Source organism: Asterias rubens, chromosome 19 (assembly GCF_902459465.1).
Source record: "Asterias rubens chromosome 19, eAstRub1.3, whole genome shotgun sequence".
Lineage (NCBI taxonomy): Eukaryota > Metazoa > Echinodermata > Asteroidea > Forcipulatida > Asteriidae > Asterias > Asterias rubens.
In genome coordinates this window covers 7,787,039-7,898,041 of record NC_047080.1, presented here as the reverse complement: position 1 = coordinate 7,898,041, position 111,003 = coordinate 7,787,039, and the positions used below count along the sequence as shown (strand labels likewise).

At 39.2% G+C, this 111,003-nt stretch overlaps 5 protein-coding genes across 9 annotated transcripts; all 5 read right to left on the bottom strand.

The window, feature by feature from the left end:
• Nucleotides 1-3,949: 3,949 nt before the first annotated feature.
• On the bottom strand, nucleotides 3,950-10,690 carry LOC117303076 (zinc finger protein OZF-like). The gene is made up of 3 exons (XM_033787146.1): nucleotides 10,537-10,690; nucleotides 7,545-7,650; nucleotides 3,950-6,339 (listed from the first exon to the last, which is right to left on the bottom strand). Exon 3 carries the CDS (start codon nucleotides 5,584-5,586, stop codon nucleotides 4,162-4,164), a length of 1,425 nt encoding a protein of 474 aa, XP_033643037.1. The 5' UTR covers nucleotides 5,587-6,339; nucleotides 7,545-7,650; nucleotides 10,537-10,690; the 3' UTR covers nucleotides 3,950-4,161.
• Nucleotides 10,691-12,565: 1,875 nt separating this feature from the next.
• On the bottom strand, nucleotides 12,566-40,438 carry LOC117303502 (glycerophosphocholine phosphodiesterase GPCPD1-like). The gene is made up of 18 exons (XM_033787726.1): nucleotides 40,384-40,438; nucleotides 37,629-37,786; nucleotides 36,344-36,483; nucleotides 35,386-35,427; nucleotides 34,111-34,343; nucleotides 33,502-33,612; nucleotides 31,753-31,909; nucleotides 29,102-29,252; nucleotides 27,365-27,428; nucleotides 25,989-26,081; nucleotides 24,473-24,547; nucleotides 23,623-23,674; nucleotides 22,664-22,731; nucleotides 21,517-21,579; nucleotides 21,088-21,224; nucleotides 20,260-20,395; nucleotides 19,038-19,198; nucleotides 12,566-13,214 (listed from the first exon to the last, which is right to left on the bottom strand). The coding sequence occupies exons 2-18, from the start codon at nucleotides 37,778-37,780 to the stop codon at nucleotides 13,148-13,150; spliced, it is 1,902 nt and encodes a 633-aa protein (XP_033643617.1). The 5' UTR covers nucleotides 37,781-37,786; nucleotides 40,384-40,438; the 3' UTR covers nucleotides 12,566-13,147.
• Nucleotides 40,439-54,454: 14,016 nt separating this feature from the next.
• Nucleotides 54,455-57,322, bottom strand: LOC117302981 (microsomal glutathione S-transferase 1-like). Its single transcript, XM_033786991.1, has 3 exons — nucleotides 57,115-57,322; nucleotides 56,042-56,118; nucleotides 54,455-54,989 (listed from the first exon to the last, which is right to left on the bottom strand). Exons 1-3 carry the CDS (start codon nucleotides 57,241-57,243, stop codon nucleotides 54,746-54,748), a joined length of 450 nt encoding a protein of 149 aa, XP_033642882.1. The 5' UTR covers nucleotides 57,244-57,322; the 3' UTR covers nucleotides 54,455-54,745.
• A 2,845-nt stretch (nucleotides 57,323-60,167) lies between these two features.
• On the bottom strand, nucleotides 60,168-63,875 carry LOC117302980 (microsomal glutathione S-transferase 1-like). The gene is made up of 3 exons (XM_033786990.1): nucleotides 63,405-63,875; nucleotides 61,167-61,240; nucleotides 60,168-60,711 (listed from the first exon to the last, which is right to left on the bottom strand). The coding sequence occupies exons 1-3, from the start codon at nucleotides 63,528-63,530 to the stop codon at nucleotides 60,468-60,470; spliced, it is 444 nt and encodes a 147-aa protein (XP_033642881.1). The 5' UTR covers nucleotides 63,531-63,875; the 3' UTR covers nucleotides 60,168-60,467.
• Nucleotides 63,876-70,294: 6,419 nt separating this feature from the next.
• Nucleotides 70,295-108,329, bottom strand: LOC117302986 (dynamin-1-like). Of its 5 annotated transcripts, none has more exons than XM_033787000.1 (20): nucleotides 108,047-108,329; nucleotides 105,418-105,491; nucleotides 98,777-98,926; nucleotides 98,450-98,653; nucleotides 93,916-94,014; nucleotides 92,218-92,378; nucleotides 89,218-89,360; nucleotides 87,131-87,334; nucleotides 86,378-86,516; nucleotides 85,331-85,488; nucleotides 83,865-83,928; nucleotides 80,840-80,860; nucleotides 77,668-77,781; nucleotides 77,180-77,289; nucleotides 76,363-76,495; nucleotides 75,164-75,316; nucleotides 73,860-73,916; nucleotides 72,585-72,760; nucleotides 72,031-72,162; nucleotides 70,295-70,896 (listed from the first exon to the last, which is right to left on the bottom strand). In XM_033787000.1, exons 1-20 carry the CDS (start codon nucleotides 108,205-108,207, stop codon nucleotides 70,830-70,832), a joined length of 2,520 nt encoding a protein of 839 aa, XP_033642891.1. In that variant the 5' UTR covers nucleotides 108,208-108,329; the 3' UTR covers nucleotides 70,295-70,829. The 5 variants fall into 5 exon arrangements, with proteins under 5 accessions (XP_033642891.1, XP_033642889.1, XP_033642890.1 ...); XM_033786998.1 differs by lacking the exon at nucleotides 83,865-83,928 and adding an exon at nucleotides 82,166-82,244; XM_033786999.1 differs by lacking the exon at nucleotides 83,865-83,928 and adding an exon at nucleotides 82,166-82,244 and having other exon boundaries at nucleotides 75,164-75,313.
• Nucleotides 108,330-111,003: the final 2,674 nt, after the last annotated feature.

Below are 111,003 nucleotides of genomic sequence, written 5' to 3'. Positions count from 1 at the left end.
GTAACAAACCATTTTGAGCAGAATGTTATTCTGAGGGGAAAAAACACATAACGGAACAATATTAAATCAAGGGAACAATATATTGCTTTGAGGACATAAAATTATGTTTTGAGGGGAAAACAATAATTACACTGGGCAGCAGGCAGGAGAAAAAAGATTGAAGGCCAATTAAGTCATCTCATAAGTAATGATGGAGTTGGTCTTAACTCTCTGTATAAAAGTGGGAAACACCCAATGTACAATAAAAGTCAACCTGTCTTCTGGAAACAATAACTCACTAACTCAATGAAGCAATGCAAGGGATACAATACTAATATTTTGCAATCTTTATTGAATCTTTATTTCCTTTCTTCCTTTGTAATGTGACAGGTCATTTACATATAGCCCTTGCGCAGCGCCCTCGCTTGATCTCAAGACTCTCTCACTTATCATTGTCTATTGTTTAGCTTATCTGTTCCAAGAAGTAGTGAGTCATTCATACCACAGCACATGTACAGCCAACATTGATATCTGTTCTGTGGCAAAAGTTCCATCTATTTCATACATTTTTCATGGTACAAGTTAGAAAGGAGAAGTTTGGAAGATCACCTCATGATGATCTATAGTGACTAGGCTGGGGTAAGTCTATTTTACATTGTATTTTAAAGTTGATTTGTTACTGCTTTTCTAGTCTCTAAATGTTGGGAAAGTTACTTTGATTTGGAACTTAGTTTAAACTCCTTCAGATATTTCTTAGTGTTTCCTCTATTAAGTTCACTTTATTGTTACTTCTATTAGTTGTATTGTTCATTTATAGCTTTAGTTTCATTTGTATTTGATTTAGTTTGAAAGCACCTTTGTGGGTGTTGTGATCAAACTTTTCCTTATTTTGTCATTGTCTTAGACTAGAAGTATTCATACAGAGGTGTGTGGTTTTCCTTACTGTACCACCATTGGCATTGTGCAATGTCAGTTGCCTCTTGTGTGAGAGTAGAAATGCACTGGGGCGTATGCTGGGTGATGTTTGTGGTTAGTATTGCTGAGCAGCATAGCTTATCGATATAGCATCCTTTAGTGTACACTGCCACATAAGGTTCAGTCAAGCAATTGATATGTGATCACTGGTGTGTTACCTGCATGTTCTAGTCTTACACTGGGTTCTTTGTTTATTGTTAATCTTGATAAGAGTACACTGGTGAGAAGTAGGCTACTATTCTCTACTGTAAACTCATTATGTATTCAGTCTAAAACAAGTGCTGCCAGAGCTTATGTTTCGTTATACAAGTCTTTGGAATGCCTAGCTGCAATGTTATTGTGCTGCTATTGGGTTTATTAATTCTAAGGTTTATTGTAGAACAAGTCTATGCACTTTGACTAAGTTTTGTGAATTAATTAATTAAGAGTCTCAACTCAAAGCAATCACTTGCCTTGTACATTCTTGATTATTCTTTGATCAGTATTAACTTAAGGGTTGTGGTTCAAGTTCTTTATTAGTTCTTTATTCATAAAGATGTGATTGGACTAAGTTGAGTTCAAGGTTTATTGAGCAGAAATAGAGAAAGAGGTTATTTCCACATTTGCTTTAGTTATTTCCTAATTTTGTCTCTGCAAGTTAAAGCATTTACATGCCTTGTATTAATTCATTTTGGAATTTAACTTGACTTTACAGTTAGAGGCAAACTGTGTTATTGAGTTCGATTTATCTCTTTTGATTGCATTGGATTATCTGAGGATTATCATTGTTCTTTTCATAATTTACTTTGCCAGATTGGTATTTCCTAAAGCATTGTATTTATATGGAAATTCTATTTTGTGTCATTTCAGGGTTTATGCTAACGCCATAATAAAAGAACAAGACAGAGTTAATGTACATCGTCTGCATCTGGTCACATTTTCTCAGTGTCACAGTAAGAAGGAAGGTTTTTTGATACAAAGTCACAAAAAGTCAACTATCCCTGTTGATAAACTATCTTTGCTCCGTCTCGGGAAAACCCTGTCAAAGGTCAAAGACTATCCGGTCTTTATTTACACAACCTTTTAAAATGCAAGATGGAATAAATGTTAAATCCTTCTTTTAACAGCCACTCGGAATTGGTATTCATTTTATTTACCACACAGTTACCGGAAAATTAATATTAATTAATATATAAATTTTGATGAAGAAAGGTACCTTTAAAAGTAGAAGATATGTATCACCGAGTGTGCCTTTTGAGTTGGGGCAACCAAATTAAAGGCACTGGAGACTATTGGTAAATACTCAAAATAACTGTTAGCATAAAAAATTACTTGGTAACGAGATAGTATAAAACATTGTGAGAAACGGTTCCCTCTGAAGTAACATAGTTTTGGAGAAAGAAGTAACTTCTCACTGAAATATTTAAATTGAATTTGAGACCTCAGCTGACTCAGCTGAGATCTCCAATTCAAGGCATCTGAAAGCACATAACTTGTGCGACTATGGTGTTTTTTTTTTTTTGCATTATTATCTAGCAACTTCAAAGACCAATTGAGTTCAAATTTTCACAGGTTTGTTATTGTATGCATGTTGAGATACAAGTGAGACAATCAAAAAAATTACCATAAGTGTCCAGTGCCTTTATGTCCAAACGAGACAATAAGAAGCATGTGGTGCATGCGTCCGCAGAAAGGCTCAGTCAGTAAAAAGGCTCACTGCAGTGAAAGATGAGTGAAAACATATAGATCGTTTGCAAAACAAAATATTGAAGGAGGATTCCATCTAGTCCATCTCTTGAACTGAAACGCCTTTTAGGAGTCCGATCTGAAAGAATACAAAATGCTATTTTTTTTAACGAGCTGTGCACTAAATGTGGTTCCCCGGAGGATGGCCTGTCCTATGAAATACCTTGTAGGGCCTAACAAACAAATAAATGTTGGTATTTTATCATAAAATTGCCTAGGCCTGGTAAGAGGTAATTTTTCAGAAAAGTTCTCCAATGATGTCATAGACTTGTGGACAAGTCGTTAAATCGGTCCCACGCGGTGAGATAGTCGAGTTGTGGCGATGCTCTCGCGCGAACTGCTGGTAGAAATCGGGGAGCCAGCAGTTCGCGTGAGAGCACTGCCACAACTCGACTATCTCACCGCGTGGGACCGATTTAACGACTTGTCCACAAGTCTAATGATGTCACAAAGAGAGGATCTCCAGTAAAGACTTTCCACATTCATTAAATATCCACAGGTTAGGCTAATTATTAAAAAAATCGTCCTCTCCCTCATCCTTTTTTGAGTCAGCATCCTTTTTTCTGTGTATCTCTCATTTAACTTACTAATCTTTAAAGAACTTGCAACTACAGAAAGTAAGTGGTGACTTTGAAGTAAAAAATTGGTGGCCAGTTTTAAAATGCTTGGCGGCCACCTTTGAAAAAAATAACAAATAAAAAGACCCTCACCGTTTTTGGATAAAAAAGCGTACAATAAATAGTATATTTTTTTACTTAACCTTATTCAGTTGGATACAAGCCCAAATAAAGGGCCAGTCACACTGCAGCGATAACGAAAATGATAACAATCACGTTTAACAATGCACGCCCTTGATTGGTGGGATAATTTTTTTCTGCGCGGAGCAATAGAATGCATTCTCTTTGCGTCATGATCGTTAGCGTTTTCCTTATTGCTGCAGTGTGACTCGGCCTTTAGCCTTAACATTCTATCCAGCTGATTTCTTATATTGATACTTAACAATGTGTGCATGGTGACAAAGAGATAGTTGAGAGACTATGCTTTGGGGAGAAAAAATGTTTCCAGAGGTCATAAATCAGGGGTGAGAGTCATTACTAATGAAAAAGTCTGAAACTTGGATACAAATTCAAAGGTATGTTGAAATGATGCCATTTCTATACTGTTTGGTAACCCCTGGGGTTATAAATTCCAAGGAGCCTTTGAAACAGTATCCAAAGCACTAGAGAAGTAGACCAATGAGCAGGATTTCTTTATGTGTGGAAATAAAATTGTCTTATTTTCTTCACCAGGCCAACATAAAAAGTCTGAATTCAGCCAAAAGTCTGAACAATCTCATCCCTGATAAATATATGTACATGATCATGTCCAATGGTTTCTCTCCAGTGTGTACTCCATGTGACTTTTAAAGTTAAGCTACAGTATACAAAAAAAAACTTTTTCAGAAAAGTCCAAACCTAAATATTTCTCTTCAGTGTGGAGAGATTAATGATTGATACTGTCAGAAGGCTCTGAAGTCAAAAAGGGTGTCTCTTCAATGTGGACTTTTTCATGGCGACGTTGAGACCTTTTATCGGAAAAGGCTTTTCCACAGAAGCCGCAAACATGAGGTTTCTCACCAGTATGCACACGCTGATGTTTGGTCAGGTTCCATTGAAAAGGAAAGGCTCTTCCACACAAATCACAAACAAATGGTTTCTCTCCAGTGTGAATACGCTGATGGTCTTTCAGTTTAGGTTCTTTTGAAAAGGCTTTCCCACAAACATCACATACAAATGTTTTCTCTTCGGTGTGGTCATTCCGATGGTTTTTCAAGGTGTCTTTACGGCTAAAGGCTTTTCCACAAAAGTCACATATAAATGGTTTCTCTCCAGTGTGAGTACGCTGATGGTCCGTCAGTTTACATTTTCTTGGAAAGGCTTTTCCACAAACATCACATATAAATGGATTCTCTCCGGTGTGGTAACGCTGATGGTATGTCATGGAGTCTTGATTGCTGAAGGATTTTCCACATAAGTCACAAGCAAATGGTTTCTCTACAGAGTGGATAAGGTAATGGGTGGATAGGCTTCTTTTGCGCACAAAGGCTTTTCCACAAATATCACAAATAAAAGGTTTCTGGTCAGAGTGGACAGGGTAATGTGCAGCCAGAGTCGTTTTGCGCGTAAAGGCTTGCCCACAAACATCACAAACAAAAGGCTTCTCTCCAGTGTGGGTTCTCTGATGACGAATAAGTGACTTTAAATGTGTGAAGGCTCCCCCGCAATCACCACACCCAAATGGCTTCTCTCGTCCAGCGTGGGATCGCAGATGGTCTGTGAGGATGTCTTTACGGTTAAAGGCCTTTCCACAAAGATCACAAATAAATGGTTTCTCTCCAGTGTGGCAACGCCGATGGTCCCTCAAGAGAAATTGTTTTCGTGAAAAATCTTTTCCACAAAACTCACAAACAAAAGATTCCCCTCTCTTGTGGACACTTTGATGACTTGTCAATTCATGTGGATAATTGAAGGCTATTCCACAAACATAACAAACAAACTTTGGTATCTCCTTAGTGTGGATAAGCTTATGTTCTTTAAGACGGCTTTTATAGATGAAATCTGCTCCACAAAAGTCACAAAAAAATGGTTTCTTTTTTGTGTGGATTTGCTGATGTTTGTTGAGACGGCTTTTAAAAGGGAACGCTTTTCCACATATATCACAAGCAAATGGTTTCACTCCAGTTGGGTCTCTTTCGTGCTCTTTCAGGCTGCTTTCATGTGAGACAGATTTTTCACAAATGTCAGCTTCAACAAATTTATCTGATGACACGACAGTATGATCGATTTGATGCTTTTCAGGCATACTTTTTTCCAAGGAGTCTGCTCCTTGTTTTAGGTCACAAATATTTGTCTTCCCATAAGAATTCATATCTGTAATAATCTAAACTGATTTAGGAGACAACTTGGCAGCAATTTCAAAATTGAAAATAAACCGTTCGCCAGTAAAACCACCAAGTAGCACTCATATTAACTACAATAAAAGTAAAGCTAGCAACCACAGAAAACATTCACAGGAAGTAGACTCTCCAGTTTGCCTTCTTTTCCCTAAAAATTATAATTTCATAGGTCATGAATCTATAGGCAAAATGAATTTATGTCAGTAAAAATCTAAAAAGGCTTTAATATTTACTTGCCAAGTTATTCTTAATTCACAATACTTTTTTCAAAGTAAGGAACTTTCTGAATTTAACAGCTGTTATATCTCTGACCTTCGTTTACATTTGCTTCCTGATAAAATGTATTTCCATAATTGCCCTTAACAAAATGGTTCCTCTTAGGTTTAGGTTTTAGTGTGGCGACAAAGAGCTCCCTTATCAAAACAATTTTTCCACCAAACAAGTGGATCCAGTCTGGACGGGCTGATGTCTGGTCAGGTCTGTCTTAGAAGAGAAGGCTTTTCCACAAACATCACAAAAAATTGTTTCGTTCAAGTGTGGACACCCTGAGGGTTTTTCGGGGTATGTCTACGTAGAAAAGACTTTTCCGCAAATGTCACAAGCAAAAGGTTTCTCTCTAGTGTTGACACGCTGAAAGTCTGTCAGTTTAGGTTTTCTTGCAGAGGGTTTTCTCCAGTGTGATACACTGCTGTCGTTCCGTCAGGTTGTGCTGATGTTTGAAGGCTCTGCAACAAATGTCAAAACATTTATTTTCCAACTGTGGACTGCCTTTAGATTCTTGATAGAGGAAATGTTTTATCACAAATAGCACAAGCAAATGATTAGTCTCTCAGCTGTGTGGAAACGCTGTCAGGTGATCTTTGAGAGGGGTATTTCCAGAAATATTACAAACAAATGGTTTCACTCCAGTGTGGTGTCTTTGGTGCTTTCTCTGCTTGCATGTTATGATGTATCATCTAATGTAACATCACTACTATGAATTGGAAAGCCCTGTCAACAAACACACCAGAAAGGAAATTTTACCATGAATTTATCAATACTATGGTGTGCTAATCCAACAGTTTCAGTGTGAGTTCTGGGTTTTGAGTTCTAATTTTTATTTTATTTTTATAAAGAATTCCTCTAATTGAGCAAAGACAACGTTAGTGGTTCTACTGTTCCTTTGTGTAAAAAAAAGGACCACACAAGAGACTACTGTGCAAAATCAGTAACCCCATTCCCCTTGTAAATTTTCACTAACGAGTGTTCGCTGCAATTGATCTGATCCCCAAACCACTGAACACCCATTTTAGTGCAGCATTGTACTACACATATTAATCGGTAATTGCACACTTGTGAAATCTAGGTTTAAGACAATGCATCCTTATGCTCCTAATAAGTAATATTTGCTTCCTTAAAGGCACTGGGGTCGATTTCACAAAGAGTTAGGACTAGTCCTAACTTAGGACTAGTCCTAGGAGATATACAAATTGCATGGATAGTCCTAAGTTAGGACGAGTAACTGGTCCTAACTCGAGATAAGACTAGTCCTAACTCTTTGTGAAATCCACCCCTGGACATTATAGGTAGTTAATAAAATAATTGTTAACATAAACCTTACTTGGTAACAAGCAATAGAGAGCTGTTGATAGGATAAAACATTGTGAGGAACGGTCTCTCTGAAGTAACATAGTTTTGAGAAAGAAGTAACTTCTCACTTTTAAATTGAATTCGAGACCTCAGCTGAAGGGTAGCACACAATTTGTGTGACAAGGGTATTCTTCAATCATTCTCTCGCAACCTCGACGACCAAAAGGACCAACTGAGTTCAAATTTTCACTGGTTTATTGTTACTGTATGCAAACGTTGAGATACACCAAGTGACAAGATTGGTCTTTGACAATAACCAAAAGTTTCCAGTGCCTTTAAAGAAAGTTTTGGTTAAACTTACAATTAGTTTGTCTACAGTAGATAACTTCCAAACAGTGTCAAAGTTTATGGTAGTTGTTGGTTTGAACGGGTCACAATGGGATGTTACAGTCGCCTCCTACATGTATCTGCAGAAAAAGAGAAATTCATACACAATTACATGGTTTTGGGGTTGAACAAAATTGACTAGAGTGGTTTTCGAACCAACGACCTCCGGATTCGGGGTGCCAGTCAGAAGCCATAGGCCCTAATTACATGGTTCAATAATAGGCTTCTAATAAAAGATCTTTAATGTTGATTTGTTCCGCTAACAAATTCATGTAGTTTTATTTAGATTTTTCAGTGCCTACCTGTGGTATTATTAAAAAAAAATTATAAAGCTTTTTGAGTAATTGTTTTAGGCCTGGGCCTGTTGTTAGAGTAACATTATTTTTTACATCATTCGCCTCAATCTAATTCTAATCATGGAGGAATCACAAGTCAAAGATTTATGATGTGCGCAAAACGAACGGGCGATGGGGGCATCTTTTTTTATAATGTTGATACTTCCAGGCTTTACCTCAAGCCTAAAATATTTGTTGGATGCACAGCGCTATTTCGGTTCCATTTAAGGGTACCCGCTCTGAGAAAAAAAGCGATGTGGCAAACAGTTATTCAGTACAAAAATTACCCATAATCGCACAGGCCTAAACTGTTTTCCTTTTTTCTTTACCAAAAATTAAACCCCTGCTTAGACAAAGAAGTCAACAGAGAGGTTCTTATAATTAGTTTTGGTATAGACCTAGCCAAATGTAGGACTCTTCCTCTGTACACAGAGTCCTAACTATTAAGGCCCGTTACTGGGGCGAAAATTTTTCAAAGCTTCATAACTCAAATCTTACCTGCAACAAGCCATTAATTTCAACAGATTCACATTCTATGGCGGCATACATTTTTCTGCGGTAGGTTTTGATCGTCATAAACTCTTCACAAATCTGTAATTTTCATGAAATAATGCAGCTCCCAACGTTAAGAAATTCCCGTTTTTAACGTACTCTCTCACAGTGTTGACTGCTGCCGTGCATACGCGTATACGTTCGCGTGCAAGACGCAAGATGCAAGACGCATGAATTCTTGGTCACCGTATCTTGAATGCACATCGTTAACACGCAAACGCAACGCAATATATGTCCGTCGTGCCACTCTGTGTCTTGCGTAAACACGGCAGACTGTGAGTGCACGAACAAATATGGGAATTCCTTAACATGGGGAGCTGCATTATTTCATGAAAATGACGGATTTCTGAAGAATATATGACGATCAAAACCCACCGCAGAAAAATATATGCTGCTATGGGATGTGAATCTGTTGAAATTAGTGGTTTCTTGCAGGTAAGATTTAAGTTATGAAGCTGTGAAAAATTTCCGCCCCAGAAATGGACCTACCTAGTACTATGGTACTCCTAGAACTATTTCGGTTTCGTCCGGCTATCAACTATTTCTGTTTCGTCCGGCTATCGTCTCGATAGCCGACGATAGCCGGACGAAACCGAAATAGTTCTAGGAGTAAAATGGACCCTGATATCCAGGACATCACTGTAGTCCAATACGAAAGTGTAAGACCACCAGGGCCAGTAAAGACCCAGTAACTGGGGCGCAGTACTCCTTTTTTCGAAATTTTGACATTCTCGTTCGACCGAGAATGTCAAAAATCTGCCAATGGTATGCTGGAATCTCGGAACAGTCAAGATAATAATAATAATAACCCGTTTTTATATAGCGCTTTTCACACCCGGAGGGCGTCCCAAAGCGCTTCACATTATTACCCCTGGTCACTGGGCCTTAATTCACTCCTTAAACCATCTCAACTCCCTGGTGGGGAGTATGCAGCCTGTGCAACATTAATATGCGCTACTCGGCTAAATCAATCACAAGAACCATCTCTGCCCTCACAGGTACCCATTTACCCCTGGGTGGAGAGAAGCAATTATAGTTAAGTGTCTTGCTCAGGGACACAAGTGTCATGACCGGGATTCGAACCCACACTCTGCTGAACAGAAGCATCAGAGCTTGAATTCGGTGCTCTTATCCGCTCGGCCACGACACCCCACCCCAGACTTTAGGTCGTGTACGAAGTGGTGGCTACATCAGCTAGATTTCCGCATCTTCATGATGTGTTGCGGTATAGGACGTCCTTATAGCAACACAACAGCCGAAGCCGGCCGCAGCTGTAGAAAAAAAGGATAGAGTGCCGTGGTGGCGCTCTGTGAGCAAAGAATAGTGCATTGACTGCTCGCTTGCACAGTATCAATGTGGGATTTAGACTGAGACTAAGACTATATTAAAGAAACACGTTGCCTTGGATCGGTCGAGTTGGTCTTTGAAAAGCGTGTCTAACCATTGAGGTAGAATTAGTGGTACCGTTTGTTATAAAATGCGTGGGTAGAAAGATGTTGTAAAAGTAGAATAACAATGATCCACAAAAACATGCCTCGAAATTGCACGGTTTTCCTTTTACCTCGACTAACAGGGTCGGCCATTTATGGGAGTCAAAATGTTGACTCCCATAAATGGCCGACTGTGTTAGTTCGCACAGTAAAAGGAAAACTTCGCAATTTCGAGGCAGTTTGTGTGGATCATTGCTGATGATTGTATTCTACTTTTAAAACATCTTTCCAACAATCTAATCTAAACATTGGGAAAATTTCCGTACGGCGCCACCACTTTTTACTTATTTTTACAAAAAAGGATATTTCATTGAGGTAAATTAGATACTAATTTATTTCATATCGAATGAAAAAGTGGTGGCGCCATACGGACACTTTTCCAGAAAGACTAGCGGTCAAGACGTAGAAGAATACTGTGTTTACATTTAAGTCTTAGGTGTGACAGGTCAAAGAACCATTTTTTTTTGCTAATGAATGAATTACTTGAGTTGAAGAATCATGAATGTCGACAAATTCGACAAGCAATTTTTTTAATAACCCCCACCTCCCCGCCCTTAAAAACACCTATGAAAAAACAACCTTTAGTTACCTGAGTAGTATAATAACCCTTCCTCCGTGGTATAACGTCACTTTAGTCAGTTTAAAATCTGAGTTAAAAACACAGGACATCCGACATTCCTTGACCTTTGAAAGTGCTGAATCGAATCAAACAGAGACCTGTCCCATCAATGATGATGGCATCATCTTATCCAGTGCATCTGTGTTTACCCACAAGAGGGCGCTGCACCACTCACAATCTCTAGGGACTCAATGATCACAATCAAGAGGGGGGCGTGGCGTGGTTGCGAGGGTTGGAAAAATCACAAGGGTAATGCCTTAGAAACTGTGATTAAGGGCTACAACAACGAATTGTTAGCCTTGCAAATTCTCTAATTTGGGGCAACTTTTCTTATACCAGGCTTATAAATGAATTCGAGCCCCTATTGGCAAAAAAATAAAATAAAAAATACACACACAAAAAAACCTCCCAACGGATAAGTCTAAATTGTGCAATTTTTTTATCACAACTTCCACGAGGAAAATCGGCGCTCAAATAGCACTTGCATGTTGTAGTGTGCTCATAAACACAGTCTAAAGCCGGACTATAGATCAAAAACACCATGTGCCTAATCTTTGCTGAACCACAATATTAAGTCGAGCACGCACGCGGTCTCAGCAAAATTATGCTTACCAGAATAAGGTAACCAGCTAAAATGCTCAGCTGGAAATGGTTAGCAATGTTTTCTGCTTAAAAGCAGCACTATTTGGCGTTCTAGGCCTTTGCATCATGCAATTTCTAAGCTAAGAAATTAAAAGTAAGGAATTCAAATGATCCAAGGCATGCTGGTTACTTGCATTGGGCCCAATTTTTGACTTCCTGCAGATACTAAAAAACTTGCCATACTGCACACCTGTACACCAACACTCGCATAAAACTTGAATGATCTGTTTTCTGTTCAAATTTATTAAATTCAATATTTTATTCCATACCACAGAAAAATTAGTCAACAATGCTCATAGAAAATTAAATATGATACAAATTTATTGAATGTTTATAGCATACTGTTGAAAAATAAAGGAATGTTCTGGCAAAGCCATGCAAAATTAAATGTAACATTCAATCTTTCAATAGAATGATGTCTCACCATTGCACTGATGTTAAATATTCACCGTTTGTTTTATGTTACATCAAAGAAGATATTTTGTCATTTGATTTATAGCGAGAAAATAAAACTATCTGTTGAAAGAAAAACTGCCTACCAATACTGAATGGCATGTGACCTACAATATAATGCTGAGTCCTTCCGTAGGACTCATGTGTTGTGTTCTGCACCTGCACATAAAAATAACCCACTGCACTTAGCGAAAAGTTCCTGGTTTGATTGGCTGCATATTGCGCCACACAATACCCTGTAAACAATGGTGCCATAAAAGAAAAAAGTCTCCCACTTTAAAAACGTAGCTTCACAACACCTTGCAGGAAAAATACTGAATGTTTGAAGCACATGAGCATCACTGCTGAGTGACAAACTTGAGCAATATATAAGAAGCCATTATAAATATTACTATTACTATTGCGGCCCCTATATTCCTGATTCAACTAACCTGAACTTTTTTTAGTAAATAAGAGTAAGAACACCCCAGCAGGAAGTTGTATCGCAACCTGCAATGGCCAAATACAAGTACTAACAAAACATTTGTTTTAATAATATATATTATACACTATATAATAAAATTCATACAGTAATTAAAATTTTCGTTATATTGCTATTTTTTTTAGTGCATTTTACATTGTTATTTGTGCATAAATTAGTCTTTATAAAAATTTACTTTCAATCAAATCATTAAGGATTAAAAGCGTTGCAATTGACTTGAACATGCGTCCTCTGAATCAATGTACCAGCGATCTACCAACTGAGTTAAGCCCGGTTCCTACGTCGAATGCCTGGTTCATACTGTGTCCTGCAAATGCGAATGCGATGAGAATTTGAAGTAAATTTGACATCACAACTTCTGCCCCCGCAGCAAATTTGCAAGAGAGTTGAGCACAACTCAACCCCTGCAAAATATTCGTTGCGAATTTCTGACGTCAACATTCGTATCGCAATCGTATTTGCAGAAAGTATGAACCGGGCTTGATAAGACCTACATTGGCAGTCTCTCTAGTTTGTCAACATGGCTAGATACCTCATTTGGAAGAGAACCAGTACTTTATAATCTGGAGGTCGCAGGTTCAAGTTCCCGCTCTAGTTAATTTTATTCTGCGAAAAATTATTTTAAAATAGACCAAACCATTTTCTATTGTGGTTCAGGATTTAATATTACACATTGTACACAAATTATTAGCGCGTATTATGCGTTCAGTAAGCCTGTTACAATAACCCTGTTTTTAAAAAGGGTTATTTAAACAACTTATAACAGTATTTGGCATCATTAAAAGTGAAAATTACAAAACACAAACCCAAATCCAATAAATACAAAGCATTCCTCAAAAATTAAAACATTAAAACTCAATAAATATATCCCTGCTGAAAAAAACTGTAGTACGAGAGAGAAACTTAACCACATCACATCAGGGCCCAATTTCATAGAGCTGCTAAGCACGAAGTGTCCAGTGCCTTTAATGTTGTTTTGTTTCTTCGACTGTTATTATGCAACAGTTAATTTCTTGGAGCACCCTTTTCTTGGAGATAGATGTTTGGGCTGTTTTCAGGATTCAAGCTTACCCTGAAATTAAAAAAGTACGTTGTATTTAAGTGAAAATCAAAAACCAATGGCGCAAATCCATCTCAGAAATCGTTTACCTTTGTTAGTTAAAAGTTCTACTCAGTGAATATAGTGAGCTAACAGAATAAGGGACGCTGGGTGGCAGACAAACCAAACAATTTAAATGTTTTAGGTAATTCTGAGGGTGCGCACAGCCACACTTCTGAGATCAACAGATTTTCTAGTAAACTGCCCCCCCCCCCATTGACAATTGTTGATATGATGAAGGAATCAGATTTTGGATGAAATTCTTGGATCCAAATGAACTGGATAAACTTCCTTTGGAGTACAACGAACATGGGTATTTGCTTTTCTCATTGTACATGGGACCCTTTTGGGGATGAAACTTGATCCAAAACATTGGGAGTGAGGTTGTGACTTCTCCCTTAGGAGTTTATGCAAGACACACAACTTGGTAATTGCAGAAATGAAGAAACTTCATTCATTGTTTAGTATGCTTTAATTACAGCCACTTCACACTGTTCCACTACTCGGAACTCTGACACATGACCGCAGTAACATTTTCAAACTCGTGACTCATGACTCAGACTCAAGCTTGACTCAAGTGACAGCACATTTTTTTTTAGACCCAAATGATTAGGGTTCCAGTTTAGAAGGACTCGATATCGAGGACTGGGAATCAAATACAAGACTACCTAATAACAATAACAACAATAATAATAATAATAATAATATAATAATAATAATAATAATAATAATAATAATAATAAATATAATAATAATAAATGGCGACGAGACAAGGAACACTGCTTCAGATCGGCTCTCGATTCTATAGAAGATAAATATTGTTTCCCGCTGTTTGTTTTGCACCAAAAGTTAACTCCTTGTTGGTACTACTTGGTAGACACCGCAGGGTAAGTTTGAAGGCAACTAGTTAACACCTTGTTGCTATTTTTGGTGGAAAAAGGTTGGATTTTTTTCGTATTCGGAAAACTTTCTACAACGTAGACCGCACCGTGTGCATTGAATCAGTGAACGGACGCGCGCATCATCCGCGTCCTTTGGAACATCTTGATTACAACCAGTGTTAAGTCTTCGTAGGGTTGGATATTCTACAGCGTTGCTGTATGTAATTCTCCCTGAAACTATAAACTTTCTCACAATTTTGTGATGTTAATAATGAGTGCTATGGAGCATCAATTCAACGGTGAAAGAGTGACAAACTCCCAGAGAGGAAGTCCTTCACCCGATCTGGTTGGTATGCCTGAGCAGGTGCTACCAGATCGTATCCAAACTGCTCACAACGGGATTCGTGGTGGAACCAAGAGAAAATGGAGTAAGAACGATAACAAAATTGCGATGGACTGTTATATTAAGAGTGAACCGGACAAGAGAGGATACAGAAGGAGAATGATAAGCCTATGGCAAGATAAAGGAATGTTTGAGATTAGTGAGCAGCGTCTTGCAGACCAGATAAGTACTATCAAACGGAACCAGTGGTTAACCTATGTGGAAATTGAGGAGATGAGGAGGATAGTACAAGCTGAAAGTGATGGAACAGATATTGTTAACCACCAAATACCAGAGGAGGCGGCTGCTGCTAGCTCACAGAGTGAAGATGAGGTGAACCAGCCAGGGTTGCGAAATGGTCAGGATGATGATGGCATCGACGATGAGGAGGGCATAGAGTTCACGGAGGAGGAAGTGCAGATTAAGGCTAGGCTTCAAGAGGTGATGGAAGCGACGAAGGGGTCAAACGGGTGGAGTATTCCAGCTTTGCGCCGGGTCCCAAGGAAAAGGCTGACAGAAATGTCAGCCGTGGTAAGTAAACTCCTTGGGTCGGTAAGTACGGATAATTTATCGGAAACTAACCGTCTTATTTTTGCAGGGGCAGTTGTAGTAGGGGAAAAGTTAGGGGTAGAGGTGTCTCAACAAGGGAACAGTACACCATGGTGGAAACGTCGGCTGGAGGGTCAAATTAAAGATTTGCGAAGAGATCTCAGTAGAATAGAACAAATGAATAAGGGTTTATTGAATAGTTCAGACTTAAGGAATACAATTATGACAAAGTACAACGTCAAACGTAAGGGTGTGAGTGTTGTAATAGAGGAGATTAAGCAAAGGGTTAAGGCTAAGGCTGCAAAAGTGAAGAGGTATGACGACAGGGTTAGACAATTTCACCAGAATAGATTATTTAACACCAATCAGCGTCAGTTGTTTAAGGAATTGGATGGGAAGGCTGACAGCATGCAAGCGGTTCCGAGACCAACAGAGGCAAAAACTTTCTGGGGTGGTATTTGGGACAAACCAGTAAAACACAACCGACAAGCGGAATGGCTAACAGATGTGAAAGATGAATTGAGAGGGGTACAACAGCAAGAAGGGTTCCAGATTGACGTGGACAAGGTTAAGAGACAGATAAAGAAGGTGCCAAATTGGAAAGCCCCGGGTATGGACCATGTGCATGGGTACTGGTTGAAGAACTTCCGTAGTTTGCATGAGCGAATGGCCCTACAATTGCAAGACTGTCTAGTACAGGGTAAGGTCCCATCTTGGATGACTGAGGCAAAAACAGTGCTGATCATGAAGGATGTCAAGAAAGGTAACATTGCCAGTAATTATAGACCAATCACGTGCTTACCTGTGATGTATAAACTCTTGACCAGTATGATTGCAGAAGACCTATATCGCCATATGGATGACCAGCAGTTGTTTCCGGAGGAGCAGAAAGGCTGTAAGAAGCGGTCCAGAGGTACGAAGGATCAACTTATCATCGATAAGGCTGTACTGAAGGACTGCAGGAGCAGAAAGACTAATTTGGCAATGGCGTGGATTGACTACAAGAAGGCGTATGACATGGTATCGCACACATGGATAATGGAATGTCTGGATATGGTTGGAGTGGCTGATGCAGTAAAAAGTCTTTTAGGTGAGAGCATGAAGACGTGGCGAACAAATCTGACAGCCAACGATGATAATCTGGGCAAGGTATGCATAAGAAGAGGTATTTTCCAAGGTGACTCTCTGTCTCCGCTGCTGTTTGTTCTTGCGATGATGCCCCTGTCGATGATTCTAAGGAAGGTGAGTGCAGGTTTTGTAATGAAGAAGGACGGATGTAAGATCAACCATCTGCTTTTTATGGACGTTTGCGAAGAATGAGGCCGAGATCGACTCTTTGGTGCAGACCGTCAGGATTTTCAGTGATGACATTGGGATGCAGTTCGGTCTGGAGAAATGTGCTTCAATGACCATGAAGAGGGGGAAGAGGGTACATTCCGATGGCATTGCTCTGCCAGATGGTGCACAGTTGAGGGCTTTGGGTGAGGAGGAGAGTTATCGGTATCTTGGTGTACTTGAACCGGACCATGTCCTTCACAAGGAATCAAAGGTAAGGCTGAAGGCAGAATACATCAGGCGTGTAAAGAAATGTTTGAAGTCTAAACTAAACGGGGGGAACATGATTAAGGCGATTAACACATGGGCCGTGTCTTTGATGAGGTACAGTGCGGGTATTGTCGAGTGGACTAAGGAAGATCTAGATGTCACTGACAGGAGGACAAGAAAACTAATGACCATGCATGGCATGCTACACCCGCGGTCAAATGTTAGTAGACTCTATCTTCCGAGGTCAGAGGGCGGAAGGGGGTTGCTTAGCGTGGCGGACAGTGTTAACATCGAGCACAGAAGCTTGCATTGTCATGTCAGGAGGACCGAGGAGAGCTTGTTGAAAGTTGCACAAAGGTACACGAGGGCAGACGAAGTTGGGCCGAAAGAGTACAAGAGGGAAAGGAAGGAGGAAAGACATCAAGATTGGAGGAACAAACCACTTCATGGCCGGTTCTTGAGGTGTACTGAGGACGTGGCCAGCAGCAAGTCATGGAATTGGTTAAAGAGTGGAGAACTAAAGAAGGAAACAGAGGGCTTGATTACTGCGGCGCAAGACCAGTCTCTAAGGACAAATGTAATGAAGGCAAGGATAGAGAAAGCAAACGTCTCTCCTATGTGTAGAATGTGCAATAAAGCAGAGGAGACTGTATTTCATATTGTTAGCGAATGCAGTAAGATGGCCCAGACGGAGTACAAAGGAAGACATGACAAGCTGGCCAAGGTGATTCACTGGGATCTGTGTAAGAAGTATGGTGTCAAAGTACTTGCGAACTGGTACGACCATGTTCCGGAGAAAGTTGTAGAGAACGACCAGGTCAAGATCCTATGGGACTTTAACATTCAGACCGATCATGTTATACAACATAGGCGTCCGGATGTTGTGCTATTAGATAAGACGAAGAAGATGTGTCATCTCATTGACATAGCGGTGCCAGGTGATATAAGGGTAGCTTCGAAGGAGATGGAAAAGATCGAGAAGTACCAGGACCTGGCCAGGGAACTTCGTAAGATTTGGCAGGTAAAGGTAAAAGTAGTCCCCGTGGTGGTTGGAGCACTTGGCACCATTCCCAAAGCACTGGGGAAACATCTAGATGAAATAGGGACAAATGTGAGGGTAGATCTATTACAGAAGGCAGCGCTTTTGGGAACAGCGAGGATCCTGAGAAAGACCCTTGAGATCTAAGGCTACGGGACGTAGCCCGGCTCGAGGAGTTACCGGCACAAAGGAAAATGAGATCTTTCTTTTGCATGCTGTGATAAAATGAAATAATAATAATAATAATAATAATAATAATAATAATATCAATTTTTATTAATATTAATAATATAGCGCGTTTATCACAGTCAGAAGGGCGTATAAAAGCGCTTCTGACCTTATTACCCCTGGTAGGTGGGCCATATAATTCATTCCTTAAACCATCTCAGCCCCCAGGGGAGTATACAGCCGGTGCTGCGAGTTCCAAGCTAATCATTCACATAAACCAGATCTGCCCTACAGGTACACATGTACCTATTTTACCCCTGGGTGGAGAGAAGCTTATGGTTAAGTGTATTGCTCAAGGACACAAGTGTCACAACCAGGATTCGAACCCACATCCAGATGACCTAACCACCAGAAACTTGAGTCAAATGCTCTTATCTGCTCGGCCACACAACACCCTGCGATACCTCAACCACTATCCCCAGCCGTGACACTTGTGTCCTTAAGCAAGACACTTATAACCATTGCTTTGTCCTTCGGATGGGATGTAAAGCCGTTGGTCCCATGAGTGGTGTAATGCGTGTAAAACCCTGTCCACTTATCAAAAAGAGAAGGGGGTCGCTGCAGTGTTCCTGGCTGTGGCTGCTGTATGCGCCGTAGCACCTTGTAAACCCTTATAAGGTGCTAAACAATTGGGTCTCAGAATTCATCACTGCAATAACCTATCTTTCTGTAAATTTGTTTATACTCAGCGCTTTGAGTACCTTGTTTGGTAGATATTTGCGTTATATAAGACTTCAATATTAATAAATAGGGTAGTTGGCCTTAGCTTTCGATCCAAACCGGACCTTCTTCAGAGGCATAAAACAAGTACAAACAAATGCATATCCATTTATAGAAAAAGAGAGGGGAAAGGGATTAAGGGAAGGATCCAGAGAGAAGTGGGAAAATAACAGCCAACAAAGTTTCTACTTCAGAAACAATTGGTGGCTATGAACCAACAGGAGTGAAGTGGCGAGGACAAAGGATGTTTAGTATGAAAGGGTGGATTACTGGACCATAAAAGTGGTAAATGCATTGTTCGATAACAATGCAGGGAGACATGCTTGCGGTGTGTGTCATCACCATTACAAGCTTCAATCACCAGAAGTTCAACATCATTGACACTATGATTAGGGCTGTTGAAGTGGATAGAGACTGGGTACGGTTTCTTCAATATTAATATTATAACCTACCTGTCATGTATAATGCCTTGTACACCCATGTCTTTCAGTGACTTCACAAGGTCTGGCCTGTTGTTGTCTTCACCCCAAACAAACACCACCAGACCCTTATCATTTGCTGCTTTGAGTATTGAAGGCTCTCGGATGACATCGTCATTATGACACACCAACCCCTACAATTATAATAATAAAAATAATAATAATATAAATAATAATAATGGCTTCTTATACAGACAATATGACCTTTGTTTATAATAAGTGTGACCTTGCACATTCTTTGGCTAGCCTGGCAGGCAAGATACTGCACCGATCATATGGGAAAGTTGACATTTTGTGTCATAATTTCCACATTAATCCAAGAGTTATGAAAGTAAAAGCTGAACAAGTTTTGAGATGTGCCCCCTTTAATCATATCAAAAGTTGATACGAATAAGACAGTACAATCTCCATAAAATAGGAGATTTTATGTTTTCTTCCATTAGGCTGTGTACAAATTGTGCCTGCAGGAAGTCCAGGCTCTTTTGTAAACATGTAATGTCACAGGTCACATCGTCTATAGCACGCATATCCGTCAATCAGTGGTGCTGTAACATACAGTATTTCCTGCAAGATGTGGGACTACGTTTGAATTATGAGACCTAATCCTTTGATAGCACCATGTTATATTTTACAAGGTGCTTTAGGGCAATGGGAGACTTTCTGGGACGATAGAGGGCAGCAGACTTACCGGGTAAATCCATTGTTCTCAGAATTATGCGCATGTTCAGAACTACGTAAACAATGGAAATTTACCCGGTATGTCTGCTGCCACCTAGCGTTGGAAAGTCTCCTATTAGATGCCGATCAGACCAGGAACACCGGGGCGAACTCCTTCTTGTTACGATAAGTACACTGGGTTCTTACACGTGCATTACACAACACACGGGATTATAACTGGTAAATATGTTTTACATGTACATGCTAAAAATGAATTGTCTCATTAAAAACGAAAAATTATCTTTGTGACTTGTTTTACTCATTTCTCAAAAACTACAGCACCTCAGCAAGTAATATTTTAGGGGAAGCTTTCTACCATCATTATCTTCAAACTGTGTAAGTTAATCTGTGGACATTGTGTTTTGTGTCCAACAAAAAGTACCCAGACAAATTAACAATTCCTTGCTATATTTAACATGAAGTTCGAGGCCTGAAATTATAAATCACTGGTCCCTATACATTCAGAAACAGTACTTACAGCCATCTCTTCAGACAGAGCAAACCACATTGCGTTGGTCACAGTGTTACTCCGAGGGTCTTTGTAGCACAAGTATTTGTCCGTCCTGCCATAGTTCAGATAATGCACTGGGTACTTGTTCTGCTTCAGACGTAACCTAACACCAATCCAGAAAAAATGCAAGTTCACAAGAATATTAATTTTAACATCAAGCAATAAACCACACAAGGAAAGTGACTGGGTAATAGTTTAAATAATTTGGGGTTGAACAGAGACAAAGTGCACTTATCGAAAAGAGAAGGGGTTCGCCCCGGTGTTCCTGGCTGTGGCTGCTAAATGCGCCGTAGCATCTTGTAAACCCTTATGAGGTGCTAAATAATTGGGTCTCAGAATTCATCACTGCAATAACCTATCTTTCTGAAAGTTTGTATATACTCAGCGCCTTGAGTACCTTGTTTGGTAGATACGTGCACTGTATAAGACTTTGATATTATTATTATTATTTATTATTAAATTTCTTAGAGAGGGTTGTACCGTAAACTTGGGTGTGATCCCCGACTACACGGCAACTAACGGTTGTATGGCTTCTGACTGGCTACCAGACCCAGCCCCCAAACAAAGATACTGACAAAATAGGGAGACCGCAAACATAGGGCTAGAGTTCAAGTGGGAGAGCGCTGCCATGCTAAACCGATGGTCTTTGGTTCAAATCCCAATCTATTTACTTTTGTTCAACCCCAGTGAGTATTGTTCAGACTGTTGTGAAAAAGGTACAAAAACAGTTCACGGACAGAAACACAGAAATATTTTTTAAATTCTAGCCATGAAGTGGTTTTTATGTATACTTACATAGTGCAAATTTCAGGATCAAATGCTGAGAATACAATCCTTCTGGCCCCACCGTGCCTCAGCACAATCTTAAGAATAGCATCAACAATTGTATTTCTATCTGGAGGTGGGAAATCACTTTCTTTGGCCTCATCCTCCTGTGAAATTAAAAGGATTGGAAAAGGAGACTTAACCAAAATTGTTTTTCCCCTGCATATTTATTACACTAATCCAAATAGTACATGTACCCTGCCATGGTCACAGATGTGATCTAGGCTGTTGAGAAAAAAAAAAGAACTCTGAGGGCAAAGTGTGAAAGCATGCAAGCTCGAAAACTTGCGAGCATGACAATTTTTGTTGTTGTGTGTTTGGGGGGCGTTAAACAAAAAAAACAGAATTTTTGTTTTAAGGGCAAACAAAAACGGTGTCACTTTTGATTTGTCTTCTTACCATAGTCATTGGGTACTTGACTTCAATATTGGCTCCACAGTGGATTGGTAATGCATGGAGCACCTGTCAGACAAACACATAACAACATCCCTCCAATTAAATACAGAGGACAATTTTAATTTCAATTTCAATTTTAAACATGCACTTCTTTTGTAACTGACTGCAGGCCTTGCACTTCAGCTGTTAGTAAAATACTCCACCCGGCTTGTAAAATGTGCGTGTACTTACCCCCAGCAAGTTTTAGTAGTAAAGATTTTAAATATGAATTGTCATTCATGGATATTTAATGTGTCGTACAGTTGCCATAGCACTAACGAATTTCAGGAGGCTATATTTCAGACTGATTGTTTTCATTGGTGGAAACGCAACTGTACTTGGCATAATTCAATCAAAAGAAATTATAAAGCGCTAAAATCAAAGTTTGCTCTTAGGCGCTGATGTATAATGGGCACAAACAGGAGAAATGTTATTGATGATACACCTCCTAAAACAGGTGAGCTTTCAGGAGTGTCTTGAATGTACGCAGTGAGGTGGTATCTCTGATGTATTGTGGAAGTTTGTTCCAGATTCTCGGTCCGGAGTGTCTTGAATGTATGCAGTGAGGTGGTATCTCTGATGTATTGTGGAAGTTTGTTCAAGATTCTCGGTCCGGAGTGTCTTGAATGTATGCAGTGAGGTGGTATCTCTGATGTATTGTGGAAGTTTGTTCAAGATTCTCGGTCCGGAGTCTTGAATGTATGCAGTGAGGTGGTATCTCTGATGTATTGTGGAAGTTTGTTCCAGATTCTGGGTGCGTATACAGAAAATGATCTATCGCCAAAAGATACACAATGGTTCTAGGCTCAACAGAGTGTGGTGAACAGGCGGCTGATGATCGAAGTCGTCACTGTTTTAACAGTGTTATTACACCATCTTGCTTGTACTAATAATCATTCAGTTATATTAAAATTACATGTTTGTGCTGCCAGTTTGGCTACACTGTATATTTCGTTTTGGATGTGGTCAGTTGCCAAATAAAAACAGCGTTTAGACTGTGACAGAAATTAAAAAAAACCTTGCTTTGTTGTACTTCATAAAGTCTGAGCATAAGTAAAAATAAATGATTTTATAAAACCGCTTTCCAACTAGTTTCGTAACCCCAGCCTACCTGTTGCAATTCTGGGAATGGTCTTATCTCTTCTGGCCAATCAGCTTCACTCAAACTACGAGACTTGCCTTTACAATAAAAACGAAGTACAGAAATAAATGGTGTTTGAAGTTTTGCATGGTGTGAAAAATAAGAAGTAACTAGAAATACTAACTAGTAAACTTGCGGGTACAACCATGGATAATATCTCTCTTTAGAGAGTGCATGGCTCTGAAAAGAGCCGGTGTGGTCTCGACGTGTACAAGATATTTTACACATGGGTGTACTCGCAAGTTTACTATTTAGTAATTATAGTTACTGCTTGAAGTACAGAAATCTTTAAGCAATGGTAGTACATATTGTGTAAATAGGATAAATAGATAAATTAATGTAAGATCAACAATCTGCCGTTTATGGATGAGTTGTTTGCAAAGAATTCAATTAAATTCTAAACTAGACTGGCCAACCCTAGAAGAACGCAGGACCCCAACAGACTGACGTTCCAGTACAAAACAACAAGAAACATCTTTGCATTCGAGAGCAAACAACTACCCAAACCCTCAACTAGATCCACATGTAGCTGCTCTTAAAACACACCTTTTATCTCATTTCATACAAGGACTGCTACAAATTCTCTCTCATACCACAAACAATTCCGGAGTGGAACCTTTTACCTGCATCAACTAAATGAAGCCAGGACCCTCAAAGCTAGCCTGGCTAAAATTAATATAAAGGACATCCAAACCCGTGCCCACCCATTCACAAGCTAACTTACTTTCTTTCTATGCTACAAACACTACACCCGCGTGACTAATATAATATCAAAGTCTTATATAGCACACGTACCTACCAACAACTCTGGACAGCGCTTAGTATATAGAAACTTTCAGAAAGATAGCTTAATGAAAGTTATGAACTATGACTGTAACCCTTATAAGTGTTTACGCAGTATTTAAGCAATAGCACTGTGTAATTCTTACCCTGTTTGGAATGATAGGGTGACACCTCATCAACCACAAACGGATAACCTTTCTGCAAAAAGAAAAAACAAGAAGAATTATATCAGTGCTCAAATAGTGCTTTAGTCCTAAACAAAATCCATCAGCATGTTTTGTTTGATTCTTTTGGACTATGATGTTAAATAGTTTGATCCCACTTCTGACACCACTAAAGATGATACAACTTTGTATGTTCGAGGTTATAAGTCGAGCTTTATTCTAGATTACGAGAATTAACTGTTACATGCGAGCGGCCAAGTTATTAAGTGATACTATGCATCGTGGGAAGTAAACACTAGACTTGAGTCAGTCTGCTAATGGCTTACTACTACCACCCAAAAGCATTTGAATCTGGGAAATAGTTCATGTATGAATCGTTTCTCAGAGTTCTGAGGGTTGGTGTCTGTCTGTTTGTTAATGCTGCAGCTAGAGATGCAGTTAGTATCCGCTGTGATCTCAGTAAACAATGATGGATTTAACATTCTTGTGAAATATCATGACCTTTTTTTGAAGCTGTCTTTTCAGCAGGTAGACATTATGTCCAGCTGAAACTTTCACAAATAAATTTGATTGTATCTTTCTTGAGAATTTCGTCTTTAAATCAGCGTAACTTTGAATGACAAAATCAGTCTATGGCACTACCTTTATGCCAAAGTATACATCGGTGTATATGGATAAAACCATAATTAATATTTTGTTATAGTCAAAAGAAATGTCTGAAGGGTTTAGTGGTGGTTCAAGCAAATCTGATCTTGAAAAAAAAGCAAAAGTTAAAAGTGATAATAACAATGAAGTTCACGGTTTTATTCAACATGAATGACATGTTACTTACCCGAAGTGACCTGAGTTGATCCAGTGTCATCGCCCAAAATGGCAACTTAAGTGGTGCTGAACTGTCTTTTGATGTCTGAGCAATAATAACAAAACAATAAACTAACATGATTAAAGGCACTGGACACTATTGGTAATTACTTAAAAATAAATGCTAGCCTAAAATCTTAATTGGTAACTAGCAATGGGGAGCTGCTGATAGTATAGAACAAATAGCATTTCAAACTTCTCGTCATTGTTTTCAAATGTATTCACTCTACAGCACCTTCATATCTTCAAGAACTCATTTCTTTCAAATCATCCGCCTATGCCACCCGCTCATCGTACGACAAAACACTTCTTCACATCAGTAAAACTAAATCACGCGCAGGAAATCATGCCTTTCAAGCCGCTGCTCTCTGGCTCTGGAATTCCCTTCCCCGTAACATTCGGGAAGCCAACACACTGGAACGGTTCAAAAATATGCTCAAAACTCATTTATTTGTTGAATCTGGCCATTTTTTGTTTTTGCTTGTACTGTTTTTTGTTTGTATCTTTGTCTTTGCATTGTTTGTTTCTTTGTATATTGTAAAGCGCCCCGTTCTTTGTGGGGCGCTATATAAATGCTTTCATTATTATTTATTATTATTATTATTATTAACATTGTGAGAAACAACTCCCTCTGAAGTAACGTAGTTTTTGAGAAAGAGGTAATTTCTCACTCAAAGACTTGGCCTGAAGCCTTTTTCAGGCATCTATAAGGCTAGGCATCTGAAAGCACACAAACTTGTGCAACAAAGGTGTTTTTGTCTAGCAACTTTGATGACCAATTGAGTCACAGATTTGATATTTTATGTGTATGCTGGGACACACCAAGTGAGAAGACTGGTCTTCGACAACCAAAGGTGTCCAGAGAAAAGGCGTCACAAAGAAAAGTATGTCATAGAAAAGTAATGAAATATGTTCAATGAAATGTAAAAGAAAACGGGACGGAAAAGGGGATGAGAAATGGAAAAGATCATAAATGAAAAGAGACAACTTATTTTGCTATACATTTCCTATTCAAGGTGATATTAGTGGAGTTTGTAAAATTGGCCTCTGAACATAACTTGTACTGTTGTGTCAGATAAAGTACGTCACAATTGAATGTCGAAACCATGAAGTCACAATATGTTTAAATAATTTGGTAATGAGATAACTAAAATACATAAAAGTAGCCTTGAGGAGGCAGGTAAAAGAGAGTAAAGCCTGGTTCATACTTCCTGCTAATGCGAATGCGATGCAAATTTGACGTGAATTTGACGTCACAACTCTGTTTTTGCTGCAATAATCGCAAGAGAGAGTTGAGCACCACTCAACTGCTGCAAATTATTTGTTGCGAATTTGTGACGTCAACATTCGTATCGCATTCGCATTCAAAGGAAGTATGAACCAGGCTTAAGAGCCATGACCCTTCGAACCCAAGGGAATATGAAAAACAAAACAAAAACTGATCAAGCACAGAAGAGAAAACATTTGAAATTGTGGACGATACATACATCTTTTGTGGTCAGTTTAGCTTCACAGTCATGATAGACAATCGGAACATGATCCTTGGTTACGTTGACGTCAAACTCTACAAAATCAGCACCCTGGAAGAAAAGAGAATCATGACAGAGGAAGATGAAGGATTCTGATGAGAGGAAGGTTTAACATCAAAATCACATGAAATTGCAATAACAAATAAATTTTGTAATAATAATAATAATAATAATAGTAATAATAATATCAAAGTCTTCCATATATAGCCCATGTATCTACCAACAAGGTACTCAAGGTGCTTAGTGTATCAGTTTTACAGAAAGATAGAATATTGAATTTTGACTCGGACCCAATTATGTAGCACCTTATAAGGGTTTACAAGGTGCTACGGTGCATTCAGCAGCCACAGCCAGGAACACCGAGGTGAACCCGTTCTCTTTTCGATAAGTGCACTGGGTTCTTTTACGTGAGTTGCACAACACACAGGACCAACTGCTTTATGTCCCTATGAAGGACGAAGCAAGGGGTGACTGCCTTGCTTAAGGACACAAGTATCACGTTGGATAACATGTTTATCTGCAAATAAATTTGGAAAGCCGTATGGCGGACGCATTTTGTTTGTGACAGCAAGACGGCTGACATTTCTATCAACCAGACTTTCCATTGTGAGGCTGCGGCACAGGCAGTCAACAACCGTTACACGCTTCTTTCATACCAAAAGTGACAACAGGTTCTGGAAAACATGCTTTGTAAAATCCCTTTTCAAAGGTTATTGTACATCCCCTGATTCCAGACCTTACTCTTACACAAAAACATCTAATTCCTAAACTAACTACGAGGACCTTTGTTGTATTTCCTTTGTCCAGTTATGGTTTCATTGTGGCAAGGATATTTTAAAGGAAATCGGTTACTCAAGAAGCTCCAAAAAGATCCGAAAAATAATAAAGCTGCCAGGACACGGAGAGTTTTATAAAGATATATGCTATAGAATGCAGGAGGTTGAGGGTTTTGAATCCCACAAGAGTATTGTTTGAAGCTTTGCATAGTGTGGTAAAATAACAAGAAAATATAAATAAATAGTGAACTTGCAGTTACAACCATGTGTAAATCTCTTTAGATTGAGTGTTGGCTCTGAAAAGAGCCGCTTTGGTTTCTCAGAGCCAACACTCAAACAAAAGAGATTTACACATGGTTGTACCCGCAAGTTGACTATTTATTTATAGTTTCTTCCTATAACCCACCAGAGTAGTTTGCCTGTAGATTTTTTTCTCCACAAAGACTCGGCACGCATGACTTATTACACATCCATGAATGGTAAAACCAAAATGAAAATACATGGATAAAAACATTGCTGTTAAGTTTAGTTTGGAAGAAAGAAAATGTTTTATCTTACGTGGAGTGCACCCTTCTGGAAAGCCCTAATAGTGTTCTCTGGAACATGAGAATAAACAGGAATACTGAAAAGAGAAAATAAAATCTTGGGTTACAAATGAACAGGGAGATATTAAAGCCATTGGACCCTTTCGGTACAGAAAAAAAAGAAAAAGTTCACAGATTTACAAATAACTTACAGGGTTTACAGAAGGTAGTGGTGAAATACTTCTCTTGAAATATTATTCCATGAAATGCTTTACTTTTTGAGAAAACAGTAAAACAATATCAATTCTCGTTAACGAGAATTACGGATTTATTTTATACACATGTCATGACACGGCGAAACGCGCGGATACAAGGGTGGGTTTTCCCGTTATTTTCTTCCGACTCCGATGACCGATTAAGCCCAAATTTCCACAGGATTGTTGTTTTATATAGAAGTTGTGATACACGAAGTGTGGGCCTTGGACAATACTGTTTACCGAAAGGGTCCAATGGCTTTAAAGAAACTATGCATAATTCAGTTCTAATAATTTAATTTATTTAGTTTGCTTTTGTGGCTGAGGTTTTGCGATTCACGCTGAATGCACTCATAATTTCAAACAAGAGAACAATAAAATCCTGGCGCTTTTTACATAAACATTGTTATCTTATCTTCGTCTAGTCTGGGTTTTATAGTGACAATGATATTTGGAAAAGAAAATGGTCACTCTTGAAACACCAAAATGCTCTGAAAAAATAATACAGCACAGAGGCACTCTTTTTTTTGGGAACAACATGAAGTGATTTTAAAAGTAACATTGTCAAATATGCAGAAATTCCCCATTAAAATAAAATAAAAACCATTAGTAAATCATCCTTAATTGTATTTAAAGGCAGTAGACACTATTGATAACTACTCTCATTGTATGAAACAACTCCCTCTAAAGTAACATAGTTTTTGAGAAAGAAGTAATTTTTCGCGAATTTGATTTTGAGACCTCAGAATTAGATTTTGAGGTCTCGAAATCAAGCATCTGAAAGCACACAACTTCGTGCGCCAGGGGTGTTTTTTTTCCAATTATTATCCCGCAACTTCGACGACTGATTGAGTTCAAATTTTCACAGGTTTGTTATTTTGTGCATATGTTCAGATACACCAAGTGAGAAGACTGGTCTTTGACAATTACCAAAGGTGTCCAACGCTTTAATAAATAATCATTAATTTTATTTAATGATTTTTGGGGTTCAACGAAGAATTGACTAGAGTGGGATTCGAACCAAAGACCTCCGGATTAACGTGCCGGCGCTCTACCAACTGAGCTATCTAGCCCTATATTGGCGGTGTCCCTATTTTGACAATATCTTTGTTCGGAAATTTACCCAGTCAGTTTCCCTTGTGGTTTATATTGATATCTGAATCAAAAAGTCGCATCCCCTTAAGGTGATCCCCTAGCTGTGCTTCCCAGGTTGTATCGTAGTTTGGGTGTGATCCCTGGCTACACGGCAGTTAACCGTTGTATGGCTTCTGACTGGCACCCCGAACAAAGATATTGACAAAATAGGGACACCGCCAATATAGGGCTAGATAGCTTAGTTGGTAGAGTGCCGGCACGTTAATCCGGAGGTCGTTGGTTCGAATCCCACTCTAGTCAATTCTTTGTTAAACCCCAAAAAACATTTCAAAATTTGCCCAGTCAGTTTCCCTTGTGGTTTATATTGATAATTTTGTTTAAGAAAATTTTAATCAGAATGAATCAAATCTGGTTTTTCTTACTCTTGAAGAAGTGAGCTGTCTCGGTGTGACCTTCCAAAACCACGATGACTTCCGTCCAAGGTGGCTCTGTTCCATTTCCAGTGGGTAGAGTAAGACACCTCCATGTTGCACAGGGATGATGGGGACAGAGGGTGAATTACTATGGAACGCACTGGGGAAAGAACGTAAGGAAAGATCAAAAACGATATTCATGAATTAAACATTTTTTTTAATTTCTAAGGTGGCTCTGTTTCATTTCCAGTGAGTAGTGTAAGACACCTCCATGTTACAAAGGGATGATGGGGACAGAGGGTGAATTACTATGGAACGCACTGGGGAAAGAACGGCAGGGAAAGATTAAAAACGATATTCATGAATTAAACATATTTTTTAATTTCTAAGGTGGCTCTGTTCCATTTCCAGTGGGTAGAGTAAGACACCTCCATGTTACACAGGGATGATGGGGACAGAGGGTGAATTACTATGGAACGCACTGGGGAAAGAACGGCAGGGAAAGATCAAAAAAGGATCTTCATGAATGAAACAGGTTTTAAATTTCTAAGGTGGCTCTGTTCCATAATAATAATAATAATAATAACAAATTCTTATATAGCGCATTTCACAATAAACCGTATCAATGCGCTTTACATTAGTCCCCTGGTCATTGGGCCAATAAACATCCCTTTAATCTTTCTCAGCTCCCATTAGGGAGTATACAGCCCCGAGCTGCCGTGGCGCTCCGAAAGCTTGTCATTCACAATATCAACCTCTACCCTCGCAGGTACCCATTTATACCCCTGGGTGAAGAGAAGCAATTATAGTAAAGTATCTTGCTCAAGGACACAAGTGTCACGACCGGGATTCGAACCCACACTCCGGTGAATTAGCACCAGAACTTGAATTCGATGCTCTTAACCACTCGGCCGTGACACTCTACATTTGCAGTGGGTAGAGTAAGACACCTCCATGTTGCACAGGTATGATGGAGACAGAGGGTGAACTAATATGGAACGCACTGGGAAAAGAACGGCAGGGAAGATCAAAAAAGGATTCATGAATTGAACATTTTTTTAAATTTCTTTTAAATGAATCAAAGATGGTTTTTAGAAGATATGGGATTTGAAATAGTATTTTACTAAGAATAACACATGTAGAGGAGCACATCGAAAACGCAGTAAAACACAAATAATAATAATAATAATAATAATAATAATAATTGAGTTTGGTGCTCTTAACCGCTCTGCTTTGGCCATTCTCCAAACACTATTTATATTGGAGGGATAAGTTCCTAGAACACAGTCTGTGAGTATTATCTTGCACTTGAACCCTCATTTTATCCCAGAAATATTGTGATTTGCATGGCTACTATTTGAATTGGGTAATTGTAAACTTGTGTATTGCCAGCCTCGTGTGTGTGTGTGTGAGTGAGTCTGTGTACCCGTTAAAACCGGGGACCTATGACAAAAGAGGACAATAGGTCCATGGTTCAGGAAAGGTCCACGGTTGGAAAACGTGTACAAAACCAATGGGAGCTGTTGCAAAGAGTATTAAACAAAAGAAGGACAATAGGAGTACCACGGTTGCAGGCATATACACACTTTTGTGTGGGTGAGTAGGTATACACATTCAAACCGAGAACCTATAACAAAAAAGAACAATAGAGTATAGAGTCCACGGTTCGAGAAGGGTCAACAGTTAGTAAAAGGTGTACAAAACCAATGGGAGCTGTTGCAAAGAGTATAAACAGAAGAGGTCCACGGTTGCAGGTGTATACAAGCTTGCGTGTGTGTTTGTAGCCAGGCTCATGTTGTGATGACCTTTTGTGACCTTTAACTTCTGTTTTTTTGATTGACATTGCTGTGCAGTGCATTGTGTAACGAGTATATTAATATTTAGGGATGTTAAATTTGCATTGGTCGATAAACAATGTTCATTTTGGTTTGTACCCATATACACCAATGTGTGTTAGCACTGTATACTCAGTACTTACCCGAGTTCTGTGAAAAAAAATCACAGGCTTATTACTCGGGTGGGATTCGAACCCACGACCTTTGCAAGTCTAGAGCAGTGTCTTACCAACTAGACCACCGAGATTGCCTGGTGGCTAGAGGCAGTCTGAATCCTATGTTTTAGCAGCGGGTACTGCAAACGATTTAAAGATGTTAAATTTGCATTGGGGATAAAGAATATTATTTTTACCCATATACACCAACGTGTGTTAGCACTCAGTACTTACCCGAGTTCTGTCAAAAAAAAACCACAGGCTTATTACTCGGGTGTGATTCAAACCCACGACCTTTGCAAGTCTAGAGCAGTGTCATGACATTGCTCTAGAATTGCTCTTGTGATTCTATTCAGCAGAGTGTGGGTTTGAATCCTGGTCGTGACACCTGTGTCCCTGAGCAAGACACTTAACTATAATTGCTTCTTTCCACCCAGGGGTAAATGGATACCTGTGAGGGCAGAGATGGTTCTTGTGATTGATTTAGCCGAGTAGCGCAGATTTGTTGCATAGGCTGTATACAGGGAGCTAAGATGGTTTAAGGAATGTTTTTTTGGCCCAGTGATCAGGGGTAATAATGTCGGAAGTGCTTTGAGACACCCATCGGGTGTGAAAAGCGCTATATAAAAACTGGTTATTATTATTATTATTATTATTATTATTATACTACCTGAGAGCACTCCTACAATCTTTGCACCAAGGAGAACAGGCAGAACTTGCTCTTCCGTTGCATCACTCTTGACGTTACTTCCCAGAAGCCAACTCTTTCCGTATAAAGTTGGACCGTTTGACTCATTGTCACATGAATAGAGATCAATTGTGAACACCTATTTACACCACGGAAAGTAAAAATGATGACAAATTGAAGCCGTTAATATAATAATAAGAATACACATGATGATAATGACAATAATGAACATTTGTATTGCGTCCATCCATTGACCATACTCCTAGGCACGTTTAACAATTAGAAAAATATAAAAACTATAACAAGCGTTTGTTACATCCAGCCACCATAAGTCTAGTCAATCTATGGTTTGAAAAAAATTATGTGAGAAAAATAAAATGTCTACCTTGTAAAGGGTGTGCATACATATTTTAGGGGGAAACATTAATGTTAATTTATGCAAGTTATGCATGTTTCCCCTGCTTACTTGTTTCTACTTTTTTGATATGTTGTTTTAGAGGGTCTCAGGAGACACTTGCAAAAAAAGCATTTCTGTTGCAATTTTGTCTAGGTCAAGCCATATTTTGGCATAGATTGACTAGACTACATGCATTCTACCAGTAAATAAATAATCACTGCAGCTTAGGAGCCTAATGAAACCTGTACACAACTATGCTTGCTATGAACTAGAAACACCAGGGTACGATAGGGTAGTCACCAATGTTGTCACCGAGCGGTTAAGAGCACCGGATTCAAGCTCTGGTGTTTGATCAGCAGAGTGTGGGTTCGAATCCCGGTCGTGACACTTGCTACGTAAAATTGGACGGGTAGTGTTTTCTGCTCTACCAGCCAGGCTTTGAATTGATGATACCCAAGCCTACATCCGTATGGACTGTAAAAGGGGTAACCCTGTTTCAGCCCTAGGAGTAAACTAGGTGGCAACGGTCTCTGGACAAAAATAATTGTAGCCCACACCTTGAAATGGCCTTCATATCAGGCCTTGTGTGTCTGGCGACTTGTATACAAAATATATATATATATATATATATATCAGCCAACGACTATTTTCAAATGAACCCTACAGCAATTTTAGCTAGCTGGGAGGTGATGGATATTGGTCAGAGTCTGTCAATTATGGCAGGTTGCTCCTTTGGAACAGGGGCTACAATAGCATCTTTCCAAATCTGTGGAACAACTCCATCTCTAAGGGAAGAATTGAAAATATCAGTCATAGGCAAACTCAGTTCACATGCAAATTCTATGATGATCTCATTGGGAATGTTGTCTGGACTAGTGGACTTACAAAGATTGATTTTACACAGTTCACAATACATTTCCCATTCTTGAATTTGGGGTGGAGGGTTCGCTGGAAGGAACGTTGGTGCAAAGTGTTGATTTATCTTATCTGCAATAGTAACATAGTCTGAGGGTAGAACATCAGGGACACTAAGAGCTGGTTGAGCTTTTAGACGACTAGCTAATAACTAAATACCGCGATGCTATTTTGCTGGTTGAGTTGCCTTGAAAAACCGGATTCTATCCAAATAAAAGAAGTGTTTAGCCTGAGAAATAGATCTGGCAACAAGCGTTTTGTAGAAACGCCACTGAAGCAATTTTCCCTCACAACAGAATGCCTTTTGTTGTCTGGCGATTAGAGACTTAACAGCAGGTGTAATCGATGTCCCTTTGGAGGAGTTTAATTGTCTTTGTAGGAAAGTGAATATCAATTGCTGAAAGGGATATGTTACTTACTACTGATCCTGGTTTCATGCTTTGTACGGAGTAGATAAAATAATCATCAGAGTTGATTAGTCGACCTCCAGGCCGTTGTTCATGTGGCTGGTGCTCCTCAGAGTTCAAAACCTTTGGAAGGATTGAAAATTTATTCGTAAAAAAAATAGTAAACAAGAATGGTGTTGACAACACAAATGCCATGCTGAGATTGGAGTTGCTACACCAAGTCCTTTTCGAGTTATTGTTTAAGACATAATGACCTTAATACTTACCTGATGAGGGGGTCCGAAAACAAAAGGCTTCTGGGGGATCCCATGGGGGATCCCATGACTAATCCACAAACCAAGTGTGGAGTTGATACGCCAAGTCCTTTTCGAGTTATTGCTCGGGCAACATTTCTTTTGTTTTAGCCATAATGAGCTTAATATTTATCTGAGGGGGGTCCAAAAATAATGGATTCTGGGGGATCCCATGACCAACACTCTGCTGATCAGAAAGACCAGAATTTGAATTCGGTGCTCTTAACCGCTCAGACACGCCACTTTTGCTTGTGCATGTGAGAACCCTGAACTCATGAGGAATATATACATTTACTCTTCAAAAACTCCTGAATTATAATAAACTCACTCTGATTAGCACTGGTTCTGTTTTACAACATGTCTTCATTCTCTTTGAAGGAGACTCCTTTCCAGCCCCTGTCTGTTGCCTAGACCCAGTGTCATCCTGGGATGAGGCTGAGATATGAATACTGTATGCAGACACACCACACCCAGCTGCAGGAGTGAAGGAATCGGAGTCAACCATCAGGCGATATTCTGAATGGGTTGTTAGCCAGCCTCGCTCAATCTTACTTACTCCATCTGAAATTGGAAATAATGCAGATTACTATACCTGATTTTGGGGGTTGAACACAGAAAAATTGGCTAGAGTGGGATTCAAACCAAAGACCTCCGGATTAACGTGCCGGCGCTCAAATATCTTTGTTCGGGGGTGCCAGTCAGAAGCCATCCAACCGTCAGTTTCCCTTGTGGATTACATTGAGATTACTCTAACTCATACATATTCATGACTGAAAGTCAAAATCTGACTCTTACTGGTCAATTCTACATCACGTGCCAGTTGCTATCTTTGCTGTCTACCAACTGCGCGCACGAGTTATCCAAACATGGTCGATACGCATGACAAGTAAAACTCTCGCCCCGAACAGCTAGTCTACTGCGCTTTATGATCATGGAACTGTTCTCTGGGGGTGTTGTGAGCATGCGCGTTCATTGCGCTATCGACATCCAACACATGAACAAACTTATCCTGTTGCATTATGTTTCACATTCGTCATTTCCCCTTGCTCCGAATAATAATGTACCAGTACATGAAATATAGTAAAACAAACATAACATGGTTTATTTCGGGTGAATAGCATTCGCAGGAACTAGTTTGTAAACTTCCACAATCTTGGGGAGCTAAAAATATAGACTGTTCACCCTAAAACCATGTTATATTTGTATACAGATACCAATTCTAGTCAAAAACTGTGGCCATGTTCAGACAGCGTACTTCAGCTATCTGAACCATTTTAACTTTGCAAACAGTGGGAGATGCTCGTAAAAATACAACCACCTTAGTTGCGCTCAGACAGCTCGAAGTGAACCAGATACGGCTTATCTTCGGTTTTAAGAGGTTACACAGCACAGTGACACACAAAACAGCATCCACTACAAGGGTGTACAAAAGATGCTTTCTTTCACTATTTATGGCGTGTTACACACCACGTCTTGGGGAAGGTGCTTAGTGGATTGGTTTGTTGCTAATGTGTGCTTTTGCTAAAGGTCTAAGTGACTGGGAATGGCTGAGTTGATTTTTTTTAACAAACAAAATGTGCAACCAAAGAAATGCAATACTCACCAATGGTCCCAAAATCGCCACCATTAACTGTAATTTTTTCACCTTGCAAAGAAAAAAAAACAAAGACGGTTTAAAGGCAATGGACACTACTGGTAAATACTCAAAATAATCCTTCTAGGATAAAAACTTGTTTGGTAACGCGAGTTACAGCCCTCCAAGCTAATCATTCACATAAACCTCTGCCCTCACCAATACCAGGATACCAGGATTCAAACCCACATCCCGATGACTTAAAGACCCTGGACACTGTTGGTAATTGTCAAAGGCTAGTCTTCACAGTTGGCGTATCTCAACATATCTCAAACAACAAACCTGTGAAAATTTGAGCTCAATCGGTCATTGAAGTTGCGAGATATTAATGAAAGAAAAAAAAACCCCAAAAACCTTGTTGCACCATGGTCACGCAAAGTTGTGTGCTGTCAGATGCTTGATTTCAAGACCTCAAATTCTAAATCTGAGGTCTCGAAATCAAATTTGTGGAAAATTACTTCTTTCTCGAAAACTACCTCACTTCAGAAGGAGCTGTTTCTCACAATGTTTTACACTATCAACCTTCCCCATTACTCGTAATCAAGAAAGGTTTTACGATAACAATTATTTTGAATAATTACCAATTAGTGTCTACTGCCTTTAACCACCAGAAGGTGAGCCAGATGCTCTTATCCGCTCGGCCACGGTAACCCACATGTTGACGGAGAATGCTGTGTTATCATCCTGGCTATGTGCTCTCTACTTGTAATTAGTCCATACAATATGGGGCATGGCTACATGGATTGTTTTTTTTTATTGAACAATAGATAATATTTCACAGAGCAAGCAAAGCCTAAATGCCCCTGGTCATTGCCTCCGTGCCCATCGAAATGTTCGAAAACAAAATGTTAATTTCCCTCATAGAAGAGCTCACACGAAGGAAAAACTGCCTTGCCCTTACCAGACCAAAGTATAAGGGCCAATTAACCTTGTGTAAGCAGCGTGCGTGGGATTCTGGCCGACTCCCATTGAAGTACTCTGACTGCATCCGAGTTACCATGGAAACTACAGATGGCATAGCGATACTTTACTTCTCTGTCTCTCGGCAAGCTCACCACAATGGACCAACTGAAGATAAAAAAAAAAAAAACCTAAGGTTGAGAAAAGAAAATCTGAGAGATTTAATACAAAATTTGAGGACGTTTATTCAACATGTCATCATGATCATCATTCATGTCATTATGCAAAGACTGTAGTCTGTGCCGTCTCATACTCTGATTGTAATGGGGGTGGATTCCCTGGGTCTCCGCCAGGGTTGTAGCTAGACCAATTTTAGTGGTGGTTTTATAAATCCATTTTTTTAAGTCCACCAAGGGCGAGCAGAATCAACAAAATTATTTCTGTTTAATTATGGGGCCATCAATGCTGAAGTCGAGCTTCAGGCATGATGCCTGGTTTACAAACTGTGTTCTTTTTTTTTGTTATCAGCTGTGTCTCAGATCAATGCATAGTGGACAATGTTTTGATTTATTATCTGGGAAATATGTGCTGTGTGGGACAATGTATTTTGCTTAGAGTGCTGGGCAAAAATTATTTGTCATGGGCAAGGCCCGCCCAGCACCGCCCAGGACCTCGTGGTCACCTCAGGCCTGTTGCAAGTTATTTTTAGCACCTCGCAGTGAACTCACGTTATGACAAGTTTGATGGTCTTGTGTTGTACAAAATAAGATGGTCAACTATTGACAACGGGCAGTCCACACAAGATTTGGTCGACTCACAAGTTCAGTTGGTCTTAATTGTTTTTAATGCCAACATTTTGTTGTGGTGCATTGGTTTTATAACCACGTCACGAGGGTTTAATAGCTCATATTCTTCATAGAAATGTTACCATATCAAACTTGCTAATCGATTTTTAAAAACCAACAAGTATGGGAGTATACTGCTGTGCCTCAAGCTCAGTTGGTAGAGCATCTGCCAGGGGTCTTGGGTTCAAATCCAAATGAGAACTATTTGATTTTTCTCTCATCCCATGTTTGGTTATGTCACTTCTACATGTATGGTGATTATAGGCGAACACCATACCAAATATTTACTAATGTATAGCCAGTGAAAATAGTGGTTTCAGGTTTGAACGCTGAAGTATCACTAAGGTTGCTGGCTATGAAAAGAGAAAAGACTAAGATGTGTTAATCGCTCCGCCGTCAGGAGGATGGAGGGTTACGATTATTGTAACTAAACTGAGAAATGATGTTTCAACCTTTTTTCTAACTCACCTGCCCTGCTTGACTGCTCCATCATGACTGGACATACGGATGACCTGAGAGACTGACCATTGCCCGAGCTCTGATGCATCACCCGTCAGGCATACTATCTTGTCCTCAGCTAATGCTGTCGTCTCAACATGAAAGTGCACAGTACACGTCATCCTAATCTGGCAACGGGATTGAGCAGTGATGCAAATCAGTGTGGGAAACTAAAAAGATGGGAAGGAGTGAGGGGAAAGGTGATTTTGGATCTGGATCTGGATAAATATTCGCAAAGCTCTAGTTACAGCCGATTACGAGAAGAGATGATGAAGAAATTTCAGTTTTAGATGTGAGAAGGAGGAAAACCCAAGAAAAAACCCACGTAGTCAAGAAGTAGTGACTAAAAACCCAATCCACATAGTGCCCCCGTGGGATTCAAACTGGGGTCACAGACTGGTTGAAGCTGAGGCAAGACACCAGGGGCCAATTTCATAGAGCTGCTTAAGCAAAAAATTTGCTTAAGCACGAAAATAGCTTATTTTACACATGTTACATGCCAAAATTCCATGCCATATACATTGCTTATGACTAGTATTTAGCTGTTGTTTACTTAGCATAACAACTGAGTGGAGTCTTGGCCAGTAATCTGATTTTACTAAGCAATGATTTTTTTTGCTTAAGCAACATTTTGTGCTTAAGCAGCTCTATGAAATTGGGCCCAGGGCCCAATTTCATAGAGCTGCTTAACAGTTAGCAAATTGTTTTGCTTAACGTAGCAAAAATAATTGCTTAAACCATGGAGGAATGTACACATATTTCAAGAGCTTAAGCACATAAACAAACAGCGCGCACACGTTTTAGATCGTTTGCTTAAGCAAAAAAGAAGAAGGTAGGCCCCCTACTGACAAAATGGCGGGCGATATAAATGCAGAGTGGCGATAAAAACAAATCATCGCTTTCTCTGTCTTTCATGTACTATTTGTAATGGTTCAAAGCGCCCCTTGAAAGGTTAACACACTAACTTGAGAGTAAATAAGAAGATAATACATTGTACAACATTTCTGAAGCATTTTAGAGACTTGCTTACTGCGCTACACCTACCATACAAACACACATAAAATACACACCGCTGCGCGCCACAACAACGTATTGCAATTATGTTGCACTGTGTGTGTGAAGGACCCAATTGCATAGGGCTGCTTAACGGTTAGGAAATTTGTTTGCTTAATGTAGCAACAAAAATTGCTTAAGCCTAAACCTATTTCACGAGCGGTTGCTAGTTTAAGCACGTAAACAAACTGTGCACGCAACATTTTAGATGTTTGCTTCAGCAAAAAGGAAGAAGGTGATGACAAAATGGCGTGCGAAATAAATGCGGAGCGGCAATAAAAAAAGTCATCACCTTCTGTGTCTGATATGTATTCTTGTTTTATGGCTTAAAGTGCCCCTCGAAAGGTTAACACCTACCATTCAAATGAAAAATGAAAAATGTGCTAGGTGCGCCCAATAAGCACAAAATCGGCCTACGATTGGGAGTTTGAGCGTGTGAAAGCAAATCTGCAGCGAATTCTGCGAGGCTGTTGCAGAGAAATAACCACAGTCTCAGACTTAAAAATCAAGTCTATTCTCCATCAGTGTCATGGAGGAAGGTTAGGAAACTTCCAACGACCTCCTTTTTTTCCCACCTGAACTTCTAACACTCCATCTGTGTAACGGAATTATTACGGATGAAGTTGGAGGGATGGAGTTCGGCTTGCACCAGAGCAAGCGGGAGTTTGCGTTTTTTTTTGGGGGGGGGTGTCTCTTTTTTTCCCCCAATTTTTACGGATCTCTTTTTTTTTAAACACTGTGTATTTTTATATTTTATTGTTTGTTTACTTCCTAGATGGTTTAATGGTTTAATATTTTTATCGTTCATTGTCATGCGCCTTTTGAACAGGTTTTCCTGGAATAGACCGATCCAGTAGGCTCACACGTGTGAGCAAGAAAATGTAGGGCTCTCCAATGCCTTTCCGCACAACTCTGCCGCGTGCGTCAAGATACGCGCACCCATGTCGGACCTTATTTGTTGGACCTTTGTTGTGTTGTGATTGGTCAACTAGCAATGGGGGGGAGCTTATTGGATCGGTCTATTGGCGCAGTATAAATAAATGTTTCTTATTATTTAATGTTATTGATTTTTTTATCATAACGACTAAAGTAATACTCACTCAGTCCAGATGAGCTTTGAAGATTCTTTGGCAGTTTGGGGGATGGGGTTCACTTCTGTCCCTAGCCCCACTTGTGTGGCCAAGGCTACAATCCCGTCCATACCTCGTTGGGCCCCCCTGCCCCCCCCCCCCCTTTTCAATGTTGGTTCCAATTGCCGACTGTGTTCCGAGTTACAGCATTGAGCGGGGGGGGGGGGGGGGGCGGGTGACAAATGTTGAGTGGGAAATGCACAGGGAACCATCAGGAAAGGGTGGCCCAATCAAGCTAGCAGGATTCAGCTAGCCTTGGCCACACAAGGGAGAATATTCTGTCCCCATTTGGGTGGGGAAACGTAGCGTCATGATGATGGGTCGAACCATGGACATGATGGAGGTAGAATAGAACGAACCTGTTTACGTTTCAGTCAGGGCCGTATACCGAGCGAGAAGCGTAAAACTAAACAGGTTCGTTCGGTCAAATCAGATACAGAAAGGAGACGGTGTCAGGCCCACATCATTATTAATATTATGATTATTTATTCGGCATTCACCAAGACAATCATGGCGCTACACGAACTTTGGTAAATACTTACGAAGAAGCAGAAAAGTAAGGATGATCTTTCGAAGTTGGGCGGGCAACCTCTCTGAACCCGAGATTTTGTGATTTTGTTGCTTGAAATAGCGCCCTCTTGCAGATCCATCGGAAACTTACGTAGACTTGATTCAAGTCCCGTTCTCGTGCGAAAGTTCCCTAAAGCATACCCGCCGCCGTCAATGTAACTATTGTGGTCCCGAACAGGTTGGGGAATGCAGAATTCAACAGTTTTCTGAGATTGGCACACGATTGGGACTTGAGTCAATCTACTATCTACGGGGTTTTGTGGTAAGAGTTAAATAATTTTATAACTTTACCAACAATTTAAATTAGACTGACCTGCAACTGCCGAGGCCTTAAATTATGGGGAAATGCCTGCAGCTGCACAGGCGGGGTAATTACTAGTTAATAATAATTCATATATATTACTTACAACTTTAACCAATGAGCAGGTTCTTCCCTGTGAGGGGCAACCACCACCAAGCCAAGTCCAAACCTGCTACATTGGCTAAGGAAAATAGTAGCGAAGAAAACTGCCTTAATAACCGAGACCTTCTCTGACCAGAGCTGACGATGAAGTGGACGAGCATTTTTTTGCTATGCACCTCGTTGTCGTTACTACACCACAGCAGTTTTCAAAAGAAGAAAAAAAGCGTGCGTCTTTTGTGCACAAAGAAAGCTTTATTTATTCTTAAAGAAACTGGACACTATTGGTAATTGTCAAAGACCAGTCTTCTCACTTGGTGTATCTCAACATCATCCATAAAATAACTAACCTGTGAAAATTTGAGCTCAATCGGTCATCGAAGTTGTGAGATATTAATGAAAGAAAAAAACAACCTTGTCACACGAAGTTGTGTGCGTTTATGGTTGATTTCGAGACCTCAAGTTTTAAATCTCACTAAATCTCACTACAGGGGCTATACGATCATTGGTTAAAACTATTACATATATATCTACCGCCACGATGAAACCATCTCTTCTGTTATTTCATATCTTGTTATTGTCATGATTTGTGGAAAATAAAGTAAAGTATCGATTAACCTCCATGCGGCGGATGAATTCTGCGTGGCTAATACAGAGAAATAATCGTAGTCTCAGACTTGAAATCATACGGAAGCCGAATAGTGCCAGCCAGGAAAAAAAAAGTGAAATATTTTATGAGCGCGAGAATATTTTGTGTACTATCTGACGGCTGCCATGATCTAGCGGCCGCCACTTAAGCTATATCCGGCGGCCGCCACATTATTTTTAGTGCGTGCATGCATGCGTTGTTGATTGCTCTCGCAGTGTTACAAAGATTCCAGGTTCAGAGGTCATTATACGTGTGAGATTTTGTAATGCCTGAACCCTAACCCAAACCAATCCCTCCCCCCCCCCCCAAAAAAAAAAAAAAAAAAAAAAAAAACCAAAAACATCTTCAGTATTATTTCAAACCTACATGAGGTAGGCCCTACGCACACAGGAGATGTTGCGATTGTGTCAGATTATTTCCCTATAATTTGGCGGCCGCCGGATAAAATGGTACAAAATAATATTAGGACTGTAAACATTCCTATAGGATCCTAAAGGATTCCTATAGTCCTCTACATATCCTATAGGATCCTAAAGGATTCCTATAGGATATGTAGAGGACTATAAACATTCCTATAGGATTCTATAGGATTCCTATCTGAAGGACTGTAAACATTCCTATAGAATTCCTAGGATATTTAAAGGACTGTAAACATACCTATAGGATTCTATAGGATTCATCTAGGATTTGATGTAAAGGACTGTTAACATTCCAGAGGATTCTATAGGATTCCTATGTAAAGGACTAGACTGTAAACATTCCTATAAGATTCTATAGGATTCCTATATTATGATATGAAGGACTGTAAACATTCCTATAGGATTCCTATAGGATTCCTATATTATGATATGAAGGACTGTAAACATTCCTATAGGATTCCTATAGGATTCCTATATTATGATATGAAGGACTGTAAACATTCCTATATGATTCTATAGGATTCCTATATTATGATATGAAGGACTGTAAACATTCCTATAGGATTCCTATATAGGATTCCTATAGGGTATGTAAAGGACTAAAAACATACATTATTATAAGATTCATATAGGATTCATCTAGGATATGATGTAAAGGACTGTAAACATTCCTATAGGATTCTATAGGATTCCTATATGATATGAAGGACTGTAAACATTCCTATAGGATTCTATAGGATTCCTACGTAAAGGACTAGACTATTAACATTCCTTTAGGATTCTATAGGATTCCTATATTATGATATGAAGGACTGTAAACATTTCTATAGGATTCTATAGGATTCATATGTAAAGGACTAGACTGTAAACATTCCTATAGGATTCTATAGGATTCCTATATTATGATATGAAGGACTGTAAACACTCCTATAGGATTCCTATAGGATGGACTGTAAACATACATTATTATAAGATTCATGTAGGATTCATCTAGGATATGATGTATAGGACTGTAAACATTCCTATAGGATTCTATAAGATTCCTATGATATGAAGGACTGTAAACATTCCTATCGGATTCCTGTAGGATATGTAAAGGACTGAAAACATACATATTATAAGATTCATATAGGATTCATCTAGGATATGTAAAGGACTGTAAACATTCATATAGGATTCTATAGGATTCCTATGATATAAATGACTGTAAACATTTCTATAGGATTCCTATAGGATATGTAAAGGATGGAAACAAGGTTACAATATCGAAAAAAAAACCACATAGATATCTTCGTGTACAAACCTGTATCATTCCAGCTAAAGACATATTGTCAAACTTTTCTCGTAAAAAATCTCGCAGAAACAAATCTCAAGCCAACTCATTGTTTTGAACAACAGAGCAACAACCCTTTCAAATGTAACACAAGGCAGCCTATAGTTCACGCTATGGTCTGCTGGTCAGAAGATAACCAACAACCTCTTTCAATTGTGTTCAAATTGCGTTTAGTTCGGGTTGGGGCCCAACAGGTGATCGTCGGATATCCAGCGAAAAGTTGAAGGGCATCTTCGACTTGTTCTGTAAATAAATCGGAAAACTTCTAAACTCGCTCTTTGATGATTTATAGACAACGGATGGTATTCTGGTCGCGTCCAAGACAAAATATACCATCTATTTAAGCTTGAGACTACAGTCATGGCAGCGAAAAATATACAAAGTGCCCAATGGTCAGTTAGACGTGGCCAGTGCATGAAATGTACCACTTTAGTCCTGTGGTTTACCAGTGTCTGCGTCTTGGTTAGTCTGTATTGGCAAGGTAAGGCTATCATTGTTGTTTATAGGTGTCGGTTTGGTGACCACATGACCGGTGATATTCTTGAACTGCATTCGTAGTTTGATTGTAAGATCCAAAACTAGTCTGTACCAGAGTTCTGATAATTGCCCAACACCAGTCTTCTCAAAGACCAGGGGTCGATTTCATATGATTTGTCTTCTCTCGCGTTAGGACGGAGTAACTCGTCCTAACTTATAAGATTAATTCTTAAGGTCTGCATGCTACAGTGCAGGGTTGGGACTCATCCTAAGATTAGTCTCAAGTTAAGTTAGGAAGAGTTTTGTGAAATCGACGGCAGCCCAATATATCTTAAAGTATGCGATGCTCGGAGAACTTAAATTGTTGCATAAAAGTCGAAGAAACAAACAGTAAAGGCACTGTGGTGGATTTCACAAAGGTAGTCCTAACTTAGGGCTAGTCCTATGGGCAATGCTAGGAGATAGGACCAGTCCTATATTAGGATGAGTTACTGGTCCTAACTTAGGACCAGTCCTATCTCTTATAGCATTGCTTAGGACTAGTCCTAAGTTAGGACTACCTTTGTGAAATCCACCCCAGGACACTTTTCACTTGTTGTATATTTAACCAAAAATAACAAACCTGTGGAAATTTGGACTAGATTGGTCGTGGAAGTTGCGGAATAAGGGAAGAAAAAACACTCTTGTCGCACAAGTTGTGTGCTTTCAGATGCTTGAATTCGAGACCTCAGCTGAGGTCTCTCTTTCAATTCAAATATTTTAGTGAGAAATTACTTCTTTCTCAAAAACTACGTTACCTCAGAGGGAGCCATTTCTCACAATGTTTTTATGTTATCAACAGCTGTCCATTGCTCGTCTGCAAGTAAGGTAATTACCACTAGCGTCCAGTGCCTTAACCACGGTGTAACCAACCATTTTAACCCACCCAAAACCTTCGTGGACTCAGACAGTGGTTTTAAGATTAATTTTAGAAAGGGTGGAACTGACGAAGCTATTATTGCTCCACTTTACCAGCTGGCACTCTTACTCCTTTTCAAATTACCCAATTTTAAAATTAATGTGTGTTTGCATTTGGCAGGGTTTAAAACAATGTTGACCTAAAGAGCTCCTGCCTGCAAAAATGGGGTGTCAAATTGATACCACGGGCGTTGTCACATTAGATACCAACAAAATAATCAACATTGACATACTTAGGTGTTACAATAAAACACATTATTCAAAAACAATTACATTGGTGTTACTTTTACACCCTGTGATATTAATTTTCATTCTTTTTCGGGATACACCCATGGTGTCAGTTTTAACACCTCGTTTTTTTGCAGTATGCTTTTCTAGCTAGCACCTTACACTGCAACAACTGAAGTGTTATTTATTACCTACTATATCGTTGGTAAAATTAACACCGTGTCGGTGTTGTCATAATATAAATACCAACAGAATCAATTTAACACCTCAGTTTTTGCAGTGTACAGCGTGCTTCTTATCGTAGCATACACATTAAAGACACTGGACACTATTGGTAATTGTCAAAGACCAGTCTTCCACTTGGTGTATCTCAACATGCATAAAATAACAAACCTGTGAAATTTTGAGCTCAATTGGTCGTCGAAGTTGCGAGATAATAATGGAAGAAAATACATCATTGTCACACGAAGTTGTGTGCTTTCAGATGCTTGATTTCGAGACCCCAAATTCAAAATCTGATGTCTCGAAATCAAATTCGTGGGAAATTACTTCTTTCTCGATAAAATACATTACTTCAGAGTGAGCCTTTTTTCACAATGTTTTATACTATCGGCCTCTCCGTTACTCGTTACCAATAATGTTTTTGATGCTAACAATTATTTTGAGTAATTACCAATAGTGTCCACTGCCTTTAAACAGCAATTAAGTATATGGTTCAGGTTGGCATCGGGCAGTTTGAAAAACATTGCAGGCTCTGGTTTTAAAAGATAGTCCCGAAAGGACGGTATTGTGATTTGGACGTTTATTTATTGTATCGTGCAAAACTTCCAAGCACCGAATTTTGGAGTGCTTTCAGATGCTTGATTTCGTGACCTCAAATTCTAATTCTGAGGTCTCGAAATCATAAAAATATTGAAAGACTTATTCGAGTGAGAAATTACTTCTTTCTCGAAAACTACGTTACTTTAGAGGGAGCCGTTTATCGCAATGTTTTATATTATAACACCCCTTGCAATTATTCTGCCTGCTCATTGGTTTAGAGCGCGTCACATGACATGTCTTAGTTTTGCTAGACGACGGCCGTGTGATAGTGCGTCGGTTTGCCATGCGCTAGTCCGAAGACTAGCACACGGCGTGCAGTACCCAGACGTCTGTTGCGTGTACGAGGGTGATAAATTAATAGTCTGTAACCATTTCGGATTGCACGACACTACATACATGCAGCACAGTAAAAGTGTCCGTGGGTTGTAGCATTCAGGTCTGTAACTTAATAATAATAGTACAGTATTTAGAAATGTTTGGGGTGTTATAAACAAATATTTACTGCTTTTACTCGTGCAATGGTTAAAAAAAATGACTCCCTCGGTGATCCCCGTAGCGTTCTATTTTCCCTCGGCTTCGCCTCGGGAAAATAGAACGCTCCGGGGATCACCTCGGGAGTCATAGTTTTAACCATAGCACTCGAAGCAGTCCATATTTGTATACTATCAACAGCTCCCCACTCGTAACAAAGTAAGGTTTCATGCTAATAATGATTTTGAGTAATTACCAATAGTTCCCACTGCCTTTTAAGACTTTAGGCCTGAAGCCTTTTATTAGGCATCTGAGAGCCCAACAATTAGTGCAACAAAGGTGTTTTTCTGTCATTATTCTCTTGCAATTTCGATGACCAATTATTGAGTAAAATTTTTCACAGGTTTGGTATTTTTTTGATTATGTTGGGATACACAGGAGAAGCGGCATTGGATAAGCGGCACTGGGCAACACACGTCATCAAAGCAAACAAGAAAGGTAAACGCTATCAGGTCCTGGCTGCTGTCTATACAAGCCTCGGCTTACTCTAACAGCCTCATGCTCCCCACTCTTGTACATAGTTAATTCCTATTTTTTTTTTTTATTTTTTTTTTGCTTTAACATTATACTGTTTCTGTACAATTGATTTTGTTACATTTCTTTGTACTGTTTAATTCTCACAATTGTTCTTTTTTCAACAAGAGTATTGAATAAACGTATTATTGAATCGAATTGAATACACCAAGTGAGAATACAAGTATTTGACAATAATTACCACACTTGCCAGTGCCATTAATGAATCCCTCTCAGCGGCCTTGAAACGTGTAGGACCAGTTTCCCTTTCTTGTGGGTAAGTCTTTTATCCATGATTAAAAGTCTTTTTTTGCTTGTATTTCCATGCCTTACTGAACCAGAAGCTATGTCCCATTCTTACCGAAGCACAAGCCCCAGTGGCGTCTCAGAATGGAATGCATTCAGCGTTAACAATACAAACTCAAAGAGACTCGTCTCCATGAATGGAGATTCAGGCACTAGAAGTACACTTCTTAGAAGATTCATCCCCACAAAGGGCCCATGTCTCCACAGTTGGACCATGTCTTCTTTAACAATTTCCTCCATGTTTCAACCATTGCAGGTTCCTCCATGTTTTCAAAACGAAATACCTTTTTGTTTTATTGCACCATTGCACGAATGAAAAGCAACTATTATTCGTTTGATCATTCTACCTCCCTTGTTTTGATAAACACCAATAGGGTCCAACATCACAGAGCTGCCGAGCAACAAATATTTCTTAAAACATTGCTCAATATCTGGTTTGGGAGCAGATATGAGCAGGATAGTCACTAACTGGATAGTCACTGACTGTACAAAATGGTAGTTTGACTGGTAACCTTTATGCTGTAGCCACTGTTTGTGCTGTGAAAGACCTATCTTGACGAAAATGGCAACAAATGATCTTCGCTGAAATTCATTATGAATTCAATCAATAAGACAAACATATGGTTTTAACATTTTAAATTTTGAAAAAAACACAAACAATCAATTTGAATACCCTTCTCCGGTGCTTTTTAAAAAGATTTGCGAAACGCCCGGTTACGTCATCACTCGTGTTATGTCATTTTTGGGTGCGCGTTCGTTTAGCTTCCCTGGGTCGACCCCGGTGTGTGACGTTTTTTTTTCCCAGGAAGAACGTGTGCAGATAATTACCCCCGTTCGTCCGGGGTCGACCCAAGGAAGCTAAACGAACGCACCCACTGTATGCATGGAGGAATACATTTATTCCTCCATGTTGTATGGAAGCGTCGTTTTGTATAATATGGCTGCATGCTTTGTAACTCCCAAACAGTGTCAAAAAGTACTGTCATTTTGACGTGCGCCGTCCGGACTGCTGATGACCCGTCCACCGTTGTATTGCCGTTTTTGAATTACTTAGGTTTGTTAATGATTAATTACATAGATTAGTGTTTTTTTAGCCTTTGCTTGTTAAATTGTTTCTATGTGATGCGCCTTGGGCATCTTTTAGGCGGACTTTTGCGCTATATCAGTTTTCGTTATTACCACTGATCTCATATGAGATCAGTGACAATATAAATCAGTGGTTGAAATTATCACTCACTCGGGAGGTCAAGGGTTGAGAATTCTCGATCCATATTAAAAATTCCCACACATATCGATGCGGGTATCCGTTTTTATCGGAGTATATATCCAGATCCAGAGATCCAGAGATCCAGAAGCCTTATCCGGTGTCCCAGAGAATTCTGTCCGCGAGATTCGGTCCCCCCATGGCAAATTAACATGAGCTGTAGGAGGATGATTCAACCGAGGGCGCTATCAGAAATAGTTTGTACACCATTAGCCAATAAAATCGTACTTTCGGGGCTAAAACCGGAGCCTGCAGTATTTTAATTTACCGCCCCTTGCTTTATACAAATTTACCAACTGTTATATACAACATGAAGCGCGGTGTTAGGCAAGCTAGCCCATACAGGGCTAGGGGCTAGCTAAAAAAACCTATGAACTCTTTAGGTCACCATTACTTTTTACACAAAATGCATGCACCCTAGGTTTGAAACAAAGTTGATGTTTGCCCAAAACTTTCTTTGCGGTTAGAAAGTGTCTTCGCTTAAAATCGAAAGCCTATAATATATGACCCTCTCTATAAATGAAACATTACAGCCTGATCGACTGCTAAAATCAAGGTATATAATGCCAACTAAACTAAGTTTGCTTGATTGGAGTTAGGAAAATACAAAACCATGTTTCTGTTTAATATATTCACTGAGTCTTCCTCACTTCCGAGGGGGCGAACAATTACCTTAAATCGAAGGAGGCTATCCATGGTATCCCCAATAAAAATGACAGCTCGATCGACTACTGCCATACTAAGTTTTCTTTGTTAGTGTTACTTATCAAAGCTTATTTTAAACATTCAGACATAAGAAATACACAAAGAAGATTCGTCTCCCTAAGGGCTCAAAGTTTCAACTCATCTACTACCAGGACTGCACGGGGAACGACCTTGCAACCAGCTACAACGAGCGACATTCACACTGCTCTGACAAATGAAAACAACTCATTATCCTTCGTGAAAACAATGAAGTATCCACCAATTGATTTGGAAATGGAAGTTCCTACGCTGGACGAGATGTTTAAGAGGACTGTTATTGTGACGGCGATCTCTTCTAACCACTACCTTGAGGCGAAGGCAATGATTAATAGCGTACAGAGACTCATGCCAAACACAAGGATTGTTATATACAATTTGGGGCTGACTCTCTATCAACTTCAACAAGTAAGTTTAGGGTTATACATGGACAATGGACATAACCTATTTTTGTGTATTTGTAAAAACTTTTAAAGAAAAAAACCAATGTTCATAAAATAGATGTTAAAATTTGCATCGGGTAAAAAGAATATAAATTTTTGTTTTTAGACATACACCGATGTGTGTTAGCACTGCATACTTAGAACTTTCCCGAGTCCAGTGAACAAAATTCACAGGCACATTAATCGGGTGGGATTCGAACGACTCTTGCGATTCTAGAGCAGTGTCTTACCAACTATAGACTACCGATTGCAATAAAAAAATTACCCTTTAATTTCCTCAAGATTTGTTGCATGCGTCTTTAAAATAATAGTAACTACATGTACATGTATAGTTCTTATTTAGCCATCAATGCACTTTACAAACTGCCCTGTCGTCAATTTCACCAAACGCTTCCTAACTTACGATTAATCTTGGGACTTAAGATGAGTTAAGTTCCGTATCCGAAGACGTTAGGACGCGTTGAACCCATCCTAACTGGAGATAGGATTAATTATAATAATAGCGTTGCGTGAAATTGGCTGCTAGTCACTAGGCCAATACAATTATAATCTTTCTCAGTTCCCTGGATGGGGTGTATAATGGAGTGAAATCGGCTGCTAGTCACTAGGCCAATACAATTATAATCTTTCTCAGTTCCCTGGATGGGGTGTATAATGGAGCTATGAGCTGCCGCGGCACTCCAAAAAAGGCGTTTTTAAACACAATATAAACTTCTACCCTCACAGGTACTCATTATTAAACACCCCTGAACAGAAGCAAATATAGTATCTTGCTCAAGGACCCAAGTGTCGCGACCGGGATTCGAACCCACACTCCGATGACTTAACTACGAACTTGAAGTCTTAAGATGCAGGGACAATAATCACGCGATATTGGATTTCATATTATTTTATATTATGAAATAAATTGTACAACTACATTGTATTTTCTTGTTTACCATTTTGTTTTTCTTTGTGAAGTTGCCGACTGTCTGCAATGTTTTTGAAGTGCGAAGTTTTAACTTCTCAAAATATCCCGTCCACGTGAAAGATCTTCTAAACTACGCTTGGAAACCACTCATTATAAAGGTAATTGCGACGGCAAAACACTGTCTGCAAAAACTGTTATTATTCATAATCCAAACATGAGGTAAGCAGCAATGGAAGAGTAGCTGATATATCCACGGTCACAGTTTACAGTATCAACTCAAACCACAGGGGAACCAACTCTCACTAGGAAATTATCTTCATTTTCGTCAAGCCACCCTTCAACCAATAAGGACTGTTGCAAATTGTCCTTTGTCACAAGAACCCTCGTTGAATAGTATACAAATATTGACTGCTTTGAGTGCTATCGCCTCGGGAAAATAGAACGCTCCGGGGATCACCTCGGGAGTCGTAGTTTAAACCATTGCACGAGTAAAAGCAGTCAATGTAACCCAGAATATTTGTCAAAATTAAAAAAAAAAAAAAAAAAATCATGGCTCTGCAATACCGTAAGCACAGAATCGTCGCTGACGGAAGCAGGGAATTCGTGCTCACGTCAAGCGTATTTCACGAGTTAGCGGGGAATTTTGACTTCTGCGCGTGCGTACTTCACGTTACTAGCTTACAAGGCTAGCGCGGAAATTCGGCGCTTGCACCGTAAGCGGCGAATGGTGATCGTAAGCGCGGAATTCGGCGGTAAGCAGAGCCATGAAATTGGGCCCAACATGATCGGGAAACCTGATGATCAGGGATCCGGGTAAATCCGGGTAAGTTCTCACCCGAGTTTTTGCGTCGAGTGGTGAAGAGTGGTTGATAATTCCTTTTCTGCATATTTGAACTTGCTCAAATTCCACAATTACTAACATTTTCATTATTGTTTCTTTGGCAGGAAACACTCTATGAATTCGGTGCCGTCTTTTGGGCAGACTCATCGGTAAGATTCAAGAAGAGCATCGCACTACTAACTCGCCATCTTCAGACGTTCCATGGTTTTATTCCACGTGTGGCCAATTACCAAAAAAAAGGAAGATTCTCAGTAATTGCTTTGACCCATCCGGCCATGTTTCACTATTTCAAGATTGTCATAGCAACATACAAGGGGGATATAGGGTACACCCCGAAACCTCAGGGCGGCATTCTTTACTTTGTTAACAGCTCGTACATTAACGAGAAACTACTGCAACCATGGGTGGACTGCATGATGGTGCTCGACTGCGTAGCCCCGCACGGAAGTCAAAACCCACACGTTAAGAAACAGAAGGGGTACCACGTGCACCGCTACGACCAATCAGCTCTCGCCTTATTGATGTATAAAAATTTGAGAGGTTTGTACCATATTGGCCATGATGCGACCAAAGTCTTTAACTCTATTATGGTGGTTCAAAATGGTCATGCAGTTTTGAAAAGAGGCGTGAATGTAAAGATTTGCCCGGAAATTTTTTTGTGATTGTTCAGAACAATACAATTTAAATTTTGTATTGTTACAAAATGAATTTACTTAAATTACTACTTGCCCTTTGGTGTTTTGAACCGTTTGATTGTGATTGTTTAAATCCCATACACCATAGGGATATAAAGTAAAACTAACCCATGCAAATTTCATTTCGAAAGGAGATCACGTTTTTGAGATCACGCTTAAAATCTGGAGCAGTTTGTCTACAAGGAAGAATAACCCGTAATTTGAAGAGAACATCTGAGAAACGTATACGACAGTAACGTTTCTCAGAGTCATTATTGTGGTAAAAAAATGAAATGCTTTTCTACAACATTGATTGAGTGAAACGATTGACTACCGAAAACTATTTTACTTTTAACCAAGTAAGGTTTTATGGTCATACCAATGATATACCATACTATATATACCATCCCTTCATATCGAACGCAAATTTTGCAAAGTTGAGATTTTAGTTATATTAGCATTCTTGTAATTTGATTTTATTGTAACATTTTTAATGTGTCCAAAACGAACTCTTTCTTAATGACATAGTTTTAAAAACATCGTTAAATAATCATTTTAAAATAGATTTTCAATGGTTGAACAATTTTGTTTTAGTTTGGGTGTAAATAAGAAAAGAAAAAGGAAATAATTTTACGACCAGGAGATTTTGGATGAGACATCTTGAGATGCAGGCTTTTTAACTTGTGTACTTTTTATGTTTTTATGTATTTTTATAAAGATTGAAAATAAATAAAATAAATTGTTACTTCCAACAAAATGCCGTTACACTTCTAATTTGCAAGGTTTCCGAAACGGCAAGCAAGGACGAGAGTCAATCCGTGACGTTGTAATAACACCCTCAAATTTGCGCCTAGCAATGCCTCTTTGGTGTTTCTGATCAACAGAGTGTGGGTTCAAATCCCCAGCCGTGACACCTGTGTCCTTAAGCAAGATTTATAACCATCGCTTCGTACTTCGGATGGGATGTTCAATCGGTTGTTCCCATTATGTGTTGTGTGAAAAAAAACCGCATGTAAACGAACCCAGTGCACTTAGAATGGGTTTGTCCCGGTGTTCCTGCTAAATGTGCCGTAACACCTTGTAAACCCTTGTGTCAAATTGAATTATTGCTAAACGACAAACCAAGGCTCGTTTTTGAACGTGTCAATAAGGAATTCCTTTGAAACAGCGGACCCGTCTATGTTGTTAAAACTACAGCGGGTAACCGACATTCCCCTAAACTGTAAATTATGTTTTTTAAATCGTATTCTTTTAGAGGTCCGGGGAATGAGATTTTAACTAAATTCATACACAGAGTAGTTAAACGAAAAAGGTTTACTAGCCAGTTGCTTATTGGCACTTAAACTCACTACATGTAAATAAAGGGTTAACCCCCCGGTGTGCTCTGAGCCCCTATTTATTAAACCAGTTGTGATTTAAAATTAATAGCACTATACACCGCCATGCGTTATCCACGAGGTTGTGGTGGTGGGGGTTGTGGATGGGGGGGGGGGGGGGGGGGAGGGGGAGGGGTTGTCATTAACCCATACTCATAAATTTACACACAAACAAACCAGATTTGTTCAATTCCCTGAGAGCGATTTCAAAACATGATTTAATTTGACACTATGTACATCACAGAACAATGTCCTTTGGTTCAGTACGCATTTCTTAACAATACTAGAACTCTTCACAAATAATTGCTGTATTTGAACTCCAAGTAATTCCATGTAGGCCTACTATGTTTATTCATGGCCACACCAATGTGGGTAATTGCAACTCGGCTAGTAGGGATTTGCGAGCACATACTAGACCCGTTGCATTGATCGACATCTTTGAAATGCAAGCGAGAAAGGCTAGGGATGTTTCTGCACGTTACGCGAGCTAACACGTGAACGTGAACGCCAGAAAGTTGATTTGTTTCGGTGTGACGTCACTACGTGGGGCTTCATTTCACGCTCATGTATGACGTCTGCACACGTACCTAACCCGAAAAATGGTTAAAATGTGAGATTTTTACAACACAATTTCCTGTTCACGTTCACGTGTTTGCTCGCGTAACGTGCAGCTAAACCTCCCAATTGGTTGGAGTCCTGCGAAGCGCGTACACGCATGCATTTTCCATTAATTTACATCAAAGATGGTGTGGACAATGACGTCATGTGCAATCTATCTATGGGTGCGTTCGTTTAGCTGCCCTGGGTCGACCCCGGTGTGTGGCAGTTTTTTTTTTCAGGACGAACGTGGGTAATTATCTGTACACGTTCGTCCTTGAAAAAAAAACACGTCATACAACGGGGATGACCCAGGGAAGCTAAACGAACGCACCCTATACATGTACAGCTCACAGGAGGACGGGAACTATAAACTATGGATGCGTTCGATTAGCTTCCGTGGGTCGACCCTGCGGCGCTCACTCGGGTGAACCTCTGACAAGAGCTAATCGAACTATCACTCACCCTCTCGTGGTGACGTCATGCACCTGGGGCCAGCCCCAAGTGACCCACTCCACAAGCAAGGGAACTGGGGGGCTGACCTGGGTGAGCCCATGGAGTGACGTCAAAGCTATTCGAACCTACCGGGGCAGAACGGGGTTGACCCAGGGAAGATAATCGAACGCACCCTATAGTCGCATCATGCATTGTGGAACCCAACTTCTTTCCCATCGTCTGCATCAAGTCGCACTTATGCTCATTTTGCTCACCCCGGAATATACTCATCACTATCTTCATCAGAAAATCCGACTCATTTATGCAAACTAAAACGATTAATAACCAATGTAATGTGTGCTGCGTTGATGGGCAGTGGCGCTTTACACATGCTATGTAAACTGTCTTGTTTACTCTTCTAGAACGTGCCGTTCATGAGGACCTGAACCCCCATGGAAATGTTGGCCACGAGCCCGATGGCAAAGGAGAGAGCCCGGCAGGGCTGTGGTAGAGGCGTGAGATAGGCCACGGTGTGGAAGAATCTAGAAGCTACGAAGACACGAAAGTGCCACGTGGCGGCGAAGACACTAGGGTCAGTAGTGACGTACATCAAACCCAGAATCAGGAAGGGGATGACGTTCTCCAGGTCGTTTCGATGACATCTGGGTACGAGTAAACAGGGTTCAAGAAAGATCAAAGGAAGGAAGATTCTTAAGTTTCTTATGGACTGTAGGCCCTACCACTCGTTTTAGAAAGCTGGTCGTGTTGATCCGACACTGCATTTTTTATTTATTTATTTATTTATTTATTTATTTTTTTTTTTTTGGGGGGGGCCGTTGTCCTTTTCGTAAAGTGTAACCCATATCATTTACATGGGCATTGGGCAATTGGCTTTCTTTGACGGATTATGAAAATTTACTTTATATACGTTCTTCAAAGACTTGAGGTCCTCTCAGAATGGCTGTCCTCAGAAATAATTGGGTTGTCATTGGTAAGTTTACACGCAAACGTGTTCAAAATTCGCCGAACTTTGGGGACGCAGCAGATAGTATACGAGCGCGTTTTATGACAGGATTTGTCCAAACACCGCGTTTTCACTTTTGATCCGACATGGTGGATCAGATCATAAAGAAATAACCACAGAAGGAGTTCGAACTTCCTTACTTCAGAGGAAACATGATCGTTTTACCACTTTAAGCAAAAAACCTTGCTTAAGCAAGGCCATGAAATAAACAAATTGCCAGGTGCGCCCGTTAAGCACAGAATCGACCGTTAAGCAGCTCCATGAAATTAGGCCCCGGGCGAAGATAAAAAAATCGGCCGGGTATTTATGTATTACTTTCGCAAAGTGGGGCGAGGGAACTTCCCTTTGAACTTCACTGTCACCGAGTGAGATCGTAATCGGTCTCAACGTCTCGACTGGGCTGGTCGATCATAAACAGAATACTGACGTAACAATAAATTAATAGAAAATACAATTCCCCCAATTGATGCATTGGATAGTCTTGCTACACATGATAATACAGGGGGCATGATGCAGGATAATGCATGATATTTAATGCAGGGGGCGAGCGATAAACCTTAATAAACAGTTTGACAACGTTGGCAATAATTTGGTAGTCAATTTGATCAAAAAGTCAACCTCTTTATCTCATTTAAATCTCGCTTTGCGATCTTTAGAACGGAACAAACTACATGTACTATAATTACAAACCTCAAACCTCGTTCGATATCATCGTCATTCCTTACGTATTTCTGCTTACCAGAGGCATCCTCCAAGTTCGCAAATACCTTTAGAAATGAAAGGAAATTGCATCAATAACAAAAGTCTTGCATGAAATAGGCAAAAAAAAACAGTTCCCTCATCCTTTTTTGAGGCCGCATCCTTTTTTATTATAAAAAGGGACAATTGTTTTATGTATTTCTCATTAAACTTACTAATCTGTTAAGAATTTGAAACCACATAAAGTAAGTGGTGACTTTAAAGTGAAGAGCCGGGTGGCCAGTTTGAATTCAAATACTTGGCGGTCACCTTTGAAAAAAATACACAATAAAAAGGCCCTCATCCTCTGTTTTGAAAACCCGGACGGTCAACTGGTATTTTTTGTACCTTGGACTTGTGTGTCAATAGAAAAACTGATTGTAAAAACGCCAAGTCACTAAATTTTGGGCTATGGCGAAAACTCGTGCATATACATTGGAGGGTCTCACGATGTCTTCTTCAGACTTTGTGAGTCGGGACTTGGGTATAAGGAGAGGGGTCTGACACTCTGATCGCCATCAGTAGTTGCACGACCTCCGGGGCCAAGACCGGCCTCGATGGGGAAGCCGGCCTGAGACCTCAAACATTGAATTGGCAACATCTTTTGAGAGCTGCATTGTCCGACACCCCTGTTTTCTCGACAACATGATTCAAAAACCTCTAATGATTTACACGATAGGGTTAGGTATGGAAAACACACTAGGGGTGTCAGAACATAGGGATTGTTGAAATAAGGAAGTTGTTTGTTTGACCGAAACAGGTCAACTCGTACCCAAGTCAACTAGTACCCAAGTCAACGTTGACTTGGGTACGAGTTGACTCAGGTACGTGTTGACTCGGGTACAAGTTGACTTAGGTACGAGTTGACTTGGGTACGAGTTGACTTGGGTACGAGATGACCCGATATTACGAGTGAAAGAATGACACATTATTAGTGCCAGCAGTCTCAAATACAGTGTAATTATTATGATGACCACGGCATTCCTCAATAATTTGACATGGATCCTAAACATTACTTAGCTTACCTTACGTGTTATCCTAAAACGACTAACGTACAGAGACAAGCACATCATCTTCAATGTGACTGCGGCACCGTATGTGGCATACAGCCGAAATATTGGGTTGTCTAAACTCAAGACGGATTGGGCGTCCATGTTGTCCGTTGGCAGTGTGCACTGGTTTGTGTTCTATAAATTTGTGCTGACCCAAATCGAGTGGTGTTTACACAGAGCATGGAGGAAGGAAACACAGAGATAACGCATGCAAGGGGCGGGGGGTGGGGATTGGGTCCTGATCACAATAGACCTTTTCGCAAACTAATGTACATGTACATGTAGGCCTATTACGCAAGCGCATAATGAGGTGCATGCAGGTAAAGCTTTGGATCAAAGTAGAGCTAGCTAGACCAGCATGTACCCCATTCAACGCCTGCAGCACGAGCAACCAAGTTAGACTTGTTGACAAGTCGCTAGCGCTGCCCCAAACACACATTCTGCCGTTCATGCACAGCACATACTGGGATCGATGGTGTGTGTACCGTTCCCGTAACCACCCCGCGCTTAACAATTACCGACTTGATTTCAAGACTATAGTACCAAGTATTTGCGATAAAGTTCTATGATAATAAGTGGAGTTTTGTGGCCTAGCATCGGACTCAAACTCTTGTATTTATGACGAGCAGGGGTAGTAGATCCACTTCCTGGCTGCTGGCCCCGCCTAGAACATCTGTGTCCTTAAGCAAGACACCACACCAAGATGCTTCGTCCTTCGGATGGGACGTCAAGCCGTTGGTCCCATGTGTTGTAACAGAGTGCACTTATCGAAAAGAGAAGGGGTTTGCCCCGGTGTTCCTGTGGTCTGATCGGCTGCATATTGCGCCACAGCACATTGTAAACCGATGATGATTTTTATTTTATTTTAAACATTACAGTATATGTTTATGAACAATACAATACTTTTTTGAGTAATTGTTTGTAACGATTTATATGTTTAGAAAATAGATAAAGTTTTTCGGGGGGAATGACTCCGCCTTCCCCTTTTGTGACGTCAATCGAGGCAGACTTTGCCTCGATCGAATATCGAACACACGTACGTGCAATACATGAATGTCCTAGTCGTGAGTTTGTACGTTCCGAAAAAAAGGTTTTTCTCTTGCATTTTCCGGCAATGTGAACAGGTGTTTTGCTGCTGGACAACTAAAGATGGGGTCAGTTTGCAAAGTGGTCCGGTCCGGCGTATTTTCCAGCGCTGTGCAGCAAACACTTCGAGCCGTCGTGCTTCGAGAATCCGGAATACACCACACATTTTGACATGAAGAGAAAAGTTATTGTCTAAAACATGACGCAATTCCAACAATTTTTCCAGCCAGTGGGAAGTCGAAGAAGGTACCTGAAAGACGTGAAGAACCATTGACAGAAGCTTTATTTTGACAAAATACCACTTCCAGGTGACTTTAAAGGAATATATGTCTCATACTTCAAAACGCAACTCCACAAACCTTGCAGGACAAAATACTGAGTGACTTCATACGCCCATAGGTGACTGATGAATCGCAATATAAGAACAGTATTAATAATGGGCTCCGAAGTGAATGAGTTATTTTGTAATAATAGGCCTACCTTTGTCGCCCAAATGCGACGTGGGTGATCATTCTACGTTAAACTTGTGGAGCTTTCCGGAGACTAATTATCACTTGTACTGGACTTGTTTTAAAATTGATGGTTGATTAGTTCAACTAAAAGCTCACTGATTTAAGACGGACATTCTTCAAGGAAAAAGTGGCAATAAACCATCATCTCTAATTTATTTCACTTTGTATTTGATAAGAGATCAATGGATATAGTGCATAGACCCCTTGTCAACCTCGTTCCCAGTGATGTATGATCTCGTCAAGCCATATTTGTTTTTCTCAGAATGCCTTGCTCGTTAGTGAACAGACTGTTTAAGTTGCTCATACGACCACTCCGTTTGCGTGACAGCTTTTAGCCCGTTCGACCACATTTTTTCACTAGAACGTTGTGAGAGTTCGGTGTGATGGGGGTTTTAATACCACAGCGAAAGAGAACAATATTTACCGACGTGTATCAAGTCAAAACACACACTTGACTTTACAAGTTCATACTTTAGTTATCATGAATCAAGTTCAACTCACAATATTTAATTCAATTCATTGTAATCGTGATTACAATGCAGCTTACAAGTTAATACAATACACATTAAAACCATACAAAACACATGTACAGCATTTTTAGTACAAAAATAATTATGTTTAATGTACAATGCTAGTATAAAAACTGCCGTAGGGCACATAGATTGATCCTGCGAATACAGAGTGAACCATGGAAAACACAAGCGTCAATTTTGTCGAGTAAAACAAATTGCAGTATAATAAGAAAATAGGTGGACTAATTTCCGTGTCTTTTTCGTGCATGTTTATTGTGAACAAGGTTCAAACAACTAGGATCTATGTGTGAGTTATTATAAAACGCATTTTGCTCGTGCATTGACCAAGAATATTATCACAAAGTGAAGTCTGGACTATATTCCGTTACTGGAGTAGTCCAGATTTTTACCTGTGCTTATTCTCCGAGATTTGTACTCATATAGTCGACTCCTGCATTTTCAGCACGACTCTGCTGCGGTGAACCAAGAAGATTAGGAGCGACTCAAGGTTGACCCAAATAAATCTTGGTTTCAGACAGGTTAACTTAAAGGAAACGTTGCCTTGGATCGGTCGAGTTGGTCTTTGAAAAGCGTTTCTAACCGTTTGGTATAAAATACATATTATTAGAAAGATGTTGTAAAAGTAGAATAAAGTGATCCACACAAACATGCCTCGAAATTGCACGGTTTTCCTTTTACCTCGTCAACTAACACGGTCGGCCATTTATGGGAGTCAAATTGTTGACTCCCATAAATGGCCGACCGTGTATAGGTTGCACAGTAAAAGGAAAACCACGCAATTTCGAGGCAAATGTGTGTGGATCATTGTATTCTACTTTTTAAACATCTTTCCAACCATACGCATTTTATAAAAAAACGGTTACACACGCTTTTCATAGACCAACTCGTCCGATCCAAGGCAACGTGTTCCTTTAACGTAACATTTACATTAGGTAAGTCTCAGACAAGATTGACGTCTGAAACCAAGGCGCACAGAGTCGTCTCGAATGACTGCAACCGACTTCTAGCTCGTCCAGCTGCTTTGAACTGTTTCAGATCAATTTTGCATGTACTTAATTCAGAATTTGAACTCAGGAGCGCCCGTCAGCGCGACCCAGGAGCGCCTGTCTGAAACGATTGTAATGTTGTTGTAAAAAAAATTACGGAAGCTCAAAATTGACTCAATAAACTATGATACATTCTAAAAATGGGTCTTCTAAACCATGCCGTTCATGAGGACCTGAACCCCCATGGAAATGTTGGCCACGAGCCCGATGGCAAAGGAGAGAGCCCGGCAGGGTTGTGGTAGAGGCGTGAGATAGGCCACGGTGTGGAAGAGTCTAGAAGCTACGAAGACACGAAAGTGCCACGTGGCGGCGAAGACACTAGGGCCAGTAGTGACGTACATCAGACCCAGAATCAGGAAGGGGACGATGTTCTCCAGGTCGTTTCGATGACATCTGTGGGATAACGTGAAATTATAAAGAATAATTTATTCAAAATTCACACAATCTGTGTCTGCTCAACAGCTTTTAAAGACACTTGACACTATTGGTAATTGTCAAAGACCAGTCTTCTCACTTGGTGTATCTCAAGTGCATAAAATAACAAACCTGTGAACATTTTAGTTCAATCAGTCATCGAAGTTGCACCCTTGTCACACAAAGTTGTGTGCTTTCCCATGCTTGATTTCGAGACTTCTAATTCCGAGGCCTCGAAATCAAATTCGTTGATAATTACTTTTTTCTCGAAAACTACCGTTACTTCAGAGGGAGCCGTTTCTCACAATGTTTTATACTATCAACCTCTCCCCATTGCTCTATGCTAATAATTATTACCCAAAAAATCCAAAGCCTTTAGAGAAAAACTGAAGGAACTGATTATTGTGTGACAATGTAAAGACGATGAAACAAACCTTAAAGCTCGGTCCACATCGTCATCCTGCTTCACATAAGGTTTGCCATGAGCATCCTCCTTATTCATAAATACCTATAAAGAGATAATCCATAACGAAAACATTCAATAAAATTCAATTCAATTCAACTTAAAAAGTGTCAATCACCCTCAATAGGCATTTGCAACCAGCTCCATATAAAAACATCAACAGTTATGGCTAGAAATAGACAATATACAATAAAAATTGTTAAAAAATATAAAGATTGTTTCACAAAATGAGAAAGCATGATACGTAAAAATGGTTGAATTAATACTTCTGTAACTGATTTTTACATTCCGTTAAATTTTCACAGGTTTGTTATTTTATGCATATGTTGAGATACACCAACTGTGTCTTTAACAATTACCAATAGTGTCCACTGTCTTTAAGAAATTTTCTGTGAATTTCTCATTAAACTACCTAATTCTTTACGAAATTGTAATTACAAGCAAGCGGTGAATTTAAACTGAACAATTTGTGGCCAGTGTTTATCCCAATACTTGGCGGCCTTTGAAAAAAAAAAAAAAAAACATAAAAAGGCCCCCATCCTCCTCTTTTTGGAAAACCCGGACGATCAACTGCCTTCCATGGTATGATAGAGATCAGCCTGGCGTTACAATTTACCCTCTTGCGGGAGTTTGTCAAGTTCCATTCACTAGAAGATCATACTAAACAAACAAACAAACAAACAAAAGACGAACAATGGAATTCCTATATATATTATGGTTGCTTGCAAACTGCCCGCATGATCGATCACTGCCAATCTCACAAAATGCCTATAGAATTCTCAACCCGCTTTATAAAATGAATTTTTACGAGCAACTAAACACAACTTCCTACTCATTGATATGTGACAAAGCCGAAACAAATTCACATTTACTAGCGGATAGCGCTTTCGTATTTTTCTGTGTCTGTGTACAGTATCTGTGTGGTACAGATCAAACTCTAGTCTTGGTGCAAGACGTTTCTCGTTTCCTTTTCACGCACACCGCGGCCAATTCACCGACAGCGCGCGCGCCGACTCACCTGACTTTAGTTTCTCCGGGGCGGTGAGTGGACTATAAGTCAGGTGAGTCGGTGCGCGCGCTGTCGGTGAATTGGCCGCGGTGTGCGTGAAAAGGAAACGAGAATTGTCTTGCACCAAGACTAATCAAACTCCCGTGGGCCTGCCTACTGCCTGTGGGGCTAATGTGCCAATGTGCAGGTAAAATCTTGAGGTTGAATACTTGGCCTATAGTGACGCCTTTATTGGTGATAAAAATATAAGCATGGAATTTGGCAGACAGTCAGAGATGGTCGGAGTTATGGTCAGAATATGCCATGAGAAACATATACATTTGTATACACCATCTGCACATGTATTGCAGCAGTTTTTTTTAACTGTCCTTAGAAAAAAATGTTGGTGTAAAAAAAAACGCGAGAAATTTTGCAAATTTTCAAAATGGCTGCCGGTGTTATTTAAAAGAGGCGACCAATTTATTGTTTATAAAACAAAACTAAAAAGGTCCTGTAACAAAATATCTTTCTCGTGACATACTCTTTCCATGTGTGTTTAGCCGGATTGAATGACCCTTCATGGAGAGGCTCTAGTCTAGGAGCCAAACTGACAGGGCCCAATTTCATAGCAAGCTGATTAAGCAGACAATTTTGCTTAAGCAACAAAATCCTTGCTTAGTAAAATCAGATTACCGGCCAATACTCCACTCAATTGTTATGCTAAGTAAACAACAGCTAAATACCAGTCACAAGCAATGTATATGAGATGGAATTTTGGCCAGTAATATAACAATTATGTGTAACTGTAAATTAAGCAAGCTATTTTTTGCGAAATTGGGGGGTCCTACTAAAAGCCGACAACTCGCCGACAACTCGTCCAGAGCGCCGACAACAAGTTGCAGACACCTTAAAAACAGCAAACTAACCAACGGTTTATTAAAACAATGCTGTGCACTATTTTATATTAACATAAATACAACGGCTTTACTTCACGAAAAGTCGTAGTTTTGGGCCACGGTAACAACCAGAAATTACAACCGGGGCCCAATTTCGCAAAAAAAGTTTTACCATGGAGGTAGAAATTCTACCTCCATGGTAAAACTTCAACAAACTCCATGTACACACGTTCCTTGTAAAACCACTGCAGCTTTGGGGCTTTAACCACCAACTGGTTCTTTTCGTTTTGACAAATTAAAACGGCATTATTGAAAATAGCCTTACCTTTCTTGTAACTCTCAGATAACCTACACGCAACGAGAGACACATCATCTTCAAAGTAACAGCAGCTGCATAGGTTGTGTACAACCGGAAAACGTGATTGTCTAAGCTAAACAGAGAGGCCGCCATTTTGACAGTTTAATTCAGTTTATAGTGATCAACAACAACGGAGAATTTGTAGCACGATTCTGCTTTGAATAACTCGAAACTGCGAATGCTTCGTTTGTTACAGTAAGTTGTACGGCAAAACTGAGCTTCGTGTGCATGCAGTAAGCCTTTTATCTCGTCCTTCCCAGCCAGGTCTTACACTCAGCTTAGCTTACAACAAGTGCCTTGTCAACAAATAGTGCAATCACTTGTCCTTGATGGTCTTCAATGGGTCAAACCCAACCGATCACCTTTGTGCACAAGTACTGGGTGTGCAAGTACTGCACTGTACACCATTGTTTGTACACACATCCGCCACATGTATTGTTGTATGTATCCGGGTTTCGTAAAAGCATGGAAGAAAATAAAAGCTTGCAATGCAAAGAAAAACATGCACCCAACCCCTTTTCACAGAAGAGGCAAAGAAAATACCAATACCAGTTATAGAGGTTACACGTCTTCCATTGTATTGTTGCCATCACAGTAGTGTAACTTCACTGGAAGATCCGGCCGCTGTTCGTAAAAAAATTAATAGCTTGTAATAAATAATGTGCAGGGAAGTCCCCCATTTTTCACAGACTGAGAGTCTAATATGGACTATCGGTCTTGAAGCATGGATGAAAAATGTTAAAGGAATACGTTGCCTTGGATCGGTCGAGTTGGTCTTCAAAAAGCGTTTGAAACCGTTTGTTATGAAATGCATATGGTTGGACAGATGTTTTAAAAGTAGAATATAACGATCCACATAAGTATCACTAAAAAATGCACGGTTTCCATTTTACGTCGCGAACTAACACGGTCGGCCATTTATGGGAGTCAAAAATTTGACTCCCACAAATCTGAATCTGAATTATATAGTCGGCAAAGCATCCTTTCAGGAAATATCACACCAACTTTTAGACCGTGTAGTCGACGAAGTAAAAAGAAAACCACGCAATTTCGAGGCATGTTCGTGTGGATCGTTGTAAAAGTAGAAAACAATGATCCACACAAACATGCCTTTCTAACATAACGATTTTATAACAAACGGTTACAGAAAGCTTTTTAAGGACCAACTCGACCGATCCAAGGCAACGCGTTCCTTTAAGTAAGTTGCACGGGCGACTGGGGTTGGGGTGGGGTCTATATAGCTACGATTTTATTATATAGTTGATTAATTATTATTCATGCACAAAACTTGATGAGGAAGGATGTAAGGAGACCTCCGGGAACAGCATGAAAAGATGTAATTGTTGTAGATCAGTTTATATTTCTCTCGTAATATCACACCTCTATGCACAGGGCGGTCGGCTTGGTGCACTGGCCGTAGACAAAAAAACAGCCCCCCCCCCTCCCCGAGCTAGACGTTACAGGAGGGGACAACAAATACTAAATGCCAAAACAAGTTTTTAAAAACCTATTTATTCGTTCAATCGCGGAGGAAGGAATTTATTTCTTTCAACAGGAGATCGAGAGCTGGGCCAAGCACAAGCAGCAGATAATATAAACACAAGCAAAGTGTGCTTACCAGAATGGTTATCCGCCAAAATGCCACGTCATCCTGCTTAGTGCTAAAAGCAGAAAGTTGTACATCATAATGTATGCTCAATCAGCTTTATGAAATTTGGCTCCGGTAGCCATATGGGTCTGATAATATGACGGGAGAGATGAGAGGCACGGTGTACAACCTACAAGCAGTTACCTCACATATTGAGCTAGTGGTCCAATGCCACTGACGTCATCATCCAGAAGTCACCGATTGCGCCATTTTGCTTCCAATTTGCTTCTGCATGCAGTTAGACGCCACCACTACCTTTACCTACATTCTGCAATGGGTCGGAACGATCCAAGTATAATCAACAACTAATAGGCAAAACGAAGTTTTAGAAAACAAAAATGTTTGAAAGACCATGCAAGGACAAAATGGAGTACGAGACATCATACGGACAGTAAAACCTGGAATGGGCACAAACTGCTCGAAGAAATATCAACAGATGGACAACAAGAATAATGGACTGGCAATAACCAAGAACATAAGGGAAAGAGATAGACAGATAAGAAGATGTAGAGATGACATCAGAGTTTATGCAGGAGCTACTAGACAATAACTGCAAGAAATAGAAAAAGAATGGCGTCTAAATGAGGAGGGCTATACACTGGATGGACATAGTCTAAATGATGATGATGCAATGACATTTAATGTTAGGTTACCCCCCAAAAACGAAAGCATATAAAAGTCGATATTAAACTTCTACAGGTTGATTCTCCCAAACAAGGATGAGATTTTATTGTACTCTTTCATAATGTCCCTATAAGTTATTAACAACTTAGTATTATCACGTCTAAATACACGCCGAATAATTTGATATTGTTGATTTACGTGCAACCCACCAAGGCGGACAAGGTCGTTCCTCAACCTCTTTTACATAAAATGTTCCATGGTAGAGTTTTAAACGCTATATCGACCTTTATCACGCTGTCACCATCTTGGTCATGTTCCCTATTTCCAATAACAGTAATGACTGCTAACATTCATTGCGCATGGCACCAGACTATTATTTCGTCCAGCCTCAGTTTGGTAACAATGAGTTGGAATGGAGTAAAGTCAAGATGGCCACACCGTGATAAAGGTCTATAGGTGGCAGCGGACTTACCACGTAAATTTCCACTGTTTACTTAGTTCTGAGCATGCGTACATTACCTGATGAGTCTGCTGCCACCTAGCGTCCAAATTCCCCAATTGGAGCAGTTCCCAGTCAACTAAACATTAATTTCAGAACAAATTTACAATACTTGTAATCAATGATATACAACATTTCGTTTCTTCTAATATGTGACGACATTTTGATTGGTACCAGGGCAGTTTGTTTTCCTCGTTTATTTAAAAGCACAAAGGGGAAAATAACTACGAAATACACATAACCAGTTGTTATTTTTAACCTGATAAATTACCATTCTTGTATAAAATACCATTATTAACAAATTGTGCTATACGTGGAAGCACTTTTTACAAATCACCTTTTTTCATTGCCACATCTGATTATATAATGCACGTAATGTACAAGTTTGCCAAGAAAGGGAACCACAGTTTAACAAAACATAGTGACAACTTTTATGCCCAGATGATCACAACTTTTTAATGGTTCAAGTTCATAAAACCATGGACTGGAATTGCTTTGATTAATTCACACAGAATACATTTTTTCTGTTGAACTAATTATTTTTAGGGCGGTTGGGAGACGCCATTTAAACATACAAACAAAAGTTTCACTATTTTATGTTTTTGTTTTTCAAGTGAAACATTTTGGGCAGTTTGTTTTGACATGTTGTACTCTATGAACCTATTAGGATTGGGTATATCTGTCTGTATACACCCTAACCAAACAGTGTGTGTACTCCTATAGTGTCCACCATATCTCAAAAATGCTTTGACATTGATGTCAAAGCACCGCCACCTTTAGAGGTGAAATGATGCAAAACAATGGCTAGCGTAATTATACACCATGAGCAAACCCCTTTGACCTCTAAGAGCTCTGTATTATAATGTGCACGTCTTGTGCGTATCTTAACCTTGGGTTAAGGGCCTAATTACAAGGCTGTGCTTACTGCCAAATTCTGCGATTGCGATACCCATTCTCCATTGCCGACTGTGTAACCTGGAGTATGCACACGCACAAGTAAAAGTAAAATACGCTTGACGTATACAAGACTTGTCATTGGCTCAGCTTGGTGGTCCAGTCATCTGTTGAAAATCTCGGGTTCATTTTAACTTGTTTTCAACAGGACTTGACTACTGAAGAGCAACCAAACACAGCACTTTGATTTTTCTACATAATATGAAGTTTGCAAATTAATAATACTGCAACAGAGTTTACTCAGTAACCACGGCCCAGTTCCACAACTCTGCTTACTGCTAGGTGAACAATTAGCGCATGTAGCAAGAAATGTTTGCTTTTGCGTGTGCGTGGTTCACATCCCTACAACATTCTTTACTTAAAAGCTCTTTTCACACCAGAGCAGTTTAGCAGGGGTCCCGTACTAAATTTGACCATGGTTAAGAAATAAGTTTCACTTAAAAAGTGTGAAAAGACAACAATGTTTGGCCTGTCAAAGGCCCTAGTGAAATCTTCTTAAATTGGCTGGTTTTTATGGACAGTTCAAACAATGTCCTTTCACACGAGTTGCATTTTGTAAAATCCCGCAACCATGCTAAAAATAAGCAAGGGACCCTCGCTAAATTGCCATGGTGTGAAAAGGTATTTCCACAGCTGCTAGTGCAAACATTTGGTCTTTAACCTGTAAGTGGAGAATGGTGACCGTAAGCACAGAATTCTGCAGTAAGCTAACCCATGAAATAATGGCAAAGTATTAAATCTAGCAGTTAAGCAAACTTGAAGTCTAATTCTTTTCAGAACCTTCCATCAAGAGAAAATGATCGAATCACAAAATGGTGGCTACCATAGACCAACACTTAATACATAAGTTTGCGACATGAGACAACTTGTTATCCATTTTGATATATTATAGTACATATAATCATAAATACATTTACATAACATAGCGATTAACTCTCGTTTTCATAAATTTCATATCCATCTCATTATCTGTACATTTTTTTGTTAACTAAAAGAATTTTGTTTACTACAAAAGCATTGAAAGAAATTAGCTGGCATGATTGCTAAAGACCACATAAATTTTTGACGACTCCGATTAAAAAAACAAACCTGAATATGTAAGGATTTGCAGATTTGCAGACATCAAATATTGTAATGCATTGAGCTTATACACTGGCTTTCAAATTAATTTTGGTCAGTTTAACATATTCATTTCAATCACTATTATTAATCTGAAAACACAGGGAAAAAGTTAAGCACTGTTGAAAAAGTTGCTCAAGCCCTTTGAAAGAAGACCTGCCTAAAACGCACGAGCATGTTACTTTATTTCTATAAACAAAATCGCTTGTAAACATTATTGCAAGTGGCTATTTCTGCTGTTTATATAAATAGTCAGTATAATAAGTCAGGTCTGGCATTTCATCTCAGAGAGGGCAAAACCACTTTTAATTTGCAAAGGGCACTTCTATTGGAAAATCGTGAAGTCTATGGGAAACTTTTGAAGGGGCACCAAGGCCAACATCGAGGCAACAGAAGCCATGCCCTCCATGCAATTCCAGCCCTGAATATCAATAAAATGACCCTTTATTATACATCTACAAAATTACTTGTTCTAGGTTCATATTATATGTGTAATAACAACTGATGTGATAGTTAAATCAAAAGGCAGTCATTTTAATATCATTTTCATTTTGTGGTAAATGGAAACATGATAAAGTATATGCATCTTTATTTACAGAGAATTCTCAGACCATGTCACAGGGTGTGGTAAATTACATGGGTTCCCATGACATATGCTGATAAAAGGGAACCATTTTCTGCTACAGCAACCGTAAAGCCGGGTTCTTACTTTGCTTGAATTGCAAAACTAAAGCGAATTTCCCCGCATCACAACTGGGAAAAAATGTGTTCCTGATTGTGGTACGAACTTAGCTTACCACTCAGATGCACCGCCTGATGTTTTGCCAAATTAACATTAAATTTAGACACTTCAGGAATAAGAATAAGCTATAAATGATAGTTCAGTTGCAAGTACAACCATGTATTTTTAGGTGGTTTTTTTTCCTCTTGAAGAAGTATGTTCGAACCATCAAGACCAAACCAGCACTTTTCAGAGCCAACACTCCCTCAAAAGAGATTTAATACATGGTTGTACCCGCAAGCTTAATATTATTTATAGTTTATTTTTTTTTTATTATTTCACACCATGTAAAGCTTAAAAAATCACCTACACTTCAGGAAGTTGTACACTTTCATTTCAGATACTGAAAGACAAAACACTCATCATCGATGAGTAATAATTGGCCAAAGGATATATTTTAGTTAGTGTCTGGACCTGACCTTACCTTACCGGCAGCCATGCACGAACACCTTTCATTTTGCATTTTTAAGTATTTCTTGAATTTTGGCATGGTATAAAGAGATCGTATTTTATATAACTTTGTTTTGAAATGACATCATTTGTCAAAAGTCGCTTGAAGAGAACATTGTAAGTTTGTTTTGTCTTTCGGTGAACAATTGGGCAATACAATGTTTTACTCGGGGCCCCCGTCTAGTTTTGGCAAACTTAATTAAACCATGATCCCTAACTCTAGCTCTATCCTTCAGGGCCCAATTTCATTGAGCTGCTTAAGCACACAATTTGCTTTAGCTTAAAAAATACCTTGCTTAGAAAAATAAGTTTACCTCGATTAATATGCTAAGCAAACAGCAGCAAAATACCAGTCACAATCAATGTATATTGCATGGAGATTGCACGAGTAACATGTGTAAAACAAGCAAGCTATTTTCTAGCTTAAAGGAACACGTTGCCTTGGATCGGTCGAGTTGGTCTTCGAAAAGCGTTTGTAACCGTTTGTTACAAAACACACATGGTTATAAAGATGATTTAAAAGTAGAATACAATGATCCACACAAATTTGCCTCAAAATTGCGTGGTTTTCCTTTTACTTTGCAAACTAACACGGTCGGCCATTTATGGGAGTCAAAAATTTGACTCCCATAAATGGCCAACCGTGTTTGTTTGCAAAGTAAAAGGAAAACCATGCAATTTTGAGTGATACTTGTGTGGATCATTACATTCTACTTTTAAAACATCTTTCCAATCATATGCATTTTATAACAAACGGTTACAAATGCTTTTCAAAGACCAACTCGACCGATCCAAGGCAACGTGTTCCTTTAAGCAAATTTTTTGCTTAAGCAGCTCTATGAAATTGGCCCCTGGTTTTCACCAGAAGGCATAACATTTCTATTACAAATGGTCAAACCTTCATGACTTTAGAGATTGATTTGAACTTGAAGCAATGCCAAACTGGGGGGAAAGCCAAGCCAAGATGTCATTATGTCCTGGGCCAAATTTCATAAAGCTGTCAAGCAGGAAATTCTGCTATGCAAATTTCTTTGCAAAGCAAAAATTGAGTTGGGCACCAGCCACAACAATGCAAACTGAATGAAATCTTGGCTGGTAGCCTATTTCTGCTAAGCAATACTTTTCTGTACTTGGCAAATTTTTGTGTTTACAGGTTTTATGAATTGGGCCCAGATACTGTAATACTAAGAGAGTGGTCACATGGATGTCTAATGGGCGTACTAGGCTGGTTCTAATGGGGACTCAAAATATCTGGAAACAAAAGTGACAAAATACACCTTTCCAAACAGCACAAACATCTGACGAAACAATAGGTGATCACATTGGACGAGCTGGTACGGCTGGTCGGCCTGGAATAGGAGGAGCTGATCCACCAGCTGGACGCCTTCAAGAAAAAGAAGAAGAAAAAAGATCATACAGTTTAACAATTTGAGCCCGAGTCGTGTCAAGTCTCCTTGAGCATGGGTCTGGGTACTTTTGTAGGACACAAAACACAATGGCTACAGATTTACATTAAACTTACACAGTTTAACAAATAATGATGGTATACGGCTTCCCTTAAAATATTACTTGTTGAGGTGATGTAGTTTTTGAGAAATGAGTAAAACAAGTCACGAACAAAAATTTGTCTCTGAAAGACAAAAATTATTTTAGCATGTAAAACGTATTTTTGTGACATTGTTTTACTCATTTCTCAAAAACTACAGCACCCCAGCTAGTAATATTTTAAGGTAAGCTTTCTACTATCGATATCTTCAAACGGTGAAAGTTTAATGTAAATCTGTGGATATTGTGTTTTGTGTTACAACAAACATTCTTGCTTTGGATTGAACGTTAAGTCGCAGATGGCATGTGTTGAGTTTTATTTCTTTAATACATTTTGCTTCAATACACAACGATGAGTTGTGTGGCCATGCGGTCACGCGCTGGACTCGACCTCTGAGGTTTCTGATCAGCAGAGTGTGGGTTCAAGTCTCAATCGTGTCAAGTGTCCTTAAGCAAGACACTTTGGATGGAATGTAAAGTCGTTTGTCCTATGTGTTGTGTAATGCACGCACAAGAACCAAGTAATCAAGTGCGCCGCAGAATCTTGTAAGGAGCTTTGTTGGGCCTCATAACTACAAAAGAACATGAAAAACCTGATCTAGATCTGGGCCAAATTTCATGGAAGATCGGCGCTCTCGGAAGCAGGGAATTCTGCGCTTAGGTCAAGTGTATTTCACAGGTTAGCAGGGAACTGTGCGCAAGCATACTTATCGTTACTAAGCATTCTACACTAACACAGCTAGCGCAGAAATTCGGCGCTTGCATGTAAGCAGAGAATAGTGCAGGCGTTAAGCAGAGCCATGAAATTGGGCCCAGGTTGGACTTCTCAGTTGCAGTACAACAGAGACTAGAGTCCTACCATGGCTAGCAGAGTGCAATCATTTCAGTCCTCTAGTATACATGTACTCTCCTCCAAATAGATAAATGCATCGGAAAGGGAAATGTTAAAAGTGTCCAGAATGTTGTGACTTACTTTGGGACCGATGGAGCATGTCTAGCCGGCATATCCGGCCGGCTTGGGATGAGAGGAACAGAAGCTCCAGGTCTGGATGGAGGGGCGTGAGTGGTCCTCCTTGCACCTCCTGCAGCTGCTGCTGGAGTAGGACTGTCACAAGTCAAAACAAAAATACATCATTAATAAGAATAACAAATAGGATTTGAAACTTTGCATGGTGGAAGTATAACTAAGAGAGGTTTGCAGTGACACCATGTGAATATCTCTTCTGAGTAGTTTTGGTTCTGAAAAAACTCGGTGGTTAACGACTTAACGTTTGGGTCGACAGCCCAAATCACTTAAGTGTAACCCTCACTAAAAGTGGCTGTCCGGCCTTGTAAACCATTACATGGTGCTCGGATTTAGGTCTCAAAATTAAATCGTAGTCCCACTATGGGAAATACTGTGCTCCAGCACCAGGAGTGTCACTGAGTGAAGGATATGTGCGCTATTTAAGAAGCCATTATTATTTTGATTATTATTATATGAGGCAATATCTCATAAACCCCCCACTAATTTGTGTCAATACTTACCCGTTAGCAAATGGTTTAATCAAGTCATCGTTGTCAACAGGGGGCGGGAGAGGAATGGACTTGGTAGTCATGTTGATATCGCCAATGATCTTGAGGGCCTCCTTGGTCGTATGATACATCTTCAGCATCTCCTCTCGCCTCTGAGCTTCCTCAGCCGACTCCTCCATCAAAGCATCCTAAGAGCAAAGACAGAATCCATTAAAGGAACTGGACACTATTGGTATTTCTCAAAATAATCGTTAGCATAAAAACTTACTAAGTATCAAGCAATGGAGAGCTGTTGATAGTATGAAACAAGTAACTTAGTTTTTGAGAAAAAAGTAATTTTCCCGAAAAAAGTAATTTTCCACTAAAATATTTGAATTTGATTTTGAGACCTCAGAATAAGTATTCATCTGAAAGCACACAATTCGTGTGACAAGGGTGTTTTTTCCCCCCATTATTATCTCGCAACTTTGACAACCAATTGAGTTCAAACTTTCACAGGTTTGTTATTTTGTGCATATGTTGAGATACACCAAGTGAGAAGACTGATCTTTGACAACCGTAGGTGTCCAGTGTCTTAAAGGGTGGGTGTACTGTACCTTTGGTTTTTGGAAAACTTTTTTCTGAAATGTTTCAATCTTATATAAATGTAGATACATACAATAAAACTGACCCATGATAATTTGTCACGTTTTTGAGACAGCGCTAAAAATCTGGAGTGAATACTTCCAAGCAGGAAAATAATCCCTACTAGGAATACACATTATCCTACACATTTTGGTAAAGCTTCTTAGCTTCAAATTGTTTTGGGAAAACAAATGACACATTTTTCCATATCTGCAGTAGTTTGAAGTGAAGTGTTTCTCAAAATGCATTATAGTATCCAAATCAAGCTGCAGTACTTACAGTGGAAGTTTTTATTTACATTAATTTTTAGAGTCATTACCAAATAGATACAGACCCTTTAAAGCTGGGTCATAGATTGTTTTTGTCAAGTAATGCTGCTTTATTGCAAAAATTATCAAGAAAGATACAGTAAAATCACATGCAACATCTTAATACAGCGTCTACATGTTGAAAAGACAGCAAAAAAAAGTTGTCACAGCATGTTCACAAAAACACCAAATTCATCCATGTTAAAGTAGGTGACAGTGGATACAACAGCCACAGCATTCGCAAACGGACACCAACCCTTACAAATCTGACACAATTTTAAAAACCATCATGTGCAAATTAGATCTCCTACATGTATGTTTACAAAGCTATCTGTATGGCTAAACCTATCCCTACCTGATCTCCAGTTGAGTAAAGATGGGCCAACAGTTCACCAAGAATAAAATCCTTTGTCTGAAATGAACAAAATACAAACACAAAAATTGAAATTACCAAGTCAAGTAATGAGATACATGTAAGATAACAAGTTGTTTATAGTGCATTTATCTAATAATAGGTATTCGAGGAACCTACAAAAACATTCTATTACAGATTTTTGAATTTTTTCGATGTCCAATTCTTGTTGGATTTCTGTCAGACTGTATTTTTTTGTGGCAGACATGGTTTTATGGGCTGAATGGCACACAGTTCATACAGTATCATACATAAACTATCTGTTTTATGTACTCAAACAGTGTCGGTAACCCCCAAAAAATTGGGTATTTTAGGTTCAAAATGCAAAAAGAAGTGGCACTGAAAAAATGTTAATGAGGAGATGCATGTATATTAATTTTGGTTTTACCCATATACACCGATGTGTGTTAGCACTGTATACTCAGTACTTTCCCGAGCTCTGTGAAAATAATCACAGGCATACCTTCGCAATTCTGGAGCAGTGTCTTACCAACAAGACCACCAAGATTATCCGGTAGCTAAAATCCCGTCCAAAATGCTTGGGCCACCCATTCCTAACGTTACAATAACCATTCCCTGTTCACTTCCCCCTAAAAAAACATTCTCTCCCCCAACCCCGCTCAATGTTGACTTGAACGCAGAAGACGGTGCAATTGGAACGCAGAAGCCAGGCAATTGGAACGCAGAAGACCGTACAATTGGAACGCAGAAGATAGTGCAATGAGAACCAACATTGAAAGGGGGCAGGGGGCCCCAAGGAGATATGGCCGGGATTGTAGAGGCAGTTTGAATACTATATTTAAGCAGCTGGTACCATATATTAGATATGCTGTAAGTGTCACGGCTAGCACGGCCAAGCGGTTAAGAGCACCGAATTCAAACTCTGGTGTTTCTGATCAGCAGAGTGTGGGTTCGAATCCCCAGCCAAGATACTTGTGTCCTTAAGCAAGAAACTTAACCATTGATTTGTCCTTCGAATGGGACGTAAAGTCGTTGGTCCCATGTGTTGTGTAAACGATGTAAAAGAACCCAAGGCACTTTCCGGGGGTTCGTCCTTGTGTTCCTGGCTGGATTGGCAGCATGCTGCGCCGAAGCACCTTGTAAACCATTACATGGTGCAAAGGATTAGGTCTAAAAATTCAAACTTCGTTCCGCTCACCTTTCCGTAGAAATACCTGGCGCTTTGTATCCTTTGGCAAAAGGCGTGTTATAAATAGTTATTATTAGTATTGCTAGTAACTACTTACATCGTTGATAGTAAGATGCATACACGTCTTAGGGACTAGATCTCTGATCTGTTTGCTGATGATCTTCATGTAAGAATCCACTAGGTTACGGATTGTCTCCACTTGTCTCTCTAGCTGTGGGTCCATGGAGCCCATGGATTCACCGGATGACTGCTAGGAAAGAATAACAATTCAATGAGAGACAAACAAGGTCAATTTATATTGTTTTGGACAGACTTTTGGCGGATGATAAGTACAGCTGGAACAACTTAAACTTTTCCAAATTATTTTTGCTGACATGTAGACGGCCGACATTTATAACCACCCTGACTTTCCATGTCACACGAGGCAATTTACAGGCAACCAGTTGCAGGCAATCTCAAAGGAGAGAATCGGCCACATTTGAATATTCACATAACTTTCTTAAAAATCGTAAGACATTGTGAAAAAAAAATACTTGTATGCTACCAAAGTGGTCCTGTTACAAGCACTGCATTTGGTTGCCTCCAAGTTGCATGCAAAAGTTGCCACGTGTGACAAGATGCTTCGCAACAACAGGTCCTGGAAAACATGCCTCGTAAAATCCCTTTGCAGAGGTTATTGTGTAATCCCTGATTCCAGACTTTTGTCTTGTCGTTGTACAAATGTGGCATACAAAAATAGACAGGCTGTCACCATTGTTTGTAAATATATTTGGCTCAGGATAGGAAGTCCGAGTGATCCGAGATTCCAGCATACTATTGCAGATTTTAGGTCACGGCTCACAACCGAGTTCTGCAAATCACAATGAGTACCTGCTCACTTTTTCTCACACAGTAACAACAAATCCCAGAACTTATTATGAGAACCTTTGTTTCTTTCCTTTATCTTTCCTTAAAGGCCGAGTCACACTGCAGCGATAACGATCACGATGTAAAGAGAACGCATTCTATTGCGTGTGCGTATTCTGCGTGGAGCAATTCAACCAAATAATGCGTTTTCTTTGAGTCATGATCAGTAGGATTTGAAACTTTGCATTGTGGAAATATGGTATGGAAAGGTTTGCAGTAACACCATGTAATGACTATCTCTAAATGAGTTGGGGTGGTTCTGAAAAGAGCCGTTGGTTTCAACTCGATGTTTTCACCAGTATGCTCCAATCATCTTCTGGAGAAAAGTATGATCGTTATAATCGCTGCAGTGTTACTCGGCCTTAATTTAGGAACATATGGAGGACCAACCGCTCCTTCCTCGCTTTCATCCTTGGTTCGTTCTGGGTAGACGCCAGCGCGGAGGAACGACGCCTTCCAGCTGTCTACTTCCTCAGCAGTATCACATGACAATTCAAGCTGCTTGTAGTCCTTGTAAACATTCCTTTGGATGTGACAAATGAAAAAATTATAAGAAATCCAATCGAAGATTTGATTTAAAGACACTAGACACTATTGGTAATTCTCACTTGTTGTATCTAACCATATGCACAAAATAACAAACCTGTGAAAATTTGAACTCAATTGGCGAGATAATAATGGAAGAAAAAACACTCTTGTCACACAAAGTTGTGTGCTTTGAGATGCTTGATTTCGGGACCTCAAAATCTTATTTGTGAAAAATTACCTCTTTCTAGTAAACTACCTTACTTCAGAGGGAGCAGTTTCTCACAATGTGTAATACTAGAAACAGCTCTCCAGGGCTTGTTACCAAGAAGATGGTTTATGCTAACAGTTATTTTGAGTTATTACCAATAGTGTCCACTGCCTTTAAGTACTAGATCAAAAGGGGAAACTGACAATATAAAGAAGGGGTAAACAAAGAAAATTTGACAGAGAAGTGTTTTTCAGATTCAAATATTTTAGTGAGAAATTACATCTTTCTCATAAACTATGTTACTTCAGAGGGATTTATTTCTCACAATGTGCTGTACCATCAACAGCTCTGCATTACTTTGCTGGTTACTACATGTCCATTTAAGGAAGATTTATGCCAATATATTTTTAGTAATTACCAAAGGTGTTCAGTGCCTTTAATGACAGTGCACACTTGTTTATTAAACTTTACCTTTGGTCGGGTAAGAAGAGAGCAAAGGTTTGTCGGCGAGACATGAATCCTGACTCCATATCGCGCAGTCTCAGACCGTCTAATGGCAGCATGTACTTCTTGTCTTTTTCCTGAAATGTTGATTAAAAAAAAAATCCAGTTTACCAAGACTTCAGCCAAGGATGATCTTAACCAGTTAGCGCTAACAGAAGTGTATAAACACAAATATATTTTTTGCCAGTGATTAACCAATCGCGAGTTCAACCAAAACAGTTTTTGGTTACAAACGTGAAAACACACCTCATAACTGTGCAAGTCTTTCATGTATTTTCTTGTGACAATCGGAAATTTAGTTTTTCCACCTGGATCAAATGCGCAAGACTGGCACACCATTAAATGTTTTCAACAAATTTTAGGGGGAAAAATCATAATAGTATGCCATAATCATGCCTGCAATATGTACTATATAGCAATCACTTTATATTTGATAGATTACTGATATTACTCACCTCTGCATCTTTAAACCATGAGATACTTTCTGCCGTCAGAACAAACCAGTAATCCTTGGAACCGCCCTTCATGAAGCTGATATTATGCATATTCATGTATCCTTTGCGAATAACCTGAATGAAAATCCAACATCATTAAATGATACACAAAGTGGTAATCCAAGCAATGGTGATTCAAGTGACAATCAGAGTTAAGCCTCATGACAACTTCGTTGTGACTCGCATAACACAGACCATGAAATTCACATGTAGTATCTATTATTGTTTGATTATTATTAACATTATTCCTGGTAATAAAACGACGAATGCCTCATACTAAGGATGCCTGAACAAGCTTGAGGAAACCTGTACTTTCAATTTAATTCACTTTATTATCCCTGATGGGATACTCATTTCAAGGGTGCTTGCTATATGAACCAGAATGAGGTTAACCCTTACTACTCCTGGGGTCGATTTCAAAAAGAGTTGGGAATAGTGTTAAATTAGGACTAGTCCTAGGAGATGTTAAAAACTTAAGGCTAGTCCCTACGTTAGGACTGTGTCCGAAACGACGACTTCGGCTACAGCTACGTCTAGATCAGCGCGTCTACCAGTGTTGAAGAATAGGCAGACGCCTGGATCTAGCCGTAGCTGTAGCCGAAGTCGCCGTTTCGGACACGGCCTAACTCCTCTTAACTTGAGATAAGACTAGTCTTAACTATTTGTGAATCCCACCCTAGATGCGTGTTCCGAGTTCTTTGAACTGCTTAAGCTCGCTTCATACTTCCTGAGATTGCGAAGCCAATTTTGACATCACAAGGCTGCTTTTTGCAGTTAACATTCCACAGAAGTTAAACGCAGATCAACTGTTGCGAATTTGTGACACCAAAATTCACTTCACAAATGTATTCACAGGAAGTGTGAACCGGGCTTTAACCAATCCCAGTACATGGAACCTAGGGCTCAAAATGACGCAGTCAGTTTTTTCCTCAAGGACGCTAGTGCTAAGAACGGGACTCGAATTCACTCTGCTGATGCGAAACACCAGAGCTTGAGTATGGTGCTCTTTACTGCACCTAACAACACGTCTCAAATGGTAATATTATACAGTATTGGCACCTACGGGATTGGATAGTCATTGGATATAAGCCAACCTTTGCTCTAGTGTATCATTTTTACGCCTGTAAATGTCAGACATGCAACTTTCTAATTGCAAAAAAGAGTACATGGTAGATCACACTTAACTTTTGTACAGTGTTTTTCAGTTTTTAACGCACTGTTTTGAAAAGAAAAAAAATCAGCTGATGGGCTAAAAATTTGCATGCCTGAAAATGTTGAACTATTCTTAGCAAACCAAGTGACCACCAGAAATGAAACCAAAAGTGCAGTTATATTTTAGAGTGGTTTCAGACTCGGATGTTTCAGAATTAGATAAAAGAATCAAGGTGCATCATGAAGTGTGACAATCGTGGTGTTTTAAAACAACACATTCCTAAATGGACATTCACAAATAAAACAAACTCGCTAAGAGGCAAACTGAGACAAACAAATCCTACTTTGATCCAGTAGGCTGTAGGCGAAGCTTGAACAAATTGGACAAAGAAATAAAAAAAGTTTTCAAGTGATATTTCTTGTCTTTACTTAAAATACCATCTCTTCTGCTCGTTTTTTTTTTTAATGGCCTCAACTGAAGCAAGAAATGGGAAATGAAGTAAACAAATTCTGTTTATAAAAGGTTAAAGACAAAGTTTGAAAAACAAATTGGTTTATCAAGTTAGTGAATACAGTGTACATGTAGCTTGAAGTTCAACAGCATGGATCAAAATAAGACGACTCTAACGATACACATCTCTGTTAACCATTATGGTTACTTGAAACAGAAAACACAACACAGCATAAAACAACAAAATAAACAAGAATGGCTGGTGAAGAAAGAAAGATGCTGAGAGAAATAAAATAGATTGAAAGAAATGGAAATAGATGTTCCTATCATAGTGGCTGCTTATATAGCCCTTGTAACCATCACTCAGTGACGCTTCAACATTCAGTATTTTGTAACTAAGCAGTTTTGTTAGCAAATACGACATGTCAGACCATCATTTTTAAGGAGTTTGAGTTTAATCACACTTATCTATACATGGAAACGCTTTCTATACAGAGTCAAAAATAGCATTCCTTAAAATTGAAAGTGGAATTTACAAAAAAAGGGCAAACCAGATAATTACTCACAGCAGGAAATGAGCAATGGATGTGGAGTTTATTTGCTTTGAACATGTACCACATTTTCGCCACTCCAACACTGCACACGTTTTATGGATCATCAGGATTTGCAAAGTACATGTTTTTAATAAGGGCTCCATGAAATGTAATTGTTTTAAAAACAAGGATTGAAATGTTATTGGAAAACAAAACCCTGAACTGAGAGCGCAAAGCGTGAAAGCTTGCAAGCGCAAAAACTTGGCAAGTGTACAGCCTGCTTATATATACATTTATCTTTGGTTTTAAATGCCCTAGATGTACTCTTCAATTTTTTTTTAATTTTTTTTTTTTTTTTTGGGGGGGGGGGGGGGGTTCCATATAGTTTTGCTTTTCATGTTTTTATGAACTGGGAAAAAACCCACCCTGATTTCTGGTTTAAAACAGAGAAATCAGATACATGTTACCTAAATGCCCATACGCTTTATTTTCAATTTAAATTTTGCCATTTGTGTTTTTTTTTTTTTTTCATGCCTTTTTCTCATTTTATGCTAAAGCGAGTTTCCATAGGTTCATAAGCAAAGTGTTTGATGTTATGTCAAGTAGAAATATCAATGTTGCCATTTAGGATATTTCGCTGTCCTAAACATTCTTTTCTCTAGTGGTTATTGTGTCCGTTCGTAACCTTTTCTCACAAATTCGTTTAACAAGCAAATGTTGGGGTTAATAATTTTTTATTTTTTAATATTTTTTTTAAGAATAGAAATTAAATAAGTGTCTTCCTGACGTCACATCACCGCAACAGCGCCCCCACTTGTCCAAATAAGAGATCAACATTTTTATGAATGTTTACAGAAACTCACTTTTCTTTTGAAATTAACCATAATAGTCGTCAGTTAGTTTTGATAAGGGGATTATAAGGTAAATGTAGTTAACAAAATATTCCTCAATTAGAACCTTCGGTTATTATGTCAAAAATAATAGACATAAAACTTACTTGGTGATGAGCACTGGAGAGCTGTTGATATTACAAAACATTGTTAGTAACCCGGCCTTTAAGGTAATGTAGTTTCAGAGAAAGGGGTAATTTTAACCACTAGATTTGAATCAAAGGTTCAAAGAACACTCTATAATTCAAAGGAATTCTATAAAATGAAGGACTGACATGTGGATGTTTTTGGATGAATGCATGGATGAGATAACGCTTGATTGACTGTTAATAATGAATTAATTACAATGGATGATGTTCCAACATCTCCGTTAGAATTATATTTACATGTTTATGTAAATAATAAAATAATAAAACCCCCAAATTTAAACTGCTTTTTAAATTACGAGGTATGCACAAAATGTGAGAGAGTTGAAAACGCTTGCAAACCCCCCAGTAACTGTCATACCACAGCCGCCATCAAATCTTTGGAGCCCAAAACCCAAAATAAATGTCACGTTCGTCCACTCTCATGCCAAATGAGGTAGTGTGTTACTCATATTTGTCAATGCTGTCATTTTATGTTCAATAAAGGGTGGATAGGTGCACATTACAAGTCTTATTATTATTGTTATGTATTATTTATTATAAATATTCAGAGTACTGTGACATAACAAATCTCAACTCTTATGGGAATTTCTTTAAAAACTTGCAAAATTTAATTGTTCTATTCTACACAGAAAACACACTAAATGGTACACCTTTTCTACCGTCACGCTAGCAGTTTTTCCAATGGTTATAAATTTATTGAAGCAAAAAGTATTCCAACATGTAAATTGACATGTAGGCTTAAACTGAAAGTCAATTATATTATCCTTATCTAACAAAAAGATGGAAAGTGTGGTAAGATTTTACTGAAATTCTTTTAATGACAATTTTCAAATGAATCTTGAAATGTAAAGGTCGTGGTTTTGAGTTTCACCCAAGTGATTTGCCTGTGGATTTTCTTCACAGAACTTGGGAAAGGACCGAGTGTGCTTATGTAATGTAAGGGTCAAAACAAAGTATAGTCTTTATCTTCAAAGCAAAAATAACAGATCTGTAAGTATCAAACGTATCTATTCAAATTATTCTCAGTTTGCCTGCGTACATTTTTTAAAGTGCTGAAATACATATTGATGATTTCATGAACTTTAATAAAATGTTCCAACCATTTGAAAACTGCAAAACATGATCGTAGATAAGTGGAACCATTTATTGTGCTTTCTGTCACAATGATCTAGGCTACCATCAAGAAAGATAGTTGCAGACAAGAAATTAATCTTTTTCGGCGTAGGTAGGAGTAAGACAAATGAGGCAGAGTTTAATAAACCTTCACCCAATTGAAGTAAATACCTGGTTGGTGACAGAACGCTGTGCCTTTTGTGAGTTAGCATTGTTTGAGGAAGTGGTTCGTCTCGATTGGGCCGCAGCACTACAGGATTTAGAGAAGGGTTAATAAAAGAAAAGAAAAGAAAAAGGGAACCGACTTGGAACAACCAGGGAGAGTTCCGGAAACCCATGGTGGTGTCAGCCCCAAGTGCGGACAGAAGGATATAGAAGGAAGAGTGCCGATGACAAGGGCCAAAGGTGAAAGGTCAATGCAGTCATAGACAGTCATGGCGAGTCAGGGGTTGAAGTTCAAAGGTCAGCATTTATCAGCATGTATTGCAGTATGTTGTGTAGTTTTTTTTAAAGAACATTTAACGGGACACATTGCCGCTCGGATATGGCGCTTTGGGCTATAAAAGCGATGAAAAGAATATGAATGGAAAGATGCTTTAAAAGTAGAACATAATAGCTCGCACAAATATCCCTTGAATATGGCTTTCCTTTTATTACGTGAACTAACACAGTTCACCAATTTGTTGGGCCAAAATGTGGTTTTACAAAATGGCAGACTGTGTTATTTCACAAAGTAAAAGGAAAATCACACAATTTGTTGGGCCAAAATGTGGTTATACAAAATGAAAGACTGTGTTATTTCACAAAGTAAAAGAAAAAATCAAACAATTTTAAAGGTATATTAGTGTGGATGATCATATTCTTTTCACAACAATTGCTTTTACAGCCCAAAGCGCTAGATCCTAAGGCAAAGTGTTTTATTTTCTACTTTTGAGATTGAAAAAGGAAGTAAACGACAATTGCAATACTTTACGACAATCCTATAAATTGTTTATTCTTGCTCTTTTTAAAATAAACCTTTCACCCTGTACTTCAGACAACATTTCTGCAACATAATCATGCAAGCTACTGAGCAGTAGTCAACTGTATACAGAATGCAAGCATGAAACCATGATTACAACATGGAACATGTAGAATTATTAGAGCAAAATTGACCTTGAACTTTAACCCTTCACCTCATAACCTGGATATGACTGCCGTGACCCCAGTGGGATTATTCTAAACCTTAGCTTAGGCTCCGGCCCAGCGGTTAACTTCACAAAACTTTATGCAACTGTGTATAGTCCACATGTGCAAGATTTGTTGTGTTAGTGGTGCACAACAACGGTTGAACAAGTGGACTTGTGCTTCAAAACCTTAGGCAACAGTATACATGGTGCAAGTCTACATGTGCAAGCTTTCTGAGGCTAGTGGTGCACAAGTTACGCAATAACTGCTGGACCTGCGCAAGTGGACGTACACATTTTCGTAAAGTTGTGCGAAAGCGCCACCTCCATTTGATTGTTGAAGCACAGTGCAAAATGCAAACTGCTCCAACATTGTCATGATTGTTGATGGAGTCCAAACTGGAGCCTTAGCCTAGGCTAGGCTTGGAATAAGACCACTACCAACATGCAAGGCAAAGGGCATGATCGATGCCAATTGAGTGAGTTACAAGCATCATAACCATAGGGGTACTGTACACAAGCAATGGATCAGTCAGTCCACAGATACAGTTACAAAGCAGTGACATCAAAAAGAAATAAACAGTGGAACACTGTCTTGGATTAGCTTGAAGCAGAGGTGTTTAGCATAACCATAAAGGTCGTGACCCCAGAGGAGTGTGATGCCAAAGGTCAGTACCAGAAGGTCGTGACCGGCAATATTTTACCTGATTGCCTAAATTTTTCTTCTCTCTATTCACTGAAAACTGTTTTTCGGACTTGTTTTGGGCACTGGATGGAGGAAATAATGAGTTTGGACAATCGTTAATCAAAATGGTCAATATTGAGAAGTTGCAAGAATAACATTAGAAGCATATCAAATATCATAAAAAGTATAACATCATAAAAAATCTTAGAACTTAGGCCATGTCTAAACTGTCAGCTTTGGTTATGGCTACCTAAAGCCCGGTTTATACTTCCTGCAAATGCGAATGCGATGCGAATTTGACGTCACATCTCTTCTTTCGCAGAGGTATTCCCAAGCCAGTTGCCCAGAGTTGAACTGCTGTGCATCTTTCGTTGCGAATTTGTAACGTCAACATTCACTTGGCATTTGCATATTGCAGGATATATGAACCAGGCTTCATGCTGTTTGCCCAAACTATGAAATGCCAATTGCAGCCGTAAGCCACATCCAAAACTAAAAGTCATTCAATGCAGACAAAGCCAAGGTTTCTTAATAATTACCTGGGCTTCCTGAAAATTTTTACACCTCATCGGGGCTATAGGAAAGGTTATAACACCCGGTTCCGGCGTGGGCTCTAGAGCTGCCCTGAACCAAATTATTAAATACGCATGAGAATGAAGTTTCAGGAAAAAATAATCAGTATTTAGTAAGGGGCTAAAATGCGAACACGGACGGTCAAAATTTTGACTCCATAAAATGGCCGACTGTGTTTGTGCAAGACGAAAAAAGGAAAACCATGCAATTTTGAGTGATACTTTTGTGGATTATTATATTCATATCAAACGGTTTCAATCGCTTTTCAAAGACCAACTCGTCGATCCTGTGTGCCTTTAAGTTACGCCTGTCTCAAACCAAACATTTTTTGAGTTGACCTGGAGTCACTCTTAATCTTGGTTCTGCGCGACTCTGGAGCCCATGTCTTAACTGGGTGTTACTTGACTTATTTCTTCACTAAAGAGTTTTACAAAAATAATAATATTTCTTCTTTTAGCAATGAGGTTTGAAAGTATGTTATTGTTTCATTATTAATTCTGCTCTTTCTGCCTGAATTCATATTGAATCTTGACACTGCTATGTATTTAATATTGTTTCGACATTGTGATATTATGACCCTTGCAACGGATATATATTTTAAGCCGGATATTGCTTGATGCCTTGAGCCTTATGTTGGACAAGAAAAAGGATATAAAAACCAATTTCCTGTTTGAAAAGTAATTCATGAGAATTTTGAGAAACAGTGAAAGCTAACTTGGCAAATCCAATAAAGTCTTCATGGTTGTATTCATAAATATATTTAAAAGCTGAATATCGTAATTTTACGAAGCATTGATATTGAATATTGAACACACTTGTTGCCTTGAGCCATATGTTGGTTTGTAGACAAAAACAAGAAAAGGAATTATAAACAAACATCAATGAGAATTTTGTGGAACAGGGTAAACTTACTTGGCAAATCCGATGAAGTCTTCGTGGTTGGTGTTCATGTACGCCAGTTGGATGTCGATCAGCAGCAAGACTTGTTCTTTGGTTTTCTGTTCCTTGCTGGCTATGTGCCTGGTTACAATTCCTTCTGTCTCTTCACGAAGACGGGGATATCGTGTCATCTTGTCAAAGAGAAAGGGTCAATCAATCAATAAAATAGTGTTCATAAATACCTCAGAGAGTTTTGCTATTCCTATTGGTGGTAATGACCAGCTGGAGCTGTTTATAACTGGTTGTTTTCAGATACGTTGAGATGCGTACTACGCGCACGAATGCAAATCTGAAAACTGTCTCAGTCATAAAAAAGCAACACACGTACAGAGCTCAAGGACGTCGGAAAACAGATAAGTTTTACAGAGTTTCTTACTTGATTACGCCTTTTTCTCCAAAAGGCATTTAAGAATGGGACAAAAAGAGTAATTGACTCATTCTTAAACTGCCGTTTAAAACCTTGCAGGGTCGTGGCCGTGCGATTTTGACCCTGCCAGTTTTAAATGACAGTTCAAGAACTTGACGCTAACCTTTTATTCCCTTAATAATAGTGATCTAATCATTTACAGGTTAACGCGTTCTTACACAATCAATCAATCAATCACTGGTAACATTTATACGGCGCCATATTCTTTTGTATTTAATTCTTTGGTTGATTGTGAAGAGCTGTGTTCTTTGTAGAGCGCTATTATTTGGTAAAACCAAGATTAACATTCTTTATCCCGGGTTCAAATTTAACACATCTATTAACTCGTTGCGTTACCCGCTGCTAAAATATAGGATTCAAACTGCCTCTAGCTACCTGGCAATCTTGGTGGTTTAGTTGGTATGACACTGCTCTAGAATTGCAAGGGCCATGGGTTCGAATCCCTGAGAGTAACATGCCTGTGATATTTTTTTCACAGATCTCGGTAAAGTACAGAGTATAGAGTACTAAAACACATCGCTGTAAGGGTAAAATCAAAGTTAATATTCTTTATCAACATCTATTTAATAATTATTGTTAATATTAACCCTTACCTTTTCTCCACACTGCCTGACCACATTGTTCAGTTCATTGGTGACCAAGTCAACACATTTCAGAGATGGCTCTTTCAGTCTTTGTACCTGCCGTTTGGTAATTGCTTCAAATGCCATGTCTGGGGTAAACAGACCAACCCTAAAAGAAGAACAAATATATTTGAGACCAATTTAAGAACTCACTCCGCGGTAGTGCATTAACAATTTTACAAGCTAAAGTAGTGGTCCAAGCCAATTTTCTAAACCTTCCGCCCAGGTAATAGTTTTTTCAAGTTTCGCAAACAATCCGATAAATCTACTCAGCGAAAGAAAGATGGACTAATGAAGTTACAATTATTCAGTGTTGAAATGATGCCATTTCTACCGTTTGGTAACCCCTGGGGTAATAGATTCCAAGGAGCTTTTGGGAACAGTATTCAAAGCACTAGAGAAGTAGATCAAAGAGCATGATTTCTTTATTCGTGGAAAAGAATATTGTCTGATTTTCTTCACCACGCCGACATAAAAAGTCTGAATTCAGCCAAAAATCTGAACAATCTCATTCCTGAATTATGTAGCACCTTATAATAGGGGTTGACAAGGAAGCCGTTTCTCACAATGTTTAGTACTACCACCAGCTCTCCATTGCTCGTTACCAAGTAAGTTTTTTATGCTAACAATTATTATGAGTACTTACCAATCGTGTCCAGTGTCCTGAACAGTGCAATGTTTACAAAAATATAACAAGTTCTAACTTTTGTCTTGAAATCTTACTTGACACCGCGGATGTTCTTGATGGCATAACTGATCTCTCTCCTTAATTCTTTCTCATCATATTCCATCTTGACAACCTCAAACGGGAAGCGTTCATGGAAGATGCGGTTGATCTTGGCCCCGCCCGACAGCTCCATTGTGTTGATTTCATCACCAGCGCCCTCTATGCGCTTCTCAAAGTCTGCCCCAAACTGCTGTACCATCCTGCAGAAATTTTTGTCGAACATGATATTATTATCAGACTCAAATTTAGCGCACGTCCAGGCCTGATACTTCATGGAGGCACCGAAGGCGATTGCTTCTAAGCACCCTGTTCAATGCCTTGGTGCTTGTGAAATGCTCCAGTAGAAACTTAAAATTTCATCTTAAGGTGCCCCTTACCAAGGAGAAAATGGCGTGGTGCCCTTGGCTTTCAAAAAAGAAGCATACGGGTCTGCTACAAATATGGTGCTCAAACGCTCTTGAATATTACCCCCTTTTTAGACAGGCTTTGAAGTTTTCATGAATTCTGAAACCAATCTATGTAGCACCTTATAAACGTTTACAAGGTTGCTTAGCAATGAGTGGAACTGTGTTCTTTTACATGCATGACACAACAAACGTGACATAAACTGTACAATTTTAAGGGTCAACCAAAGAACGAAGCAATAATGGTCAAGACTGGGACTCGAACCTACACTATGGTGATATGAAGAAAAAAAACAGAGCTCGAGTCTGGTGAGCTTGACCACTCAGCCTCGAAACGCCAAGACATGATTTTAAAATGATCTTCCCGTCAAGGGACCTCAACAAACCAAGCTGGCTAAAGCCAATCTCTCTCATATAAAAATTAGTTTAATGTCTAATTATGAAGTGCACAAATCAAGAAATCTTGATTCAATAACTAGACGACCATATACTTATTCTAGTCATTGTGAAATCAGCAGTTAGCTTGAGGGATTTGAACCCATACCCTTGTGATTGCAAACCCTGAAGTCTAACCACTGGACCACATTTATCCCCTAGGTGTACAGAAGCAAGTTTAGTGAAGCATTTTGCTCAAAGACACAAGTGTCTTGACCGGACCCCAAACCCACAATCCGATGTTACATGTAACCACCAAAACCTGAATTTGATACTCTTAACCGTTTGACCATAACACCCTAGTCATTGTGAAATCTCCAGTTAGCTTGGGGGGTTCGAACCCATACCCCTGCGCCTAGTCATTGTGAAATCTCCAGTTAGCTTGGGGGGTTCGAACCCATACCCCTGCGCCTAGTCATTGTGAAATCTCCAGTTAGCTTGGGGGTTCGAACCCATACCCCTGCGCCTAGTCATTGTGAAATCTCCAGTTAGCTTGGGGGTTCGAACCCATACCCCTGCACCTAGTCATTGTGAAATCTCCAGTTAGCTTGGGGGGTTCGAACCCATACCCCTGCGCCTAGTCATTGTGAAATCTCCAGTTAGCTTGGGGGGTTCGAACCCATACCCCTGCGCCTAGTCATTGTGAAATCTCCAGTTAGCTTGGGGGTTCGAACCCATACCCCTGCGCCTAGTCATTGTGAAATCTCCAGTTAGCTTGGGGGGTTCGAACCCATACCCCTGCGCCTTGTCATTGTGAAATCTCCAGTTAGCTTGGGGGGTTCGAACCTATACCCCTGCGCCTAGTCATTGTGAAATCTCCAGTTAGCTTGGGGGTTCGAACCCATACCCCTGCGCCTTGTCATTGTGAAATCTCCAGTTAGCTTGGGGGGTTCGAACCTATACCCCTGCGCCTAGTCATTGTGAAATCTCCAGTTAGCTTGGGGGTTCGAACCCATACCCCTGCGCCTAGTCATTGTGAAATCTCCAGTTAGCTTGGGGGGTTCGAACCCGTACCCCTGCGCCTAGTCATTGTGAAATCTCCAGTTAGCTTGGGGGTTCGAACCCATACCCCTGCGCCTAGTCATTGTGAAATCTCCAGTTAGCTTGGGGGTTCGAACCCATACCCCTGCGACTGAAAATCCTGCAGTCTAACCACTGGACCACAGTGACACTTGTTATGTTTATATAACAGGTAAATTTGCTTGGTAAGCATTGTGTAATACAACAAACAATGCATGACTTACTGTAACATGTACTTGGTTTTGCGTGTGGGGTCGTTGTAGTCCATGTCCTTGAAATCTGCAACGTCCCTCTCGAGGGAAAGGAGCTGTGTCTGGAGTCTGTTCCTTAGAGCAGGAAGAGTTTCCTTGATGTGGTTGGTCAGTTGCTGAAGAAAGAAAGAAAGCCAATCAATCAATCAATCAATCAATCAATCAATCAATCAATCAATCAATCACAACAATCAATCAATCTTGGCCCAATTTCGAACTACTTAAAAAGTTGAGTAAAATTTTGGTACAGTTTGAAAAAAAAACTAGAGGTACAGTTTTTGTACAGTTTTTGTTTACTACAAAAACAAGGTGTTTGTGGTGAGTGAGTGAATGAATTGGTGACAACATTTTACCTCATCAATCCAATGACTGGTTAAGGAGTTATGATTTTTTTACAAATTAAACACCAACTTCCGGTTTGCATCGGATAAAAGGTCAAATAGGGGTTACTTTTTATGTAGCGCGTGATAAGTTTATTAAGACCTTTTAAATGATGGATGGGTTGTAAAAATCCAATATTTGGTTTAGAAGTTATGATTTTTTCAAATATAAAGTTTCAACTTCCGTTTTGAACCGGAAGGTACTGTCAAATGAGGTCACACTTGGTAGCGTTGGTGATGTCTTTTGAGTTCTTTCTTTTGACGTATAGATGATAAAAATCAAATCATGTGGTTTAGGATTGTTTTATTTTTCAAACATTATATATCAATTTCCAACTTTAACTGGAAGTCAAGGTCAAACAGAGTCGCATATTGTATAGCACATGATAAGTCTATTAAGACCTTTCAGATGATGCATAGATTCAAAAAAATCCAATGTATGGTTCAGATGTTATGATTTTTTTCAAATATAAAATTTAAACATCCGGTTTGAACCGGAAGAAAATTTTTTTTTAGGTCACAAATTATAGCGTTAGTAATGTTTTTCAAAGCCTTATCACGACGTTCAGATAATAAACAACTAATTTCTGGTTCTGGAGTAATATTTTTTCAAATAATTAACTGCATCTTCCTGTTTAACTGGAGGTCAAGGTTTAATAGTCAATGTGGTGTATCGTTTCTTAAGTTGATACATACCTACCCAATGACGTATAAATATATAAAAAATCAAATGTGTGGTTGTGAAATTATTTTTCTTTGACCAATTATTTTCAACCTCTGGTTTGAACAAGAAGCCAAGTTTAAACTGATTTCATTTGTGTAGATCCTGACTAGTTCATTAAAACCTTTCAGCTGATGTATGACTTGTAAACATTTTATAATTATGTGATGGACTATCTGAAGGTGTATAATGTATCTTATAACATCAATGCAAATGTTTTCCTACTTGTTGTTTTGGTGCGAGACGTTGTTCATTATTACTCAACTATTGCGATTCACCGCGATTCACTCAGTGCTCGATGTTACTAAAAACGTTACAGCGCCCTCTTTCGCTGGACTAAAGAGAGCACTTTTGGGAATTCCCCCCAAAAACTCGGCGCTTGCACTGCATAGCGTGCGTTGTTGATCAAAATGGGGGTAAACGCGTGGGTCAACAGGTGCTTTCGCGTCCCTTTTCGACTGATGTAAAGGTCCAAATTTTGTTATTTCTGTGCAAAAGATTGAGCGGGATTGCTGTTTTACAATCTGAAACAAAAATTACGTTGAAATGATCAGTAGTTTTAAAAACATGAATACGATAAGATTTTATGAAATTTTCAACTTTCGTTTTGCACTAGAAGTATTAAAAATATTTTACGTGTTCTGTGAAGCATTTGTCCAACTTTTAATGATCTATCCGATGATGTGTAGATTGTCAACATCCGAATCATAGTTTTTGAGTTATGATTTTTACAAATATTAAACTTTGATCTAACGTAATTCAATTCCCGATGACGTCATAATGACGTAATTAAGTATGTGTTGTCTTGATACTGAGGTTCAACTATCTATTGAGTTTCAACATTCCATTCAATCTCAATCTTGAGTTATTCCGTAGAAAAGCTCGAAAGTTGTTTTTTGACGAAAAAAACCCGAAGGTGAACTTCGACCCAGGGTAACGACCCGGATGCTAAGGTCGTACGATTTTGGCGTTAACTTTTCAAATGTTGCCCCAGTCTTGGTCTATCAGGTGCGAAAACTTTGAACATCATAGCTTTCATATTCGTTGAGATACAGCAAAACGAAAATGGTCCCTTTTCAACTTTAAAAACCTTGTAATTTGACACCTAATGACGTCATCATGACGTAATGAAAACTGTGCCGTCTTCGTATTGAGGTTCAATTGTCTGATGAGTTTCAAGGTTCAGTTTGGCTTGAATCTTGAGTTATGCTGTAGAGAAGAGTTGACGGTGAAGAAGAAGAAGATGGAGCAGAAAAAAAAACGGAACAAAAACAATAGGTGTTCGTGCTGAAATGCACGAACAAGGTGTCACTATGGTAAAAGGGGGCACAAGGAAGGGGGGGGGGCGCACAATTTTTTCTAGGGGGGCACTTCAGAAAACCAACGCTCCTACAGAATTATTCTCAGATCAATCTGACTGACAGACTTACCCGGTCTAGAGTTTACTGACTTAAAGGCACTGGACACTATTGGTAATCACTCAAAATAATTGTTAGCATAAAAAGCTTACTTGTTAATGATCAATGGATGGAGAGCTGTTGATGGCATAAACATTGTGAGAAACGGTAGTTTTTGAGAAAGAAGTAATTTCTCACTAAAATATTTGAATTTGATTTTGAGACCTCAGAATTAAATTTTGAGGTCTCGAAATCAAGTATCTGAAAGCACACAACTTGTGCGACAAGAGAGTTTTTTCTTCCATTATTCTCTCGCAACTTAAATGACCAATTGAGCTAAAACTTTCAAAAGTTTGTTATTTTGTGCATATGTTAGGATACACCAAGTGAGAAGACTGGTCTTTGACAATTACCAATAGTGTCCAGTGTCTTAAATGCTGCAGTCCAGTTTAGATATACAGTCCTGTGTACGTACCTGATTGAGAACTTTCTGTAGGTAAGGTGTACCCATCTTATCTGCCATATGACGATAAGATTGATGACTCAGAAAGAATTTACGCTCAGCTGACAGCGCTGCTTTGATGTCTTTTCTTCCCTCAATATCTCTCTGACTTCTGTTCACAACACCGATGTATCCTGACGAAAACAAGATTCAGGTTATAATTTTTTATACCATGATACCCCGAGTGTATTAGACACTGTATAATCAGTTCTTTCCCCAGAGTTTTGTAATCAAAGTTGGGATTGGTGCTAAGCGCAAGTCATGTAAGTGAATAGTGATTGTAAGCACAGAAGCAAAGGTATTGAGCACTGGTTTCCTGGTTTAAAGGCAGTGGACACTATTGGTAATTACTCAAAATAATAATTAGCATAAAACCTTACTTGGTAACGAGTAATGGGGAGAGGTTGATGGTATAAAACATTGTTAGAAACGGCTCCCTCTGATGTGCCATAGTTTTTGAGAAAGAAGTAATTTTCCACGAATTTGATTTTGAGACCTCAGATTTAGAACTTGAGGTCTCGAAATTAACCATCTAAACGCACACAACTTCGTGTGACAAGGGTGTTTTTGTCTTTCATTATTATCTCGCAAGTTCGATGGCCGATTGAGCTCAAATTTTCACAGGTTTGTTATTTTATATATATGTTGAGATTCACCAACTGTGAAGGCTAGTCTTTCACAGTTACCAATATTGTCCACTGCCTTTAAGAGTAGTAAAAAAAGCTCCATGAAAACAACTGCAAAAAGGTATATAAATTTAAAGTCGCATTAAAATTAAAAGTAGCATCATGTATCAACATAGCAGATGGCTGAACAAAAGGAACATCATGTGTAAATGTGCATCATGCTAGTAGTCAACAATTGTTCACATTTTCACAATAGCCTTTCTGGAAAAGAATAATTTCAGATGCGTACAAAAGCAGTTTTCCCTGGAAAAATAGATTAATCTTAGTGATAACTCAAATCTACAGGTAGGTCATACATTGGTCTTTTTGTAAATAGTTTTTGCAATCATTGTTGACACTGTGCCAACACCGTGTACTTCAATGAAAAATTTGTAGTTTTAAATTGGCTATTTGTGACCCGCTCTGTGAAAATGAGTCAGATGTAGGCAACTTCAAGGATTGAGTTATATGCATGGCTGAAAAGAACACATCAGCAGCAGTAATTTGGTATGTGTTTAAGCATTGGGGTGTATCGCGTTGCTGAGTTACTCCCGTTTGAAATTAGCCACTACACCAAATTAGGATACAAATTAGACATAAGTATGATCACAAAATTGTTGTATTCATAGCTTTATTGCCTAAAAGTAAGTGTTTTAAAGGTTAACCATGCAACTGAAGATCTGAAAAAGATTTTTTTTTATTTTTTTTTTTTTACATTTTCCACATTAAACTGTCCATAACTTAATATTGCATTGGGCGACATCTGACTCATTTTCACAGAGTGGGTCACATTTGTGAAATCTCAAAACTGTAAATTGGTACTAACCTTGATGTATTGAGTGTATGTACTTATGTAACAATTACGTTTATGACTTGAAACTTGATGTAAAATATTGGTGCCAATAATAACATCCAGAATTTGAAAAACACAAAAATGTGTAAAAAATGTGGGATTTGTTTAAGTTTTCGGTTTGCGGAAAAAGATACAATGATGGCGTATTCTTACCTCTGCGCAGTGGCAACAGTTTATTCTCCAGAATATTACGCGCATCAGTTCCGTCATCCATCAAATCCAGTTTTGTAATCACACCAATTGTGCGTGTACCTGGCCATAGACAATAATTACACAAATAAAAAATGAATCAAAACATTCGCTTTATAGATATGTATAGTACAGTGTCTTAGCGAGGAATTTGAAAAGTGGGAGTGCAACCTAAAATCACTACTAAAAAAATAGAAACATTGTGTGCGCAGCACACAACACGAGTGCGCAGCGCGAAGTCTGTCTTGGCCGGGGCTTGAAAGCTCTGGCTACTGTAGGTGCTCTCTGGTGGTTTTTGATGCAGGTTTATAAAAAACAAATACAGCATGTAACAAGGAAATTGTTTAGTAGCCCCACACCTTCCCAACAACAATTAATGTTTTTTTCAAGCACAAGTGGATATTCTCAACAATATTTCTTATACAATTACAATAATACAGGCAACTTTCGCAGACCTTTATCATGGTGCCAACATCTTGGGTTTTTTCCCTGTTTTTTTTCAGACCTACAAAATTTGATCAATTGAACACTTGGTATGCTGGGAGAAAAATAGATGTTTCTCTTTTGTTTACAGTGGTACAAGTAGCCACTACTCATCCTTGAATACTGCTGATGCATTTCAAATAATATTGGTCAATCAGCTATTGACATATTATTGCTACGAGTAGTTCCCATCGACTGCCAAACACACATTTATTCATCACATATTAATTCCAACTAGTTATTTACAAAGTGTCGCTGCATGCCTATATCCGCATATATTAATTCCTAGTGCAGGGTAGAGACATTCCGTCCCACAAGAAATAAAAGTCAAGAGCAAATATCGCTCATTTGCATAATCATGAGGAGGATCCGATGCTAGTAGTTGCTTAAGGCAAGTCAAGATTCAATTACGGTTACAGTTAACTTCCACATCAGCTGCAGAGGAATAGCAAGTTTTTATATATTGTGTGTAAACGTAAAGTGCAGAAGTGATTAAAACCCAGGCCTGATACTTCATGTAGGCAACGAAAGCAATTGCCTCCATGCCCTCTGGTCTTTGCCTTGGTGCCCTTGAAATGCTCCAGTAGAAATTAACAGTTGCCTCTGGAGAAAATGCCTTGGTGCTCTTACCCTTTCAAAAACGAGTTCAGAACCCCTGACAATAAACTACATACTAAAGAGCACCAGTCTATTTGGGACTCAACTTGGTAATTTGTAAAAAGCAAAATTTGTGAAAGCAAAATGTCAGACCTATGAAAGTAAAAATTAGTTTCTCTTCAAACCGAGACGTTGGTTCTAAAATTAGTGGGATATGTGCTTTCAAATGATATGATTTCTTTAATAGTTGTTTGGGAAACTCATGCTTGAAGCTTATAAAAAGTACATGTATGATGTACAGGTGTACAGGTAGCTCAAATTTCAAATTTATAAAATGATATCAGTTTCTTTTGCAACATGATCAGTGTCTTAGCCAGGATTTTGGAAAGTGGGAGTGCAAACTGAAATAGTGGGAGTGCAACCTAAAATCAAAAAAAAAAAAAATAGAAACATTGTGTGCGTAGCACACAACACGAGCGCGCAGCGCCAAGTCTGTCTCACCCCCCACTATTTTTGTTCCTTGTTTGTAATAATGAACAAACATTGTAACAAAGAAGATGCAAACAACAAATAACACATGAATCATTTCAAACAGATTACAACCAAGTCTACTTGATTTGGGTTTTTCAACAAAGACTTGCACAGTTCAATTTACAATATTATGTCAATCCTTCGTTTTTGTGTCACTTTAGTCATATGCCAGTTTGAACATGGAGCTATTTCTACCTCCATGGTTTGACAAGGTTTGTATTTGAACTTTAAAACAAATACACATTATTAAACTCTATAAAATGTTTCTGGGGCAATATTAGGCCAGTTCAAAGCACTTACTTGGACCATGGAGCTTGGACCCATTTAGCCCAAAATGATTTAAAAGTGATACAAATAATGCAGTACAAGTTTTTTGCTGTCAACACAATATTTTTTGGCATGTGTTACTCTTGATACAAATTTTTGCTTAAAGACTAAACAAAAATGAAGAGGTATTGAAGAAATTAAGAGTTATCATAAGAGTTATCATTTGATTTCAGAACTATAGGCCTAAGGTCAAGAAGCTGATAATAGTTTTTGTATTTATTTTAAACAAATCAATTAATAATTAATGTAAAATAATGATTCACACAAGTATTTGCAACCAATCAAAATGTCAAGAGTGATTTACATGTACCATAATTGTTTGCTTAATTCAAACTGACCGATCATGGTAATTATTATTTTCCTTAGTATTTGTTTAGGTTTCATAAAGTTTGAGTCTTATAGGTTGTTTAATTGTTGAAACTGGGTCAAAGACAATTTGTAAACAGTCTGCGGAGAATAAAGAACAAACAGTTACGAAAGACAGTGCCATTTAAGTAGTTCCACTGGGCAAAAAAAAACGTTCTTCCATTAAAAAAATAAATTTGGGAGGTCTACAGCAAAACTGGAGATTTGATGAGAAACACGAACCAGTTTTTGAACCTTTCGAGCGGAAAATAAACATTAATAAACAGAGATGCAAACATTGAAATCCAAAAAAGTCTTGATGTTTCAAACAAACTCTACAACGAACAAATGATGTGCCCTTGAATTTCTAGGAGGAAAACAAAGATTGTCATGTTTGCCGCCGTCGAGTTGGGAAAAACTGCGGAACCAATCTACAAAGCAACTGCAGAATGTATGCGGTAAAAGGTGCACTGCACAGGGTGTCACTCAGTTACTGATACTGACGTCATAGTAGAAAAAATCAAGAGCGTGATGGTTTGTAGGATCGTGGAGATGAGATTGGTACCTAAAATAATCTGAATGAAAACGCGTGTGAAGTCGCCTCTATCATACCACGCGTGCGTGGAGTTCATGCTGCCTGCCTGCTGATGACGGTTGATGACGACGACTGACTGTTAAAACGAAGTCTGCGTGTCTCGCTTGCGTTGTGAATTTGCACGTGCGTTGTGTATGTAATGTGTGGGTTGTGCGTTGTGTTTTGTGTGGTCGCAATGTGGTCAGCGTTTTCGAAGCAACTTCGAGTGATTGTTTTATGGTTGCGTCGTTGAAATTTTGATTCAAAAAGAAGAAGGAAATCTGGTAAAACCAAATCTAATGTTACTCACTGCTGTTTTTAAACTGTTCAACAACAACAAAATAAATAAAAGAAGTTCAGTAATTTTCACTGAAATTATTAGACAGCACGGCTTCAACCATCTTCAACCAAGCCGTGCATCAAAATTTTGCCCGTGTTTTCAGCCCAACTGGCCGTGCTAACACGGCGTGCACGGCTCGCTAGCTAACACGTTGAACATGATAGACAACAGCAAATTTTCCAACCCCCCCTCGCTGGCAAAAGTCAGATATTTTCACACACATATTATTCATTGATCAACTGTGCTACCCAAAACAGAAAGGAAGAAAAAAATGTTTTATTTTATTTTATTTTATTTAATAAAGGCTTTTTTGTGACAATCAAGTTACACTCTACATGTATATTGTGATACTCAATACTGCCTTTACACAATGGTGGCAAAAGCTTGTAAACAAAAGGGTCTTTAGGTTTTTGTACAGACTTAAAGGCAGTGGACACTATTGGTAATTGTCAAAGACTATCCTTCACAGTTGGTGTATCTCAACGTATGCATAAAATAACAAACCTGTGAAAATTTGAGCTCAATCGGTCATCGAACTTGCGAGATAATAATGAAAGAAAAAACACCCTTGTTACACGAAGTTGTGTACATTTAGATAGTTGATTCCGAGACCTCAAGTTCTAAACTTGAGGTCTCAAAATCAAATTCGTGGAAAATTACTTCTTTCTCGAAAACTATGGCACTTCAGAGGGAGCCATTTCTCACAATGTTTTATACCATCAACCTCTCCCTATTACTCGTCACCAAGAAAGGTTTTACGCTAATAATTATTTTGAGTAATTACCAATAGTGTCCACTGCCTTTAAGCTCCCTTCAGAACTACAATAAAAGCCTGGTTTATACTTCACTCGAATGCGAATGCAAAATGAATTTTAGTGATGCATAAATCGGTTAGCGATGTTTTTCTAATTGTGACCCAAGAAAATTCTCCTTGCTTTCAGAAAAAGAATAAACCAGGCTTTATTGTTCATCTGTTGTAGGTTGTCGTGGTTAAGAGCATTGAGTTCAAGTTCTCGTGGTTAATTGAAGTGTGGGTTCGAATCCCAGTCATGGTACTTTGGTCCTAGAGCAAGATACTTTACTATAATTGCTTCTCTTCACCCACGGAGATAAATGGGTACCTTCGAGGGTAGAGGATAATATTGTGTATGAAAAAGCCTTTGGAGAGCTACGTTTGCCCATAATAGGTTATATACTCACCAGGGAGCTGAGGAAGATTAAAGGATTGTTCATTGAGACGGTTATTGTGAAATGCGCCAAATAAGACTTTGTTTTTATTATTTGAATCTTTTATTCTTTACCTGAGGGGTCGACCTCCTTGGCTATTTTCAGGGCATCAGAGTTGGCCAAGTCCGAGTTAGCCGGTGAGACGGCGAGAACGAGACAGTTCTCTTTCAAAACAAACTCCATTACCATAGATCTGATCTGTACTTCAATGTCCGCTGGCTGGTCACCAACTGGTATCTTGGTCATACCGGGGAGGTCGATCAACGTCAAGTTCAACACTAAACAGAAACACAGAAAAATTAATTGATATATTTCCCCACGAATATCAAATGTTACTAATTTTCGTTTAACCCATATACACCCATGTGTGTAAGCACTGAGGGGCAGGGCTTAGTACTGACCATGAGGGGAGTAGACCCTAAGGTTGATAGGGACGGCTGAGATGCCTTTATTGCTCCCGGTGATGCGGTCCGTCTCTGCTTCAATCTCCTTCCGGATCTCATCAAAGTCTGTGAACTTCTTGCCCCGGCAATGAAGGAACTCACCATATTCTGCATGGAGAAATTTGAAAAATGAATTTATTTAGTAAATTAAGTGCACACCACTACAGTCTCTCTTTTTCCCCTTCACAGAATTTGGATATTGAGAACAAAACTTTGCACAAATGTTTCCAGACATAGAAAAATAATAAAAACGCTGGTATTTTCTGCAAGCGGCACTCATAAAACCCATCCCAAAACAAAACAATAAATCATAAATGACAGCACATACTGCAAGTAGAACATCGAGTTAACAAAAAGCTTCTTTATGCAGATTTGAAAGTTTCCCATATCAGGTAGGGAGCCTGAAAGCCTTAGAGCTGCAAATCTGAAAACTTCTCTCCTCCCACTCATTTAATTGATGACTCGCCATTTGTTCCTGAACATGCTGAAGGAGTTTTTGTTGTTTATTGGCCTAAAGAGTATAGAATATGTACAAATACATACTGTATGTAAATTGTACACTAAAAACACATTAAAGGGGCAGCCTCATTGGAAGATGTAAACATCTAGAATGTCTTTGGGTACTCTTTGTACAATACAAATGTTCACAGATTTTCATGTTTGAAGATGATGATGGTAGACAGCTTCCCTTAAAATATTACTTGCTGAGGTGCCGTATTTTTGTGAGAAATCAGTAAAACAATGTCACAAAAATAATTTCCGTCTCAGAGAGACGATAATTATTTGAGCATGTACAACAGATTTTTGTGACTCTCCTGAAAACATTGCTTTGTGATTTACACATTTTTTCTAAAAAACCTGACGACTAATGAAGCTGAAACTTTTACAGGTAAATTATATAATCTACATTTTTATTCATAGTTAGTAGGGATTTGTGTCAAGGCTGAAAACTTTATTTTCAAAAGGTATCAAAACCATTTAAAGTAAATCAAGGAAGTAGACACAAATTAAAAAATATAAAAGGCTAAAGAACCTAGTTAGAAACGTTGGTCGCCATGTCCCTCAAATCCAAATATGTACACTAAATTCACCATCAAACCAAAACACCCACACAAAGTAGGCCTACCTGTACAAGTGCAAGGCATTACAGATCAATGTTATATTTACATCATATTTTAAGTATCCGTACATGAACATTTTTTTTGACAGGTATATTTTTTTAATAAGCTTTGAATTCGTGATTGAAGGGGCACAGCAAATTTCATCAGGTAAGGGGCACTTCTATGTGGAAAATTTAAATTTGTAATTGGAACATTGCAAAGGGCACCACGGCAATTGCTGTAGGTGTATTGGTTTTTTTTGAGAACCCCAAAACCGCCTGACTTGAGCTTACAGGCCCGACGTTGAAATCACTGGCCGCGGGCCAGTGTATAAATCGAGCCCTGGGTTATTTAAAATAGTATGCCAACATTGAAAAATCTAAATTCTAAATATTTCATGGAATATTCTGTAGCCATTGTGTAGCCATTCTGTAGCTTCAGACTCTGTACCAATCTGTACCAATCGAGAAATAGAATATTCTTAGTCTTCATAGATCCAATCCAATCACTCCACACACGTACATCAGGATACACAGTGCAGAAGTCAATATTATGAGGGTGCATTTGTTAATGCAGTCCATCAGCACCCTAGTGTACATTGTTCAATCATAGAGAGATAGGTTTTTTCTTTCTCTGTGGTTCAATGTAGGCCTACACTGTTACTGTACGTTACAGGAACCAGGCTGTATAACCTCAGTGCCTCGGAGTGTATTGATTTCCTATAGGCAGGCTTGGTACAATATTCCCTGCCAATAAATTGCAGCTTAAAGGCACTGGACACTATTGGTAATTACTCAAAATAATTATTAGCGTAAAACCTTTCTTGGTGACGAGTAATGGGATGAGGTTGATGGTATAAAACATTGTGAGAAACGGCTCCCTCTGAAGTGCCACAGTTTTCGAGAGAGAAGTAATTTTCCTGAATTTGATTTCAAGATCTCAGGTTTAGAACTTGAGGTCTCGAAATCAACCATCTTAACGCACACAACTTCGTGTGACAAGGGTGTTTTTTTTTTCATTATTATCTCGCAAGTTCGATGACCGATTGAGCTCAAGTTTTCACAGGTTTGTTATTTTATGCATAAATGTTGAGATACACCAACTGTGAAGGCTAGTCTTTGACAATTACCAATAGTGTCCACTGCCTTTAAAGCAGATTACATGATAGGCAAAGTATACCATTGTTTTGGTAACCATTCAATGGTTTTAATCCTATACAATAAAACATACGTGTGAAAATTTCATATCAAAAGGTAGTTTTTGAGATATTACCGAAATTCAAGAGTGGTTATAAGCTTGGGCGATATCACGATATTATCGAATATCGCGATATTAATTTGGATACGATTTCGGATGGATTTGGTTTTAATCGAAATATCGTTATATCGCGATATATCGCGATAATCGCGATATATCGCAATATCGATTAAATAGCGCGATGTATTTGCTAGCTGAGACATCTTGCACCCCATAGGTTTGGAGTAAAACCAGAAGAATAGGTCATTAGAACACCTCTCTTAAGCTATGACTGTCTCTTCTACAACTTTCACTTGGAGTTTGAAGACTGATGATGTCAAATTTCATTAATCGCGATTATATCGAATATCACGATATATTGTCGGCGATATATCGTGAATAAAATAAATCGATATTGCCCAAGCTTAAGTGGTTATATCCACGCAGAAGGAATTTTATTCCGTCTGTCATGTCTGTAACTGGAATGCAATCTGAGAAGTGTTCAAACATAAAGCGTTTCCCAGAAATAATTGTTAATCAATTTCTCTAAAACCACATCTTTCAGAAGGGGATTGTTTCTTAAAATACCAACAGCTGCAGTGCATCTTAGATAGCACTTTTTTAATGGTCATTAATTTTTTGAGTATTTACCAAAGGTATACCCTCCCTTTAAGCATTGCAAATTGGCAATAACTGTCAACTACATGTACTGTATGTGTGTCATTAAGCACTGGTTTACTTTTGTTAGGTCATATGTGACAAAACCCAATTACCTGAACGATTCATTAAAATGCACTGCAGTACAGACCACACCACTTGCAAACCAAACCATTGTACCTAATACGTACATACATACATATATATGTACAATGCATTTCTTCTTCACCCCCCCCCCCCTTTTCAGAGGAAGGAGGCAGGGTCGTTTATTTTCCTTCTATTTGTGTGGAGGCAGTAGATAGACAGGTGGATGGAAATTATGAGGACAAAAACATTATTCCATTTTCAGAAAAAGATAACTCCATCTTTAAGTAAAATCACTTGTGTATCAATGGTGTACCTGTATACTTCATTAGTTTTGCGCTACTGTACCATGCACAGTATGTGTATGTAAGCTTGGGCGATATCACGATATTATCGAATATCGCGATATTAATTTGGAAACGATTTCGATATCGGATGGATTTGGCTTTAATCGAAATATCGTTATATCGTGATATATCGCGATAATCGCGAATCGCGATATATCGCAATATCGATTAAATATCGCGATGTATTTGCTAGCTGAGACATCTTGCACCCCATAGGTTTGGAGTAAAACCAGAAGAATAGGTCATTAGAACACCTCTCTTAAGCTATGACTGTCTCTTCTACAACTTTCACTTGGAGTTTGAAGACTGATGATGTCAAATTTCATTAATCGCGATTATATCGAATATCGCGATATATTGTCGGCGATATATCGTGAATAAAATAAATTGATATTTCGATTAAAACCAAATCCATCCGATATCGAAATCGTTTCCAAATTAATATCGTGATATCGCCCAAGCTTACGAGGGCCAAGTTGGGCAGGGTTTTTAGGAATAAGAGTTCTGGAAGACTCACTAACATGAGTAATGGAGTAAAGTTATCAATCATATACTTGTTGAGCTTTGGATTGAGCCTCAAAAAACATAGTTCTGAATTTATTTTTTGCAATCCATGTATCTATGTGTAATGTAAAAAATATTATTCTTACACTATACATGTACCATACAGGAACTGGTGAATCTTTTCACACCATAATGCAGACATGTTTAATAAAGACCTTATGTTTACACAGTTTACATTCAGTGACAGTTACTGTTTAGCTGACATTGGTTGACATTTAAACCAGGAAGTAAGAAAGTTGTACCATGCTATCAAACATGACATGTCCCTGAACATTTTACTTTAAGATTAGCAATACCAGGCATGACTATGGTTTAAACTATTAAGACCTCTGCTCCGGAATGCACGGATCATCTGGGCTCAAATTTTAGACTGGACCCAAGCCCAAGGCCACTGATTTTAGCACAAGGCCAGTAAACTCAAGACTGTACGCAAGTTCCGTAGTCTTGTGTTTTTCAATTGAAAAATAAAATACCCAGCTGTCTAAAGGCCGAGTCACACTGCAGCGATAACAAACGATAACTATCACGACGCAAAGAGAACGCATGCTGTTGGTTGAATTGCTCCACGCAGATTTCGCGCACGCTTTTTTTCACTAATTGAAGGCGTGCATTATTAACGTTCTCGTTTTCGTTCTCGTTATCGAGGCGAGTGTGACCGAGGCGAGTGTGACCGGGCCTTAAAGCCCGATTCATACTTCCTGCGAATACGATGCAAATTTTGACAGCACATGGCTATTTTCGCTGTGAATATTTCACAGGAGTTCAGCACAGGGCAATTCTTCAACATTTTCAAATGGTTTAATGGTTTAGTATTTTGAAAAAAATAATGTCATCAACTAAAATGCGCAGTTAAAATGTTGACTCACAATGTGACAATTATCTTTCAGTTTCAGTTCTGTTCAATTTTGAAGTACACTTACCCACAACACAAATGAGATAAATGGTCACTTCTAGTGCTTGTTCAAAAAATACATGTAGCAGTGTATTGTTGTATATAGGCTGTGCACATCATTTTTGTCTTCCCGTTTGGACTCATTGTACCAACAAAATATGTAGAAATCTTGAGCTGCAAGTCCATAAGAGCTTGTGGATGTTACCATAAAATAAAAGCCCAGAATCAATGGTTCGAATCCCACCCAAGCAGCTTGTGAATGTTTCCCCCATAAAATTTTGACAGCACTAAGAGTATGCAGTGCTTATAACACAGTGTAAGGGGAAAACCCCAATTACCGCATTGATCATCTTATTACATTTAGTTCAACTATTATTCTTTGTACAAGTTGGTCTGTTCTGGCATTTGAATTAAAAAGGTTGTTCTTTTTTTACGATTAATTTCAATCCAAAACTTGTCCATCCAAATTTTTCCCATGCCCTGGTTTACAGGCATTAACAGGTTGTCAGGTTGCATGGCTTCTGAATGGCACCTCAAACAAAGATATTGACAAATTAGGAAGACCACGAAAATAAGAGCTGGATAGCTCAGTTGGTAGAGGTTAATCCGGAGGTCACTGATTGAAATCCAACTCTTGTACATTTTTCTTTGTTCAACCAACATTGATTTAAAATGTATCCATTCGGTTTCCCTTGTAGAACCCTACAAGTGCTCTATAAGTGCTCACAAGTTTTTCACAAGCATTTTTGTGTGCGTAAAGCAGTAAGTTTTTGGAGCCAATAAGCGTGGCTTTTTCAATACATCCCTACCAGGGGTTAGTGCTGAGAGGTATCAACCAGTGCCCATGGTAGCAAGGCTGGTTCTATTGGCCTTTCAAGACACCGGACACTATTGGTAATTGTCAAAAACCTGTCTTCTCACTTGGTGTATCTCAACATAGGCCTCTATGCATAAAATAACAAACCTGTGAAAATTTGAGCTCAATTGGTCGTCAAAGTTCCGAGATAACTATGAAAGAAAAAACACCAAGTCAAACAAAGGGGTGTGCTTTCAGATGCTTGATTTTGAGACCTCAAAATTTAATTCTGAGGTCTCTAAATCAAATTCGTGGAAAATTACTTCTTTCTCGAAAACTATGTCACTTCAGAGGGAGCCGTTTCTCACAATGTTTTGGACTATCAACCTCTCCCCATTACTTGTTACCAAGTAAGGTTTTAAGCTAATATTTGTTTTGAGTAATTACCAATAGTGTCCACTGCCTTTAAAGCAATTGGACCCTTTCGGTCAACAGTATTGTCCAAGGCCCACACTTCGTGTATCACAACTACTATATCAAATAACAAACCTGGGAAAATTTGGGCTTAATCGGTCATCGGAGTCGGGAGAAAATAACAGGAAAACCCACCCTTGTATCCGTGCATTTCGCCATGTCATGACATGTGTTTAAAATACATCCGTAATTCTCGTTAACGAGAATTGATATTGTTTAACTGTTTTCTCTAAAAGTAAAGCATTTCATGGAATATCATTTCAAGAGAAGTATTTCACCACTACCTTTTGTAAACCCTGTAAGTTATTTGTAAATCTGTGAACTTTTTTTTCTTCTTTCTGTACCGAAAGGGTCCAATGGCTTTAACAGGATGCCTTGTTTTGGGGATATTTGTTTACATGCAAACAGTACATTCATCCGTTTGGGATTTTGTTTAGTTGTGTACAAACCTGCTTTGGATTGGTTGAGCTGGAGGATGAGTGGTCTTCTTGTTACAATACCTGATCCTCTAGGAAGGAAGTCTCTGTATTGAAAAAAAGACACATAGGATGCCGAGTTAAGACTGATAGTAAACTGTGGTAACACCACAGGCCTGGAATAGGCATGCTGACACCATATTGGTCAGTTTCCCTGTTTCCATAACAGTAATTAATGCTAACATTCATTGCCCAAACATGGCACCAGACTATTTTTTCATCCAGCCTCAGTTTGGTTACAATGCAACCTCGTTCCCAGGGGCGATCAATCTCGCCGCGCCATTTTTTCCCAGCATGCCTTGCTCGATCATAACCCCTGGAAATGTAACTCCAAAATATCCAAATATATTGGATATTACAAATTAGCCCTGTAGTTGATATGTTCTGTGTTGGGCGTTAGTCGCGACAGGCTGGATGTGCTGTGTCCTAAACTTGGCGATGGGTGTTGCGTGACAAAAAAAAATGAATACGTACATCTTTATATGCACGCGTTTCTGCATATACAGCTTTTTGAAGACGCACGGCGTTCCATATTTTGCGCGTATATGATAGCCAATCAAAGACACGGATCACGTTTCCCTCCCACAGGTTAGAGACGTCTGCAGAGCTAGCGAGTGATACGGCGCGCTGCCCATGGTAGCAAGGTTGGTTACAATGAGTTGGACTGGAGTAAAGTCAAGATGACCACACTGTTAAAAAGTTATATTACAGGCAGGCCACAGAAGCCATACCCTGGTCTTGGCCTTGGTGCCCCTTCAAAAGTTTCCCATTGACGTTTAAGAGTTTCCAATAGAAGTGCCCTTTGCAAAATGAAAATGGCCTTGCCTTTTCAAATATAAAATTCCAGGCCTGTAACATGTGAATATTTCTTTTGTAGTGTTTCTTTTCAGAACCAAAACTTACTCCAAAGAGTTATTCAAATGGTGTTTTCAAGAGAATCATTTCCCTTGTATAGAAGAGCAAAACGCTCCGCAAAATGTCTCAGTTGCTACTAAAAAATCATAATTTGCTAATCAATGGTCGCATTCTTTGAAAATGCAAAATTGCTGGACGAAATCATTCCCTGTTACCGCAAACTTTTTAGTTTACTTCAAGTTCTAGTAACCTAACCCTCCTCCGACCGTAGGGCTACGAAGCATGCTCGAATTGTAAATTTAGCGAAATGGTCAAACACGTTCAATTTCGACGTAGTCAACAGATTTGCTCTATTTTTACCACTTTCGAAAATCATGGCACAAATTCTATGAACACGAACTTAATCCTCAATATCTAACTAATAACACTCAAAACACCATTGAGAAAATATTTTTTTTAAAAGGACAAAACTTAACAGATCCTGTGCGAAACAGTCACAAATGTCCCAGGTTGAAATGTCGCATCACCATTTTGTGACTTCCCGATATGTTCAACGCTTTTTTTTTGTCACCAAGCGCTGAACCGCAGGTACCAGCCAATTGATATGACGACCTGGCGAGCCGCGGCTGAGTTGGACTAAACCATTCTGTAAAAGGGGTGTTACAAGGCATTGCGACAGTGCGTGGACGCTATACAAGTAAACGACGGGCATAGTAAATGGACAGCGCACACGCAATACCTTATTACACCCCTTTTACAGAATGGTTTAGTCCAACTCAGCCGCGGCTTGGCAGGTTATCAATTCAATTGGCTGGTACCTGCGGTTCAGCCCTTGGTGACCAAAAAAATAAAGCGTTCAACATATCGGGAAGTCGCAAAATGGCGATGCGACAGGTTTAAAATAGAACCTGGAAAATTTGGGACTGTTTCGCTCCCCGGGATCTGGTAAGTTTTTGTCCTTTTTCTTAATTGTGTTTTTGAGTGTTATTCATTAGACATTGAGGATTAAGTTCGTGTTCCGAGAATTAGTGACATGATTTTTGAAAGTGGTAAAATATGAAAAATTTGTCGACTAGACCATTTCGCCCTTTACAATTCGAGCATGCTTCGTAACTTTCCGGCTAGGCCGTCGGGAGGATCGAGGGTTACGTTATCGCAACTATTCAAGTACAACCATGCAAAGTTTCAAATCCTACTATACAAACAGGAATACCTCGTTTGAGAGTAAACTAGATACTATTTTAATTCATAACCAGTGAATGTTAGTGGCAGGATACAGACAATGTCCAATTGACACTTCAACTGTTCTCTTTCTAATTACTAAATTAGTATATCCCCCTAATATGGTTAGTGTAGCTAGTAATGGAAATATTAAAATTGCAAAAACAATATGCATACCTCAGTTACATACTACATAGTTTAATTTTAAACAATAACATTGATGAATGTTAGTCAAAACAGATGCTGAAACCACGGTTTAAGTTACACAGGCCCTTACTCATTAAATATTAACAATGATATTATTATACCAAAGTTAAACAATGAATTATTGATTGAATTAAAATTAAAAAAATAGGCACCCTATATAATAAATAAGACATGACCACAAAAATTATTATTGTATCTTATCCAGTTAAGATTATGTTTTTGGTCATAATCGGGGAAACAGCGGCGAATAAGATACAATACTTTAGATTGCCAAACAATCATTGGGTTCGAACTTTAGCCATCTGTTCCGTAAAATTACCTTCCAACAAAATTTTCCAGCACGGAGCTTTTACCGGCACTCTGCCCGCCCACTACGGCAATCTGTGGCAGGTCCAGGGAACTCCCAAGTCCAATGGTTGCAAAAGCATCTTGAAGCTTGTTCACGATGGGTATAAGATCTTCCATTCCATGGTTACCCATCTTGAGGCCTTTATCAGTGTGCCAATGATCAGAAATAAACTTAAAACTCGCCTTTAAACGGTTAAAATTAATACAATAATGCAAGTGTCACCCGGTGCTGACTGCATTTACAATGTTTGCCCTCAGTGCACTCGCAAAATGGCCACCCACTTCCTGAGTCTGCGCAGTGTGTGTGACTCGCGGAGATCTCTAGTACACTGCGGTGACGTCATCCAATTGCCATCTAACGTTGATGACACGCGCACACACACTCTCTCGCTCGGACCAACAAACATGATTGTATGACGCATAAAACCCAAACCACCACACCATTGTTAACAATATTGAATTGTATTTACACGAATTCAGACTAAGACACCAGAGGCCTGGGTCGGATGAGTCACCCGTAGGATCGACGGGACGGGACCGGGACACAAGTTTGTATTAACAGAAAGCCGCGCAGCCAAGAAGTTCAAATTTAAACTAGGTCGATGACATCACTGCTTACGTAATATTTATAAGTAGCATTTAGCGGAAAGTTGCTTTTTCATTGTTGTTCAACTTTTTCATTGTTGTTCATTGTTTGTTTAACTAATACACAAGCATGCAGTTCCGTGAAATATTGGCCCCAAGTCATCGATCGGTACAAACCAAGATCTGATTAAATAAAAATCCGAACTGTCGCATTTTGTGCTATAAAAATGAGTCTCTCCTCCCTAAACCCACTATAAAGAGTTGCCGGTGATCATGTCCGTCAAAAGTACTATGGATTATTTTCAACTTCTATCACGTCTTATACTCCGTAAAATAACTATTGTTAAGCGTCCAAATAATGGCAGACAAAATTCCGTCCCCACCAGAAGTAAGCCTACATGAAAACATTGATCAAGGTTCAATTATTGCCTCCCCTGCCCCCCCCCCCCCCTCCTGTTTACACCGCAGTGAGGGGTTTCCTTCTTGGACCACACAAATTGTGCAACAAGGTTTATTTTCTTTCACTATTTCCTTGCAGCTTCAATTACCATTATTTGAGTCAAAACTTGCACAGATTTTTGTTGTTTTATGCGAACACACTAAAGCCGTGTTCGCACTGCCGTCGATTTCACCAAACTCTTCATAACTTAGGATTAATCTTAGGACTTAGGACGGGTTCAGTTCCGTATCCAAATACGTGTAGGACGAATTGAACCCATTTACCCGTCCTAACTCGAGTTAGGATTAATCCCAGCGCTTCGTGAAATCGGCCGCTGGACTAATAATATTTTGGGTAACTTACCCATGACGCTGGGTAACATTCCGACGGGTTAACTTTCCCACCGTCCGCACTTGACTCGGTTATTTGACTCGGTTAAACTTACCGAGACCGTGGGTAAACTAACCGAGCTGGCCCCCATACAGCGTAACATTGAATAGTTCGATAATTACGAACATTAATTTTATTTTTCATGACAAAACATGTCAGCTTCTTCGGGTCACGGACGGATGGGAGATCACCAAGTCGTCGCGTCCGCATTTGACTTTCTGGCTCAGTTAAACTGACCTGGTCAATCTTCCTGGGCACCTTTGAGTCAGTTAGAGGACGTTGCCTTGGATCGGACGAGTTGGTCTTTGAAAAGTGTTTGTAACCGTTTGCTATAAAATGCATATGGTTAGAAAGATGATTTAAAAGTAGGATACAGTGATCCACACACATTTGCCTCGAAATTGCTTAATGGTATCCATTTACTTTGCGAACTATAAACACGGTCGGCCATAAAATTTGACTCCCATAAATGGCCGACCGTGTTAGTCGACGAGATAAAAGGAAAACCACTCAATTTGGAGTGCGTGATACTTGTGTGGATCATTATATTCTACTTTTAAAATATATTTCTAATTTTATAACAACCTTTAAAGGCAGTGGACACTTTGTCAAGGACTAGCCTTCATAGTTGGCGTTTCTCAACATATGCATAAAATAACAAACCTGTGAAAATTTGAGCTCAATCGGTCATCGAACTTGCGAGATATGAATGAAAGAAAAAAACACCCTTGTCACACGAAGGTGTGTTTGTTTAGATGGTTGATTTCGAGACCTCAAGTTCTAAATCTGAGGTCTCGAAATCAAATTCGTGGAAAATTACTTCTTACTCGGAAACCATGGCACTTCAGAGGGTGCCGTTTCTCACAATGTTTTATACCATCAACCTCTCCCTATTACTTGTCACCAAGAAAGGTTTTATGCTAATAATTATTTTGAGTAATTACCAAGTGTCCACTGCCTTTAAACTACCCATTCGGGTCGGGTAAGTTACATGGAAGGACAACTTTCTGGGCTGTTCGCATTGGACTTAAAAATGGGTAAGTTACTCATTGGCTCGGTTAGTTTTTTACCCAAATTAAGTCCAATGCGAACAGGGCTTAAGTGAGAACACCTGGTCTTTTGACAACCAAAGGTGCCTACAATAGACCTTATCGCAAATACCGGGGCGCGCGCGTAAAGCTTGGAATTAGGTGCATTGTGGTCTTGCTGGTATCAAAATTTGATCCATATCTATCCCACAATGCACCTCATTCAACAGTCTGCGCTTGCGCATTGGTATTTGCGATAAGGTCTATGGTAGCCTTAAATAGCGCCATCTTGTGGCGTGATAGAGGTCAACTGATATGTTTATGTGCAGGCAGACACTGGAAATCACTGACGAGCAAATCCTACCAAGAGCCCCGTATGGTACAGTATACTAAACGGGGAGAAAATCACGAGCCAATGCTCATATTATAAAAGTGCAAACCGCAACTTTTGTTTGTAATTCAAAGAGTTGAAAGTCAAAGCTCTGC

What these genes read in the sequence shown, in the direction of transcription:
- LOC117303076 (XM_033787146.1), bottom strand. Translation starts at nt 5,586, where the DNA reads ATGAATTCTTATGGGAAGACAAATATTTGTGACCTAAAACAAGGAGCA.
- LOC117302986 (XM_033786998.1), bottom strand. Translation starts at nt 108,207, where the DNA reads ATGGGTAACCATGGAATGGAAGATCTTATACCCATCGTGAACAAGCTT. An exon ending in CTGGAAAATTTTGTTGGAAG is followed by an intron (nt 105,492 to 108,046) that starts GTAATTTTACGG and finishes TTTTCAATACAG; the next exon opens with AGACTTCCTTCCTAGAGGAT. An exon ending in TGCATCTTACTATCAACGAT is followed by an intron (nt 73,917 to 75,163) that starts GTAAGTAGTTAC and finishes TGTTCATTTCAG; the next exon opens with ACAAAGGATTTTATTCTTGG.
- LOC117303502 (XM_033787726.1), bottom strand. Translation starts at nt 37,780, where the DNA reads ATGACGTGTACTGTGCACTTTCATGTTGAGACGACAGCATTAGCTGAG. An exon ending in GACAGCTCACTTCTTCAAGA is followed by an intron (nt 27,429 to 29,101) that starts GTAAGAAAAACC and finishes TTCTCTTTTCAG; the next exon opens with TATTCCTGTTTATTCTCATG. An exon ending in ATCAACTCAGGTCACTTCGG is followed by an intron (nt 23,675 to 24,472) that starts GTAAGTAACATG and finishes TTCTTTTTGCAG; the next exon opens with AAAGGTTATCCGTTTGTGGT.
- LOC117302981 (XM_033786991.1), bottom strand. Translation starts at nt 57,243, where the DNA reads ATGGACGCCCAATCCGTCTTGAGTTTAGACAACCCAATATTTCGGCTG. An exon ending in GTTTTAGGATAACACGTAAG is followed by an intron (nt 56,119 to 57,114) that starts GTAAGCTAAGTA and finishes TCATTTCTAAAG; the next exon opens with GTATTTGCGAACTTGGAGGA. An exon ending in GATATCGAACGAGGTTTGAG is followed by an intron (nt 54,990 to 56,041) that starts GTTTGTAATTAT and finishes ACTCGTACCCAG; the next exon opens with ATGTCATCGAAACGACCTGG.
- LOC117302980 (XM_033786990.1), bottom strand. Translation starts at nt 63,530, where the DNA reads ATGGCGGCCTCTCTGTTTAGCTTAGACAATCACGTTTTCCGGTTGTAC. An exon ending in ATCTGAGAGTTACAAGAAAG is followed by an intron (nt 61,241 to 63,404) that starts GTAAGGCTATTT and finishes ATCTCTTTATAG; the next exon opens with GTATTTATGAATAAGGAGGA. An exon ending in GATGTGGACCGAGCTTTAAG is followed by an intron (nt 60,712 to 61,166) that starts GTTTGTTTCATC and finishes GTTATCCCACAG; the next exon opens with ATGTCATCGAAACGACCTGG.